The sequence below is a fragment of the Podarcis melisellensis genome (genome assembly GCF_964234715.1).
Source record: "Podarcis melisellensis genome assembly, chromosome: 6".
Classification (NCBI taxonomy): domain Eukaryota; kingdom Metazoa; phylum Chordata; class Lepidosauria; order Squamata; family Lacertidae; genus Podarcis; species Podarcis melisellensis.
The window spans coordinates 77,906,221-78,029,257 of NC_138538.1; the positions used below are offsets into that span (position 1 = coordinate 77,906,221).

The 123,037-nt window shown below is 42.5% G+C and overlaps 2 long non-coding RNA genes across 2 annotated transcripts; one reads left to right on the forward strand and one right to left on the reverse strand.

The window, feature by feature from the left end:
* The first annotated feature begins 12,228 nt into the window (after window positions 1-12,228).
* LOC309372480 lies at window positions 12,229-113,309 on the forward strand. Its single transcript, XR_014169525.1, has 3 exons — window positions 12,229-12,246; window positions 112,849-113,181; window positions 113,224-113,309. It is a non-coding gene; the product is annotated as an uncharacterized lncRNA (long non-coding RNA).
* On the reverse strand, window positions 49,306-54,578 carry LOC309372481. Its single transcript, XR_014169526.1, has 3 exons — window positions 54,501-54,578; window positions 53,695-53,776; window positions 49,306-49,429 (listed from the first exon to the last, which is right to left on the reverse strand). It is a non-coding gene; the product is annotated as an uncharacterized lncRNA (long non-coding RNA).
* Window positions 113,310-123,037: the final 9,728 nt, after the last annotated feature.

The window sequence follows — 123,037 nt, forward strand, 5'->3', positions numbered from 1 at the left end:
AGATTTGACTGTTGCCTTTTTAACCCGTTCAGGTTGGTGCTTCCTGATTGGCTAAGTGAGGGGTAGGAATTTGTGGCCCCTGGTTTAATGAATCAGGGAAGTATCACATTTACAGAAGTGTTGATGCAAGTTAGCTGTCATCTACTGTCTAACACTGACTGCTACATGTAAGATTCTGTCATATACCTATTACAGCTGCTTGTCAACTGTCTGACGCTATCAAATCCTTAACTGCTACATGTCAGATACGGTGAAATGTTGACTGCTGCTCAGGGGAAATGGATGTTAAACAGTCACCCATTCTGAGAATATTTGGATAACTACTATCAACATTCACAAAGGAGAATTTTGGGATGCAATTTTATTTCAGCTCTATTCTCCCATTTTATTGAGCAGAACTACAAAAGGGGAAAGAGTTACCTTCTTCCTGTTTGGCTCCTGGGGTAATGTATGAAAAATGGAAGGGCTCGTCTATTCTTTGAGGACATGAGACCCCCTGGCTGTATTTGCCTGCCCTCTCAATAACACCAGGTCTACTTGGAAAGAGTAAGATGCTTAGAGTTCCTGCATACATTACGCTGCATGGCTAGACTTCTTAAGTCATGACCTGCCATAATTCTACTGAATAACTTATGATTTCCCATGGATTAGAGCTCGGTTTTTGACCTTCTTCAGGGACTTCGGAGGAATTCATGTTCTACTTAACCCAGTTACAGATTATGGGGTTAAAAAGCTCCTTGTTACCTCTGCCATTTGAACAGAAAAACTTTATGGAAACCAAGGTGAAGTTGTCCTCTTCTGCATCCGTGGTGGAGTTGAGCTAATTTTAGACTCTGGGATTAATGTTCGTACAAGATTCTTCTGTTAGATGGCAACTTGCTTCAAAATGTGGTGAGCCAACCTTGCTGCATTCCTGCTCATTCTGCAGAGAAGGGGGTCTGGACCTCTTCCTCTCAATCCAACAAGGGTACCATGGCAGCCTACTACAAGTGCCAGTGAGGAAGTTGGCAAACAACAAGTGTTACAGAGCACAACTGGCATTAAGGCTTTCACATTAAATATGTTGAAGGGAATGTAGGGTTCAAATTGTTTAAAGAAGGAGAGGGATTCATCACAAGTTCTCTCCTCCCACACCAAGCCATACTAAGTTGGTGGTGGGAGGTTCCATGCTGGAGAATTCACCACTTACTAAGACCTACTGGATCATCCCATTAGGACAGAAGATGGAGGAGGCAGATTTTCCATTTCCCCATTCCCCCCCCCCACCATTGACACTAATGGAAGGGGAAATAAGAATGTTAGCTGCAGTCTCAGGGGAATGAGGAGAACAAAGACCTTTCCTGAGCAACCCTGTCTGCTCAGTGCAACACTATAACTCAGTAGGTAGAGCATGAGACTCGTAATCTCAGGGTCCTGGGTTCAAGCCCCACATTGGGTGAGATTCCTGCATTGCAGGGGGTTGGACTAGATGATCCTTGTGGTCCCTTCCAACTCTATGGTTCCATGATTCTATCTCCCTTGGAGCAATTGGTAGAGCAATTGTGGCAGAGTCTTTCTCTGCCATACTGGAGACGCCTCCCTCTCCACGGGGTACTTTCTGCAGCCCATCAGTTGACCACTCAGTAGGTGTAGCATGACTCCCTAACGGATTTCCCATTGTTTAAATGTAAAACATACTAAATGACTAGAGCAAGTTGATCTAATAACAAGTTGAGATGTTCTAAGAAGTAGCGGAACTAAAAGCACGAGTGATTTGCCATTTTTCACAGCTCTGCCTCAACATAAAGACTAGGGTAAGGTAAAGGGACCCCTGACCATTAGGTCCAGTCGTGACCGACTCTGGGGTTGCGGCGCTCATCTCGCTTTATTGGCCGAGGGAGCCGGCGTACAGCTTCCGGGTCATGTGGCCAGCATGACTAAGCCGCTTCTGGCAAACCAGAGCAGTGCACGGAAACGCCGTTTACCTTCCTGCCAGAGCAGTACCTATTTATCTACTTGCACTTTGACGTGCTTTTGAACTGCTAGGTTGGCAGGAGCTGGGACCAAGCAATGGGAGCTCACCCCGTCACAGGGATTCGAACCGCCAACCTTCTGATCGGCAAGTCCTAGGCTCTGTGGTTTAACCCACAGCACCACCCACGTCCCCTAAAGACTAGGGTAGTGTGAGGATTTTTCTAGTCTCCTTTCACAGAGTCCCAGGGTATTTCTCACCATCGGAAACCACCTGCTGAGTCTCTTACACTTTGAGATTGGGCTCACTTTTCATCACTGGATCCTGTGCCTTTCAAGACAGTTGATGTGATGGAGTGGTCCTGGCCAACTTCTTTCTACGCTATATTGGCTTGACATTTGGGCTTTAGGGCACTTTCCTTGCCTCCACCTTCTCCTCCTTATTTCCTTTCCCTTCTCTGCCACTCTTCCTTCTATTCTCCGAGTCTCATATCTCTGTTATCCTTTCCCACTTTCCTTACTTCTCAGTTCTTCTCTGCCAATAACAAAGTTGTGCCAGTAACAAATCAAAATGAAAATATACGACCATGCAAAGAACTAACAGAATAGCAAATGAAAACTCAAGCTTTCAGAGCTCTATCCAAACTACGGGTAAAATTCATTTCCATCCCCAGCAACGAGCAGTTAGTAGCTAATGACAAAGCTACTAGCTTGAACAATGTGCCTCATACTTTCATGATACTTGGGGCCGACTTCCTCTAATCTAGATTCTTGCAGATCCACCCCCAGGTTCTGTTTCCAGAATCCAGCCAGAAGATCCATTTGTCTCCCAGAGATAGCCTCAACTCACAGCAGAGCCAGACAGCTTTTGGGTGGACAAACCACTGACTGCATTCCAGTGGTGGTGGAAGGTCTTCCATGTTGCTCCCTCTTATCCCTCCCATGAAAACCCCCCGACCAAAAATAGGGACAGGGGACATTCTAGCTTACTGTTGGCATCTCTTTCAAAACCATCTTCTTGTCATTTATCCAGTACACAGAACGTTATGGAGCCCAACAGTGAAGGGCCAGGAATAACGACAACAGTTCACCCCTCATCATACAAAGTAACCTGCAGAGTCACAGAAGGAATAGTCCCAGTTCTGATCAGACTAGATTTTCTACAGATTTCACGAGCTGAGATCCTGTAGCTCAGGGATGCAGCTTGCACTTTGAAACTACTTGGCAATGAAACTTTCTTGGTAATGACAATTAGAAAATCAAGAGTAGTAATTAACACAATTTTTTTATTTCCCGGAATTATAGTTAAAATAAGGGCAAAGGGGGAAAGTGACTATTTAATACATTGTTTGAAAATATATTTTTATGGATTTTTCAAAAATAAAACATAGGCCATAAATTGTATTTATTCATGCCAGTCGTTGCCCCTTGGCACAACATTTTCCAGTCTGACCTTTTCAAAGCTTGATGTTTGTTGTTGTTGTTGTTGTTACTAGTCATTGCTTTATTTAGTTGCTTGCAGGCTTAATATTGCACCACAGGGGGAAAAGATAAATAGAATGCTCACCTGCTAAATACAAGACATATATTTCAAGGTTAAAAGTAGTATGACTTTTCTGCCATCGTCCAAACTATACCAGTAAACATTATTATGAGGTGTTAGATTTCTACCAATAACTTCAGCAGACATATGAAATGAAAATATTTCAAAGAATTCTATTACTCAGGAGGTTGCCATTTTTGTGTTGCAATGAGTAGAAGTCTGTATGATGCAGGCAACTGTTCTCGGAGGCTGAGTACCCAAGCACATGCATGCTTGTGCAATCCTAAACTGAAGCCGAGGGACTGACTCACAGTTAGCTTAATAACAAAACTTGTCTTCTGCAATTATGTGTGTGTTCCTGTCTGCTGCACAAACCCACCATCCCCTTATCCAAGAATCATTGAGGAAGATGAAGAGGAACAGGGTTGCCACATTCCGCTGCACAGCCCAACACTTGAATTTTGCTAGAATGTGAACCTTTATAAGATTCCATTGCGTGGACAGGCGGAGTCCCCAGATCCCGCGCGGTCCCCCCGTCATGTGGAATAACGACTCAAGACAACGTGCTATGGGATTAAATTGGCCACAACTTTATTAAATTTCAAATGTGGGTAGACCTTGGCTCAGGCATTGGGCGTTCTCCCTCCCCAGTCCCCAGCCGGGGACCTAGGGAGCATCAGGGTTATCCAGTGTGTGTGGGGGGATGGGCCGGCTCTGGAGAACATATGTTCAAGCAGAGATAGCTGCCCCCGTAACGCCGCCGCCGCAGGGGAGAGCAATGACGATCTTCCGGCGTACGGTCAAAGCCTCCCTTCAGAAAACCCCTTTAACGGGGAACCCTGGTATCGCCGCCGCAAAGAGGAAGATGGACAAAAGGATTCCGCCCAAGGCCTGATACCGCCAAAGTTGTGACGTTTTGCTACGGGAAAGGCGAAACCTGCCAATGCAGGGAAATTCCTTTCCGGCCCTTTAACAGCGACCTTAACCTAGAAGCGCCCGCATACCTGTTAAGAAAAGTTAGCCTGCAAAACCTGTGAGGAAAATTAACCTGCAAAATAAGACATTGACTGAGGGTGGGTAGGGTGGGAGAAGCTCTGGAGCCAAGTGAGAATTTCCAGGTAAGATCCTCCCTCCTTTGTGTGGGCAGGTAATCCCTCCCCTACCTGGCCTGGTCTCCTTGGCAACTCTTCCCCCAGGTGGGATTGGACAACTGACTGAGGTAGGCGGAGACTTCCAGGTATCCCACCTGAGGGAAGGCAAAGCCTAGCCTATGCTGTTGGAGCCGCTCCAGATCCAGGGGCTGCACGCGTCCACGCAAAGGGCGCCCCCAGTTTTAAGCGGGGAGCGGTCATTGTTAGATGTCAAAATGCCCTCATTTTCTGACTTAACTTTTTATCAGGGTGTTTAAGTGACATGTGTGCGTTAATCGTTCTCTGAGTAACTTTGTATCCGCCAACATTTCTATGATTCTATTTAATTAATTATTATTATTATAGGTGCTGACCTTTAAAACCCTAAACGGCCTCAGTCCAGTGTATCTGAAATTGCGTCTCCACCTCCATCGTTCTGCTCGGACACTGACGTCAAGCACCGAGGGCCTTCTGGTGGTTCCCCCTCTGCTAGAAGCCAAGTTACAGGGAACCAGGCAGAGGGTCTTCTTGGTAGTGGCGCCCGCCCGCCCTGTGGAACACCCTCCCACCAGATGTCAAAGAGAAAAATAAATACCAAACTTTTAGAAGACATCTAAAGGCAGCCCTGTTTAGGGAAGCTTTTAATGTTTAATAGGTTATTGTATTTTAGTGTTTTGTTGGAAGCCGCCCGGAGTGGCTGGGGGGACCCAGCCTGATGGTCGAGGTATAAATAATAAATAATAATTATTATTATTATTATTATTATTATTATTATTATTATTATTATTATTATTGGATGTTTCCATGTAGTACATGCATGGAAGCTTCCTTCAGATCTCCTGCTCAATGTGGGAAGGTCGGTGATGGAGCAGGTAGAGTTGGTGGGGTGGATATAACTAAGTTGCCATTCCATATTATGCCTCTATAGGGAATCATGCCACAGCATTCCTACTTGCTCTTGATGCCAAATATAAAACGATAACCAGCTGTTCAAGCTACCGCTGGCAGTCTCAGCAAAACTACCGCTTGAAGCTGCACGGCGGGATTTTAAAGTGCATCTCCCCACCTTGCTTATACTTACTAATATATATATATATATATATATATATATATATATATATATATATGCTTTCGTAGATTTTCACGGGTACAGGAATGCAGGTTTTGGTGTCCTCGGGTGTCTTCCCGTGTAAAAGTTGGGGTGTCTAGGCGACGTTTCGAGTGAGACCCGAGGACACCAAAACCTGCATATATATATATATATATATATATATGCAGGTTTTGGTGTCCTCGGGTGTCTTCCCGTGTAAAAGTTGGGGTGTCTAGGCGACGTTTCGACGAGGTCTCACTCGTCATCTTCAGGCTGGTGCTTTCGGCTTCTTGTTACTGGAACAGAGCAGGATCTCAGTGTTTGAGTTCCTATAAATACTGTTGAGGGGGTGTGGTGTATAGCCTCCAATGTTCTGGGCAGAGAGGAAGTTCCCAGGCTAGTGTGCCTTTTCTTCTTTTGTTCCTTAATTACTTGAGGGATATCTTGAGTGATTTCTTGAGTGATATCCTGAGTACCACTTAGGTGGGTCATTAGGTGTGGATTAGAAGAAAAGGCACACTAGCCTGGGAACTTCCTCTCTGCCCAGAACATTGGAGGCTATACACCACACCCCCTCAACAGTATTTATAGGAACTCAAACACTGAGATCCTGCTCTGTTCCAGTAACAAGAAGCCGAAAGCACCAGCCTGAAGATGACGAGTGAGACCTCGTCGAAACGTCGCCTAGACACCCCAACTTTTACACGGGAAGACACCCAAGGACACCAAAACCTGCATTCCTGTACCCGTGAAAATCTACGAAAGCAATATATATATATATATATATATATATATATATATATATATATATATATATATATATATGGCATTTTGGCTGTGAGATTGGTGGGCACCTAGGTGGCCACGGTCACCCACATGATACCTACCTGAGCACGAGAAAATTAGCATAAATTCTGCTATGGGTGGCAGAGAGGAACAAGATTGTGTTGGGAACTGAATTCTGAGTCAAGATGGCTAGAAATGCAAGCCTGAATTCATGCTTGCTTACTCCATCCAATTTGGTGGCAGATAAATATATGAAGACTTTAGGGCTGGGTCTCTAGCTGCCAGGATTGCTTGCCTGTAGCTGTGATAAAATGAAACAGAAAACCAGGCTATGTTCCTGGAGCCCTTGCTGTATGTGAATGCATAATTGGATCAGAACTGATATATTATGTGTGTATGTTCACATGTGCATGTTTCATAGGGGACTGCGACCATTCTGTTTTCCCATTTAGACTCATTCATTCTCATTCTTTTTATCTGTCTCTTTCACTCTCTTGCACACTAATATACCCTTTGAAAGTGCTTTGGGCTTCTTAAACACCTGGTAACAAGCCATGTGTGGCTCCGATTCCTATAAGGAAATAGTAAGATGATTACAGCGGCTTGATGCAAAGGGGTAGAAAGCCATGCAGATGTCTCTTATTTCACCCTCCATTACTGCTAACTGCAGGGTAACTTTCAAAGCTTCAACCTTTTCTTGCACTTTTTTTGTAATCTTACATCAAAGTCTATTTCCAGCTGTGCTAAGTGATACTTTGTTTTAACCAGATATGAATCAGGCTTCTTCGCTGCCCTTATTCTCTATTCTTGCCTGACCCATTTCTGTTTGAGACAGCGACTGAATTATCGCCTCCATGCTGACAGCACTGCTGTCATTTTTGCCTGCAAGGTTTTTGAGATATATATATATTCTTCAAAAAATGTTTTTTTTCCTTAAAAAACAACAGCACACCACCCTATCTTTCTATGAAATTGTCATTATGAGAGCTTAGGGCGATTCCTCTGGCTTTTTAACAGTAGTTATCACATGCATCAAATTATTGCAAAGCCAGTTCTTTGGGGATATTTTTGCAAAAATGACACAAACCAGTGACTTACTTTGCCAATTCTTCAATGGTGTGTGTGTGTGTGTGTGTAAACATTTGAGGGAGAGGCAGGTGGGTGGGGGGGGGGAAGAGTGCATTAGGAACAGGTACCAGAACACAGCACTACTCATTTCAATGTGTAATGGAAGATTTTCAAACCGTGAGTGCCACATATCTCCCCAAATATTTTAACGGGCACTAAGCAAGCAATGGAAATGCTAGCTTCAAAATGCATGGCACATTGCCATCTCTGTAAAGAAGCACCAAATCCCTAAGGAAGGCAATGCCTTTGTTAGAAAGACCAACTCAAAATGTATTTATTTTCCTTATTGCTTTTATATCCTACCTTTTCCTTTTCCCGAAGGAGCATACATGGTTGTCTCCCCCCTCGCTTAATCCCCCCAACTATCCTAAGAAGCAGTGACTGCCCCAAGGTCACCCAGTGCACTTCATAATTGTGTGGTGATTTGAACACAGGTCCTAATCTGACACTATAACAATTGCACCACACAGGCTCACTAAATAGCAAAAAATAAATAAAAATTGCCAACAAAACTCTACAATTCTTCATCAGACAGGAAAAACCAGTGGTTGGATGGGCATCTGTCATGGATGCTTGAGTTGCATTGCGAGGGGTTGTACTAGATGACCCTGAGGGCTCCTTCCAACTCTATAATTCTGTGATTCAATGAGAGATGGTGGTGTGGTGCAAATGCACTGGCAGGAGCATCAGATTGGCTTGCTAATGTAGCATAGCACAGCATCATTCCACAGATGGAGGTCAACACAAGGTTGGCTGAAGCTGGTGGAGGGATATACCTTCACCAATCCAATTCCCCTTTCCCCAGCCTGGAAAAAATGGGGTTTGGATTGCTCTGTAATTCACTAAGCATCCCTAGGAGAGAGGCATCCCAAAGGCACAGGTGATCCCTTTGCTTTAAGGTGAGTGACTGTTGACAATGTTGCTATGATATTATGAGGTTCAGAAAAGTTAATAACAAGAAATGTCCTCACAATACAGACTACTTACTTAATTTTTTAAAAAATATACGAACGAAGGATCATTGATACTTGGATGGGGGCAGTCCTTTTTCCTTTTTTTTCTTTTTTTAATGTTTAGGGGTTGTCTCATTTTGACTCAAGAAAATCACCATTTTATAGTTCAAATCAGGGGAAATAGCACACATCCACATTCCACACTGCTTCACACATTAAACGCTCGCTTCACTCTGAGACTCAGGAAACACTGGGGAAATAAATGAAGCCGCCATCGGAGGGGGTAACAACCAAACTGACCCATCACCGTGCTAAATTCCAACTCCTACTTCACACATTAAACACTCACTTCTGTCTGAGACTCAGGAAACACCATGACAGGAAATGAGGCTGCCATCAGGTGTAGCAATGGAACCGACGATTCACCGTGCTAGAGAAGAAACTAAAATGTTTAATATTGACAGGGGAACCCCAGAACACTTGGGAAGCCATGAAGCCATGACATCCCTTGTCTTTTGGGTGGTTATAGAAAGCATCAGCTCTTCCTTTCTGAGTGGGGACAGCGAGACAGTCCTAACTTCAGAAAGTGAGATCACAGAAGCCTCCATCCCATTAGTAGTGCACTGAATGAATGCCTAGGTGTACCACAACCCCACCCAACACACACCCTACCTAGGGATCCAAACTAAACCAGTCCTGGAACTGGCAGACCAGATTTCCGTTTCATTGTTTCCAGGGTTCAGTTAAAAATAACTCATCCTTTTACTCTACTGGTACAATCAGGGCAATGGCCATAGCAGAGCAGTAGAACAGCAAGTTAATAATAGTAATAATAATAATAATAATAATAATAATAATAATAATAATAATAATTTATTATTTGTACCCCGCCCATCTGGTTGGGTTTCCCCAGCCACTCTGGGCGGCTTCCAACAAAGATGAAAGATACATTAAAATATCACATATTAAAAACTTCCCAGAACAGGGCTGCCTTCAGATGTCTTCTGAATGTCAGGTAGATGTTTATCGCTTTGACATCTGATGGGAGGGCGTTCCACAGGTACCTGTCTCAATCCCTGCAATCTCCAGGTAAGTCTGAGAAAGACCCACTGTCTGAGCCCTGGAGAGGTGTTGCCAGCCAGTGTGAATGATACTGAGCTAGATACCGGTAGTCTAATGGTCCAATCCACCATGTTTCTAGGCAGGTCAGAGGGGGAACTGGAAATGCTGGTTCAACCACCTTCATCTATTTATTTCTCCTTCCCTTCCCTGTCAAGATGCAGTCTAAACCTTCCTGAGGATCTTGTCCCCGCCATATTGAGCGAAATTTCCAGCTCCCTGTCAAAATCTGTCAAACACCTCTTCTTCCCACCCTTCCTTTTTATGATGTTTTGAAGAGCGGATCTTAATAATTTTAGATAATTTCCAGGGGAGCGAGAACTCTGCATTATCTTTGTCAAAATTCTTAGAAACGTATGCCTCAAGATCTTCCCCATCATTCATTTTCCGCGTAGTAATAATAGTTTCCATGTTTTGTTTAAAATGCAGGGCTTTCTCTCTTTTTTTGTCTAATCATGAAAGCTTAGTTTCACAGAGAAAGCGTGTTAGGATTTTTGTTCAGCTTAATTTTTGTTCCCCTTTTACTATTGAATTCTTGAGGGATTTGAAGATACGGGATTACTGGAATACAAAAGGATCAAAGACAGGGTGGCAAATACTAAAGAAAATAATAAGAGCTGCCACTTTAGCTTCTTAATCAAAGTATGGTTTTTTAAAAGACCCCATACAGCCTATTATAAAATAAATATGACTCTAATTTGGGATCTGAAAGAAAACATAATACTTTTCCCCAAAATATGAAAAGTGTGTACTTCTATACTTCTGCAGTGTTTTCAGTTATGAAGTTGGCACACTTCTTGCACAAAATATCATTCTATTATATTTTCCCCCCTTTTTGACAATTGCTTGATACAGTGGTACCTCGGGTTACATATGCTTCAGGTTGCACACTCCGCTAACCCAGAAATAGTGCTTCAGGTTAAGAACTTTGCTTCAGGATGAGAACAGAAATCGTGCTCTGGCGGTGCAGCGGCAGCAGGAGGCTGCATTAGCTAAAGTGGTGCTTCAGGTTAAGAACAGTTTCAGGTTAAGTACAGCCCTCCAGAATGAATTAAGTACTTAACCCGCGGTACCACTGTAGTGATTAATTATAGCAGGGATAAGGAACCTTTTCTGAGGGTCACTCTCCTTTCTGGGCAATCTTCTGAGGATGAAATGCCAGTAGTGGGTAGAGTCAAAGGTAAAGTGGGCAGAGCAACACATGTAACTTTTACCTTTGTACAGTCGGCTGCTTTCTACAGACTTTCCTCTCCATCCGGGCAAAATGGTGCAAGGGCACATTCCAGCAAGACAAACTGAAACTCAAGGAGGGTGTTCCTAAGCTGGGGTGCTGCTAAAGAAGAGGCTTTTTCCATTCAGCCAGTATAGAGACTCTCCAAGTGTCCCTGCTTCCCAGGGACAGTCCTGGATTTACAGAAGCCATCCCGTTTTCTGATTTGATCCCAGAATGTCCCACTTTTCCTTAGGTTGCCCCTATTTCGATCAGAGAAATGTTAGAGTGTATGGAGTTATGTAACCCTCAAACCAAGGAGATAAGTAACTATACAAACTTTAGAAGACATCTGAAGGACATTGGGAAGTTTTTTTAATGTTTAATGTTTCATTATATTTTTATATATTTTGGAAGCTGCCCAGAGTGGCAAGGGATCTAAAAAGGGGCAACCAGGCAGATGGCCAAAGTAAATAATAATAATAATAATAACAATAATAATAATAATAATAATTATACCTTGCCCATCTGGCTGGCTTTTCCCAGCCACCCTGGGGAACAGCTTCCAACAAAATATTAAAATACAATAGTCTGTTAAACATTAAAAGCTTCCTTAAACAGGGCTGCCTTCAGATGTCTTCTAAAAGTCTGGTAGTTGTTTTTCTCTTTGACATCTGGTGGGAGGGCGTTCCTCAGGGTGGGTGCCACTACTGAGAAGGCCCTCTGCCTGGTTCCCTGTAACTTGGCTTCTCGCAGTGAGGGAACTGCCAGAAGGCCCTCGGCACTGGACGTTAGTGTCTGGGCAGAACGATGGAGGTGGAGACGCAATTTCAGGTACACTGGACTGAGGCCGTTTAGGGTTTTAAAGGTCAGCACCTATAATAATAATAATTAATAAAATAGAATCATAGAAATGTTGGCGGATACAAAGTTACTCAGAGAACGATTAACGCACACATGTCACTTCAAAATTTTCAAAAGCAGGTGTATTGTGGGGGAGATGTAAAACACAAAACTTGAAATGGCTACATTTATTTTAAATTGCAAGAATAAGTAGTGCAACACCTTCTATAAATCCGAGTCCGCTCCTGGAAAATAGGGACACTATTTCATGTATACAGGAAAACAATTGTAATGCATCAATTACTGCAAAAATGATAAATTTATTCAAAATGTAAAATAAATCTGCATAAAACTGAGCCCCTCAAAAGTCATTATGGTGCTCCTTTGAGGTCTGTGTCCTAGGCTGCTGCCTAGTTGGCATAATGATAGCATCAGCCTTGGTGCTGGGTTACTTTTCTGTAGCGCTAGGCTGAGACATCACCTTGTCAACAAAGGTCCGTATAGTTAAAGCTATGGTTTTCCCAGTAGTGACGTATGGAAGTGAGAGCTGGACCATAAAGAAGGCTGATCGTCGAAGAATTGATGCTTTTGAATTATGGTGTTGGAGGAGGCTCCTAAGAGTCCCATGGACTGCAAGAAGATCAAACTTCTCCATTCTTAAGGAAATCAGCCCTGAGTGCTCACTGGAAGGACAGATCGTGAAGCTGAGGCTCCAATACTTTGGCCACCTCATGAGAAGAGAAGACTCCCTGGAAAAGACCCTGGTGTTGGGAAAGATTGAGGGCACAAGGAGAAGGGGATGACAGAGGACGAGATGGTTGGACAGTGTTCTTGAAGCTACAAACATGAGTCTGACCAAACTGTGGGAGGCAGTGGAAGACAGGAGTGCCTGGCATGCTCTGGTCCATGGGGTCATGAAGAGTCGGACACGACTAAATGACTAAACAACAACAGGCTGGACTTAACCGTCCAGCGGTCCTTTACATTTACCTTTTACCTTTTTACTCTTGGGACGCAGGGGGTGCTGTGGTCTAAACCACAGAGCCTCTTGAGCTTACCGATCAGATGGTCAGTGGTTTGAATCTCCACAATGGGGTGAGCTCCCATTGCTCTGTCCTAGCTCCTGCCAACCTAGTACAGTGGTACCTGGGGTTACAGATGCTTCTGTTTACAGATTCTGCTAACCCAGAAATAGTACCTCAGGTTAAGGAACTTTGCTTCAGGATGAGAACAGAAATCGCGCAGCGGCAGCAGGAGGCCCCATTAGCTAAATTGGTACCTCCAGTTAAGAACAGTTTCAAGTTAAGAATGGACCTCCAGAACGAATTAAGTTCTTTACCCAAGGTACCACTGTACTTCGAAAGCATGCCAGTGCAGGTAGATAAATAGGTGCTGCTACAGCAGGAAGGTAAACGACATTTCCGTGCACTCTGGTTTCTGTCATGGTGTTCCATTGCACCAGAAGCAGTTTTTTCATGCTGGCCACATGACCCGGAAAGCTGTCTGTGGACAAACGCCGGTTCCCTCAGCCTGAAAGCAAGATGAGCGCCACACCTTTGACTGGACTTAACCATCAAGAGATCCTGTACCATTACCTTTTACCTTTTTACTCTTCTGTAGCACAAGGCCAAAAAGCTAGTGCCTCACCAAAGAGATATCCAAGCATTCAGCACTGAAAATCAGGGACGGGGGCAGGGGAAATATGGGGATGGAATGAACCTTAATAGGGAAGCCAACCATTAATGGGGCAATTTGACAGGTGTTTGCTCTTTACCCAGCTGGGGGTGATTTAGTTTTGAGTCAGTGAGCCTGACAGGCTTTAATACTTCTCAGGGAGCCACGTTCCTTGCTTCTGAACTGACATGGATTCAATAAATGGGCTCCTGAGGTACATGCCAGCATCTTCAGCCTTGATGTGCATGATTACACCTTTCCCCTTATAAAACCCAGAAGACTTCTGATTAGGCACACGAGCATTGTACGCTCCTTGTCTGCTTAATGCTTTTATAATATAACAATCCACTTGAATTCTGTTGCTTGGCATCAACACCCTGCTAGCGTCATAGAAAGGAAGGGTACACAATGGCCTTCTTGCTGACATTTAAGCATATGTATCTAATGGGAAAGTTCAGATTGTCCACAGACTCTCTTCCGCTAATTGGGTTAGCAGCATGCCAAGACCCCCGAAACACAAGTCCTCTTTATTGGCTAATAGAAACTTGGGTTTTAAGGGAAGTGTTTGTTCAGTGTATTAGGAACCAATTTGTTTTAGTGCTAACATTTTGGGGGGAACTTTGTGGCTGTGATTTTGCTGAGAGTTATTTAGAAGAATTTTCAAGGATCTCCTTTGTGGCTAGGCTTCTCATGTCAGTCACATTATGGGAGTGTTTTCTATTGTTGGTTTAAATTGCCATCTTATTTAAACTGTGCATTGTTTTAGGTGCCACTTGCTGGAAGATAACTGGGATAAATAAACTTGATAAATAAATTTTGGACATTATGAATGTATAATCTTCCTCAGATTAAATTGCTCCTGTAAACTATTGATTAGATTACTGCAATGCGTTATACGTAGAGTGCCTCTGAAGACGGTTTGGAAACTTCAGCTACTGCAGAATTTGGCAGCCAGGTTGCTTACTGGGGCAAGATGGTTTGAACATAGTACACCAACCCTGGGCCAACTTCATTGGCTGCCAATTAATTTACAGGCCCAATTGAAAGTGCTGGCTTTAACCTCTAAAGCCTTAAATGGCTCAGGACTGCAATACCTCAAAAAGCACCTCTCCCCATATGAACCAACAACAGAAGTAGTACCTCGGGTTAAGAACATTACCTCAGGATGAGAACAGAAATCGCATGCCGGTGGCCTGGTGGCAGTGGGAGGCCTCATTAGCTAAAGTGGTACCTCAGGTTACAGTTTCAGGTTAAGAATGGACCTCCAGAATGAATTAAGCTTGTAACCAGAGGTACCACTGTATTGTAATTTCATGTTGTGAACCACCCTGAGATCTATGGGTATAGGGTGGTATAAAATTAAATTAATAATCATACATTTTTCAGCTGGGTAGCAAAAGATTACTTTAAAAAATAGGTTCCCTCACTCTCAAAGAAGATGTCCTATATCCCCAAATTAGTCCAGTGGTAAATATAGAGTGCAATTGCAATTTTAGATTGCCTAGGACAGAGGAATTGATTAAGAGAGAGCAATGTGATGTACAGTAGTTTTGTACTATTGACCTTCTACCCATGGAGTCATTTTTTGATGTCAAAAAAGTATTGACTGGCTAGCCATTGACTGAGCCAGAGTAATATGATCTTTGACCTAACACAGTGTGTTTATCTGGCTCAGCAGTACAAGAGGTCTTGCAAGCAGACTATACGCCCTCCCCCCTCCCCTCTCTCAATCCAAATCTCTTTACTCATTGCTTATACAATATCTATCGCAATAAAGATATCTTTTGAAGTGTGTCAGAGAAAGCATCATACAACAGATTATTCAGAAATCCTCCCAATGTGAGAGCAAGAGAGATGATGAGAGATTAAGTGCCGTGCATTAACCCTCTCAGCCTACAATCCGGTGACAGTCGTGTCCGTGTCCTTTTTCTCACCAGCCTATCAAATCAACCCTTCCTCTTTGTCTTTTGTATTGCACAGGGGCAATGGGGCTCACTCACATAAGCTATGGGGCTAGAGGACTAATTCACACAAGTAGCAAATAAACAGGTAAAGCCATTTCCAGATAGATAGCATTTCACATTATCAGTGGGGGAATCAGATGAAGGAATGGATTTCCATATTAAAACAGAAACTCCTCCTCCATAAAACTGGACACCAGGGAGAAGGCTTAGTCTGGCATTCTCCCAATATGCTAGTTCTTAATGTACAGATTCCCTACTTCCCCCCGAAACTGGGTATGTATTCGGGCTGGGGCATTGTTTGGTGTGTGTTTTATTGTGGTCATTGTTCCTCTTGCTGTTGACTTTTGCATTTTTATTTTGGATCTTATGATGTGGAAGTTGTCCAGTTTGGCTGTGTACTTTTTGATGTTTTATTTATTGTTTATGGCTACTTTCATTGTGATTGTAGTTATATATACAGTGCTTTTTTTTCCTTAAGAAATGTTTAGGGGTACTCTCATTCTGTCTGAGACTCTGGAAACACCGTGACAGGAAATGAAGCCACCATCAGGGGTTGCAACGGAACTGCCAATTCACCATGGTAGAAAAGAAACTAAAAATGATTTTAAAAAATTAGTTTCTTCTCCTGATAGAGTCACAAAATGTTTAGGGGTATGCTTACCCTTGCGTGTCCATCCCCACCCACAAAAAAGCACTCTACAGTGGTACCTCGGGTTACGTACGCTTCAGGTTACAGACTCCACTAACCCAGAAATATTACCTCGGGTTAAGAATTTTGCTTCAGCATGAGAACAGAAATCATGTAGCGATGGCGCAGCGGCAGCAGGAGGCCCCATTAGCTAAAGTGGTGCTTCAGGTTAAGAACAGTTTCCGGTTAAGAACAGACCTCCAGAACAAATTAAGTTCTTAACCCGAGATACCACTGTATGTATATGTTGTAAGCCACCTTGAACATGGTTTTAATTTGGTAAGGTGGGATACAAATAAAATGATTGATTGATTGATTGATTGATTGAGTTTGTGATCACCCTGCAAGCCAAACACAAAAGCATTAGTACCAATCACCTTGTTTTCCAGCCCCAGTCCTTTGCTAACTCAACCCACCTTTCTCCATTTGTGGGGAAATATTCTCTGGACTGAATCACCCATATTGGGCATTTAGATAAGAACATAAGAAAAAAACTAGCTACTGATAGCCTTGTATCTCATTTTAAGCTTAGAATACTAGTTAAAACAGCCAAGGTTTTGGTTGCAGCCCATTTACCACCCCTAATCGATGAAATTGAAGGTTTACATTTATTTAGAAATCAATTTATGCAGAATGACCAAATTATGAAAATATTGAAGCAGAAAAAATTATCTAATTTTCTTACCAAAAGAATGTCCCAAGGAAGCATCCTTGTAAAAAGAAGAAGAAGAAGTTCTCCCTTCTGCAAATGTAAAGCATTTGTCTCATTAGACTCAAAATATTCCCAATGGATAAGAAAATAAGTTTTCACTGAAATTAAACTGCAATTACCGCTATGGTATGAAGATAAACATTCTCCAGATAGTCCCATATGGAATGCGGTTATGTGTGCTTGCTCACTCTGAATGCCAATAAGCTTTGTAATTCCTGTTGCATGACAACATTCATATTTGAAATCAAAGAAATGCATTTAGGCATACCTTGCAAACTGACTTTATGCTTTTTGATCAAGTAGATGGATGTGTATTGCAATCTGGAAAGCATTTTGAAAGTTTTGGGCACAATAAAAAGCCACCTGATTCGGCTCTCTTAATACTGCATATTTATTTTAAAAAAAATAGCTGCTGAATATTTTATTGTGTAACTTTTGGCATCAGTAGAAGAATGCTGCATGCTTCCTTTAATAATTTTGAATCTCATCTGTCCTGATTCACTGTTGAGCATGCAGTGTTAGGTCAACAGGCAAATATTGGAACAGATATTATTCAACCAAGGCCCCTGAGGTTAATTGCTGGATTTATCGATTGATTAAAATATTCCTATCCTTTCTTCCTTTCTTAAGACCTTCCCTTCTATTCCTGGAAAGAGCTCCAAGATCTAAGCATACACAATCCGTGGTACATTGCCAGGCTAGGAACAGACCTTAGGTCATAGTGTCCTGGAGTCCCTAACATGCACGACTGGTCTGTCCGTATGACATATGCATAAAGAGAGCACAACATCTCTATTGTTCTGACCACCCTCAATACTCACTGGTGCTTCAAAAGTTCTTGCTAACCCTTTCCCAGTCAGAGGGTACATCATGGGTAGTTAATTGGAGAGGCTGCAAATCACAGCATTATCTGGAAACTTTAGGCAAATAAAAGGACTACATTGATAAATCGATGCTACTGAACATTACACAACACGTTCAGATACATTTAGGCTGCAATCCTGTAGTGGCTACCATTCCATTACCCAGCCTGGGGCCTGATAAGTGTTGCAGTATGGAATGGTGCCAGCCAGTTTTCCATGCCATTCTCAACATCTCCATTCCATGCACCCTTCCCTCACCCATTTCCTCATGAACTTAGTGTTCTGTGCCCAATTAACATATTCAATCCTCATTGGGCTTTTTTCCTCCCTCTTACTTAATAATAATAATAATAATAAATTTTATTTATATCCTGCCCTCCCCAGCCGAACCCGGGCTCAGAGCAGCTAACAACAGTAAAATGATAAAACATTCTAAAATCATTTCATTATAGAATTAATTCCAATCCAATTAATGGCAACCATTGGGCTAGAGTTCTGTGGGGATTGCCAAAGGAGGGAGTCAGGCTGTGCCCTGGCCAAAGGCCTGGTAGAACAGCTCTGTCTTGAAGGCCCTGCAGAAAGATGTCAAGTCCTGCAGGGCCCTAGTCTCTTGTGACAGAGTGTTCCACCAGATCGGAGCTACAGCCGGAAAAGCCCTGGCTCTGGTTGAGGCCAGCCTAACTTCTCTGTGGCCTGGGACCCTCAAGATGTTTTTGTTTGAAGACCATAAGTTCCTCTGTGGGACATACCAGGAGAGGCGGTCCCATAGGTACGAGGGTCCTAGGCCGTATAGGGCTTTAAAGGTTAAAACCAGCACCTTAAACCTGATCCTGTACCCCACCAGGAGCCAGTGCAGCTGGTATAGCACCATGTGAATGTGATCTCACAGCAAGGACCCCATAAGGAGTCTCGCCACAGCATTCTGCACCCGCTGGAGTTTCCGGGTCAGTCTCAAGGGCAGCCCCACATAGAATGAGTTACAATAATTCACCCATTATACAAGTAATTCACCCTTCCCTCACCCATTTCCTCATGAGCAATCACTTCGCGTTCTGTGCCCAATTAACATATTCAATCCTCATTGGGCTTTATTGGATTTGATATCCCGCCTTTCACTCCCCTTCAGGAGTCTCAAAGTGGCTAACAATCTCCTTTCCCTCCTTCCCCCACAACAAACACTCTGTGAGGTGAGTGGGGCTGAGAGACTTCAAAGTGTGTGACTGGCCCAAGGTCACCCAGCAGCTGCATGTGGAGGAGCGGAGACCCGAACCTGGTTCCCCAGATTACATGACTACCACTCTTAACCACTACACCACACTGGCTCTCAATACTTAGAGGTGTTTTGTTTTTTTAATGAAAATGCATACCTAAAGAATTCTGCCATGCCTGTCGATACCTTTCTCTTGTGTGATAATAAGTTAGTAAATGCAAGTGGAACCTACAACACAATACTGTAGTGTAAAGGTTCGGCTGTTCAGGATTCCAGACACACCATTCAATGGCCCATCTACTCCCAGCCCAGCTTTGGGCTCCCTCTCAAAAAAGTTAATCTTGCCTCTTGACCACTCTCAGTCATCACTGGGCTGTTGGTTTGGCAGGGTCCCCTATTTCTAATGTGTTTTAGCATTTCTGCAAACTCTGGGGTTCCCTGAAGCCGGCTAATCTCCTCCTGCTGTGTGTGGATGGCACCATTCAGCCAATGGCAACCAGAGAGTTCACTGTTAGCTTATACGAAATGGAAAATAATTTCAGAGCAAAATAGGAGCTGTCGCATTCAAAGGCTATGGAAACTTTTGCATCTAGTTAAATAAACTATGCAGAGGTGAATTTATTGACTGGATGTCAAAAATGGGGGGAAACACAATCATTTTTTGAATGTCAAATGGTCTTTCATACTTCCACCTTGAGATTCCTGTTTCTATTCTTTCTCTATATTTTATGTCGACTTGTTCTTTCAAGCCCCTTGGAGAGCAGCCAGGCTCTACAGTCTACAGTATGAATATGCCTGCTATATTCTTGTTTGATCTTCTTTCCTTGATGTGTCAGTTTCTTTGTGGCCTGCCTACTTGTCAAACCATTTTTTACTCTTCAAAACTTTGTATGAATTTTTAAATAAGCAGTGCAGATCTCGGGACATTTGATGAATTTTTCAAGAGCTAATGACGCGCCGGTATCACAAACATGGCTGTTTATGTGTTTAATGTACTAAGGACAAACATTTATAGACAAATTTCTTCCATTTATAAACCAGCCTGCCTGCCTGCTACAAAAAAAGAGGACTTTTAAAATACATGGAAGTGCAGGTAAGGAGGTGGTTGTATGCCTGTCTCTTTTGCATTAATGAGATTAGCTTGATCCTTACCCACACTCACAGGTTGAAGCAAGGAGCAATTAGAACTGTCAACAAATGTGGTGTGTGGCAAAAGAATAGCGTATTAAAGCAGCTTTGAAATGCAAAACTAAAATTAAAAAAGGAAATTGACTACAGTTCTCATCTTTTTTAAAAAAGGTGGGGCTGCCTTTTCAGAATGATGAAACAGATTAAAGAGTGAAATGAGCATATCATTCAGTTTACATTCACATTTCTGATTGGGAGGGTGTCTTTTGATGCCATTTGTTTCAGATTGCTTCATAAACTGCAGAGGCCACGTGTTCACAGTAAGACCTATTAGTACCCCAACAAAGAGTACACCAAGAGTACCTATTAGTACCCCAACAAAGCGATTGTGTGTTTTGTTTTGTTTTTTAAACTAATGTCAGAGTGCTGGCTGACTCACCAGCTATTGTTTGAAACCAGTATCCATCAGTTCTGACCAATGGAGAGCCAGCGTGGTGTAGCGGTTAAGAGCGGTAGACTCGTAATCTGGGGAACCGGGTTCGCGTCTCCACTCCTCCACATGCAGCTGCTGGGTGACCTTGGGCTAGTCACACTTCTCTGAAGTCTCTCAGCCCCACTCACCTCAGAGTGTTTGTTGTGGGGGAGGAAGGGAAAGGAGAATGTTAGCCGCTTTGAGACTCCTTCGGGTAGTGATAAAGCGGGATATCAAATCCAAATCCAATGGCCACCTGTAGGACAAGCCTACTGCAGAAGCCTTATTATTTTGAAGAGATGTGTCGAATGGTTTGTACAATTCTTCCTCCCTGCTTATAGGCACCACCAAGAGTTTTTTTGTTTGTTTGTTTGCTTTATTTACTAAGTATGCTTCAGGGAGAAATCTGCTAATGGGGCAGCTGTAGGCTGAGTAGTGAAGCTGAGAGATAGATTAACTATGCTGGCCCCTGTCTAGTTAGGGAGAAATTTAGATCCTAGGCCAGCCAGCACTTAGCTACTAAGGGTCCAGATGGGGTCTGACCCCAAACTCTTCCTTTTCTTGAATTCTTGGGCACAATGATTGGAATTCTCGTGCAACATCTAGAGATTAAACAACTGGAGTTCTCAGGTGGATGACTAAAGGAAAGGCTAGATTTTGATAGTGGTATGCTTTTTCAGACACTTTGATGTTTCTTACTGTAATCATAAAAGGGTTTTTTTATGACAGAAAGGTCATCTTTAATATTTTTCAAGAGTGGCAGTTCTGAAAATGAAACTTGTCCCACACATCCTTCTGGATATCAAAAAGGCTTCTATTTTACTTTTGGCAATATGCAAATGCACTTTGATTTCATCAGTAGTGAATGCAAATGAGGGGGTTGTTTATTTAAAAGATTTGCACCGCGCTCAACAAAGGAGCTGCTCAAAGCAACTTACAAATAAAATGCAAGCACAAAAGCAGCAATAATCCAATCTTTAAAGCACAAATAATACCGACATTAAACTAATACAGTCTTTAACTAGTGGTCTAGTGTGATGTCGCTGTTAGAGAGTTGAACTAGACCACTAAACCATCTCGGACTCTATGTTCATCATCTGAGGCCCTTCTTTGTGTGCTGCCTCCATGTGCGGTCCAGAGGATGGCAACCAAAAATAGTCATTTTCTGTAGTGGCTTCTCATTTGTGCAATGCTCTCCCCAGGGACGTTTGCCTGGTGCCATCATTCTAGATTTTTAGGCACCAGGTGAAAACATTCCTCTTTAACCAGGCCTTTGACTGATTAATCTCTTACAGCCTTTTAAATGTATCTGTGGGAAGAGGGGTGTTATTGTTTTGTTGTTTGGTTTAATTATTTACTTGTGTTTTATCTTGTGTTTTATTCTGTGAACCACCTTGAGATCTCTTGATGAAGGGTGGTATATACATTTAATAAATAATAATGATGATGAAGAAGTTAAGACAGTCACCATCTTACTCTAACCTACACAACAGAGTAGTGGGGAGTGTAAATGAGGAATAGTGGGAAATAAATGCTATAATAATAATAATAATAAAAATAATAAAAATAAAAATAAATAAATTTTTATTTATACCCTGTCCTTCCCGATTCAGAAAACCAGGCTCAGGGCAGCTAACAACAAATTTAAAACACTTAATTGTAATACAACAGAGAAACAGCATAAAATATAGTATAAAAGCATAATATAATATAATATAATATAATATAATAATATAATATAATATAATAAATATAATATAATATAATATAATATATAATATTTTAATGTATTTTTAATCTTTTGTTGGAAGCCACCCAGAGTTGCTGGGGAAACCCAGCCAGATGGATAGGATATTAATATAATATAATATAATAATTTTGATGTCTATCTATGTGCTTATGGTGTTATGTATTATGGTATACTAAGTATTATGGTGGAACAAATCATCAGATTTCTATCTTCATCTCTGCTGAATTGGTAGAAATTGGTTTTATCATAGGCACTTGCCTTCAAGTGACCATACAATTAATTCACTATCAGGCAAACATTTGCTGAGCCAAGCCTGAAACATGCTTTCAGCATAACAACCTACCATTCCATCACATTCTTATTCAGAATCGGAAACAGTGAAATTGTCACATGGAGACATTCAGGGACAAGGGCTTTTTTTATTATTTCTTTATCGTATGCTTCAAATAGAAAAATGTAGATTGAATAAAATGCACTGAATAATGTTGAGTAATGTCTCATTCAAAAGTAAAGCTATTTGGAAAAATAAGGCAATTTTTCACACTGTCGTCTTCTGCAAATGGATCTGGAAGTACTGTCAAGAGCAGACTGCAAAAATAAATAGACCCTTTTTAATAGATACGAAAGCTTCACCAACATATTTGAATATTGAAAGTTTGCTTGCCAAGTATCAAGTTTTGCAGAAGGAGATACAATGATTAAATGCCGTATGCAGGTTTAAATAGAGTTCAGCTATTCTGAAACACAGGTGGATTAAAGTCATTTAAGAGCAGGTTTCAAGCAAACAAGAGAAGAATGGAAAGCTGCCCAACTCTGGCACTTTTATTTCTTAGCCCTTCCCTTTTTGCCTTTCAGGCTCCTTCTAGTGGGTTTTGGCACATCCAGCAAAAGTTCTTATGTGATCCATTGACTTTACTGGGACAGACTAAGCCCATATCTGCACCTTTAAAGCAGTATCAAACCACTTTTAAACAATCATGCTCCCCACAAAGCATTCTGGGAACTCTAGTTTGTTAAGGGTGCTGACAGTTGTTTGGAGACCCCTATTCCACTCACAGAGGTAAAATTTCCAGAGTCCACTGTGAAAAAGGATTGATTGTTAATTTCCTCTGAAAATTGTAGCCACTTTGGAAGAATAGCAGATGAAGGTGATGGACTATATGGAATTGGCGGAAATGACCATCAGGATCCGAGATCAGGGAGAAGAGTCAGTGGAAGAAGACTGGAAGAAATTTAAAGACTATTTACAGAAACATTGCAAAATTAATGAATTTTAGAATAATGTTGGATTGGAACTAAGTGGTTTCTAGCTGTAATGGGTTAAAAGAGTATGAAAAAAATGGGTTTATACAAGTAAAAATTTAAGATTGTAATAATTTAAAAATAAGATTTGGGTAACGTAAAGAGGGAAAGAAATTGTTGAATTAATAATTTGATTTGGAATACAAAAAAGGGAGGTATGAGGAGGTCCGAGAAACAAGTAAATGAAAAATAATATGATGGAAAGATTGATTGTTTTTAACAATTTATTTTTTGTATTTTGTATTTTTTCTTTTTTCTTTTTTTCCCTTTTCTGTAATGTAAAAATCTTAATAAAAATTTTATTTAAAAAAAAAGAGAGAGAATTGTAGCTCTGGAAAGGGAACAGGGTTATCCTAATGACTCTGAGAACCCTTTACAAACTGTGCTTCTCAGAATACTTTGGAGAAAGCCATAGACCCAGCCAGATGGCGGGGTTTAAATTATTATTATTATTATTATTATTATTATTATTATTATTATTATTAGATATTGCTTTAATTGTATAGTGCAGATGGGGGTCTAAGTTATACGTAGAGTAGATTCATTGAAATTAATGGACCTAAGTTTATATCCATTAATTTCAATGAGCATACTCTGAGTAGGCCTTCCTTCATTGTTATCAAGGGTACTCATTAGAACAATTCCTAAACATGATAAACAGTTTCCATCATCACAAGCATGCAAAACGTAAATAATAATAATAATAATAATAATAATAATAATAATAATAATAATAATAATAATAATAATAATTTATACCCCACCCATCTGGCTAGGTTTCCCCAGCCACTCTGGGCAGCTTCCAACAAAATATTAAAAACACAATAAAACATCAGACACTAAAAACTTCCCTAAACAGGGTAATTTCCCACAGCTACCTACCAACTCCCACCACCAACTGCTTGCAAGGAAACAAAACACACCACAGCATTTCAAAACCATTGTTGAATTTGCAGTAAGAGTCCCATTGTCAATCCATTCAAAGTCTCAAGAGCAGAAACCCCCTCCACCTCTTCTCATCGCAGTAGCCTGCACATTTTCTCTGTTCTTCCACATCAGGCTCCCAGGGTTTCATCAAGAGTAGCTCTACCAGCCAGCCAGCCCTTCTCTTCCTCCACCTCTCGTACTCCAGGAGTAGGAGAGAGTTCAGTCAGCTGCCCCTCCTCTGCTCCTGCCAGCTTGGTACCCTTTTCTTCCATCACTGGCTCCTGTCATAGAGTCACACTTCGCTCTTCAATGAGGTTTCTGCCCCACTCTATCGCAAGCTTCCTCGTTTTATTAAACCACTGCTCTTACTACTCCTGGTGCTGCTCCAACCTCAACTCAAATTGCTCAAAAGGTGTTGCTGTTTCTTCCTCCATTTTCACACCAGGTGCATGTTGCTCCTTGGCCTTCCTCTTCAGGAAACACAGATCCCACTTCTAACACCAGTGTTACAGAAGTTGGGCACCATCCCCCAGTCTCTGGTGAATAGTAGCAAGATTCCAGGGAGGTTTCAGGCACTCACCCAGGGTCTGTGCTCCTTCATAGCAGAGACTGTCATAGCTTTAAGAAAGATGATTGATTCACATGTTTACACCTGAGTTTAGATGGAGGGAGTCCAGATCTTACAACATGGTCATCTCAAGAGGGGTTGTGCCCCACAAGAGCGCAACACTGAAGCCCACGGCATCTCTCCCAGCTTCCTTCAGCCAACCTGCCCAAGATGGATCTCTCTCTCTCTCTCTCTCTCTCTTCTCCTTTCTTCTTCCCAGATCATCCTACTAAAAAACCCACTCTTCTCTTGTCACCTCAAACACATGCTGCATTAACTTGGCAACCTCTCTCTGCCTAGGTGCAAGATTCCTCTTAGATGGGCCATCAACACCTTTTGTCATGTAAACACTTCTACCCACGTGAAGACCTGGCTTGGAAAGAAAACCTAGCCTGTATTTTTCCACTGGTCTGCAACCATCCCTTCAATATTCCAAATTATCAAAATCCTACCATTTATTAATTTCTAGAGTTTAGGGTGGGTCTCCCAACTCGCAACAGTATGTAGCACATATTACTAACATTCAATTCAGCTCTATGTAGTGGAATAAAAAGAATCTTCCTAAGGTTGGAGTATATTTCGAAATAATATGGCAGTGAACTGCGATGACAATGATCTCTGATTTTATAAGCCATCAACTGGACTATAACCTGATGGAAAATTGAACCTCATTTAATGAAGAAATCATTATGTAGCTGCGCACCGTTATTGCAAATGTGTTTTTGTTCAATCTTTAATTTAACTACCTTTTTAAAAAAACATATACATTTTATTGGTTTTCCCATTACGGAAATCTGTAACAGCGTCCCTGAGCAATTTCTGCCCTAAGGATCATAATAGTAATTTTAAAAGTCTGCATGAGGTATATGAGCTAATAAAACAGATCCAGGTTTTTAGAAAACTGAAACAGAATGAACCATGGTATACCGGCACATGTACACTGTGGCACAGGCAGCCTTTTGTCACCTAGGGCTGATGTACCCAGTAGCTTGTCTGACAAGAGCTAACTTAGCCTGGTGATATGAGGGGAGGGATACTGTTCCCTACTTAAAGTGCCCCATTGACAGAATGGGTTGGCAGCCATAAGTCAGAGACACCTCTATGAATGGTCAGGTATTATTCTGTGTTAACTGCTGTACTTGTTAGCAAGTCGCTTTCCCTCCATTTTTCAAAATGCTGTCCCCCCCCCCCAATGCCTCCCTGTCTATGAGATTAAATTAAAAAATAAAGTGCTGAGGGCACTGTTTTTCTTTTACTAAACATGAATTAACACTTCCTTTGAGTTGCTGGACTCAGTTTTGGCAGAAATTTGACAAATTCTTCCGTAGTAGGTACTGCTAAGGCATTAGACCATGCCACACTTATTATGTGAAGTTTCTGCACAGTCTTGCTGCTGTATATAAAATGGCCCAGAGGTGTAGGTTTCTGTGACTAATCTCCAAAGCTGCAGACAGAGCCCATTCAACATACTGACGGCTTGCTCTATGGTATCATGATGAAGGGGGGAGGGGAATTAATTGCAGTGTCTTTCAGGAAAGAGATTCACTTAAATAAAATGAGAACAATTCCAGGCTTTGAGAAGAATTTACATTTTTGGACTGCATATGTGGGGCATGATCCAGTCACAGGAACTCATAAGTCCTATTCTTCGTCACCTGCCATGTTACAGGATGCATGCACACATCATTCATTTCAATAGTGCATGCTTAAATATTTCTCGCTGAACTCTGTGGAACTTGGTGTGCCAAATCAGGGGATGAGAAGGGACATAGGCCATTGAAAGAGCATGCATGCAGAAGGTTCCAGATATCTCCAAGTAGGGCTGTGAATGTCCCTTGCCTGAAACTGTTAGTCATTGTAGACAATTCCAAGCTTGGTGGTTTGACTTGGTATAATGCAGCTTTCCTACATTCCGACAAGTCATGGAATTCATATGCACATTTTGATAAGCAAATACCGGCCATGGGGAATCCACAACAGGCTCTGGATTGTGAGGGATGCAAAGGGGAAATGTAACTGTCTTTTCTTCCCATGGTCCAGATTAAATATCTCAGAAGCAGCTATTTGCATTTCAAGGAACAAGAGTTCAAAAATGAAAGGATTTTTTTTTTGTCCATCTGGATATTAGTCCAGCTCAGTTTGCTTAAAAATGCAGGTAGGAAGAAATCCTCAGGTACTGTGCTGCCATCAAACCCGGTCATGTCACATTTTCTGAGTTTTGTTGCCAGCTCAGCAAGCCTTAAGAGGACTATGCTTTTAGACAGATCACTGCAAGTAAGCAAATATCATTTGACACACATAAATTCAAGCCTAAGCATGAGTGATTTAAAGGCATTAAGTAGTTGAAATGCGCAATGCATTTATTTCTCTGCGAAATATGATCAAGAGACTATATATTTTATTTGACATACACACATGGAAAATCAAGCATTAAATAACATTATCCAGGAATCAGATGCCTCTGGGAAGATGCTAAGTACCTTTGACTCTTGTTGGAAGCAGCTGGAGTTAAGAGGATCCAGCACAGCAGGGAACCTTTAAATTGTTTTTTCCTCCTCTTTTGCGAGAAACTTTTGTGTGGCATTCTGCTTCGTGAAGAAATGCAGTGGATGAACACAGCCCAGGAAAATGTCACTTTCCATCTAGATATCAGAGCTGTAGAATGACCTCTCCGAAAGGGTATAGGATAATGTGATGCTAACGACCGACACAAAGATGAAGGTCTGCCAGCATTGCATTTTGAGCATGCTGCTTTTGGGGAGAGAGTTGTGGACAACTTACAATAGTCAGGAGCGACTGACAGGAGGAATGACAGCTGGGAAGAGCAGAGAGAGAAGAAACACCTAGTACATGGGCGGCGGCACAACTGGATGCCTTCATCTGCCTCATCTGCAACAAAACATGTTTCTCTCACAATAGTTTCAACAGCCACAGCAGGTCCCATCACTCTCCAATGGTTTGACTTTTCCTGCAAAGGCATACTCCTCCATTATCTCCTGAGACAGACAAATGCCAACAAGAACCACAGCAAAGAGGGCCTCTAAGCAATAATATGCTGACAAAATTCAGGATCAAGTATCTTTTACAAGATTTGCCATTATTTGCTTTTTATGCTGTATATTTTAAAGCATTGTTAATTGGACTGAAAGAGTCAACTGGCTGAAAAGAAGAGAAGGCAAATCCTGAGAAAATTTGTTTTGGTTTTTAGGAGTGAGGAAATATTGGCCAAAATTTTCCATTTTCCCATTACTAAACTGTCAAACATCAGATGTCCAAGAGAGAGAGAGAAGCAAGTGGCGATAATGTCTGGTGCCTGTTCCAGTTCCATTTCTGCTGTTTTGTATTATTTTAAATGTATTTATTGTGCTCCATTAATGCTGTGTAGCCTCCAGTCAAGAAGCAGCATATACTTCTACTATAGGGGTGGCTGGCATCAGCTGGGAGGCTGCCCACTTGTCAGTCACCTGACTTGATTAAGGTCAGGTGATGTAGGGATAATCACGGAGTGGGCAGTGGGGTCCGGAGGGAGCACACTCCCCACCAGCAAGCAGCCACAGTCTGCCTGCACGTGTGACCCTGGGGTGCATAACACATTCCCCCCACCCCCAGACAAGACACAGCTGTCTGTACATCATTCCCTCTGTCTAACCTTTTGCAGTCTCAGTAGTCTGCGGTGTCCTGTTTGTAACCTTTGTCCCTGAGACCTTTTGTCTCCTTCGTCATACACTGTGCAAGGGAAAAATGACGCGGTGGAAACAGGTGCCAAAATAACTTTGTACCACCCCACGATCTCAGAACCGAAGATGTGTAAAGGTCACAGCCCAAAATGTATCTGCCTGGTTTGCATATTTGTCTCAATAAAAGGAGGCTCCACAGGGCTAGCCAGCAGCTTGCATGCAGCTCACCTGTGCGCAGCTCACCTGATGACCAACCCCCAGTCTTGTGCCTTCACTTCAAGGTGATGACGTCAAATGAGCTTGCCCTCAGTGCTGATGGTTGGTGGCTAAGGGTGAGCTCCTTTAAACGCATGCTCTGCACACGTTCCAAAGTGCTACTTCCCAGCACCCAGCACTTGATGGACACTGAATACAGCCCCATCAGCTGCACTGGGGAGTTCCTGATGGGAAACTCATGGCGCAGCTGATCCCAGCCACTCCCTGCCCCATAAATGACATCACATATGATTTACTTAGTGAATGAACTAAGTTCATTGGATGGTCCTGATTTTAAAGGATCCCTCTTAGGAAAAACTATAAGGGATTTAGTTTCAGGGAAATATTAGTGATCTGAGGATGGAGACAGCTGCAATCCTGTACACATGTCATAGAGAACTGCATTGAACTCAATGGGACAGGCTTCAGAATAATCAGGTTTGTATGACATAGATTGGGTTTACCGTTTTATATAACATGGCTTTGGAAAGCTGTTAGAACAAAACACAGCAGTAGCTGGCTCTCAACACCGCTGTCCAGGCCATTATTCATTAATTGCTTTTGTTTGTACATCTTGACACTGTGGCAGATCACTCATTGTGATGTTCTTTATGGACCATGTCCTATAAGCACCATGCTCATTGATATTAATATCACTGTGCGCTTTTCCACGACACAAATGGGAAACTGTATCTGCTAATCACCTATGCAAATCAAAGAACAAACATTTTCCATTCTTTCTGCCATTTCTGTCAAAATTAATATTTATAGACTTATAATTGTATTTCACAAGCAGGGTTTTCTCCCTCTGTCTCTGTGTGTCTCTATACAATGCAATGAAAGCTCACACAGAGCCCCTGGGCAATTTATGAAAATTCAGTCAATTTACATCTCTTAAAATTATTTGGGCTTGAGTCTTTTCTCTTTCAGGATAGGCGTATGTTCCTAGTCAAACAGCTGTGTATTATATTATCATAATCATGTAAAACACAAACACCTGAAAGGAACTAAATTAAATCAGAACCAAACCAATTTCAATGATCTTGTTCTCATTATTATTTACAGTACTACAGAGGGGGGAAATGTGGACATTAAACCACACGTGTACATGTGTACAGACACACACATGCACACCCTCTGCTTTTCCTCTTTGTGTTTTCTCCAGTCATTGTGTATAATGTTGAAGGCCACCCCGATCTCTGCTGAACAGGGTCTTGGCAGTTAACCATTTGGAGGCTGCAGTGTCTTTATGAAATATGGTTTACTTACACATATTTAGATTGCAAGCAGAGCTGGTTGCAATAAATATGGGTCAGAACAGGCCCTGCTAACTTCATATATTCCCATCTTTCAGGTTACAAAGTTCTGTTTTCCTCTCTTTTCCTGTGGAGCATGTAAAGCCCTCTATTTCTCTTTCTTTCCTTCTTTCCTTCCTTCCTTCGCTCAGGTATCTCCCATTTATCATGGGTAAATTTCAAGCCAACAAAGTTTGGACTTGAAATTTATTCAAGCACATTCTCTTATCCCTAAGGGAAGGAGCATGCACAAAGAATATTGTGGAGACGGGGAGTTTAAGTCATTTTTATGCAGAAAGCAGACTGCATGGAAGGGCAGGAGCCAGCATATCAACAATAAAAAAAACAACCCTTTGCTTTGTGAGCTCTGTGCTTTATGCAAGAAGGGAATCAACTGTCAAAGCAAATCTGGGCATCAGCACACTATGGGAATTAAAGTTAAGTTTCATGATTGGATCATAATCAGACGAAAGGAAAAGAGTGCTTAAAATAAAAACACAATTGTTTTTCCTATTGCAACATTCATGACTGCTAGATTCCCTTCCCCTTCCCCCATTCCAATCATTTTACAGGCCACATTCTCTCTCCAGGTATACAAGTTGATCTTTTCAACTGTTGATTACAGAAAGGGCTTTGCTATGTGCTTGTGGAGTTGTATTCTGTACAAGACAATGGTAGCCCTATGCACATAGAATCATAGGTGCCCCTCTGGATCTCTCACCCTCTGTTCCAAGTCTCACAAGGAAGGTTTTCCAATTGACAGTTAGGAAAATTGTACACGCCTTGGGCATTTCTTCCCTCTCCCCACAGACCATTTCCTTCCTGTACTCAGATGATCAAAGGGGAAAAGAATAATGAGCGTGTGACTCTCCAGGTTGGAATCATTTGCTTTTAAGTAAGCACCATTGATTGGAAGGTTTCAGATCACAGTTGTAACACAATAGGCAGTATGTTTTGAAGAAAGACGTATTTATTTCTGCCAGGACTAGGTCTGCTAATTTTATAAGCACCAACATTTACCAAGAGATTAAAGCAGAACAAAGTATGATGTTCAAGGAAAATAATCCACCCTACTTTCTTATCGAATGCACCCACACCGAAGAGATAAAGTAGATTCACGTAATATCAGAAACATTGATAAAAGGTACAATATTTGTGAATACAGATTTCTTCAGGATTTTGTATAAATATGCTTTGAATTATATATGTTGGGGTTCATGTGAGTGGAAGATCAGATATAAATGCTCAAAGATTCTGCACTTTCAAATGAATGTACAGAGCATGGACACAACACAAAGACCATGAACATGAACTAATATATATTCATGGACTCAAAGAAGGGATCCTGCAGGAATCTCAACTAAAGCATCCATGACAGATGGCTATCCAACCTCTGCTTAAAAACCTCCAAGGAAGGAAAGTCTACCACCTCCCAAGGGGTCTGTTCCACTGTCAAACAGCTCTTACTCTTACTGTATGTTTAATCGGAATCTCCTTTCTTGTAACTTGAAGCCATTGGTTTGAGTCCAGGAGAAAACAAGCTTGCACCATCTTCCATGTGAGAGCCCTTGAGATACAGTGTATTTGAAGATAGCTATCGTATGTCCTCTTTTCCAGGCTAAACAAACCCAGTTTTCTCAACTGTTCCTCATAGGGCTTGGTTTCCAAGCAGTATCTAGGCATTACTGCACAGGCAATATGCAGACTCACTCAATAATGCTGAAGAATATTAATTCAAAGGGATTGAACACATTGCCCAGATAATACATACCCACAGGAAATAAATGAAATACCTGGTTATGCTGGATATGGGTGACTCAATTCTGTTTATGGTCTGTAATACATTCACATGCATTCCTCCATAACTCTGTTCCATCCCATTTCTGAATTAAATTTCAAATGTTCTTTTTAGAAATTCATACACAAAATGCTTATCCATTTCAATTTAAATATGTATTTTAGCACATTTTCTCTCCAAACACATTTTTCCAAATGTGTTTTCTCTTGAAATATGCATTCTGGATATAGATATAGATACAGATACAGATACAGATACAGATACAGATACAGATACAGATACAGGTGATACAGATACAGAGAGATATAACTCAAATTAGTTGCTTATACATCAAAAGATTTGGAAAGCAGAGAATAATTTATAGCACAATCTTATCCATGTCTACTGAATTCAGTTGGACTTATTGTCGGGTAATATCTTAATGTTGACCTGCAGATTAGTATGGGTTGTGTAGATTAGGTCAGCGGATATTGGAATTTGCAAATATTGAATTCCCTCAGGATCCCTAGATTATTCCCTCAGTTCTGGCTTTTTATGTGACATAATAAATATAGTGCTGTGTGTTTAAAACAAAAAAGCACCTCTCCTTCATCTTTTCCCCATATCCCCATTCTTTTCTCCTATGCTTTCCAGTTTAACAGAGATTTTTATGCTGAAGCATTAATGAAAACATGCATTAAACCACAGGTGTTGTTGCTTTTTAGGATCAATATTTGTTCTGCTCCTAGATACTGATGTGTAGAGTTTTGCGACTCCTGTCCTCTACTATTATACTGCTCATACATCTAACGAAACATTAGTTCTAAAAAATGTCCAGAACTTTATAAAAAGCAAAGGAAGAAAGTCACCTATGTATTTGCAAAATGGGTTCAACAGAGGACTTGCCTCATTGTGTATTGATCTGCCCAGTAAGTAGAGTTGCCATATTTTAAACAGTGAAAATCCGGACAGAAAAGTTGTTGGGGACCAATTTGTGCAGCTTCTTTTTAGTTCTGTCCAAAGTTGTTCAGCTTTTTAGGCAAAATCGGGGAGGGGGGTGTCATTTTTGAGCTATTTTTATGGGAAAATGGCAAAGACAGCACTGCTGCCATGGGCAGCATTCTCCTGGACATTTGACTGATTTCTGCCCAGACATTGTTGCCAACTGCAGTATTCCAGATATGAACTCCTGCAAGCTTCATTCATGTTTCTGTAGCATCTATCCAAGACACATTGATACACATGGCATAAGAACATAGGAAGAGCTCTGCTGGACCAAACCAACAGCCCATCTAGTCCAGCATCCTATTTTCACAGTGGCCAACCAGATGTCTATGGGGAGCCAGCAAGCAGGACCTGAGCAGAAGAGCACTCTCCCCTATGGCGGTTTCCAGCTATTTGGCATTTGTTCTGTTTATGTGTACTGTACCTCAGATATGCAGATGACACAACCTTGATGGCAGAAAGTGAGGAGAAATAAAAGAACCTTTTAATGAGGGTGAAAGAGGAGAGCGCAAAATATGGTCTGAAGCTCAACTTCAAAAAACCTAAGATCATGGCCACTGGGCCCATCACCTCCTGGCAAATAGAAGGGGAAGAAATGGAGGCAGTGAGAGATTTTACTTTCTTGGGCTCCCTGATCACTGCAGATGGTGACAGCAGTCACAAAATTAAAAGACTCCTGCTTCTTGGGAGAAAAGCAATGACAAACCTAGACAGCATCTTAAAACGCAGAGACATCACCTTGCCAACAAAGGTCTGTATAGTTAAAGCCATGGTTTTCCCAGTAGTGATGTATGGAAGTGAGACCTGGACCATAAAGAAGGCTGATCGCCGAAGAATTGATGCTTTTGAATTACGGTGCTGGAGGAGACTTTTGAGAGTCCCGTGGACTGCAAGAAGATCAAACCTATCCCTTCTGAAGGAAATCAGCCCTGAGTGCTCACTGGAAGGACAGATCCTGAAGCTGAGGCTCCAATACTTTGGCTACCTCATGAGAAGAGAAGACTCCCCGGAAAAGACACTGATGTTGGGAAAGATGGAGGGCCCAAGGAGAAGGGGACGACAGAGGACGAGATGGTTGGACAGTGTTCTCGAAGCTACCAGGATGAGTTTGACCAAACTGCGGGAGGCAGTGGAAGACAGGAGTGCCTAGCGTGCTCTGGTCCATGGGATCACAAAGAGTTGGACATGACTAAATGACTAAACAACAAAATTCATTTTAGCAAAACAGAATTTCTTAAATAAGAACATTCCAATGACTGAGACTATTTCTCCTCTCCAATGAACTGCCTGTACAAAAGGAATAGTTGTGCAATCCTAACCATATCTCCCCAGAAGTAGGCTGTATAGGGAGTAAGTGATGCTTACTCCCCGGTAAGTGAGGTTAGGATCGCAGCCTGCTAATGGGTTCTCACATCCCGCTCAATGCCTTGCTTTGTTGCAAGTACAGTGTCAAGATAGACTTCATTTGAGCCAATTTAAGTGTTTCTCACGCCTTTTATTTTACCGCTTAGAATACTAAATCCAATCACCCAGTATTTAGGGTAAGATTAAAATGAGGTAGGTGAGGATAGAAATGGGGCAGAGAAGTCCCTGAACATTAATATGGAAAGCTGTTAAAATGCTCACTTTTAATAAACAAGAGACCATGAACTAAGCTTCTCATTCAGACTTCTGCACCTGAGAAAATATCCAACTGGGGAAAACTTATTACAAGAAGCATCAGCATCGTAAGTGATGCACAGATTTGAAAACACCGGCATGAAGCTGGGGAAACAGGAGTTGGGATTTGGTAGGAGGAGAGGGTGGAACTGACAGCCATTGAGTTTTGAAAGGAGGAACACATAGTTTGGGAAACAATTAGGAATTCCTTCTGTGCTGTATTCTCAACTGCCTAGGCTTTCCACTGTGACATTGGATCATTCAGGGAGGAATTGAAGGGGTGGAGGATGAGTGAGAGAATGGCAGCCTCCATTCATGAAGATCGACAGGGGACAGCATAGGAGAAACATCGAAGATCGACAGGGGACAGCATAGGAGAAACATCGGAAGCTATTTCATATCGACTCAGGCCATTGGTCCATTTAGTTCAATTGAATCTACAGTGACTATAGCAATACAGAGAATGCAGCAGCAGCACTCCAGAGTTTCAGAAGGGGAACATTCCCAGTTCCACCCAAAGATGCAGGAATTAAATTTTCTGCATGGAAATCAGATGTTCTAACTCTGAGCTGTGGTCTTTCTCCACATCATGTAGGCTGGGGTGTTCTCTTCCTCAGTTTCCCAACATTTCAGATGTAAGTTCTCTTTAGAGAACCTTTTTCCCTAGCCCTGCTTTAAGGACATGCAGCGCTGTCTACTTGCATTCATCCTTTGTTATCCACTGCTTCATCTGCTGTGTTCTGCCCATTGTCTAATATTGATTTCAAGCTCTTATGCAGTAGGCCCTTCTTTCAGACTTTGCAGAGCACTGTATTCAGTCACTGATAGTAGTACCCAACACCTTTACTTACTTACTTACTTACTTACTTACTTATATCATCTGTGTGGAATATGACACTACAAAGAACAGGTAAGGCGCATCCCTAACCCCAGGGCGCTTACAGTCTAAATTAATAATTAAATGTTCTTTCAGTTATAATGCATGCACAGCCCAGCCCAATGCATGTCCCACTGATTCTAATAATGCTCATTTCCAAGTAAGTGTGCCTGAGATCACAGCTGCACAGCCTGATCCTAAGCAGATGGGCTTGGAAGTAAGTCCCATTGAGTTCAGTGTCACTTCCATCTTGATAAGTACAATTATGATTGCAGACTTAGCATGCTGCTTTACTGTGGTTGGTTTCCAAGCCCTTTAAGCACATGCCTACTTACCAAGAAATCCTGTGTCTCAATTTTGTGATTGTTTGACTTTCACTTGAATTATTCATCTGGCCTTTTTCTCATGGAAGAACAACCTTGGTTGGTTTATATCCTGCAACAGATTCTGTAAAATTCAAACAAATTAAATGCATGCTCATGGGCAACGCCAGACTAATGTTGTTGTTGTTGTTGTTGTTGTTGTTGTTGTTGTGCACTTTGCAAGATGCCAACCATTCTCAGAAGCCAGCCTACAGTATCTAGGGTATCAAGGAATAAAATGACTAGCCTTAAAAAAATGAAACAAACTATTGCATGTGTCATTTCACCCGGTGCTATACTAGCTGCACTGGTTCCCGGTGGAGTACAGGATCAGGTTTAAGGTGCTGGTTTTAACCTTTAAAGCCCTATACGGCCTAGGACCCTCGTACCTACGGGACCGCCTCTCCTGGTATGCCCCACAGAGGACCTTATGGTCTTCAAACAAAAACATCTTGGAGGTCCTGGGCCACAGAGAGGTTAGGCTGGCCTCAACCAGAGCCAGGGCTTTTTCGGCTGTGGCTCTGATCTGGTGGAACGCTCTGACACAAGAGACTAGGGCCCTGCGGGACTTGACATATTTCCGCAAGGCCTGCAAGACAGAGCTGTTCCACCAGGCCTTTGGCCAGGGCACAGCCTGACCCCCTCCTTTGGCAATCCTCACAGAACTCTAGCCCAATGGTTGCCATTAATCTGATTTGAATTAATTTTAGAATGAAATGATTTTAGAATGTTGTATTTATTTTACTGTTGTTAGCCGCTCTGAGCCCGGCTTTGGCTGGGGAGTGCAGGATATAAATAAAAAATTATTATTATTATTATTATTATTATTATTATTATTATTATTATTATTTCCTAGCTGCCAAACTATCTGTTTTCTTCCAGCAGCTATTATTAGTGCCATTAGCTCAGCACGTTTAGAGGGAGCTGGGGTAAATTCTGGATATGCTGCAGAGGTCAGTGTGGTGCTAATGCCCTGGCTGGAGCCAATCTAGCCCTCCTCCTTCTAGGCTGCTGGTTAGTTACAAGGACAAGCTGAAGGGATTGGTTTTGGTTTCCAAAGCCACAAACAGCTTGGCACCAGGTTATTTGCAGGACCACCTCTTCCTGTATCGGTCAATCAGTTTAAGAAGCTCTGAAGAACTTAAGATTGGTGTGAGTTTTTGTTGTGGTGCCCATCATGAGGAATGTTCTCCCCACTGAAATTAGGCAACAGAACTACTTTGAGATGCTTTTGCTGTCATTTAGAGATCCAGCTTTGTTCCTTGGCCTTCCCTGACTGATAGTATTGGTCCTGGATGCCTGGCTTATTATGCCTTTTCAGAGTTACTACAGCCACACGAGGCATTGTTTTGTCACCTAAGTGCCTATAAATTAGGAGAAAATTTCTTTCACATTAATTTATATGACAAAGCAGCACAAAACAAATCTCATCACTTACACTGATAGAAATAACTAGGCATTAGGTTCCCATGAATTAAAAATGTCTCATATTATCAGTAATAAGTACTATGTATTATCATCACTGATTGCATCCATCTTCTTGGATTTTTAATGAAAATCATTATGCACATGCAAATTTCAGTTGACAATTACAACATACACTGCTTAGCAAAATTCAGTTTATTCAATTTGCCTTTCCTACATTCGAGAGCATGCTAATGCAGAGTTTTTGTTTCATGCAAAGAAAAGAACAACCGCGGAATTATTCTTGTGCAAAACGAGCTAATGAGCAGATTCACCTGCCGGCAGCTTTGCAATAATACAAAATGCAGTACAATGCTGGTGACGAAGATTGCATATTCATGTAGCCCGTTTTGCCTCACTGCTCTGTGATCTTTCCTAGCACTCACAGCAAGTAGTCTTCTTATGCACATTCTCACACTGACAGTTCAAACTGCTATGTATAGCTCACGTACACTCCATTCTTCTGCTTCTTCCACCTATCCTTCCCTCAGCTTTGCCACATGTCCTTCAGCAACCCTGCCTCTAAACTCTTAGCTCCATTCAGTTTCCTTGGCCTCAGCTACCTGTTTGCGCATGACTCCACATATACCCCCATTCCCACCAACAGCAGAACCCTCTTTACAACTCCCCTTCTGCTTTTCTCACAACCAAACTTGCATTCTTCTCCAACCCCTTTACTGGAGCTGCACCCTTGACACCCAATTTTTCACAACTTCCCTCAGAATTTTCCCCATAATCTCTAGGTAGAGCTGAAAGACACCCCCAACTGAAAACCCGGAGGGCCTCTGCCAATCCATGTACACCATACCGAGCTGGATGGACCAATAATATGACTCGGTATAAGGCAGTTTCCTTTGTCCCTAATATTCTGTGACATCACAGCAGCTCAGCCAATGGCTAGCAGGTGTCACAGGTGATAGCCTGTACAGATGGTCATAGAAGTATAGGGGTGGAGGGGATTTTATTTTTTATTCTTCCCACAGAAACTCCATGGAATGTGGTAGGATACAAGTGGAAGCATGCAGAGTTCTCTCATGGCAAATCAGGGGTTGCAAGTGACTATAGCCTTACTCAACAATGTGGTAAATTATATCACTTCAGATTGGGGGTGGTACACGTGTCCTACTTTACAGAGGCCAGCCCTCTACTGAAGTGCGGTGCAGTCCAAAAATCATCACTGCCCATCAGCAGTAAACAGCTGTGCAGTACACTGATCAGGCAACACAGGACACCTGCTAACAATAACGTTCACCTGCTGAAGGTAGTTGATCTATTGTATTCCTCTTTTGGGGGAATGCACAAGTGACTACCTGAACAGCTGGGGCTCACATAATTGAATGCTCTTCCACATATAAATCTTTATATACAGTGGGTTTTTTTTTTTTGTAAGAATAAAGAAATGATGTGCTGCTACTTGATAAAAGTGTCATGTGTGCCAGCACAAAATGGCTGCCATGGGCTTCAGAAAAACAACAGTTGATGGTACTCCATCCTGGTAAGTACCATTACACACCAAAAAAGCATAGCCTAGAACATCAAATAAAAGACTAGATTAGAACCCTGAAAACTTGTTTTCTACGTTGAGCAGCTTTTAATCAACTGACACCACCATCCCTACAATTTGACAACAGTAGAACCTAGACACTGGTTGATCTCCTCAGTAAAAACTAGTCCTATGTAAAGCACCTGAAAGGTGGTGAGAGGAATGTTAGGTACTTTCTGAAACAAGAACAGGATAAAATAATCTTAAGAATCTTCTATGTTTATGGTTGAAGCACATTTGACTATACATCTATCTGACATAAGCATTTCAATTTCAATGAACAGGGAGTCTGCCTGGATTAAACAAAGTTCAAATTAATTGATCAAGCATTGTTCAGCTTCGTTAAGCAGGCAAATTAAATGATATTCAGATTTAATTGTAAAAGATCACAACAATATGAATTTGCGGACTTATTAAGGATACTAAATTCACTCATGAGGGTTTGTTTCAGTTCCAAGAAATAGATTCTTTAAACAAGAAAGAACCAATGTGATAAGCACATAGAATGGTAGCTTTACCTATGGTATTTGAAATCTATGCCAAGTTGGCTAATAAAGCACAATATTTATGAAGTATGGAAGTAAAATTTGTGTCTTTCAGTGCATGCACAATGTGTTTCTAAAAAAACTTGTGTTTAACTGTTCTGTTCTTAAGTGTTTAACCTTATTGCTTTTCAAAAGACTACTAACTGGTATCATTCAGAAGGGAGGCAATGAGCAGGTTGGGGAAATGGCATGAATTTAAGCCCTGTTCCATTGCCAATAAGCATGGGAAGCCTTTGCCCAGCGGTGCTGTGTGTTGGTTTCTGCTTTCTTCTCTGTGCAGCAAAGTGCTTGTCACGAGACAGGTTGTTTACATTCCACAGACAATGCACTGTTGGGTTCCCACGGGAATGGGAGACTGGATGTGACGTACACTGGTTTCCTGTTTTTCACTGCTCTTTGCAGTTTCAGTTTGTGATTCTCTCCGTGCTTTAGAGGAGAGATGACGCTTTCTCTGCTCCGGCAGAGGGAAGATGTTTTTCTGTAACTTACCAGCTTTGAACTGTAAATAAAGTAGTATAGAGCATGTTGGCTCATACTTTTCATCATTCCACTGTGCACTGGACACTGCTTATCCCCAATATTTGGTTATGGGCCCAGAAAAACGCGGTGTTTTGAGAATGGACTTCAGAAGTCGGGCTCCTGGCAAAGGAAAAAGGAGCAAGACACGAAGTTCCGGCAAAGCATCGGAACAGCGGCAGAGGAAACGGAACGCACGGTATCTGCTCTGCACGTCAAGATGATTGATGGAGGTATGTGCTACTGCTCCGGGCAGCCTGCCAGCTTCTAATTAATGGCTTTATGGCTGGACTTTGAACTTTTAATAGCCGGTTTTGCCGAGGCACAGGCAAATGGCTAAAAGCCATTAGGTCCAGTCGTGACCAACTCTGGGGTTGCGCCGCCCATCTCACTGTATTGGCCAAGGGAGCCAGTGTACAGCTTCCGGGACATGTGGCCAGCATGACTAAGCCGCTTCTGGCAAACCACAGCAGCACACAGAAACGCCGTTTACCTTCCCGCTGGAGCGGTACCTATTTATCTACTTGCACTTTGACGTGCTTTTGAACTGCTAGGTTGGCAGGAGCAGGGACTGAGCAACGGGAGCTCACCTTGTCGCGGGGATTCGAACCGCCGACCTTCTGATCGGCAAGTCCTAGGTTCTATGGTTTAACCCACAGCGCCACCCACGTCCCTGCTGTGGTCCATAGATTGCAGCAAAATACTGTGCAAGGTTTTGCCCAGTAGCTTCTCTGTGTGATGGGCTCATGAGAAAAAGCTGTCCCATGAGCCCTTGCTGAAGAAGGGAGGCGGAAACCCATATAAGGCTGCTTCCCCCTAGAGCTCCCTGTTTTGCTTTGAGAACTTTTTTCGCCTTTCCCTCAGTGAAATTATGGCTTTCCTTTGTTAGGCGGAAGAAGGTTGTTTGTATGAGGGAGGAAATAGCATTGGTTAGGATCAACATAGTATGGGGTGGGCTCCATAAAGGGCCTGAGGGGAGGAATGACCATGGCAAACCCAAGCGTGGGTTTGGTATCTGCCTGTTTGGAATCTGCACCCTGGTCCCCCAGTGAGACCTTGCTTGGTTGGCTTGCACCACGGCAAGGTTCGACACTGGCTGACACCCATCGTACAGTTATGGGCTGCCAAGAGTAATCTACTTGTGCCAGCACTTTGCTGAAAAAAATTCATCCCAGAATAGTTCTGAGAGTAGTAAGCTTGTAGAGTCACCAATTACAGCCTCTGGGTTGCATCAAGAGGAATGGAAGTTAAAGACAGTAACAACTATAATTAAACTGCTATCTGTAATCAGTAAAGCTACAAATTCCAAATATTAACTACCATTAAAAATTGTATTTTGAGCAAAAGATTTAGAAACCCTTCCCCTGTTGATCTTCATGAAGACTAATGTCTAGATAGATACTATAAGTGTTGTCTTCATTATGAGTAAGCATACAGAACAGATCAATTATTCCCCATGCAGAAAACAATCTGATCCATAAAAATGTACGTCGCGCACATGGCTTAAATGAATAATAGGAAAAATGCAGATTTAATGTTTAGTGTGTGCTTGCAGAACCCACATTGTTTAAGATGGAAATAACAATAATAATAATTAGGACCCTGACAAAGAGCAATTCAATTTAATCATAGATTACAAAGCAACTTCAGAATTTCCCAGAAAAGATTTTGCAGGAGTGACATAAACAAATCTCAAATTAATCTCTCCTTTGTTCCTAATCTCTCTCCATGTCAAAGGATTATGCAAGCTTTATCTCCTATCAGATATTAAATTTCAGTTATCCATAATAGCTTGTTGGAGAGGGGTCTGTTTAAACAGCAAAGTAAAAGAACACAGAAGAAAGTTCCGAGTCCTTTCCACTTTGATATGTCTGATGTTTTTAGCCGATTGTCAAGAGGCTACAGGTTACTAACAAAAGGGATCATCACAGTAGAGAACAGCTGGAAGGACAAGGGTTGCAAAAAAATGGATGTGACTCCCAGCATGGGAATAGGAAGTGTGTCACATATTCAGTAATCAGGTTCTTGAAATAAGGGTAACTTTCCCTGAATGTGAAGCCTATGTATAGCGAACTACGTTTTTGAACATATCTAGAGCAATTTGTACTCTGAGCTTTAAAAATAAAATAAAAATGAAATCCCAGGCAAAGTATTCCCAAGGCTAGGGATGAAAATAAAAAGTTGAATTCATCAGCTAGTGTAAATTATACAACTTGAGCAAATTTGCATAATGGTTCTTGTTTTGAATATTCCCCCCCCCCCCGCAACATTTAGTATTTTGAAGAGCTTCTTCTGCTATTTCTAATCATAGGGAGGAGCAATAATCTAGGGGGGATACAGATGCCCTGCCTTCCATCAAGAGAAATTTTATTCGACCACACCTCTGCCTTCTAGGGGTGTGCAAGGACATGTTGTTTGTTTGTTCCATTATTCATTGTTGTTGTTAAAAGCTTTTGATTCATAATTTATCTGTTAGACTCACATTTGGTTAGTTCATTTTTACTGTTCTTTCTTTCTTTCTTTCTTTCTTTCTTTCTTTCTTTCTTTCTTTCTTTCTTTCTTTCTTTCTTTGTCTTGGCTGTTTGCAGCTGCCTATGGTGGAGGAGGTTGCAGAACATTTCCAAATCCCTGTTTCGCCCCCAAACAGGCAACTAGCAAAGCCCATATAGAATATGGGGTGAAGAAAACGTCAAGAATAAGAGTGCAATATGTGAGGAAGAGCCAGCTCATAAAACTTAGCTTCCTACCCATTCACATTGGACAAACTCACCTCGCAAGTAGAACAGTCCTCTTCGGGAGGTTGTGGACTCTCCTTCCTTGGATGTTTTTAAGCAGAGGTGGGATGGCCATCTGTCACAGAGATGCATTGCAGGGGGTTTAACTTGATTACCCTTGAGGTCTCTTCCAACTCTACAATTCTATGATTCTATGAAATCCAGAATGGAGACCCTGAGATGGTTGCTTGTATGCCTCCTTCTGACAACTCCTGCAGCCAAGCTGATGCCAAACGTATTGCTCTGCTTTCCTTTGGACAACATCCACGAGGCCTAGAGGGGAGTGTCTTGTCATCTGGGCAGGCCAGGACCTCCATACACATTGTCCAGGCCTGTGCCCTGGGAAGATCAGTTCAGTCCTGCTAACACAGTGGTTTGACTTCACCCCCAGAGGTGCACTCCATTGTCTGTCAAGACAGACAAATGCCAACAACTTTATTTGGCCCTGTAATATGCCTTTCCAAATCCTTCAAGACATCGTCTATAGCCTCCTTGTCTGAAAGTTCCAAAGATTTTAACCGCACACTCTGCAACTTTTATAACGTTGCATAGAACTATTGTGCGATATAGTTATGCACTTGCTCCATTTGTTCAAACACTAATGCCTTTCTCTCGTTATATCATGTTTCATTTGTATCTTCCCAAGAGGAAAGTCAGGCTGCTCGTAATCTTCCATGTACATTTTGTTCACAGATTGCAATCTGGCTGTTTGCATGACACAGAACACCCTTTTTGTGTTAAATGATGCTACAATTGTGTTGAAATCAACACGGGTACTGTTTACCTCCAGCTCTTGGCCTTCGGTTAGTTTTACTGTTGCTCTTTTACATGATAGACTTCAGTTTCCATATCTTCAGACTTCCCATCTGGAAAGCAGACTCTTCAAACCCTTGTCTCATGAGACACAGTTTGTCTTTTGAGTTTACATCAGGACATACTCCTAACCAGACTCACCTGTAGAGGCACCTCAGAATTTTGGAGGATGGATTCAAGAACATACTGGAGCTTTAGGTTTGGCAATTAAAGAGCTCCTGTTGTGTCCTGGCACAACAAAATCACGTTTATAAAAGGAATGGATTTCTTGCACCTAAGAAAGTGTCAGAGAAATTCACTGAGAAATGCAGGGTGAATGCATGACTAATGAGAAGGCATGTAAACACCAGGCAAGCAACTCAAGATGGATATGGGGTGAATGTTCAATAGACACACTGGAAATGTAAGTAAAACCTACGGCAAGGAAGCAGAACCTCTCACTCTGCAGTTGCTCTTGCAGAGAACTCCCATCATCCTCAGCCAGTGTGGGCAATAAAGGATAATGTGATTTTTGGTACAGTTACAGATCTCTCATTCCTGACTGATGGGATATGCCCTTCCTGCAAGGGTACTTAACGTAGATCAGCTAGTAAACTATTTACAACAAGTTATATTTTTCTTAAAGCCAAATATCAAGTTATCAATGCAGTGTTTCTAATTAGAACTGGAAACCAGAGAGCAGCATAGAGGGATGTCTTTCACAGAATGTACTTTGAGACACAAACCCCACCTTCCCAAGCAGCAATGGTAGTCCTTTTATTTTATAGTCCAAGGCCAAAAAGATTTCTAGCCAATGCTCTTCAGGCCAACAGAACCATCCAATTCTTTTGTTTTGAAAATTCATTTAAATGTTAGTTTGATAATCCATAATCAAATATTCCAGCCATTCAATAGGATTGCCTGGTTGTTCACCAGAAGAAGGAAGAAAACATTAGTCCAAACATGGACATGAGATGTGATATACTGATGGTGCATCATTGGGGGAACATGCATTTTGGAATAGATTAAAATACTGTATATATTGAGATATGTGTGCTTTGGAGCAAATAGCATTGCATAGAAAACAAATGGATCAAATAGCATTGAAAAACCTCACAAAGTTCCACAATGCCCAACCACTGATAAGTCAGGATATTCATGGTGAGGCATGCAAGCTAGGGGTTATGAAAATGATTTCTTTCAAGAGTGCATCAGATGGCATTAGAGACATTTTTCATATCCTGTAACATATTCCCTTAGTGGTATCAAGTGTTTTATCATTGCACACTCAGAAAGGCTTTATTTAACTGCTGCTGAAGAATAAGACAACAAATGTACAAACCCGAATCCCATCAGCATCACTTTCATCTTGCTGTCGGACCTGACTGTGAAAACACAATAAAAACATTTTAATCTTTTGTTCATTTGCTTATTTGGAGAGCTCTGGTCATATATCAAAGTAAGGCACAAGGCCCACTTTCAAGCATGCAATATCTCTCTTGTTAAAGTTACATTTCTTGACTATAATTGACTGGAATCCTGTTCATGCTTACTTTTGAACAGGGGTCAGCAAACTTTTTCAGCAGGGGGCCAGTCCCCTGTCCCTCAGACCTTGTGGGGGGCTGGACTATATATTTTTTGGGGGGGGATTCCTATGCCCCACAAATAACCCAGAGATGGATTTTAAATAAAAGGACACATTCTACCCATGTAAAAACACACTGATTCTTGGACTGTCCGTGGGCCAGATTTAGAAGGAGATTGGGCCGGATCCGGCCCTGGGCCATAGTTTGCCTACCCATGCTTTTGAGCAACCCTAGTGAAGTCAGAGATGCTTTGCTGCTCAGGAGTGGACAAGGGAATTCATCCGCCTCATGCTAAAATGTGTTTTTAAATGTGGATATTGCTCTTTTGAATGCATTGCTTTTAATGGGACACACTAGGGATGGTGGAGGAATCCGTAGCCCTCGAAATGTTGCTAGACTGCAACTTCCATCATTCGCTAACCATTGGCCATGGTGGCTGGGGGCTGATGGGAGCTGGAGTGCAACAACATCTGAAGGACCACAGGTTCCTCATTTCTTGGCATATATTGAAAAATGATGAAGTTCTTCAGGATGCTGTTGCTTTGCACTGCATGTACATCTCAGCGCAAGGGGGTATTGACAAGGTGGCCAGGACAAGGATAATGCATTTCCTCTTCTTCCAGATACCTACCCCCTTGCAGCCAATTTCACAGCCTTTTCTGAGGGATGCAATAATTGTTGAAAGGGGAAATAGACTAATTTGCAGTGGTCCAAAACAAATTGTCCCACGTTTCAGTTCAGCACTCGTTTGGAAGGTTAGATATTAGGGAAAGGGCTGTTCAGGGAATGTGTTTCCTCTAATATCCAAGTGAGGTAATTGGAATGAAGCAAAGGATGCTCTCTGGTGTGTGAAGTGTGAACGACAAACTTGTAGGATGGGTTTGGAATGTTTTGCCATATTGTCCCTGGTTTGCATTCTGGAAAGGATGCACAAATGGCGAGGCGCTCCAGTAGGCATGCCAATGTGGTCAAACAATGTCTCTGTCTTTGTATAGTCAGGGTCTTCTCCACATCTCCCACCCTAAGATATCATGTTCTAAAGTTGGTTGGCACCATATATGAGGTAGGTGAGGCATAGCAGAGTGGGGCTAGACTACAGCTATGCTACAACCTCATTGTAGAACTGAGGTTTGAAATGATGTCTGCTTCATAGTTCATGCTCTTTACAATTATACCACAGTTATACCATACAGAAGGGCTATAGCTCAGTGATCTGGGACGTGGGTGGCGCTGTGGTATAAACCACTGAGCCTTGGTCTTGCCAATCAGAAGGTCGGTGGTTCGAATCCCCGCAACGGGGTGAGCTCCCATTGCTCAGTCCCTGCTCCTGCCAACCTAGCAGTTGGAAAGCATGTCAAAGTTCAAGTAGATAAATAGGTACCACTCCGGCAGGAAGGTAAACTGCATTTCTGTGCACTGCTCTGGTTTTGCCAGAAGAGGCTTAGTCATGCAGGCCACATGACCCAGAAAAACTGTCTGCGGACAAACCTCGGCTCCCTCGGCCAGTAAAGCGAGATGAGCGCCCCAACCCCATAGTCATTTGCAACTGGACTCAGCTGTCAGGGGTCCTTTACCTTTTTTATAGCTCAGTGATAGCATATGTATTTTGTACGCAGAAGGTTCCCAATTCAATCCCTGCCATCTCTGTATGGCACTAGGAGACATCTTGACCTGAAAGCCGGGAGAAGTGAGTTAACACAGACAATACTGAACTAATTGAACCAATGGTCTAACACAGTATAAGGCGGCTTCTTATGTTCCTAAGAGGGCTTAGTGTGTAGGGTTGCAGCCTGAATCAACCACCAACTGCTCATTTCTATTCTATTTTGTTTTTTTGTCAGACCACATCTCTCCCTATGCATAAAAAGTAGAAAATTTGACAATGCTCTTAGCACTTGCCACTTGTTGGAGAAGTGCAAGGGGACTTATAATTAATTTGTGCTGCAAATTGATGAGATCCCTGGTTCACCAGTTAGCAATGGAGAGATGTGCAGACAAGATGACGACACTGCCCTATCTCTCCATCCCTCAATTCTACTTGACAGAATGAAGGATCAGGGCTGCCATCTTCTGGAGTTGGCAGAGATAGATGCAAGCACCTTTCTCCTGAATAATAATAATAATAGTAATAATAAATTTACGACACTATCAGGATTATCTGTATCACAAAACTTTAACTTCCCGCATATATTGCTGTGCTGTAAAAAGTGCATAAATCACCATCAAAGAACCCCTTTCCATTTTTGCTTCCTCAAGACCCGTCGTCAATCAGAATTAATGAGTCAGAATCGGGAGTTTGGAGCTTGCTGACTTACACCAGCCTTTTTAGTGCCACGGGATATTGAAAATCCTGGAGAGGAAGTTAAAATGGGCAACAGTGCAGTGAAGAATGGAAAGGAAAGAAAGGGAGCATTAAGTGACTTGAGCAGTACTGAAGCCAGGGAAGTCTCAATGGGGGAACGCTACTTACAGACTTCACATAAGAAAGACCTGAGAAGTGTACAGAAACTGTATGTGGAGTGTGGAACTAGAAACATTTGTGTGCTTCTACACCTTTCACATTCAGAACCACCCAACTTTCAGCTCCACACTCTTTGAAACATTCAGTCCAGCACGGAATAGCAAACCAATCAATCAATCCTCCAGCCAAATTCAGCCCTATTCATAAATGACAATTTTCAGAAAGCATTCTGGAGATTCTTTTTTTAAGGGTATGGGTGAAATGATTTAAAATAATAATAATTAATTATAAGGTGTCTCATTAACACTGGCTCCTCTCTCTCTCTCTCTCTCTCTCTCTCTCTCTCTCTCTCTCTCTCTCTCTCGTTTCTCAGTCCATAAAATGGTTGTCTGGGTGATGTACAATAGAGAAGTTTAAAACAAATTTCTGCTCCTCTTTTTCTGCAGTGGCAGAGATAACTCTGCGATTTCAGCTGCCTGAGCGTGCAAATGTGCAATGGCAAAACATCACACAAAGGCATAATATTAGGCAGGTACCTTTGCTCCATGGCTTTCAATGCCTGTTAAGAATATAAGAAGACCATTTCTGGATCAGCCCAAGAGCCAATCTAATCTTGCATTCCATCCTCACAGTGGCCAACCAAATGTCCACAAGAAGCTGGGAAGAAGTCCTGAATGCAACAGCACTCTGTCCACTTGCGACTCCCAGCAGGTGCCATTCAGAGGCATACGGCTTCCAAGAATGGAGTTAGAGCATAGCCATCATGACAAGTAGCCATTGCCAGTCTTATCCTCCATTAACTTATGTAATCATCTTTGAAAGCTGTCCAAGTTGGTCCCCATCACTACCACAACCTAAATCCCTTTTTGTTTCTTTAGGCAAGCCTACCCAGACATGTCATTTTATTCAGTGTATTTTGGGTTTTTTTTTAAAAAAAACCTGTTGATTTTAATGTATATATTGATAGATTTATGATGTTTATTTGTCTTAAAAATCTGCTGATTTTATTGGAATTTTCTTAGGAACTTAAGAGAGGGAACAATGAGAAAGTGAGAGAATTTGAAATGGACACATTTGCCCATCCCAGTCTTTCACTATTGAGGGAGACCCCTGGGTCAACAATGAGAAGGGTGTGTGTGTGTCTGTGTGTGACTGAGTTGTTAGGACCTCTTTTATGCACTACCATTGAAAGGATCCTTAGGGACAGATAGCTGGAATCAAAAGGAGTAAATGGGGCTATTTCTCCCTCAGCTGCTATTGGTTTCTCAGGTGATCAGATACATTAGGATCACTCTTCTGTGTTGTTTACTAGCTGACATTCCATCTGGCAATCCCAGCAGTTCAAATCGAGTTGCAAAAAGTGATGGGAGCAGATGCTTGGCTTATTGGGCTACTCTGGCCTAACAATAGTCAGTGGTAAATGTTTTCTGTTTTCAAGCCAATTCATGGGCTGAACATTTTTCATCCCCGTAATCTGACAGCTATTAGAAAAGGCTGAAGCCGGGAGGGAATGCAATAATACTCTATTTCTGGTGGGTTTTAGATTAGAAAAGAAATTTCATTTGACAAAAGTATTTCTTTGCAGCTTCAGTCACAAGACGTAAGCTTAATGAGATATAAACCCCACCTTACAGCTTGCAGGAAGCCAAAAAGGTTGTGATTTGTGGCACAGCTGGAATGACAAAATGGAGAGAAGCCTACATGCCATGGGGCACACAACTGGCTCGTCAAACAGTCTCAGTGACTTCAGAAGTTGTGGTTCTTTCAAACTTATCCTCATCTGAACTTCTCCCTGGATGCTGGAGTTTTAAATGGCTGTCAAAGCAATCCAAAACCTCAATCTACCATACTGAATGGGGTGGAGATGCCCTTCTGCCCAGCTCTACAAGCATCTATAGGTCATCAAGTGGGAAGTCTCACTGGTGAGGAGAACCCACCCACATGGTGGGCAGAAGTTACCACCAACAACATCTCTACCAGTGGTAGGCAGTGGGACTCCCTCTTGAACCTGAGAATTTTGTGGGCAGGGAAGGATAAGGGTAGGTCAACCCAGCCAATAACACATCAGGTCAGATGTGGGCCTTTTCACCACAACTGCCTGGAAGTAGTGGAGCTGTGGAAGTACTGATGCTCAAGCTGTTCCATCAAGCCCATCACTGCTGACTAGGGATTTGCACTGACCCCCTTGGTCTTCTTTCTGAGGTGGAATAGATGCACAGTGGCTACTAACATGTTTCCAGGCCCAGTTTAAGGGCTTGTTTATGCTATAAAGCCTTTTTATAGCCCAGGATCCCAGAATACCAGCATGAATATACCTGGAACCTAAGGTAATCCTCTGAGGGCCTTCCCTTAGTGCCCCTCTGAGGAGTCTCAGGGTGGCAACAGAGGAGAGAGACCTTCCAGCTAAGTTCTGTATCTCAGAATGCTCTTCCCAGTGAGGCCCACCTGGCGCCAACAAGCATTTGATCCACTAGACTATGATAAAGCAGTTTCAAGCTTTTGTGTTAGTCTCCTTGGTTGCTAATAAGCTTGCTTGTTGTTATCTGTGGAGGTTGGTGTTCATGCGTAGAAGTAGTGCAGCAACAAAACTGCTAGCACATTTACAAAGCTAAGCAGGGTCTGGTCTGGTTTCAAGTTGGATGGGGGGCTGTGTGTTGAGATTCCTGAATTGCAAAAGGTTGGACTAGATGACCCACAGGGTCCCTCCCAACTCTACAGTTCTATGATTGTACAATTTATTAAATGTTAATGTTTTAAAGTACATTTTTAAACTTGATTGCAAGTCGCCTAGAGTCTGCCCTGTGTTAGGTGACTAACAAATAAACGACAAAGAAAAGGATACTACTTAACTTATTTATTCTTTTTTGTCCCCTCTCCAGCAATTTTGTACAAAGGATTATGCATGCATGAAAACAACAAATTAAGAAAAAACTCTCCAAATTAAGGCATAGCTTTTGGAAAAGAGAAAGACCTGATGATACTTCCAGTTAAATGTAAAAGTCTGAAATGGTTTTATTGCATATTATCGTGTATAGGGTAGGAACAAAATGGTGAAGACATCATAACTGGAGTCTGTGATGACCTTTTGTGGTCATTCTTTCTGGGTTTCAATAATAATAATAATAATAATAATAATAATAATAATAATAATAATAATACCCTGCTCATCTGACTGGGTTTCCCCAGCCACTTTGAGCAGCTTACAGCATATATAAAACATAGTAAAATACCAAACATTAAAAACTTCCCAATACAGGGCTGCCTTCAAATGTCTTCTAAAAGTTATGTAGTTCTTTATCTCCCTGACTCTGAAGGGAGGGCATTCCACACAGAGGGCGCCACTACCGAGAAGGCCCTACCTTACTCATCCACTTTCCCCCTCAACGTAACACCCCCTGGAAGTATGAACTAAACCTATATTGTACAGCAGCAGGGGGAAGTAGTTATTGGATCATTAAATGGGTCTTTAAATATGGAATCATTTAAAGAAAAGATGCTCATCAACTTGGTCTGGTACACAGTGTTAAGTGAACCAAACTGATTTGTATTGCACAGATTAGTATGTATATCAGAATGAAAATTATCATTAGGTTTGGGCAATGCTTTTTTTCTGGGGGGACACACAGGGGTATGCATACCCCTAAACATTTTGTGAATCTAAGTTTGGCCTCATTGAGGGGCAGTATTTCAATATGAGTAGGAAAATGGAAGTACCCCTAAACATTTTTTTTTAGAAAAAAAGCACTGGATTTGGGTACTTCTCTGCATTTTGGGATACAGTTTTTGATGCATACCCCTAAACATTTTGTGAATCTAAGTTTGGCCTCATTGAGGGGCAGTATTTCAATATGAGTAGGAAAATGGAAGTACCCCTAAACATTTTTTTTAGAAAAAAAGCACTGGATTTGGGTACTTCTCTGCATTTTGGGATACAGTTTTTGATGGCGGGGGACAGACAGACACCTAATACATATAAAATTCATACCGTATTATTGTTTTCCTTATTGTATTCCACCATAGGACTTCCTGACAAATATTTACAATAAATATTTTAGGTTAAATTTATTTGAAAGGATGCTTATTTTAGGCTAAGACTGGGAAGGAGTCTCAGTGTTCCCTGTGCAATTTTAGTAGGATTTCCAGTTTTAAGGTGAGAGAAACACCACAGAGCAGATGAGTATTATTTTAGGCAACAGAGCTTCATATACATATTAAAAGCTTCATTTTACATGCATTATAGATTAAGACCTGTGTGCATTTTTGTGGTTTTATTCTGACAAGCTTTATATTCTGTGTAAACTATAATTAAGGAAAGAAGGATTACAGCTTAAGTCCTAAACAGACTACCCAGGGACTGCATGTCCTCAAGCCCAATGGGACTTACTTCTGAGTAAATTTGCATAGGTTCACAGTGCACATCTCCTTCCTGGGTTGTATTTAGACCTGGATTCTCAGAATTGCACAGCTGCTGCTGCTTCTGCATATGCTAACTTCTAGCTGCTGGTGAGATGTGCAAAAGTGGCCATGGACAGGCCAACAGCTCATGCAGACTTTGCATGCATTGACTTTTAGCATGCTGCTCTGAGAGGGGCTTGCTGAGAGCCTTCAGCGGCAATGCTAAATGTCAATGTCCCCAAAGCTCAGTTGGACAACCACTGTGATCAGCCCTGGAAACTAGTGCAAGACACAGCTCCCGCAACATGGTAAGAATCGGCACTCTGAGTGCATTCAGGGCTGGAGGGGAAACCGAATTTTGGTTCAGTTCACATTTAAAGGTGAAACTTCCCCATTTAGATTTCCTAAAACTGTATGTGAACAGGAAAGCAGTCATCCTTCAAAAATTTGCACTTCTCTGAATTTTGCAATGCAGTTCTCCAAGCAAGTGATATGTGGGTAAAATGCTTGTGTGAGCAAAAATAACATTCCAGAGTACATTGCATTAGAGGGGGGTGGACTGCAAAAAAATGTGCATATTAGGCAATGGTCTGTTTATTAGGAGAGGATTGCACCAAAGCACCAACATATGCTGATGACAGTTTTTGAAAGAAAGAAGAATACGCAAATTGATGTGGAAATGAAAGACTGGGAAAGTGAAAAACTGAGATAAAACAAAACTGGCAGATTCACCCAGCGCTATATGTATACCACTGTGAATACTTCAAAAGGGAGAAGATGTCATTACAAGTAGGTCTTAGATTGGCCAATGCCTGCATTAGGGATTGTCAAGGAACCCCCTGTTTGAAAAATCAAGGTTGGTGATAAATGTAGTTAAATGTAGCTATATTCTTAAATTCCTGGAAAGCCAGATGAGCCTTGTTCTTCAGGCATTTATTTAATCTTATACAGTGGTACCTCGGGTTATATACATACGCTTCAGGTTACAGACTACGCTAACCCAGAAATAGTACCTCGGATTAAGAACTTTGCTTCAGGATGAGAACAGAAATTGTGCTCTGGCATCACGGCAGCAGGAGGAGGCCCCATTAACTAAAGTGGTGCTTCAGGTTAAGAACAGTTTCAGGTTAAGAACGGACCTCAGGGAAAAAATAAGTACTTAACCCGAGGTACCACTGTATATTTAATTTGCTGTTTGATTCATCTTGCTCCAGTCAATCCAAAATGGTTTACAACCAGACAATAAACCCCACATAGATACATTAAAACCAAAAGGGAGAGAGGAACACATTAAAAACATCCCACCCAGTTCTAAAAGACCACACATAGTTAGAGGTCAAACACCTGATTATAGAATAATTTTTTTGCAGTCAGTCCATGATTGGCATTATATGTTCAAACTGTATTGCCAGATCAAAAGGATCCCCTGTATGTTGTTGGGAATTGCAAATGGAGAGAGTGCTCTTGTGATCAAGTTCCACTTGCAGGATTCACAGAATGTTCGACCAGAGAGGTATTTGGTCTCATTTAGCAGGGCGCGTCTTACATTCTTGCATCAGCTGATATGAGAAAATATGATCCCAGGAAGACAACCTGATTAGGGAATTTGAGAATGGGGTGTAGTCTGGGGAGACAGATCTGTAGGGCAGAAGTTTCTCCTACCTGAAATAGGTAGTTAATGGTCTACTTTTCAATGAAGCACCTCAAACAGGAGGTGAGGGCTCACATGATTGAATGTTCTTCCCTGTCAAGAAAGGAAAGAATTAATCTTGCACATGGAAAACAAGCCTACAAGGGATGAGGCTATTTTAGAATATTACAGTGCTTCCCAGGGTTTTGTTTGTTTGTTTTAAAGGTGCCGGTACTCACCAGTAAATGGGACATGGGTGGCGCTGTGGGTTAAATCACAGAGCCTAGGACTTGCCAATCAGAAGGTCGGCGGTTCGAATCCCCACGATGGGGTGAGCTCCCGTTGCTCAGTCCCTGCTCCTGCAACCTAGCAGTTTGAAAGCACGTCAAAGTGCAAGTAGATAAATAGGTACCACTCTGGTGGGAAGCTACGGTAAATGGTGCTTCCGTGCGCTGCTCTGGTTCACCAGAAGCGGCTTAGTCATGCTGGCCACATGACCCAGAAACTGTTCGCCTGCTCCCTCGGCCAATAAAGCGAGATGAGCGCCGCAACCCCAGATTCGGCCATGACTGGACCTAATGGTCAGGGGTCCCTTTACTTTACTCACCAGTAAGCGCCTCATCCTTAACATTGGGGATGGGGGAGATGCTGGTACTGCATACTCTTGAGTTCCCCCAGAGGGGAGCATTGGCACTTTCTATGTTCTTTGTTATGGAAGAGGAGGAGCATTCAGTCATGTGAGTGTCATCGAAACCTGTTCATTCAATGGTATTATAAACTGATCCTGCCACCTTGAAGGCAAGGATGTACACAAAAACATTTCCTTTTTAGAGCTCACCTCTCCCTCCTCACACAGGCACCTGAACTCTGGATTCATGGAAAAGAACCCTATTTCTGTAAGTGGTTTTTATTATGCATTACTGCCACAGGGAGCACAAAAGCCAAGCTCTTCAAAAGGGCTCAGCAGTGGAGCCAATCCTGCTTACATCGCTTGCATGAAATAATGTGGCAATTATGACTAGCGCTTATGCTTCCTAGCCATCCCTTTCTCAAGGGTAGTGAGTCAGAGAAGAGGGCATAGAAGTACTTGAAAGGGGAACACTTTTTGACAGCAGGCTCCACAGCGACTGGCTGAAACTGACTCACTCTAGCCACCAAAGCATGACATCTTTTCTCCTTATGGCTCATCTTTTCCATTATTAGGACCTGAGAAGTGACTTCACTCTGGCGACAGGCATATGCTCACTGCTCAGGTCTTTGGCTTGTTTTTTCCAACAGGAAGCCATAAACCAGATCCGTCTTGTTCCTCGATCAAGAAGTAAGGTTCAAACCATGATCACAAAAAGATAGTCTACTAACGCTGCTGGAGACTAAATCATTATGAAACAGGTCCTCTAAGAAGGAGACACCAACATTGTGCTGCCTGTCTATCATGAAGAGCTGGCAGTGATCAAGCAGTCTTGACAATCCCAGGTGGAATTTGTATGGGCCATCCTTTCTGGTTTCAGCTTGTATGTTCTTTGTAACTGTTCCTTAAGGGGTGTTTTTTGGAAGTTCAAAGGGCCTCTGTTAAGGCCTACTGTCATTCAGTACTTGACCTGATTTGAGAAAGCCAGTTTTAAGAAACAGAGCAAAGAAACCAGAGGACTACATGAGGTTTGGAAGATTATATGGCAGAGAAGTTTTACCAACAAAACAAAATGGAGGAGATTTAAGTCATTCATGTACTCATGCCATTTTGGGATTAAATCACAATTTTGTTGTTTTGGCACAGATATATCCAACTGAAAATATAGCACAGTAGCTATACCATATATATACATTATTCCAGGTAATTCATTCCAGTTTTCAGATTAATTTCATAATAACATATATCTTAAAATATAGCTAACTGTTTTTTTAAGCCAACGAGGTTCTTTGAACCACTTAATATTGTATGGTAAAGACAGAGGATTGTTACAATTCCACCAGTGCTTAAAATTATCAAACTTTGTTTTTAGGTTCTTAGATGTGTGTAACTTCAACTAATGGAAATTTAATTAGGAATTAGGAATAATTTCATTCACACACACACACACAGAGAGAGAGAGAGAGAGAGAGAGAGAGAGAGAGAGAGAGAGTAGTTGAGTGTTCCTTTCATTGAACAAATCCTGGCCCTATTATACTAATGGGTCTTGCACATGCACATTAGGATGAGAATGAACTCCTTTATCTTCACCATTTTAATTAAGCATTTGAATTGTTTTGATGTGTCCTATAATGCAGTAATTTTATTGATACCTAATATATTAAAAGCTCAGTGAATGGTGAGGGAAGCAGTCCATTTTATGGGGCAGTAAAATGAAGTGATGCAAATATCTGTGCTCAGAAGGTACGAAAGAGCATTAGAAATCAAGATTTCCTTCTCGTCTGGTGGGAGTCTTCCTCCCCACTTTTCATGCCAGGCAGGGACAGAACCAGGACAGAGGCAGCTTGCGATCTCCACTGGATCGAAAGCACTTTTACTCATCAGAGAGACCCAAGGACTGGGCCCTCCAGCTTAGAGCTGACATAACTGACACCCCCACCCCAATAAAGTGGGATCTGCACTTCAAAAAGATGAGGTCACCCCCCCATCCACACTAGGTACCCTGAGCTACAGGGCTTTGAAATTTGCCATAGATCTGCCACTTTGCGTTCTTGTATGTCTGCTCAGAAATAAGCCCAATTGGATCCTATCCAGTGGAATCGCACCCTGAATTCATTATTCACTTGAGTCTGAACTTGTTGAAAATGTTAATTTGGCATCTAATAAAAATATATTCAATAATAATTAAAAATGCCATGAGCTTGTCAATCATCCTGGTGGTCCATTTGCATCCAGTAGCAAATTCATGAGAGAGCAACTGTATAGAACATTGATGATATGTTTTTTTGTAGACTTACTTAAAAAAAAAGCTGAGAAAAGAAAACTGGACATTTAGAGAAGCATATGGAAGAAGTCTGACACAGCTTTCCCTTCTCCCACCTTTCAGCCTGTCTTTTAACTCTTGTCCTGGCTATATTGGGGATTTTTATTTTTAACTTTTCATCTTTATTTTTACAATTGATTCCACACTTCATTGCAGTCACCATGCCGAATTTTGTGTTTCACCAACAGGGATTCTCAAGGAATGTCTGCTCGCACGCCTCAGGAGTTGTTCTTTCAAACTCTGTTCATGGCACATAAATCACCTGTTGACTCTATAATGATGACAACTGAGAAGAGGAAGCCTGGCTGTTGGAGGAAGGGATGAAAGCTTGCTTTTGAATAAACTTTGTTTTTCACATGGGATGGATATGATAAGGAACTTGTTGAGGTTGTAGGGATATTTTTAAGGCATGTTCTCCGGATTTCCATTATGTCCATCTATGTTTTCTTTCCACAGGATTCTTATCATTGATTTTTATTAGGGAGCAATTGTTTCTGGAAAGATAAGGTTCCATCAGTTGATCATATTTTATTTATGGCTTGCTGTAGTTAAAGCTCTTGACATCCCTGAGAGACACACTTTTAGCATCTTGTACCAGTTTTTAACTAAAAAGGCTGAGTTGTGGTTCGAGGACCCGATCCCCGCTTGGAGGAATAAAGACACGTGGACACAGTGTACAAGGTTAATGGGCAAGAAAAGGCCACAACTTTATTGATTACAGCAAGTGGGAAGGTATTGGCTTAGGCATTGGACCCACGGAAGATTGACTCCACCCACTCGGAGAGGGGTGAGTCTGAAGAGGGGTTAACCACCAGTAGGGGGAGCCTGTTGATGCAAATAAAACTATAAGCTCTCCCCTGATGTCACCGAGGGTCGTGCCATGGCCCCCCGCCACACAGGCATCGGACAGGATCCACGACCGCCGGATTCCTTTAACGGAATACCCAAATTCGAAGGGGTAGGTGATGGCCACACCTTGCCCTTCCACACACCAACAACACATTCCAATGCCTAACTGCCAAATACCAAGAAAGTTGTGACGATTGCTACGAGGTAGGCAGGGAAAAAACCCCAAAGGCCGGTGCCAATTTGCCAGTTGGAAAAAAATCCTACCAGGCCCCCTGGGCAACCTGGGCAACGAACCGTAGATCCATAGCAAGGTCAAGAGAAATGCTAAGCCCTAAGCCCTGAGGGAGTGGTGGGTGGGTGACTCGTGATGAAGAGGTGAGGAAATGAGGTAGAATGGCTGGCGCGGCTGCATGTTGAGCAGCAAACCACGCCCCCACCAAGCCACCTGGTTGGACGCCCCCTGCGTGACGCGGGAATCACATCCCGCCCACAACACCTCCCCTCCAGAAGGAGGAGAGGCCTTCCATTTTCAAAACAAAACTCTTTCACCCAAAGACCATAACAGAACTCCTAGCAGCACACAATATTAATTTAATAAACTGGAGGAACAAGATGAAAAATATGGAAAGGTTGTTTGCATAGGGTTATGGCCAAAATCTGCCCAAAATGTAACCAACCTAGATTTCTCTCTCCACCCCCCCACTTCTTTCCTTCCCTCCATGAAAGCAAGTCACCAGCCCTTCTAGAACCAGAGATGCAAGAAAGATAGCAGCATGGTATAGTGGTCAGAGTGTAAGACTAGGATCTTGAAGAACATCGTTCAAATCCCCACTCAGCCATGAAGCTCACAGGGTGGCCTTGGGCCAGTCACTGCCTCTCAGCATATCCTATCTCAAAGGGTTCTTGTGAAGATAACATGGGGAGGGGGGAGCCATGGCATCACTTTGAGCTACTTGGAGGAAAATGGTGGGATTTAAATGCAATAAATAAATAAATATGCACAGGTGGGATTCAGGGAAATTGTTTTGTGATAAACAGATCCATTCCTGCCTTGTTTTAGCTAATACAGTAGTACCTTGGTTCTCAAATTTAATCCGTTCTGGGAGTCTGTTCAAATCCCAAAACCATTCAAAAACCAAGGTGCAGCTTCCGATTGGCTGCAGGAGCTTCCTGCACTCAAGCAGAAGCCGTGTCAGAAATTCAGCTTCTGAAAAACGTTCACAAACCGGAACACTTACTTCTGGGTTTCCGGCGTTCGGGAGCCAATTTGTTTGCCAACTAAGCCATTCGAGAACCAAGGTACCACTGTATGCTCAGTCATATCTGTAACTGGTGTTTAGAGAAGTATAAAGAAAAGAAAACCAATAAATAAAAGAATAGAGTTACACCGCTGATCCCTGGAGTGCCTCACCTGCTGGGGCAAAGCAAATATACTGCTCACTGGAAAAGAGAGGGGATTGCTGAGCTGGCAATGAGATCAGGGCAGGAACACTAGACTGGCTCAGCCTCGGCTAACCCAACATTGCTGCTGCCCTGACATTCCTTCTCATGGAAATCCAGAAGCAGCTTGAGAGGTGGAGCAGAGCCACTATGCTAGCTCCACAGCAGGTGTGTGGCTATTGCTTCTGGGAAGTGGGTGTTGGGAGGTGCCAGGGATGTCAGTGCACTGTAAATGCAACAGCAGAAGGACTTTATTGGCGCCGCTGTTGCATTTGCACCACTGTGGTTAGCAGAGGTGATGTCGCTGCCCAGAAGCTATTCTTATTCCACCAGGTATGCTGATCCTGCCTAACCCCCGGATCCGCACCGGTGTGCAAAGGAAGTTCAAGGATGACAAGAAGTGGGTATGAGTGATGATTCATCCTCCTCCTCTTCAAATCATCAGTAATAATCCATTCAACCCATTCCCCATGGTTTAGAGAGTCGAGTTCTGTGTGAAACTACACTGTGCAACTCTTTCTCCATTAACATCTCTAGTGGCTATTGAACTCCACTATATATGGAAAACACAGGAATGATCTCCAAACCATTCTAAAGCAAACCTTAAGATAGATTTTCTTAAAGTCTTTTCTTAGGTTGAAATTGTTCATCCCTCTTATCGACAGAAAGCCCATTAAGGGCCTTGTGATGAATATCTTTTCAGTATCTTGATAACTCTTTCTATTCATTAATTTTATTTCCCATTTATAGCCCACCTTTATATTCGAGGGAGCTCTCAAGGTGGCATACAGTTAAGGACTGCAACAACATGCACAATAAAAGAAGCATCTGCATAAAGGCTAAAATGGATCAATTGCACACAAACAAATTTTAAATCTAGAAAGCATAACAAAACACTGAAGTATTCCCATCTGTATTAATATATTATGGACACAGCCAGCCTTCTCAGAATAAGTAGGGGGCCACCACTAATAAAGTCTTGCTCATTGTGGTTGTGATGGGACGATGAGCTGCTTGTGCGTAAAATGCAAGTCCCTCAGAGTTTGATCAGGTTTTCAAACCTCTGCCTGTGACGGAGCCCCTCCAGCATGGCTGCGTCAATCACTAGTAGAATCCGAAAGTGGCTGCTTTCGGAATCGTTTCCAACATAAAAGCTCTTTAATGGAAACACGTCGTCTGGCCTCTCGGCGTGACAGTTTCCGGCGAGGTGTGGGTGTCCCTATAGGAGGTCCTGAGACCTCCCCACTGTTTTCGCTGGAAGCGTCTCTGAGCCATCCCTCCGACTCACTTTCCCTTGGAGTTCTTGCTCGCCCTCTACTGGTTCCCTCTTCCGCTGCTACTCCTCTCTCAACCTCAGTGAGCCTTTGCGCCCCCGGCGCTTTAGATGGCAGTTCCCTGACAGTGGTGATGTACCAAATCTTAGAGAGAAAATATGTCCACAGCTGCTCATGTCAGATGATCACAGAGGCCAAAGTGTTCATATTGAAACATGCTATCTCAATTAACATTAAAATCACTGTACAGTGGTACCTCAGGTTACATACGGTTCAGGTTACATACACTTCAGGTTACTCCGCTAACCTAGAAATAGTGCTTCAGGTTAAGAACTTTGCTTCAGGATAAGAACAGAAATTGTGCTCTGGCGGCATGGCGGCTGCAGGGGACCCCATTAGCTAAAGTGGTGCTTCAGGTTTAGAACAGTTTCAGGTTAAGAACAGACCTCCAGAACAAATTATGTACTTAACCCGAGGTACCACTGTAATGATAAACAGAGCTGACCTACACCATTTTGCTGCTGTGGTGAAAAAGAAATCAGTACCCTCATAGTATCCATGAACATGCACACAACAGGTATGTTTTAGAGTATACATAATGCACACTGCAAGGGGTGTGGGTGGTGCTGTGGGTTAAACCACAGAGCCTAGGGCTTGCCGATCAGAAGGTCAGCGGTTCAAATCCCCGCGACCGGGTGAGCTCTCATTGCTCGGTCCCTGCTCCTGCCAACCTAGCGGTTCAAAAGCATGTCAAAGTGCAAGTAGATAAATAGGTACCACTCCGGCGGGAAGGTAAACAGCGTTTCCGTGCACTGCTCTGGTTCGCCAGAAGCAGCTTAGTCATGCTGGCCACACGTACGCCGGTTCCCTTGGCCAGTAAAGCAAGATGAGTGCCGCAACCCCAGAGTCGGTCACGACTGGACCTAATGGTCAGGGGTCCCTTTACCTTTACCTAATGCACACTGCTATGCCAGTCTGTTTCCTCTTCCCATGGGATTGAAGATATGTCTTCCAACAGATTCAAAGAACAGAGGATAGCTGTGTGAATTAGGTAGATTAGATTCACATTAAAAAGAGCTGAACTAAATGTGTGTCCCCACCCAATCGCTATTTGAAGACAAGTGACTCTCAGCCTAACTCATGGTCAGGCTGGCTTTGACTGATCACAGGACGGTTCTGAAGGCCTCATTTTTTTATGGGAAGGAAATAGGTTCCCTTCATTCAATCTCAAGCAGCCCAGTGAAGTGGGTGCTTCTTCTTTTGTGATTTCATAGAATCTTATGTCGAATGTATGTCAGTTGCCAAGGAAACTGCTAGAACGCAGGTGAGGTTCAAGGGTCATCTCAAGAAAGGATTGAATGGTGTCACATTTAGAGAAAAGGCTGCCAAAGAAGTAAAGTACATCATTCACAGATTATGAGTACTCAGTTGCCTCAAGATTCAATGGCTGACACTGGGGAGAAAGAGAGAGAGTGCTTCCCTTTCTTTTTTTTAACTTCTGAATTAATTACTAGTAATTTTGCATACTTCTTACTACCTGTACATTGCCATTTCACAGTATTATCATGTATCTAAGGCTGCAGTCCTCAGCCCACCTTTCTGGGATAAGCCCCACTGAATTCAAAGGGCTGCTTTCATCAGGGTTTGTAGCTCTAAGCTATTACCTAAGACACAGGCAAGCTGGACAGGGATGCCTTCTGCTGCTCTGCTGAAGGAAAGTCCAGTGCTCCGCACTCCAACCCCATGCTGTCCAATGGAACTCCAAAAGCTCCAACACATACAAAAATTTGTGTATTGAGAGGCATTCATAGTAAAATACTAGTGAATTTTCTTGTGCCCTTTTTTTAGAAAACAAATTACAAACATAGGTGGGAATTTGGAGAATTTAATTTGGGAAAATGAGAAGGTGGGAGAAACTGAAAAGAACAGATTTGCCCATTCCTAAGAGAAACTGAAGGAGGGATGCGGGTGGCACTGTGAGTGCCAAACAAACACTCACCACAGAGCCTAGGGCTTGCCGAAAAGAAGGTGAGCTCCCATTGCTCGGTCCCTGCTCCTGCCAACCTAGAAGTTTGAAAGCACATCAAAATGCAAGTAGATAAATAGGTACCGCTCAGGCGGGAAGGTAAATGGCATTTCCGTGCGCTGCTCTGGTTTGCCAGAAGTAGCTTAGTCATGCTGGCCACATGACCTGGAAGCTGTACGCCGGCTCCCTCGGCCAATAAAGCGAGATGAGCGCCGCAACCCCAGAGTCGTCCGCAACTGGACCTAACGGTCAGGGGCCCCTTTACCTTTACCTTTAAGAGAAACTGAGTGGCAATCCTCATAGAAATGTGGTTAATTTCTCAGTTACCTGGTGCTGGTCCAGAATGGGACCCTTGACCTGTTTAGTCCAGTACTGTTGACTCTCACTGACAGCTGATGCCCACAGTCTCAGGCACGGCGCCCTGTTATTCTATCATCTTTCTAAAACTGGAGACACCAGGGATTGATCCTGGGTCTTTTGATATGCAAAACATGCCCTCTGTCACTAAGCTATGGCAAGTCCTGTTATATTTCTGTACAAATTTATGCTGCTGACTCAGAAGTCAAAGGTGTGTTCGCAAAAATAAAAGTGTGAAAGCTCTGAAATGCCTTCATGATGTAGACAGACTTTTTTTTTAAAAAAAAAACCCTAAGGAAATAATTCTATATTTAAAAGGAGTTGCGAATCCAAAACTGCACTCCTCTGATTACTTTGCGTTTGTGATGCTTGAAAAGACCCCTTGGAAATGCAAAGTTCTATGATGAGAGATGGCCTAGCCTGCTTAGGGCAACATCATTCCTTGCTGAAATAACTCAAGCCTAAACAAGGGCACCTCTATTTGTTGTGACAATAATTGCATGTGCTCTTCAAACGTTTCACATACATTATCTCAGTAATCCTTTCAATACACATGCCAGGTAGACCTGTATGATGAGGTTAGCACTGCAGATGGCAAACAAAAGTGACTATGTGAGTCCATCTTGTGAAGGCATGCACTGTATATAAAGTTTCTTAGTGAGTTGGTGGTTTATATTTGAATTTGTGCATTCTCATAAGCTCCCTGAACTCTCTAAACAATAGCTATATACACACATTACTTGTGTATAGCCATCCGTTATGTGATTTCCACATCACCAGATGCTCAGCTGTCCTCCAGCACAACTTATGGCATCCATGAAAGGTCTCAGTACCATGGGGATATTTTTGGATTTGGACAAGGCAACAAAGCACACTGGGTCTGTTCTTTAATCAACAGGTTTTATTTATAGGGTGAGGAAATAAAGAAGAGAACATTAGCTTTGTGCAAGCAAATCAGAACCAGTGTTCAATTAGCAGGTTGCCTTCAGAAGACCGTAGACATATATACAGGTGTTCAGCCTCCCTTCAACACTCCCTTCCTCACAACCAGACGCACAAATGTTTCCCCCATTGTCGCATACAATTTCACAAGAGCGTGAAGGCTTTAACGTGCCTCCCTGTGGTCTTAATTATTTAATTTTACTTACTTGTTGCATTTATATCCCAATCATTTCTCCAAGGAACTCAAAGTGATGGGTTCTCCCCACCCTCATAAAGGTTGAGAGGCACTGACTGGCCCAAGGTCAACCAGGGCGCTTCGTGGCTGAATGATGGATGGGACCACCCATCTGTCAGTCACCTGATATAATTATTACAACAGGTGATTGGCAGCTGTCAAACATCCAAGGAGGTCACCTGTAAACACCAGTCAGCTGGTGGTTGTTTAGAGAAATCTCCTCTGAAGAGGTGCTTTGGAAGTAGATCAGGTGACTGGCACAGGGGAACACACCTTCAAGTGACAATCACTTGACTATTGATCAGAGGGAGCCCATTTGAAGTCTCTGCAAAGGAGAAAAGGCTCCCAAGAGTGGAAAATTCCCACTTTCCAGAGAAAGCAGTGTTCAAAGTGTTGGGGAAAATGCTTTGAATACAATGCTTGGAATACAATGCTTATTTCGGAAAGGGGAAAAAATGCTTGTTTTAAAATGTCCTTTTATACGATGTCAAGTATGGGGCATGCAGGCTTGGCTTGCCCCAAGGCTAGCCAACATGGGGCCCACCACCATATTTTACCCTTGGCAATGCTGGCTGGGGCTGATGGGAGTTGTAGCTGAAGCCATTACATTGGCTGCCCCTTGCTTGCCTGATATGACCTTATGGGACAAATCATGGGAGGTTCAGCAGGCCTTATTTGGTCTAAGGGATGGAGGCTCCATCGGCCCTTTGTTAGCAGGTAAAAAAAACAACGTTGTTCTCAGCAGCACTGGATTTCACCTGCAATCTGTAATGGTAGGTTTTGACATATAGGCAAAATGAAAAACCACAAGCAAAACGGAAGCCTGAGATTCTTCAAGCTCTCACAGTTGCTCAAGAAGGAAAGAAAATAGTTAGAAATACACATTGGTATATGCAGGGAAGAGTTTGCTCAAAATTAAAACCAAACCACCTCCTGTTTTTAACTAGGGCGTTGCATCCCAATGTGCAGGAATTAATTTGCAAGTTCCTCTCTCCGACATTGTCTCTGAGTGCTTTTCACCTCCAGACACTTGAACAAACACATATGATGACTATCACGGAGAACTTTTTTAAAAAAAAATAAAAAGAAAGGATTAGGGGAAAACATTAAAACAACCCAGTTTTGCAATTTCCTCTCTGCAAAATTCAACTCCATGTTTCAAACAGTTTGATTATAAACAAACACCATTCTGGGATTCACTGCTGGTAACTAAAACACAGCAACTGCAGATTAAAGTGAATGCACCATGCATTTATTAGGTATATCAGACTAGGCACAGCTCCACTCTGCACAGTTGAAATATGCGTGGGGGGATGTGTGGGAGGACTTGTCCCTCGTAGAGCGCATTTCCCAATGTTGCATCCCCAGATGCTACTAGACTGCAACTCCCATCATCCCCAAGCAGTATGGAAAGGGATGACAGGAGTAGAAGTCCAAAAAATATGGAGACCCAATGTTGAGTCTTATTTTACATTTCACTTGAAAGATGTTGGATGTTAGCAGACACTTTGCAGTTGTGTTCAGTTCTGCTTAAACATTTTGATTAAGTAGTTCAGGACTTGTCCATGGAGTTGGCAAGCATGGGAATGAAGAGATGTTCCAGCATCATGTCAGAAATGATGAAATTTAAAGCCTGACCAAGCAGAGGAACTGGCCAAATGCTGAAGCCTTCACACTGGCTTGCTTAGATTAAATAAACACTTCTTTAAGAAGAAGAAAAACACTCTTTAAAGCTGCCAAAACAAAGCTGAAATGCAGGAGAAGCTCCATTATCAGCAACCAAGAATTGGTTTACAATTCAAAAGGGCAAAATATCTCCCCAATTTCAGATGTTAGCATATAAAGAACACATTAAAAGCTCAGCTGCCTTGCAAAGCCGTGTGTCAGGGACTGAAATCTGGGGTTTAAAAAATTGTTTTGTTGTGGGCGTGTTCACTGCCCTGAGCTCCTTTGGGAGGACAGGTGTGAGATAAATTCAGGACATAAATAAGGGGTGGTATATTATAGTGGCTTGAAGTTCCAGTTGTGTAATGTCCAAACTGGCCCTAAGCTTAAGATCCTGAATACATTTAAGCTCAGTTCATCCATTCATTGAGCAAACAAAAATTTCCATATACCCCTCCCCACCACCATGCAGATATTAATTACTGGTACATGCCCAACTTGCTGATTCCCACAATCCTCCTTAAGACGGAGATTAGTTGCTGGTGTCTATTGTTTGATAGATGGGAAGCAAGTGAAGATTCTCATAAACACAGTGAGTGGCATAAACCAGGCACCAGAACCCCTTTTTGTGACCAGTTCTAGCAGGATTCTTCATGTTCACTGCAACCTTCCAGCACTATGACCAAAGCGGGCATGAGCATTATAAAAATTATGTGCAATACTAGGCACATGTTGCAAAAAGCCAGAAAGCTACAACATCAATGTCATGGTACAACTTGTACCATGAAGTCACAATGAACACCATTGTCACTAACATCTATATTTAAACATCTGTTCTCTAGGGCTCAGCAGAGTTGCCCAACAAGTGCATTTTTTGTTATAATGCCAGGATCTCTTTTTCCTTGCTTGTATAATTCCCACAACTCAAGAGTTCGGGAACACGCAGAGGCTGGGAGGGATGAAGTCACTTCTAGTGCCCTTTTCATTCATTCAGAGGCATTTCATAAAGAGTCTGATATCCATAGTGTGGCTTCTGGGTTGCATCTCATGCTGCCCTCACTGAAGGTGCTCAGGCAAGAGGAATTCCCTTTCCCTTCTTTTCTGCATACATGGAAAAGTCCCAGAAAGACCGACCTTATAATTAATGCTCCAACTACCGCACAATTGCACTCATTTCACACACTAGAAAGGTTATGCTTAAAATTCTACAAGGAAGGCTCAAGCAGTATGTGGACCGAGAACTCCCAGAAGTGCAAGCTGGATTTCAAAGGGGCAGAGGAACCAGAGACCAAATTGCAAACATGCGCTGGATTATGGAAAAAGCTAGAGTTCCAGAAAGACATCTACTTCTGCTTCATTGACTATGCAAAAGCCTTTGACTGTGTCGACCACAGCAAACTATGGCAAGTTCTTAAAGAAATGGGAGTGCCAGATCACCTCATCTGTCTCCTGAGAAATCTCTATGTGGGACAAGAAGCTACAGTTAGAACTGGATATGGAACAACTGATTGGTTCAAAATTGGGAAAGGAGTATGGCAAGGCTGTATATTGTCTCCCTGCTTATTAAACATATATGCAGAATTCATCATGCGAAAGGCTGGGCTGGATGAATCCCTAGCCGGAATTAAGATTGCCGGAAGAAATATCAACAACCTCAGATATGCAGATGACACAACCTTGATGGCAGAAAGAGAGGAGGAATTAAAGAACCTTTTAATGAGGGTGAAAGAGGAGAGCGCAAAATATGGTTTGAAGCTCAACATCAAAAAAAAAGAAAAAAAAGATCATGGCCACTGGTCCCATCACCTCCTGGCAAATAGAAGGGGAAGAAATGGAGGCAGTGAGAGATTTTACTTTCTTGGGCTCCATGATCACTGCAGATGGTGACAGCAGCCACGAAATTAAGACGCCTGCTTCTTGGGAGAAAAGCAATGACAAACCTAGACAGCATCTTAAAAAGTAGAGACATCACATTGCCAACAAAGGTCTGTATAGTAAATGCTATGGTTTTCCCAGTAGTGATGTATGGAAGTGAAAACTGGACCATAAAGAAGGCTGATCGCCGAAGAATTGATGCTTTTGAATCATGGTGCTGGAGGAGACTCTTGAGAGTCCCATGGACTGCAAGAAGATCAAATCTCTCCATTCTGAAGGAAACCAGCCCTGAGTGCTCACTGGAAGGACAGATTGTGAAGCTGAGGCTCCAATACTTTGGCCATCTCATGAGAAGAGAAGACTCTCTGGAAAAGATCCTGATTTTGGGAAAGATGGAGGGCACAAGGAGAAGGGGACGACAGAGGACGAGATGGTTGGATAGTGTTCTTGAAGCTACCAGCATGAGTTTGACCAACTGCAGGAGGCAGTGGAAGACAGAAGTGCCTGGCATGCTCTGGTCCATGGGGTCACGAAGAGTCGGACACGACTAAACGACTAAACAACAATCAGCTCTCCAACCCTAAGCACCATAGTATCAAACAATGTCAAAGGCTAAGAAGCATTGGATACCAGCTGTTGGGAATCACAAGTAAGGAGAGTGCCCTCAGGTTCTGCATGAGACTTTTAATCTCAGGTTCATGGGGTTTGAGTCCCACACTGGGTAAAAGATTCCTGCATTGGTGGGGGTTGGACTAGATGACCCTCGTGGTCCCTTCCAACTTTATACTTCTATGAATCTATGACTGGGAATCTGGTAGCCCAGCCCCTGAGAAGTTTGGACTAGGAAAGTCTAAACCCATCACTTGAGGTTCAAGACAAACTTGGCTATCCTTGGTTTAGAATGTGAATTATATTCTATCTCAGCTACAGTTATGGTAAGGATGAATATTTTTGGCTCAGAGAAGAGAATTTTGGAGCAGAGATGAAAAGGAAAGCTTGTACATCAAAGACTATCCCATGGGTTATGATTAAAAATCTTTAAAGCTTACAGACAAATGTGACTAGCCAGGGTAGTCACAGATAAAACTCTTCACCCACCCAGAAAAAATCCTCCATACCTGATATCTCCTATAGACTCTTCCACATTGCACAAATGTCATCTTAAGATCTCATGTTTCAAATTCTAGCATAGGAAATGGTTGGAGGAAGCTTTAAGATGAATAGTTTTGCACTAGAATAAAATATTTTTAGAGCCTCCACAAAATCTTTGTGCTTCAGTGCTCCATCATAAGGGCTGCTGAAGACAGGGGAGAGGGATAGCAGAACATCTTAAAATATCTGGAATGTACCAGCAGTGAAAAGAAGGCAGCTGGTAATAAAATTCATTATAGAGACTATCATAGAATTGTAAAATTGGAAGGGACCATGAGAGTCATCTAGTCCAACACCTTGCAATGGGGCTTGAACCCAGAACTTTGAGATTAAGAGTCTCTTGCTCTATCAACTGAGCTATTGTGTTGCATATGATAAGATTCTAGTTTGTTTAGTGCTTTAGGCAGCATGCATACTACTTACAGGCCCAGTGGCACAACCAACAACAACAACAATTTATTTTTTGTACCCTACCCATCTGATTGGGCTGCTCCAGCCACTCTAGGCAGCTTCCAACAGAATATAAAAGAACACAACAAAACAGCAAACACTAAAAGCTTCCCAATACAGGACTGCCTTCAGATGTCTATGGAAAGTCATATCTTTGTTTATCTCTTTGAGCTCTGACGAGAGGGCGTTCTACAGGACGGGTGCCATTACCGAGAAGGTCCTCTGCCCTATAACTTTACATCTTGCAGTGAGGGAACCACCAGAAGACCCTCGGAGCTGGACCTCAGTGTCTGGGTTGAACGATGGTGGTGGAGACGCTCCTTCATGTATTCAGGGCTGAAGCTGTTTAGTGTTTAATAATAATATAATAATTTATTATTTATACCCCGCCCATCTGGCTGAGTTTCCCCAGCCACTCTGGGCGGCTCCCAATCAGTGTTAAAAACAGTACAGCATTACATATTAAAAACTTCCCTGAACAGGGCTGCCTTAAGATGTTTTCTGAATGTCAGGTAATTCTTTATCTCTTTGACATCTGATGGGAGGGCGTTCCACAGGGCGGGCGCCACTACCGAGAAGGCCCTCTGTCTGGTTCCCTGTAGCCTCACTTCTCGCAATGACGGAACCGCCAGAAGGCCCTCGGCACTGGATCTCAGTGTCCGGGCTGAACGATGGGGGTGGAGACGCTCCTTCAGGTATACAGGACCGAGGCCGTTTAGGGCTTTAAAGGTCAGCACCTCCTTTCCTAGATTGCCGGCCACTGAGATTAGACAGCACTGTGCAAGATGGGTTGTTGCTTTTCACTCCACCCCCTTTGTCCACTTTTAACTGGTCAACGTGCACAACCCATTATCTCTATCTATATTTATGTTCAGCTGTCTCTACGTGAGCACATCTGAGTCTCTCTCTCTCTTCTCCATCAGAAAGCTGCTTAGAAATATGAGAGGAAATAGAGAAAGTGATCTGTTTGATTAAAGAAAAAGAAGAAGAGTTTGGATTTGATATCCCACTTTATCACTGCCCGAAGGAGTCTCAAAGTGGCTAACATTCTCCTTTCCCTTCCTGCCCCACAACAAAAACCTTGTGAGGTGAGTGAGACTGAGACACTTCAGAGAAGGGTGACTAGCCCAAGGTCACCCAACAGCTGCATGTGGAGGAGCAGAGACACGAACCCGGTTCCCCAGATTATGAGTCTGCCGCTCCGAACCACTACACCACACTGGCTCACCTACCTTCACCTGGGAAAGTGAATTCCAAATATCACAGCCCCCTTGGAGAAAGCATTAGGAAAATGTCCTCTCAGTGCAGTGCAGAGTTAAGGGTCATTCTGTGACATCAGGAGCCAGTAAACCAATCACTGCTCTTCCTCTATTTGCATATTTGTAAATCGTGAACTGACAACAGCAAACTGTGCTATGCTGCAAATTTCAATCATTCTCTCTGTCTTTGTAGACATCTTCCTAGTTTTCCATGATGCCTATGTATTGTGGCATTCATCCAGTCAAGAGCCATGTGAGATATGTGGAGATTTCTTCCTATGGTCATCTAACTTTATGGAAGTTTAAAAGAAGTTTTTCAATGTTAGCTTCTTTCAGTCAGTTCCATTTCTGTTTCTCCCATTGGGGATTACAGGATCAAGCTTAGATTTTCTTTTCTGCCATTCAGGCTCACAAAAACATCAAGCAAAAACCTTGCAATATGGAAAATGCCGAATGCAAAACTTCATTTTCCTCTTCATTCTGAAAACTTTCAGTAAGGGGCTAAAGCATGAACTGAATTGCATGATGAACATTTTACCAAGCACCAAGCAAATCTGCAAACAGCAATCCCATGGCATTCCATTGCAAAACAGGACTCCTAATTGCAATACTAGGAAGGCATAAGAATTAAAAGGACAAGGGAAATATTAGAGGTCATGGTCTGTCCTTCTTCCAACTCATGTATTAAATCACATCACTTCCATTTTCTCTGATTGCCCTTTCAACTTAAGATTTTCCCTGTGTTTTCAGACACACCCAATTCCCACCCTCAAAGGCTGCTTCTCTTCTCCCTGCTACTAAGGATGGTGATGTGAATTTGATTCAGTTTGCATTGAATGGTGAACTTACCTAGTTTGTACTTTGCAAAACAACCTGAGAACTGAAATATAGCCATCCTTCTGAATTCACACTTCTCTGAATTTTGCACTGCAGTTTTTCAGCCAAGCAATGTGTACAAAAATGCATTTACTTAGGTAGTGTGCACAAAAATGCATATATTCATGTAAATAATATGTAAAAATGCCTTATACTAAAGGATATTCTCATTTGATTTATCTTTATTATTTAATTTTCTTACAAGGGAGAGGTACACGTGGGATTTTCTGCCTCAGATACAAAAATACCTGGTCAACCTTGGGTACTACAAATTACTATTGCTATTAATACTACTATTGCTGCTACTACTACTACAGTGGTACCTCAGGTTACAGTCGCTTCAGGTTACAGACTCCGCTAACCCAGAAATACTGCTTCAGGTTAAGAACTTTGCTTCAGGATGAGAACAGAAATCGTGCTCCGGTGGCGCGGCAGCAGCAGGAGGCCCCATTAGTTAAAGTGGTGCTTCAGGTTAAGAACAGTTTCAGGTTAAGTACGGACCTCCAGAACGAATTAAGTACTTAACCAGAGGTACCACTGTATTAGTGCATTTTCGGCTCCATCACAAGTCAGTCCTACATCATATTGCTTAATTTTACAGCTTGACTGTGTTGCTTTCATCTTTTCCTTCAGTTGTGTATCTAATGTTAGACACATGCACAGTAGGCCCTCTGAAATCAATGTAGGTCCATGGATATCTATGGGTCTACTCTAAGTAAAAATGTATTGGGGAGGGGCAACCTGTTATAAGGCACTCTGGAAAGGAATGTGTGTTGAAAATGTTGAATATTAATCTCATAAATAAAACCAACCAACCAAAAGGTGCTATGACTAGGCTGCAGTTTTGTTTCATCAGTGCTTCTCAAGTGAAAACTCACTGGTGGGGAAAAGGTTTGACAATGCAGAAGAGAAAGAAACAGCACTAGCACTAGAATTACAAACAGTTGGTGCCAGCTTGCGAAGAAGCAATCACAGCAGTTAGAGTAACACTTCACCTGGCCTGGCATTTCCTCCCACACGTTAATTCCCAGTTTATTTAACAACATAATGCATATACAATTGCAAACTGTCACCTTGCCATTTGTAACATAATTCCGAGGTTACCCATTCATACAAACTCTCCAAAGTGCATATTAATGGAAATCTGATCTCTCTGCTAAAAGCAGCATAGATCTTTAGGTTGTTTCCCAATGAGGGCTATTTGCGTCGAGAGTGATTGTATGCTGTGCTTTGCAACCAAATCATTGTGTGGTTCAGTGGAGGAACTTTCCAGTTTCGTGGGAGGCAAGAGTACCCATAGGCTAGGAGTAGCTCTCTGTGGACCAGTACGTCATATACTGTGAGCTGAGCTGGACAAGCTAGGGATGGACAGGAGCCAGGAAAGGCATGAGTTTGCATTAGAATTCCCAGAAACTAAATTCTACACACTCCAAAGACCAAGGATACCCATAAGCACTATAAGACCACCTGCTTCCTTCCTCCTATTGGCTGTCCTGTCTGGCTAAATGTGGTTGTGTTCTCCCTCTCTGCAAAGGAAAAGGAGGCAAAAAACCCCCCCCCCACCCCATCCAAAGTACCAGACAGGAAGACCACCACTCTGTGAGGATGATAAATGATTATCACAAGCTGTTGTGCTTGGCCCAGATGTCTCCAATTTTAGATTTCCTCCAATGACAATTGGCCCAAATAGTTTCCGCAGGAATGAAGTGTTTTTCTCAAACATCTTTCTGATCTTGTTGTTGACATCTAACTTCATTTCCTTCCTTACAAACCTTTGTTAATTAGTTGCCAGGCACTCGGCAACCAGGAGACTGAACTTCTTGCTCAGGTGAAATGTCTCGTCGTTTCCAAAGAAAGGAGACTGCTCCACAATGATCTCATATTTGTTCCATTTCTATGCAAACTAAGGTTTTTATAATAGTGGTGCTGGTGTTTTGGAACACTGTTTCTATTGAAATCAGACAGGCAGCTACAATGTTGATATTGCATCACCTGCTGAAAACTTTTGGTTTCAGCAAGCATTTCTTGAGAATTAAATTGATTCAGTGCTGGTCATCTGTTCCGTATTTTATATTTTTGTGGTGTTTTAATTATTTTATTGTGAACCACCATGATTTATTAAAAAACATGAGACTGCCGTTTATACATATTCTTATAACTAGCTAGATACATCCTAGAACATTTGCTGATCTTTTGTTGAAAGTGTCCTGTGTATTTAAGAGTTGTGTTCTCTGTAGCAAAAAAGGGGGGAATTTGGAAATATAAACGTTGGTCCAAATATATTCAGTAGAAATCAGCTCTCAGCATCATTTCTTAGTGATGCTAAGACCACAAGGAAGTTGGTGTTTATCCATTCAGCTTGTGTGTGTGTGTGTGTGTGTGTGCGCACGCATATACACACACACACAGACACACAATTCAAAGAAGGGCTATAGGTCAGGGTTGGGCATTTTCTGTGCATTCAGAAGATCCCAGTTTCAATTCCCCAGCCTTTTGAGGTAGGCTGAGAAAGACCCTTGTCAGAAACCTCTGAGAATCACTCTTGGTCAGTGCAGACCATACTGGGCTCTCTGGACTGTTGGTCTGACTCTGTCTAAGACAACTTCCTATGTTCCTGTCACCACAGCTTCAAAACACCCTCTCCCACTTCTTCCTCAAATGAGATCCAAAGGCAAGCTAGTCTGCAATTAGACATCAAAACGACTCTGTGCCGTTAGGTTATTGTCAACCACACAGAGTTCTTGTAAAGTTGCTCCTGCGAATGTGTCATGATAAATCCCTTAAAACATATTGCCTTTGCCAGCCACAGGCCACACGGCAGCCTCCCCATTTGGTAACCAAACTGTTTCATGTAGAGATTAACCCAGTGATCCTACACTTGAAAGGGAATGCTGCCGGATTTAATTCACATCCCTGCCTCAGTATTCTGCTGGGGGAGGTGAAGGAATCCATACTAAACAGGGAAGGAAAGGACCTGCATCATGAGTGGAAATGACAAGTGCCGTCTCTCGATTAGTTATGCGATGTGCAACGAAGGAAGGGAAGATGTGTGAAGTGAACTAGTGGAATCTTTCCATGCTAGCTTTACAGACTTGGAAACAGGGGAAATGTGTGATGTGTATTAATGGTCATTCTATCAACAGACATGTACAGAAAAAGTTCGGTTTATCTACATATCTACGGCTGGCAGGGGCTGATCACTTCTCATGTATTCTGGTGTTCTCTGCATAACACACTGAAGTTGCATGAACAAAAACAATATTTTTGAGCAAAACGCATTGTGAGGTAGCAAATATCGATGCTTTTGAATTCTGGTGTTGGAGGAGACTCTTGAGAGTCCCATGGACTGCAAGAAGATCAAACCTATCCATTCTGAACAAAATCATCCCTGAGTGCTCACTGGAAGGACAGATTGTGAAGCTGAGGCTCCAATACTTTGGCCACCTCATGAGAAGATAGATAGATAGATAGATTCTTTATTGTCATTACACAAGTGCAACATTGCACAAGTGCAACGAAATTGGATGCCATCCCTTAAAAAACAACAAAAGCAAAACAACAACAACAACCAAACAAACCACATTCCAGCCACACCCACACCCACACCCATCAAACTCCCAGGTCACACTATCGAGTTACAGCATTCAAAAAGGCCACAGCTCTTGGATAGAAACTATTTTTCAGTCTATTTGTCCTTGACTTGATGTTTCTATATCTCCTGCCAGAAGGCAGTAGTGCAAACAGACTGTATCCCGGGTGAGATGAATCCTGCAGGATGTTGTTTGCTTTCCTAAGACAACGGGAACCGTACAGTTCTTCCAAAGATGGGAGAGGATGACCAATAATCCTTTGGGCTGTGGTTATGACCTTCTGGAGCACCTTCCTCTCCCTAGCTGTACAACTGGAGAACCAAGCACAAATACAGTATGTGAGAATGCTCTCTATGGAGCCTCGGTAGAAGGACACCAGCAGTCTCTCACTCAGATTGTTCTTCTTTAAAAGTCTGAGGAAATAAATTCTCTGCTGGGCCTTCTTCACCAGAGCAGTGGTATTTGCGCTCCAAGTCATGCCCTGATCGATAGTCACTCCCAAAAACCTGAATTCCGCCACCCTCTCCACCCGTTCCCCGTTGATATACAAGGGCTGAATGTCCGCCTTTTTTTCCCTGTAATCCACCACCAATTCCTTGGTCTTAGCCGTATTAAGAGCCAGATTGTTCTCTCCACACCAAACACAGAGCCGCTCCACCTCGTCCCGATAGGCGGACTCATCCCCTCCTGAAATGAGCCCCACCACCGTAGTGTCATCAGCAAACTTGATGATTTTGTTGCTGGAATAGATGGCTGTACAGTCATACGTATAGAGAGTATAGAGCAGGCATAATAAAGAGAAGACTCCCTGGAAAAGACCCTGGTGTTTGGAAAGATAGAGGGCACAAGGAGAAGGGGATGACAGAGGATGAGATGGTTGGATAGTGTTCTCGAAGCTACCAGCATGAGTTTGACCAAACTGCGGGAGGCAGTGGAAGACAGGAGTGCCTGGCATGCTCTGGTCCATGGGATCATGAAGAGTCGGACACGACTACATGACTAAACAACAACAACAAATATCCATTTGGATAGCTGATCAAAATACAATGAACAGATTTTTATGTTAATTACTAAAAGTAATGAATGTATGTAAAATGTATTCTGTACTGAATTCAAACAAAAATAGAATGTGCTGAATTGGTGTTTTTTTAAAAAATTGAAAGTATTCCAACTGAACCAAATAAAGTAAAATGAAAAAGTGCAGAAAAGAAATGAAACGAAAGAAATGAACATATGTAAACAGCTACATATTCATATGTTTGTCTAGTGCAGGGTTTGCCAAATGTGGGTCTCCAGCTGTTTTTGGACTACAACTCCCATCATCCATAGCTAGCAGGACCAGTGGTCAGGGGTGATGGGAATTGTAGTCCCAAAACAGCTGGAGACCTAAGTTTAGAGAACCCTGTGCTAAACAAACTCTGGTCCAGAGTATAGGTATATAGTGTTATTATTATCCAAATACCTACTATCAGTGGTGGAGCTACATGATCCAGCAGTGGGGGGCAGAGAGCAGTCGGGGACGTGGTATGGTGCACATCCTGGAGGTGTGGTGTGCGTCCTGGGGCATGGTGTACCACCTGCGGGGGTGGGGCAGTCGTGATGGCACCCTCCTGGGATCATGCTGCCGGGGGCAGTGTGCTCTCCCCGCACTCCTCTTCCTCCACCAGTGCCAACTATGTTTTTATATATAAATATGTTCCAAATATCATTATACTTGTCCATACAAAGTCTATGTCTGATAGCAACCCATTCTTAAGTTTTGAATGTATGGTCATATCATCAATCCATTGACTAAAGTGGGCCATAGGTTTATCTTTCTAGTGCATCAATATAAGTCTTTTGGCCATAGTAAGAGCATGAAGAAGTTGTCCTTATAGTAAGTACATAATTAAAAAAAAGAAGTTTCCTCTGAAAATGTTAACTTTTTCCTCACAGTCATGTTTATACAATCCAATTCTTTCTCCCAAATCCTAGTAAGTGTAGGACATCGTAAAAACGTGTTTGAAAGAAGCATTATTCTTATTATGTTTCCAATAGCTTGCTCTTTTAGACAGTCCTTTTCTACATAAACGTATGCTGAATTGTTGATATTTTTGTATTATTATTGTTATTATTCACATTACACTTGCACTGCATCATAGATTACATATATAACAATATGATTTCAGCAAACAAGTAATCAGACTGCCATGCAAAGGGCATTTTCAGCGTCACCTTTCCCAATAACCTTCTGAGGCTGAGAGGCAGCGATTGGCCTGAAGCTACAATTTTCATTACTGATTGGGATTTGAAATCACCTCTTCTGCCAGAGCAATCCTAACCCCAGCCAGACAACAGACAGGCATGATACAGTGGTTTAGCTGCCTTCTCCTTTACAGCCTTGCTGGGGTGAAAGGTGGGTTAAGCAACCCCCTGCTCTGTGCTATTCCAGTGGGCAACTTAAAACATCTGTATAATTTTCTGCAATGCACAGGGAGGCCTTCATCACCTTATATGGGGAGGGGGAGATGACAGAGCACATGCTTGGCAGGCAGAAGATCCCAGGTCCAATCTCTTGCACCTCCACTTAAAAGGTAATTGCAGGGTGAGGTGCTCTGTTTGAGGTTCTAAGGAATCACTGGCAGTCCGAGCAAGGAATAGCAAGCTAATAAGAGAAATAGTGTCGCGGGTGGGGACGCGGGTGGCGCTGTGGGTTAAACCACAGAGCCTAGGACTTGCCGATCAGAAGGTCAGTGATTCAAATCCCCACAATGGGGTGAGCTCCTGTTGCTCAGTCCTTGCTCCTGCCAACCTAGCAGCTCGAAAGCACGTCAAAGTGCAAGTAGATAAATAGGTACCAATCCGGCGGTAAGGTAAACGGCATTTCCGTGCGCTGCTCTGGTTTGCCAGAAGCTGCTTACTCATGCTGGCCACATGACCTAGAACCTGTGCGCCGGCTCCCTCAGCCAGTAAAGCGAGATGAGCGCCGCAACCCCAGAGTCGGCCACAAGTTGACCTAATGGTGAGGGGTCCCTTTAACTTTACGTTAAGACAAATAGTGTGACCAGGTATAGGACAACTCCATGGATATCTATATTTGGGGTGCTTGGCAAATAAATTGATTTAGAAAGTGTTCCTTACACAGAGACTGTTTGAAACCCAGAGCTCTAGACGTATCTGCAAAGGATGAAAAGTGCTGTACATTTCAAAGAATGCCATATATGAAGCTCTCATTTTCTTCTTCCTATGGGCATTCCTGCAGTTTTGGTTGAATTTTATTTTCAGTTCTTCAGGTTTGACCTGAAAATGCAAGTTCAGAGCTGAGCTCCACTGAGGAAAGCCCGGGAGAATCTAGAAGAAGACATTCACCCCCCTTTTTTCCCTTTTAAACCTGTCCATTGATTTGCACAGAGCCCTTAGTAGAGCTGAAATCATTTGACTATTTGAAATGATGGGAGGGGTGTGATGGGAGATCTTTCTATTTTTAGACATTCTCTCCATGAATTTAACATGGAGAAGTTACTTACTTACTTGGCTGATGATAACACACCCCGAAAAACTGATGTCCCAGTGGGGCAGCTGAAGATGGGTAAATTTAAGTATTCCTGCCCAAACAAGCTAAGCACATGAAGTGGTATTTTGCCAGTCGAGAGGATTGCCACTATTTTTCTATATTGCGGCCATCTAATGTTTTCCCTAATCACTTGGAGGGTACTGCTCATGTGAAACACCTCTAGAAATTCAAGGATTTATTTTTTTTAATTCAACTGGATTACTGACATTTCTCTGAGAAGTTGCTCAGATTTGGAAAGTGAACTGTAAAACTTTAGTTTGTTGGAGTGCCTCGAATGAGAGGAAGCTTATAGGAGTATGGCTAAAGGTGGATGAGTCACACATTGAATCATGGAACCATACAATTGGGAGGTACCCATAGTTGGGAGGTACCCAAAGGGTCATCTAGTTCAAGTTCCAGTAATGCAGGAATTATAACTACAGAATCCCTAACAGATGGCAATGCAACCTCTGTTCCAAAACCTACAATGAATTTCAGGGTTGCGTTTTTTTTTCAGTTTCTCCTTTTTCCATTCTTAAGTTCTCACAGTTCCACATAAGTTTGCAATTTAAAAGGAAGTTTATAACCCCCCCAATGAAAATTCATCAGTGTGTTAGTGTGAATGTCTCCTAATTTGCACATTTTTGCCAATAAATTTCCCCTTAATATAATGCAATTTTGGTTCTTATTCTCACTAATATGTTGAGTACACTTTACCTTAGAATATGAATATTTTTGTGCATATAACTTGGCTGGACAACTTCATTGCAAAATTCAGAAAAGCGCAAACTTCAAGGAACAGCTGTGTTTCAGTTGGCACACTCCCCCCGCCAAAAAAAAAAATATATACAAATGTGGTATGTTCTGTTCTAAATATGAACTGAATTGACTGTATCCCCAATCTCTACCTATGGCACATAAGTATTGAGGATTTATTTCCCAGAAATATAAAGAAGGGTTGTGTTTCAACCCCTGACATATACACAGGATCATCACATGAAAAAGGAGCTCCTCTTTTCCTTAGATGCTGAGGGATGATCTAACAACACACCTGGCCTGTGTGTGGAATGGAGGTGCCCATCACCAGCAGAACAAAGAATGGAAAAGCAACTCCATGTGACCACAGAGGAGTGGCTTGTAGTAATAGCCTCCTAGCATCAGCAACCTTGCTTCTTAATGGGAGAGGGAGGGCCCAGGCAGTGGAAAGTCAGGGCTGTGCAGACACACTGGTAAAGCTTGTACACCTGCACAGCCCTGACCACACTACCATCTTGCCCCTTCTAGTTAGCCATAGTGACATCCCTGCCAGTAGGCTATTGTGGTGACCCCATCTTACTGGGCAAACCACTCCTATGAGTGCTTTGGGCATCAAACCCACTGAATCAGGACTTTTCTCTCCACGCCTCCATTCTGTTGTGCAGAAGCAGTTTCCATTCATCCCAGTGTGTGCATTGCATAAAAGAGATGCTTAATGGGGTGTTTTGAAGCTTAATTAACCATGTTAACACCCAAAAGCCTCTGATGAAAGATGGTGCGGAAAGCCATTATTGTTTCCAGTGATTAATTAGCTTGTTCTGCAAAACCACACGGTCAGTTTGTAAGCTCCTGAACTCACAACGCTTTATCTGCCGTTTTGCGGACCTCTTTACAAGTCCTCTTTACAAAAAATGACATTGTAACGCTTTAAGAGATAAGTGAGAAAATAAAATGCAGGATAAGAAGTCACCTATCAAGGTCCAGGCACAAGCCTGCTGCTGTTTAAAATTTGGTTACTATAGTAACCATGACATCTGATTGTACAGAAAGCTCCCCTAGATACAGAGATAGCTGGGTCTTCAAACGGTGTGCTTTTCCCTGTGTATATATAAAAACCCAACTGTCTCTTTCCAAAATCCATTTCCTGCCTTCTGTTTGACTCTCTCTTTGACCCTAGGTGGTCTTTAGGGAAATGTATTCTGACCATCCTGGGTTAGAGATTCTTCCTTTTACATCTGGACAAAAACTATTCCCAGCGTTGGTTAGATGATAACACATGCTTCCTTTCCTTCTTCATGAGGCTGAAAGGGGGCATTTCATAGATGTACATATTACGTAAATTGACCACAGGTCTAGTCAACATGGGCCCAATTATTCTGTTCTCAGTAAATGCAAACTGTGGTATATTCACAGTGAGTGGATAATGAAATTCAACTTTGGAAAAACCCAAAGCAAGCTCAGCTGGCTGAGTTCATCATCACCCAATTATTTGTTGCTGTCCAACAAAGAGCAAAAACAGGTTATAGGAGATGAATATTCCTTGCAGTCAAACCTTACAAATAAGTAGAAGCAACAAGAAATGCAAGCAATTATTAGTATTAAAATTAGTATTAGTATTATTTTATTTGTACCCTTCCCATCTGACTGGGTTGCCCCAGCCACTCTGGAAAGCTTCCAGCATATATAAAAAACATAATAAATGTCCACCTGTCTCCAGACATTTCAAAGTCAAACAAGCAGATTTTGTCCTGCACTGCTATGTAATATAGATGAGCCACATGCTAGAACAACAAATCTATTTCACTGCAGGTCAGGAGACCAGGTCCTGCTACCGGACAAAGCAGGTGGCCATCTCAGGTAGGAGGCAATGGCAACTGCTCCCATCTGTTATAGCAAAATGCAACCTGTGTTCCCTAACCTGCCCTCTATTTCAAGGCTAGTGTGGTGGTAGATGCTTCCCATTCACCAGTCTTAAAGAAGGATTCAACTACCAATCAACTCAGTTTCTGTATGTGGAATAAATGTATATTTTTATTCTCAGGTAATAATAATAATAATAAATCTTATTTATACCCCGCCCTCTCCAGCCAAGACCGGGCTCAGGGTGGCTAACACCAGGTATAAAAACAATTGATTAAAATACAACTTAAAAACAAGATTAAGTGCAACATTAAAAGCAGCCTCATTTCAGTAGAAACTCAAATCAAAAACTTTTGGGGGCTGAAAATGTCAAATCTTCACCAAGGCCAACTATCCATACTGGTCCTACGTGGGACAGAAAAAGCCAGGGAAGTCACCAAATAGGAGTTCCATCACAGAAGGAGAAAGGAAAAAGGAAAGAAGGGGAGGGGATCAGGTTGATTCCAAGCCAAAGGCCAGGCGGAACAACTCTGTCTTACAGGCCCTGTGGAAAGAAATCAGATCCTGCAGGGCCCTAGTCTCATGAGACAGAGCGTTCCACTAGGACGGAGCCAGTGTTGAAAAGGCCCTGGCTCTGATTGAGGCTAATCTTACTTCCTTAGGGCCCGGGACCTCTAGGATGTTGCTATTTATGGACCTTAAGGTCCTCTGCGGGGCATACCGGGAGAGGTGGTCCTGTATGTATGAGGGTCATAGGTAGCAAAGTGTCTTGGACCAGACCTACAGAAGATGATGGAACCCAGACTCATGATCACCTAATGAATTAAATTCCATCTGTTGGTTAGCTTCAAAGCACCTAGATGACCTTTGGGGTCCCTTCCAACTCTATGTCTAAAACCCACTGACATTTACTGGCATCATGAACTTAGACCTTATCTCAGTGGGTCTACTCTGAGTATGACTTAGTTGTATACACTCCTGAGTGTTCTTTGCAAGAATTCCTGCAACACTAGGTGGCTCATTAGGAATCAGTGGTCTGCTGATCAGTAGACCAGTGGTCCCCTATCATAGTTCAGCAGTTCTCCCATGGTGGGGCAACTATTTACCTTTATGGAAGAGGTGTTTGGTGGATTCTAACTTTTTGAGCAAATGCAAATAAAACATGTAAGGAAAAAATATTGCAGTACATTTCATGAAACTCTGCCTTTTTGCCTCTTGAGTATAAAACAACATCAAGGACCATGGGAGAATGCACAATTTTTCCAGGGTTACGGTCGCTGTTTCTCCTATGCCAATCATTCCCTTTTGCTCCTCGCTGCTCTTGTCCATCATCATTTTTGACAACACACTTATATTTTTGTCTGTATCATGTGAAGGGTTTTTTGTTGTTTTTTAGTTTTTTCACTCAGAGAAAGAAGAGATTTATCTAGCAACATGTATCTCTTTTTATGCAAAGTTTCTTATTCAAATCAAATCACAGTATGGAGTTTGGTCAATGAAAGAGCATATGTTTTAAAATTAAGGCTGTAATCCTTAATGCCCTTATCAGTAAATTAAGTCCCACTGAATTCAGTGAGACTTATTTCTGAACAGACATGCATGAGATTGCCCTATAAGAATGTTAAATACAGAATGATGATCATAAATATTTTGGATAATATTTGGAAACAGACATTTGGAATGTATAGGGGAACTCAGCATATAAGAATATATTTTTCCTCTTTGAACAGAGATCTATAAAATTCAGTTTATCATGGTGATATGCAGAGCTTGTGAAATCTTTGTTTTCGGAAGAAAACACAGTCAGTTCAAACTTCTGATGCCTGTGATGTCATGAGGTATTTGTCTTCAATTGAAAAGTAGCAATGAATGAATCTGTCAATTTCATCTTATTTCAGTTTCTCATTTTCCCAATCAGTATTATTTCAAAAAGAAAGTGGAGGTGGAGAAATGAAATTATTCCTGCTGGTATTGTGAAATGGATCTGAAAATTAAACACAAACACCAAAATTTTAAAAGGATTTTTGTTGATATAAACTGAAGAGACAACAAGAGCAGTAATTAAAATTATTCAATCTAGGCAAGATCGTGACCCCTGGAAAAAGTGCTTTTTAGGGGGAAATCATGCCACAAAATCACACAAGATCACAGCTATAAAATGGCCACTGTGCTCTCATGATAAAAAATGGGATATCCCATTTTTTTTCTGTGACACGTATGTGCTATGTCTCATTAATGCAAGGATTTCTGCTTGTGTAATGGCATTTCCTCTCCCTGAGTGCCCCTTGCACCCCACAAATCTGTTCAGGTTCTAAGCAGATTTGGGGGGCAAGGGGGTACAGGGAGAGGAGAGGAAGTCCTGTTGAACAGATGGAAGCACTAGCATTAACAGGACGACTTCATTGGTTACAACCCACAAAAAAATCAATTACAATGTTTACGCTCTTGGACTGCAAGACTATTTTATTTTATTGTATTTTACAACATAGTCATAAGTACATTTGCAAATACTATTGCCAAAATAAACATTCCAACCACGTATGCTTAACATCTCTCTCTCTCTGGATATATTTTCAGTTTGCTGAGTGTGTAAGACTGTACAAACCACAGTTTTGTAGTGGAATTTGCTGAGAGAATGTGCATCCTTCCTGAATCAATCTACCTTCAAAGCAGATGTCTATATCCATTTCTTATTTAGACATTCAGGCCCTGAAATTGCATCCTGTTTTCTGTGACTGTCATTACGTATCCATATTAAATAGATTGGCTAGCCTGCCCAACTGGTTTTACATCCCTGCCTTTTGTTTAGCAAGTTTCTAGTAATTAACATGCATATTGGTGTGGTTTTTTTATATATATATTTTTTAATCAGTCTAATGGGCTTTTCATCTAACTACATTACAACTTCATCCCTATACTATAAATGGAGGAACCTCTTTAGACATAATCATTTTCTCTTTAAAAAAACCACGTTTTTTGGTTTATGGATTTACATTTCTTTCTTTCGGTCCCTAAACACATTACTTCCCTAAAGATGCCATGCACATCATTATGTCGGCCATTTACCTTTATAGTTATGGACATTTTGAGGAGTACAGAAGTATTAAATGCATCAGAAAAACGTTATCTTTTCTAGTTCAGTGGCAAGAAAAATATATATCCAAATACTCTGTTGCTTTAAATCGGGGGTAAGGAATTAGATGCAACTAGTGGGCCAGATCCCTAATTCTCCCCTCACCCTTAAGGGTGATTGCAATTGTAGCTCTGTGAGGTATCTCCCAACAACTCTGAACAAACTACAGTTCCCTTGCAGGAAGCCATGAATTGTTAAAATGGCATCAGAGTGCTTGAAAGGCTCAGTGTGGTTGTGAAGCTTACACACTTTCCCAAATACCAGGCAGCTGTGTCCTGTCAAAGGCCAGTTTCTGCCACAGCCATCTCTGCACAATCATAAATAATACCCAATTCACTGATCATCTTTACAGGAAAATCCTCTTGAATGGCAAGAAGAAGAAGAAGAAACCCTCTTTCCTTCGCTCTTTAGCATCCTGCCCCCCAGACATTGCAGTCTGGCAATTTGAGGCTGAAATGCTCACTTTAAGTGAAAGACTTTATCCTAGGTTAACTGGGCTTTATTTATCCACATTTTCTTTTCTCCCAGATGTACAGATGAGGCACTAGCCTAAGGTAACAGGTTCATATCTCTGTGATCCAAGGCCTTTTATTTCCTAAGCCTTTCTACCGAAGATATTACAGTTTACCCATAATTACTTCCCCCAACTGTTTCACAAGACACAGAGCAAACTGTGGCTGCAACAAATCACTCCAGCTGGTTTCAAATTTCCAGAATTTGACACAGTCAAATAATTACAAGAAAGAGGCAGGCAGATACGATTCAGGTTGCAATCCACTCCAGTATGGTGGCGTGGGGCCATCGCCACACATGCAGCCCTGCCAGAAGCTGGGTGGCAAATGGATTGATGTGCTGGAGCAGGTCGAAACTGGGCTCCATGGGTGGAATTCAGCATCATGCTAATACGATTGTTCCATCTGGCAAGCAGGAAGGCTTGTGCTGAAGGAAACATCTCCCTTCTCCCCCAGCTTGCTGTTCTGGGGGATCTTTCAACCAGACTGAGATGATTTCAGGGTGCAGGTTGGAGCAGAAGGCAGAAAGTTTCGGGATCTCCGCTCGGCCAAGCTGATAAAGCTCATTTTCCTCTGGAATCGCCCTCCCGATGAATAATTAGTGACCTGAGCCTTTGATGAGGCCTCAGGCACATTCCATTCAGCAGAGTTTCCAAAGCAGCAGAAGTGATGAGATTTATGACTACATGCTATGCTTTATTACTAAGCTACGCAGAGAGCAAAGAAAAATACATCCTCTCCCTGTGAGAGCAGAGAGCAACTGAACAACAAAGGAATGAAGGAACAGGAAACCAGTAACGTCACATCCGTCTCCCATCTCCCATGAGACTTCCAACAGCTTGGAAGGTCTCTGGAATGTAAACAGAGTCCTGTGACTCTAAGCAGCTGCTCAGTGGCAAACAGAAACTAAGAGAAAGACCCATTGCTGCACTGGCTCCCACTAGTGAGTTGAATCCAGCCCAATTCCACTGCATGATGGCACAAAACCTTGCTCTGGATCCAACCCTCACTCTTCCTGCCCTCTGAATGCTGCCAGTAGCAGGGATCATGAAAATACTGAGTGAGACCATTGGTTTTTCTAGCCAGTGGCATCACAAGGGGGGACAGTGCACCCTGGGTGCCATGTCTGGGAGGGTGACAAGAAGGCAGCTTGCAGGGTGCTCGCGCCACTGCAGCCGCATGTGGAGGATCCTCCGTTCACAGCTGCAGCCGCGAGCAGAGGATTCCGCCACCATCTGTATGGTGTTTGAGCAGCACCGGCAGCAAACTGCTACGTACAATGCATGTGTGGTGTCGCACGCATGCGCTGTACATAGTGACACCACTCATGCACTGTACATAGTGGTTTGCTGCCGGCACCCGCCGAGCAGCGTACGGATGGCTGTGGGATCCCTCCGCCGCCGCTACAGCCACAAGCAGAGGGTTCCACTGTCGCTGCTGCTGCTGTGAGCAGAGGATTCCATATGGCACTTGAGCAGCGCCAACGGCAAACCACTATGGACAACACGTGTGATGTCGCATGCATGCGCTGTACGTAGCGACGCTGCACATGCACCCTATGTAGCGACGCCACGCCTGTGTTGTACGTAGTGGCGCAATGCGTGTGCAGCCAGTGGTTTGTCCCACCCCGGGTGTCAGTTAGCCTTCATTCCCCCTGTTTCTAGATCACCACGGTTTGGGGCATGAGTCTCTTCCAGTCCTACCTGGAAATATCAAGGATCGATCCAGGAACCTTCTGCATGCAATCAAGGGCATCTGACCACAGGCTACAGTTCTCTCTTTATGCCAGTGGGACCACACCACCAGGTTTTTTCTCTGGCAGCAACAGGAGGCTGTCTAAGCTGGGCGGACACCTCTGCTCATTCCAACTCCCAGCCCAGCAGAAGGGGTGGAGGTTGAATTGCTCTGCCCTTTTGCACAATTGTTGCCATTACAGAGAAGTCACTACCTTAGCAATATATTATCCAAGACAAGTAAACCCTTTAAACTTTCTGCGCAGCTTGATTAATAGTACGGGTTCCAGCTGAAAAGATCTAACTCCAATTCATATATAAAGAAGAGGTGACCTTGGCATTTAAGTTGAGAGATCAAAGTCATTTGATTCTTCTTCTTCAGAAAGAAGTCCAGATCATGAGGAGAGATGATTTAATAGGTTGCCACCACAGTCAGTGCTGCTGCCCCTTGCAACTGTACCAGAAAGCAAACCGTAGGAAAGTGAGATTTGACGTGCTTGAATATACTTGAGCGAAGCCCCTGCACCCAACACACAAACACACTTTCAGAAAAGCCCTTCTACAGGTGAAAGAGGTGACTGCCATTTCCTTAGAAACCATCAAAGCAATACAGAATGAAACCAACTGTGGTGTCTATGGGTGCCATGACACCAAGGTTGGCCACCCCGGTGTAAACTATTGGTAGAGCACGGAGATGTCATCCATGCAACAGCATTTTGATTTATGCATCTAATGATAGCATTATCAGTGGAAGACAGAGGAGGATAAGAACAGTAAGATTGCTAAAAGGGAACGATATGGCTAGAACATGTAACTGTTGCCATGGGAACAACACATCTCCTTCACATTTTCATTCACATGTGTGTTTCATCCCTGTGAATCAGAGATGTGAGAACACACCATTTTTACCTAGGATTTTGTATCAGGATGTGAAACCAACACTAACCTGGGGCTGGGTAGTTGCTGGGTCTCTAATTTGAACCCCTGTCCTCTCCCCAGAGTGGCAATTGGCATTAGTATTAAAGGACTCAAATATAAGAATTTATTTTGCCCCCACCTCCCGCAAAGCTGAATAGCCCTGTATACAACAGGAGAAAAGTTCTGCCTGCCACACATTTCTTGTTTACCATTCTAGGGAGACTCATTTCCCCATAAAGTTTACTGTTCGGTCTTGAACGAATCCACCTTGCATTAAAAGAATGTGTGTGGCAATTTATAAATTACAGTTACAAGAGGAACCGAAAGCCCGCCTATAACAAGAAAATGGATACAATGACAACCGCAGCTGACATGCTGTCTTTTATCAAATACAAAATACAGGTAATGAACTTTCTACTTCTGACTGATGTTAAGCCCAGGATTGCAACAGTCACCCATTCAAAAAGAAGCTGTTATAACAGCATTAGCCCTTCTGGATCTCTAAGAGCAAAAGAGTCATAGTGTAAGCTCTTTCCTTGGGTTTATAAATAACTACCAGTAGGATTTCCACACAGCATTAGTGGGCCGTAACTCAGATACCCAAACACCTTGTCTTACACTTGTCATTGTGTATCTCTGGCCACCAGTGCACCAACACGTCTCGATGTTTTTAAAATAGCTCCAGCTTTCTTTAAACACAATAAGCTCCTTTCAGATCAACACAGGCTTTCCTGTGTATGGAAACCCAGAATGATATAGTGGACAGATTACCGTATGCATGGACTTTCTTTAAATAAAGGAGCTTACTAGATGGCCTTGGACCAGCCACAATCTCTGCCAGCCAAACCTACCTTGCAAGGTTGTTAGGTACACAGGTATGAACAATTTGGAGGAATGGATGGATGCAAGTATGATAGACATAATAATTGTGTGTGTGTGTGTGTGTGTGTGTACATGCATGCATACTTGGTATGTGCACAGACCCCCAAATTTGCCTTGAATCGGTGCATTAAAAAAAAAAATCTGATCTACTCTGAGTTACTCTGTGCTTTCTCCAATTCAGTCTGTGACGATGAGCCTCTCTGCATAAAATGAAGCTCAGTGCTTTCCCATTCACTATAAGAGGGAATCTAAAAATAGTTACAACCTTCCTGAGCATGCTGCTTTAATGAAAGTGAGTTGTGGGCAACTTACAACTGCCAGGAGTGATGCCTCAGTGCCTTCCACATGCGCTGCCTCAGGAAGATTTTGGGTATCACATGGCAGGACAGAATCTCAAACAAAGATGTGCTCTCCCAAGTCCACATTCTCAGCATGTTCACACTCCTGTCTTAGTGACGTCTATGTTGGCTTGCTCATTTTCACAGCATGCAAGATGGCAGGATCCCTAAGCACGTGCTCTATGGGGAGCTGGCTTCAGGCCCCATTGGCAGACCAAATCTGTGTAGACATCTGCAGATGTGATATGAAGCCTGGCAACATCAGAAATATATTTAAGTTTTTAATCCATATTTAAGGTTTCTATGGTGCTAATTCTATTCTTTATATCTTCTCATTGACAGAGTCGTTGTATACATACTTTATTATTGTTTTTTTTAAAAATTACATCATTAAATTGCATCATAAATATCACAATGGGTGTTACCTAAAAACTATACGCCAGTCTGAGGACCACATTCCCTTCTGGAATGTGCTAGTTCCTTAGAAGTAGAAGATAGTGTATTTTATAAGTGATAACATGTGAAGTTTTTTATGGTTAAAGTAAGTGTGATTTTTTATATATATAAAAAAAGATGGTTAGAAATTATGCTATATGTAAACTGCTAAAGATGAAGTAAAATGAAAATCAGATAGGTGGGACTTGGGGAAGCCCACTTAACAATGTTTAGGAAAATAAGGATATGACAAGAATTTGTTTGTATTGTTTGTCTTTTCTGTTTGTGTTTTTTATTTGTGTTATAAAATGAAGAAAAAAATAAATAAAAATAAAATGAAGGGGGGGAAATAGGGGAAAAATATGGAATGTGCTAGTTCCCTCCCTGTGAGAAGTGAGGTTACAGGGAACCAGGCAGAGGGCCTTCTCGGTAGTGGCGCCCGCTCTGTGGAATGCCCTCCCATCAGATGTCAAGGAAATAAACAACTATCTGACTTTTAGAAGGCATCTGAATGCAGCCCTGTTTAGGGGAGTTTTTAATGTTTGATGCTCTATTGTGTTTTCAATAGCCTGTTGGAAGCCGCCCAGAGTGGCTGGGGAAACCCAGTCAGATACGTGGGTATGAGTAATAAATAATTATTATTATTACTAGTGGTGGATGCAGGCAGAGGCATAAGTGGGTGGAGCAATTGATGTAAATTTTGCTTTTGTATAGCAGTTTCTACACAAGCTCTCACACACCTCTGTATCCTCCATCCAGGAAAGCAAAATGTATTATTCGAGTTCAAGAAAGTCTACAGTCTGGCAAATGCATCCAAATAAAATGTGAAGCAAGGCTATTGAGGATTGTGGCTTGGGGAGGGAGACATGGCCTGGAGAGAGACACAATGGCTAGATAGAGAGGCCTGGAGGGCTGCATTCACCTCCCAAGTTTGAAGTTCCCCATTCCTATCATACATACCTAGCAATAACTAGGGGCTGAACCGCTGCTTGCTTTCCTTGCCCATTCCACCTACCTTGCCAAAAGCCACCCACATCACCATCACCATTCGTACCCCACCCATCTGACTGGGTTCCCCCAACATTTCTAGGCAGCTTCCAACATATATATAAACATAATAAAACATTACGTATTAAAAAAAAGCTTCCCTATACAGTGGTACCTCGGGTTAAGTACTTAATTCGTTCTGGATGGCCGTTCTTAACCTGAAACTGTTCTTAACCTGAAGCACCACTTTAGCTAACTGCCGCCGCATCACTGGAGCACAATTTCTGTTCTTATCCTGAAGCAAAGTTATTAACCTGAAGCACTATTTCTGGGTTAGCAGAGTCTGTAACCTGAAGCATATGTAACCTGAAGTGTATGTAACCCGAGGTACCACTGTATATTCCATCCCCAAATCCACCCCTACTCCTTCCTTTTTGCCAAAACCACCCCTTCCTTCCCCTGAAAGCCAACTCTCCCCATTCTCCTCATCAAAGCTAACTCTCACTCTACCACCTATCCTCTTTCCCCTTAGACATTGCCAGACCTCCAGTCACTGCCCACTTGCCTCAGCCATTCACACATCTGCCTGCCTCCATCTCTGGTTCCCTCCTCCTTGACCTTGGACACTTGCTGTGATGGCTCAGCAACTCTGGTAGCCCACTTCGTAATCACACTGTAGTTCACAGCACCACCCACCAGCATCCACACAAACTGCAGTGTGACGACGTCATTAGGAGTGTGTGTGTGTGTGTGTGTGTGTGTATATATATATATGCAGGTTTTGGTGTCCTCGGGTGTCTTCCCGTGTAAAAGTTGGGGTGTCTAGGCGACGTTTCGACGAGGTCTCACTCGTCATCTTCAGGCTGGTGCTTTCGGCTTCTTGTTACTGGAACAGAGCAAGATCTCAGTGTTTGAGTTCCTATAAATACTGTTGAGGGGGTGTGGTGTATAGCCTCCAATGTTCTGGGCAGAGAGGAAGTTCCCAGGCTAGTGTGCCTTTTCTTCTTTTGTTCCTTAATTACTTGAGGGATATCTTGAGTGATTTCTTGAGTGATATCCTAATTTGGCCACACGGGAAGGAAAAACTGGATAGCTTCCTCACACATCTCAACAGCCTACACCCCAAAATACAATTCACTATGGAAATAGAAGCCAACAACCAACTTCCCTTCCTTGACGTCCTAATCTACAAAAAACCTGATGGCTCCCTAGGACACACTATCTACCGGAAAAAAAACACACACCAACCGCTACTTACATGCACAATCACACCACCACCCTGCACAAATAAACTCCGTAGCCAAGACTCTCATCTCCAGAACCAAACGCCTGGCTGACAAAGACCACTTGACAACTGAGTTACAGAATCTCTCAAATGTGTTAATTGCCAATGGATACCAGCAAAACAGGGTTACGAAGCTAATCCAAAAAGAAACACCCCCCAAAAACCAAGACACAGAAGAAAACAATGGCATGGCCCTCCTTCCTTATATCAAGGGCACTACAGATAAAATTAGCAAAATCCTCCATAAACACAATATCAAAACAGCCTTTTGCACCAACCAAAAAATAGCCAATATCCTCAGAAACCCCAAGGATAAAATCCAGTTGGAAAACCAAGGGGTCTATGAAATACCCTGCAAAGTCTGCCCAGCCACGTACATTGGACAAACAAACAGACGAATAAATGCACGTATCGCAGAACACAAGAATGCCGTCAAAAAAGAAGAAAAAACTTCCTCTCTTTTCCAACACATGAAAGAAACAGGACACGAAATTAATTTTGCAGATTCCAAATTGCTCTTTAACATGGAACATCACCACAAGAGAATAATCATGGAAGCCATCGAGATAGAGAAACACCCTCACAACATGAACAAGCGTGACGACACATCCCGCTTGCCAGACATCTGGAAATTAGCCCTCCCCACAAAAACTGACACCAGATCCAGAGGCACACAGAACGCCATCACCAATCAACCACACCAGACCCAAACCCAGACCCTCTCCACAGATAAATTACAGACACCATCCAGTAGCCAAACCATGGTGGCACCTCCGGATGCTGCACCCCCCTGCAATCCCTACACAGATCTGGCTGACACAGGCCACAAAACCACAGCTCGCCCCTATACACGAAGCCAAGCCAGAGCACAACTAAGTGCAGTACAGCCATCTTCTCAGAAAAACTCTTCACAAAGTTCAAGAGGTCAAGACACAAAGACTTTAGCAACTAATCCACACCTAATGACCCACCTAAGTGGTACTCAGGATATCACTCAAGAAATCACTCAAGATATCCCTCAAGTAATTAAGGAACAAAAGAAGAAAAGGCACACTAGCCTGGGAACTTCCTCTCTGCCCAGAACATTGGAGGCTATACACCACACCCCCTCAACAGTATTTATAGGAACTCAAACACTGAGATCTTGCTCTGTTCCAGTAACAAGAAGCCGAAAGCACCAGCCTGAAGATGACGAGTGAGACCTCGTCGAAACGTCGCCTAGACACCCCAACTTTTACACGGGAAGACACCCGAGGACACCAAAACCTGCATTCCTGTACCCGTGAAAATCTACGAAAGCATATATATATATATATATATATATGTCCTCGGGTGTCTTCCCGTGTAAAAGTTGGGGTGTCTAGGCGACGTTTCGACGAGGTCTCACTCGTCATCTTCAGGCTGGTGCTTTCGGCTTCTTGTTACTGGAACAGAGCAGGATCTCAGTGTTTGAGTTCCTATAAATACTGTTGAGGGGGTGTGGTGTATAGCCTCCAATGTTCTGGGCAGAGAGGAAGTTCCCAGGCTAGTGTGCCTTTTCTTCTTTTGTTCCTTAATTACTTGAGGGATATCTTGAGTGATTTCTTGAGTGATATCCTGAGTACCACTTAGGTGGGTCATTAGGTGTGGATTAGTTGCTAAAGTCTTTAGCAACTAATCCACACCTAATGACCCACCTAAGTGGTACTCAGGATATCACTCAAGAAATCACTCAAGATATCCCTCAAGTAATTAAGGAACAAAAGAAGAAAAGGCACACTAGCCTGGGAACTTCCTCTCTGCCCAGAACATTGGAGGCTATACACCACACCCCCTCAACAGTATTTATAGGAACTCAAACACTGAGATCCTGCTCTGTTCCAGTAACAAGAAGCCGAAAGCACCAGCCTGAAGATGACGAGTGAGACCTCGTCGAAACGTCGCCTAGACACCCCAACTTTTACACGGGAAGACACCCGAGGACACCAAAACCTGCATTCCTGTACCCGTGAAAATCTACGAAAGCAAATATATATATATATATATATATATATATATCTATAATATATAATCTATAATATATAATATATATATCTATAATATATAATATATATATCTATAATATATAATATATATAATCTACGAAAGCAAATATATATATATATATATATATATATGCAGGTTTTGGTGTCCTCGGGTGTCTTCCCGTGTAAAAGTTGGGGTGTCTAAGCGACGTTTCGACGAGGTCTCACTCGTCATCTTCAGGCTGGTGCTTTCGGCTTTTTTTCATATATATATGAAAAATGTCTCATGCGAGCACAGTGACACCGCACAATAAATTTGTTCTTACAAGGCATTGCAACAGAGAGAGCAAGACATGGACTTGCTATTTTTATACAGCAGCCACATTTCCTCCTTATCATCTCAGTTCTGGCCTGAGATTTAAGAGAAGGTTACATGAGCCTGGTAAAACATTACAAGTAAAACTTGGGGAGATCTAAAGGCATTCCTTAGCTTGAAGTAATGCTACTCAGACTTTCAGCCTCTCTTACTCAGGAATGGGGTTGAAAGACTACTTAGTAGTCCCATAAATTAATTGCCTATATCACCCTGTGCTCCCACATGTAGGGAAGCTTCCTGAGGTATTATTGAGTATCTAAATAGGAAGGAAATTGGTTATATAATGCTGCAATTATTTCTAACTTTAAGGCCTAAAACGTTTACATTTTACAGCCCACTCTCGCCTCACGAGTAAGCTATTTTTTGCTTAGTAGTAATAGGCAAATACCCACTCCCCTTGGCTAATCAAAGTTTTTACTATTTGTGCACATTGAGAATGATAGCTCCATTCTCCAGTGCATTTACCAACCAATGCAGGAAAGTAAATATTTAGTACAGCATCCTGGAATGGAGCTGTGCTATTCTTATTAACATGAATAAATGTAAATATTTACAGCATATTTTCCCCAGAATATTTATGCTGAGATTTTAGCTTAAATGCAGAACTCCAAGAGAGATGGGGGAAAGGGGTGGGAGAGAAAAACCATCTACAATGAATATATTTTAGCATCCAATGCAAATAAGAACCCGAGCTACAAAGTGCTTACTCTTACACCATCAACGTGTTTCCCAATAAAATGAACAGGCAAGCACTTCTCAGGCAGTGACATAAACTACTGAACCTACTTGAGAAGCATTCTTAGGAAGAAAGAGAAGTTCAGAACCGGGTACTGTAAGATGTATCACTGACTACCGTATTTCTCGCCCCATAGGACGCACTTTTTCCCCTCCAAAAATGAAGGGGAAATGTGTGTGTGTCCTATGGGGTAAATGCAGGCTTCAGGAAGCTATCCACAAGCCTTGGGAGCCCACGGAGTGCACCCCAGGCTTCGGGCAGCTTCTGGAGAGCTGCCTGCATCCCGAAGCCTGGGGCGTGCAGCAGAGCGCACGCCAGGCTTTGGGCAGCTCTCCGCAAGCCTGGGGAGACTGGCGCCGGGCTCCCACGGCTTGTGGATAGCAGCCTGTTCTAGGGGCTGGGGTCGGGGGAAGCTCGGGCCTCCCCCGCCCCAGCCCCGTGCCTGGGGGGGGAGATAAATTTTTTTCTTCTTTATTTCCCCCCCAAAAAACTAGGTGCGCCCTATGGACCGAAAAATACGGTATATAGATGCTTAGCAAAATACTTGCAACCCAGAACTAAAGTTAGGGGTTTGGAACCTGCAGCCCTCCAGATGTTGATGAATTGTAACTCAGCACTCCAGAGCATTGACATTGTTTGTGGGGGTTGATGGGAGATGGAGTACAACAACATCTGGAAGGCCACAGGTTCCCCACTGCAAATTTATGGAAGGCTTAGAGTTTTTGTCACCTCATGTCTTTTTCCAGTGCTTCCTCATAATAGCTAGGAAACCGCAACTTTGGTTATAAGATATGGAGCAGCGCAACACATAATTCAATCATCCCATCCTTGCTGGGCTTCAACAAAATCTCAAGTTAGATTCCAACAACGTTGTGAAGGTACTATATTAGCTATCCATGTTATGGGGGTGGAATGAGATGCTGAATGGCAACAGTTCTGTGTCTTGAGTTACATAAATTTAAGTCATTAGTTGAGATTGTAGTTCTCTACAACTCCAGGCATTGGAACAGTTCAACTTTAATGAAATATCTTCATTTCCTAGTATGTGTTCATGCCTCAATGAGCCTCAGGATTGTCTACCACCCTCTCCTCCTCTTTCAAGCACCACAGAAAGAGATCAGAAACATCAGCTTGAAGTTTTAATATCTGAACTCAGGGAAGAGCAGTTTGTCTAAGCTAGGGTTTGAGAACAAGCCAGGATCAGAAATCACTGTTTGATCCTGATTTGTTCTCAAACCATAGTTAAAACAAACCACAGTTACTCATGTTCAGCCTTCATAAGGAACTGTGGTTAGTATAAAATTTCAGATGGATGCTTTTGATTCCTTCCTCTGGTGCTTGAAAGAGGAGGATTCTCAAAGCTCATTACAGTTCAACTAAATATGAGAAATCATAGTTTCTCATTACAGATGAACTAAGTAATTATCCCTTTCTCTCCTCTGGTACCACTGCGCTCTCTCTCGCGCTCTCTCTCTCTCTCTCTCTCTCTCTCTCTCTCTCTCTCTCACACACACACACACACACACACAAACAAACACACAATTCATACTTTTTCTGATTTCCAAATCTAGCCCATGTAATCCAAAATTCTGTAACTTTGATGAAAATGCACATCTCTGATGCCTCTTAAAGACACACATCTATATATTCACATGTTTATAGATGTGGTATTTAGATCAGGCTCCAAACTTTCAGAGTTTGAAACACAGCTGTGCATGGATGTCTTGTCATAGAATACAAAGTTTCCTGGAAATAAAACTAAACCCTTGCAACAATAGCATAAATTCCATCCCTTATCCATGGAATTTCTAAGGAAATTTCAAAGTGACCTGTGAATGAAGAAGAAAAACATTCATTGCATCTTTCATAAGGCAACTAAGCTTTTAGAAAATGGAGGACAGAGTCTGTCACAGCACTATAAAAGACTGTTGTGTCCTTTTTTTTGAAGATAAATTCTTGTTGAGTGTCTCAATGCTAATTCATCTCACTCTTGTAAACAACACGAAGCCCTTTTTAAAAGACTTTTATTGAATGTTTGGCTACCTAAGAAGATCCTCTTTCTACTTGGGAACAAGAAACTGCCATAAATTCAATATATTCCTGTGCTTTCTAGCAACAATAACAACAACAAAAATTCTATTCTGATGTAAGTGAGAAGAGCCTCCCAAACTAATCACATATCCCAGTTCTTTCTCCACCAGCTTGATTAAGCAAATCATCATCACAAACTGGCACCCAAACCAAATTAGCAGCGAGCAAATAGCCTTTAAAAATATCCCTTATTCATGTTGGCTGGCTGCGTTGTGCAGTCTCTGAGCTAGTGACCAATGGCTCTCCCTTTCTCTGAGCACCACATCCCAGACGACATTGCCCTGTTCAAATAAATGGGCTTCACATCCTCTGCCAGCTGTGCACATTGTTATCTGTCCAGCATCCATTCTAATCCACTTTCTTTCTCTGTCTTGAACTCTCTCCACTATGATCAAAGAGAAAGAGACGACCAACAATGGAGATAGCACAGCTGCAGCTAGCTTGACATTCTGCAACGCCGTTGCCGAAATTCAATTTACGAATTGAGAAGGCTAAAAAAAGACCCCCAAAGTCCCCTAAGAATTAATAAAGGACTCTGAAGCATCGATGGGACAGGAAGCAGGGAAGAGCATAGAGCTGCTTCAAACATGGCATGGCAATGATAATAGCCAAGTATCTCACAGTAAACGTACCAAGGAAAAATGCATAGAATCATAGCAATGTAGAGTTGGAAGGTCTTAAAAACATGAGTGGATAAGCTGGGGAGAAGCACTGGCTGGTCAAGCAGATGTCAACTAATGTCAGGGACGGATGCCAGGACCAGCTGAGTTATAACTCACACTGCGTCAGTGAAGTTAACTCTTTATTCAAAGAAACAAACAGCTCAGGAGGCCAGACCTAGGGAGCACAGCAACTTTTCCTAGTAAATCTTCCCCCAATGAGGACTGAAGGTTCCCATCTTCCCAATTGCTTACAGTAAGTCTCCTGCTTCCCTGGGTCCTTCCCAAGCAATCTGAGACTCTGGTACCATGTCTGTCTCTGCTCCACCCTCTTCATACCTCTTGTGGTCCTGGGAAACCAGGGGAAGGGGAGATGGTCGAAGCAGGAGGGGGAGACCCCCTAGCTTCTTCTGCCGCCTACTGATCTCTGTCTCTTGGCTTCAAAAAGCTCGCTCCAAACTGGGCATTAAAACAGCAAATGTGGTTCATTGTAAACAAATGTAATGTGATGCACCTCTGGGCAATATCAATGCCAGGAACAGGCCAGTTCAACTCATATCTGCCTCTTGCCCTCCCCGCATCCTCTCCAGCCTCTGCTTCTGTCTCTGATTCTGGACTGCTCTCTGCCATAGCCTCTTCCTGCTCACACTTAACCCCTGTTACCTCTTCAGCTTCTGACATCTCCTCCTCGCAGCCTCTTCTCCCTCAGACCATTCATCATTGTCCCACTACCAATCCCCTAGCTCTAAGCCTTCTTCCCCTGGGGGTTCCCTTGGGGATTCCCCAGCTGGTGCCTCCCACCCCTCCTCTGCATCCAGCCAGTACATGGCAACCAACCACTTCTAAATGAATCTAGCCTTCAAGCAGTTTCTGGGGTGGGAACATGCCCTTAGGAGCTGGTGTCAGTTCTGGGCCATAACCAGTCTACACAAAGCCATGGACCTTCTATTTGTTGCTTGCTGGCCAGATTCAAAAGGTATAGGACACCAGGAGGCATCTGACAAGGTACAGGCAGTCTGGAGATTAAGTACAGGAAACCTGTGGCCCTGCAGATATGCCAACTCCTATCAGTCCCAGCCAGCATGGCCAATGGTCAGGAATGATTGGAGTTGTAGTCCAGCAACATCCAGGGAGCCAGAGGACAGCAGTTCCAATAGTAGCACAACAAACGCATCTCTTTCAATGCATTGTTTTTCAACAGCAAGCATTAAGGTATACCCTGTGTTTATACATTTCCAGTCAACTCTACAGCCTGCCATGTTTCATCCACCACCAAGCAGCACTTAGAAAAGTGTGACATGCTGGCTGCTAGTTTTGTGTTTCAGGGTTGTATCTGTTTCACCTTCAAAGCATGGCAAATTTGCTTGTGATATTTCACAGAGTTCTGAAAGGTGTTTAATCAATCACTTGACAGCTAGGCCATAAGGTATAACACACACTGATACCTTGGCTGCTTTCTCTGAGAAGCAGTTGCCTCCTTTATTCTGAGCAAGAACGATTTCGTCCAGTAAAATCGCTGCACGAGTCGTATTACCTCCAAAGAGGTTATTACGTCTCCCCGCCCCCCTTCTGCCAGAAGCGTGATTTTGTAACAGTACAAATCTAGGCATGTTTACTCTAAACTCACTAAGTTCATAGGAAAGTGTGCATAGGATTGCAGTCTAAATGTCTTTTAAAATAATTAATAACACATGAGACGTAACCAGCTGTGCTCTTAGATAAATAAGGTATACTATTCATTGCATCAAATTGTAAATTTTAGACCACAGCTACTACTATGCCATAAGATCCACTGTCCTGCAATATCACATATGAGCTTTAACTACTGATGAAGCCCAGGATGGCGAAACAAGGCCACTATTCCAGAAATCCTTATCTTAGACTCTGTGAAAGGATTCTGTGGAACTGTAACTACCTTACACGTGGATTGTTTGGACTTTATGAATAGACAGGTTGAATAGACACTATTACATGGATGGACCTTATGCATGAACTGACTAAAGAATGAGCTGATCCACTGGGTCTTCTGCTTTCTTTGTTTGTTAAACTTTATGAGTTACTTCTGTTGAAATTTACAATTTGATGCAATGAATAGTATAACTTATTTATCTAAGAGCACAGCTGGTTATGTCTCGTGTGTTTATTGAGTATGCTTTATGTGACCATAGGTTTGTTTGTTGTTGTCTTGCTAGTTTTAAAATAATTAGGCAAAAAAGAAGATAACTATACTTCAAATATTTAATGAAAAAGCATGCCTATTTTAATTTTTAAAATACTTTAGTTTTACACTTGCAAGCACTTTTAAAAAAAGGGAATTTAACTTTCATGGTACTCAGGATCATTTTCAAGGGGAATGGACAGTGAAGGATGCAAAGTTCAAACTCAGTAATTCGAGATACAAGCATATACATAAAATAAAGTAAGTTGGCGAAGTTAACAGCAACCATAAGGCATCAGACTAATCAGCATTTAAGGTCAGAATGGCAATGCTTTGAGGATTACATGAAAATACACTGTTCTAAGGATAATATGTTGGTATGTGTAGACTAAGTTTGTAAAGTAGAACTAGAAAAAAGTAATATATTAAGGATATTAAGGATGACCCAAAGACGCAATGTTAATAAGAATCTAAAGATTAGGAGATGATGAGGATTGGGGGAGGGAAGCCACATGGGTATATGATTTGTTTTTGTCTTTTTTTGTTTATTGTTTTTTGTTATTATTTTGTATTGTTATTGCTAATTGAATATTGTGTACCTTTGTATAATTCTCAGTGCAAACAAGCAAGACAGCGCCTTCGTGCTATATATAATGTATATAAGACCTCCGATGCATCTACTCTGCCAGCTAGTTATGCACAAGCCAAGCTAGTTTACAAACGCACGCAGAAAATTGCCAAACGTGAATGGCAACATAATCGCTGGCAGGCTGGTAGGCTGGTCTTTGATCAACAGAAGGGTGAGGAAATACCCAAGGGCAGTCATCCCTGCACCGACATGGGAATTGTTCCTGAAGAAATGCTTCTCACAGGCAGATGCTCCCTCCGACCACCTGACGCATCTGTTTACCCACCTACCTATTTGGCCTCCCACCGATCCTGACGAAATAGCCAAGCTAATAGCTCAGCTGAAACCGGGCAAAGCCCCAGGGCCCGATCTGATCCCTGCTGAAGTCATTAAACTACACCCAAAATGGTGGGCTGGCATCTTGGCCAACACCTTCGATGCAATCAACGCTTCTGGTCTCATCCCCAAAATATGGAAGGAGGCCATTATAGTACCAATTCATAAAAAAGGTTCTCCAATGGAGCTGGAAAACTACCGTAACATCAGCCTCCTTTCGATCATAGGGAAAGTTTATGCCAGCTTTTTGCTGACTAAACTACTGCGATGGGTAGATGAGACTAATCAGATTGGCCACGAACAAGCAGGGTTCAGAATTAAATGCTCTACAACCGATCATGCGATAGTTCTTTATCATCTGGCACGGAAGTACTCCTCTCCTCCCCGGGGCTACCTCTGCGCTGCCTTCTTAGACCTAAAGGCAGCCTTTGACAGTGTTCCTAGAAATATTCTATGGGAGAAACTTGCGAAACAGGGCATTGATAGAAGACTCTTATGGCTTATAAGTCAGCTTCACGAAGGTACCCTTGCTAGAGTGAGACTTACTCCTGCGGGTGACCTCACAAATTCGATACCAATAAACAAGGGAGTGCGCCAAGGATGTATATTGGCTCCCTGCCTATTCAACCTATTCATCAGCGACATGCGAGCACCCCTAGTTAACTCATCTCCAAGTACACACGCGCCTAGACTAGCGGACTACCGCTGCCCACTCCTTTTATATGCGGACGACGCGGTAATTCTATCTTATACACGTGTTGGACTAACCAGAGCTTTGAAGATCTTTGCCACGTATTGTCAACTTAACCAATTAACCATCAACCATGTTAAATCCAAGATTCTGATTTTCTCCAGAAGCCGGAGATTATACAAATGGAAGCTTGGTGGAGCAAAAATAGAGCAAGTCCTAAAATTTCAATACCTAGGAGTTATTTTTCAATACAATTTGGGGTGGAAAGCTCAAATTCAACACCTACTTAACAAGGCCAAAACTCTGTCATATGCGCTCCTCCGATTCTTTTTTTCAGATGGAGCTTTGCATGTTCCCTCGGCCCTAAAGGTGTTCAAGGCAAAAGTGGTTGCTGTGCTTGCTTATGCTGCCCCGCTCTGGGCCGTGATGACAGATCTTGCTCCTCTTGAGACACTGCAAAATCAATTCCTACGTCGGCTCCTAATGCTCCCCCTGTGCGTAAGCAATGCAGCCATGCGACTAGAACTGAAGATTGCATCCTTAGAAACTTGCCTGTGGAAGCAAGTCTTCAATTATTGGTTATCATTGTGGCATAGATTACCAAACCACTACCTTGTCCAATGCTTATGGCGTGATGAATTCTCTAGCCTTTGGAGCAGTAGAATTCATGCCAAACTCCTGAGTTATGGAATCTCTCCTTCAGATTCCCTAAAACTAGACCAAATTACTGCTCAAAGACTGATCCGCCAAAGACTGGATGACATCGATCTACAGCGAAATTATATGCTGGGGGGAGGTGTTTGTTCGCCCCAGAACATTGGTATCACTTTAACTTACTGCGTTCCATCATACCTCTCCTCCCTTTCGACTGTTGCCCATAGACTGGCCTTTACCAAAGCGAGGTTCAACGTTTTTCCCTCCAACGTCCTGAGACATAGATTCTCAAAGGGCCAAGCCCCTGCCATGTGCGAATGTGATAAGGAGACGCCGGAGTCGCTCCAGCACATTATGTTCACTTGCCCCCTGTTCAACGTGCCACGGGCAAATTTGTTGGGATCAATCATACAGAAACTAGAGGGTACCCCACCAAAATTCCACCTTGCCCAAATCCTGCAGGATAAGGATACTCATACGACCCTGAAAGTGGCTAGGTTCCTGGTCGCTGTCCTTACCCAAAAGCGACGCCAAGGAGCACTACAAGCTAACTAAGGCGTAGTCCGCCATTCTATCTTATAGTATTTTATTGTTATAGTGGTGTTTTAGCGGCTGTTTTTTCCCACGTGCACAAGCTGTTATTTATGTGTTGTTTTTACCGGTATGGGCCTACGGCCGTAATAAATATTGTTGTTGTTGTTGTTGTGTACCTTTGGAAAATAAAATAAAATTGGGGGGGAACAACTACGGAACTACAGTACAAGTAAAATTGGAAAGACAGAAAAATTCTTGCTATCTAGAGAACACACTGGGTTAAATCTCTTCCTTCACTCAGATGTGGGTGGAGAGAATGGGTTGGATGGAGTTAGAGAGGAAACTTAATTCACAGGTCAGCTCTAGTAGGCTGAGCCTTGGAATATGTGCAGAATAAGCATGCACAGATGAACTTCCTCCATCAAACAACTACAGCCTGTCACCATTAGGATTAAAGAGCAAGGATTTCAAGGCAGATAGCACCTCATTTTTTTAGAGGACTGGGAATAAATTGTATCTGTTAATTGGCTTGTTAATGCCAGTATATATTTACTACTTATGACTGTTTCTTGTGAATGATTCCCTGCCCCGCTATAGGTGTTTGTTCACTCAGTTATGCTGAGTTGATTGTCAACCCGAAAATCCGCAACCCGCAGCATTCGTAACCTGAGGTATGACTGTAACTTAATCTGCTACTGTAAAATGTGTGCCTATGTAAACATATGTTTAAATTCTAAAGGGAAAAAAGTAAGGTTGGAGTACAAGTCAATAGACTAAATGGTCAGGTGCCTACCTATTATTTGAGTATATTGGTCAGCAGTCAAATACTGTTTGATGTCAAGAATGCTATTCTGTCTATGGCATTGTCTTTTTTTGGTATCACCCAACACAGGGATGGGTGAATCTATTTGTTTTGGTTTCTCTCAGTCTCTCATTTTTCCAATCTTAAACTCCACACTTCCGTTTACTATTACAACATTCTCAGCAGCGTTTTAGTGCAATTGTCTCCAAATATACAGACTGCTGTATGAATTTCTGTATGCATTGTTGCAACACAATTTTACCTAGTACAAAGCATTTTCACTCCATTGTTTGCACACTTTACCCTAGAATATGCATTTTGGACGCATTACTTGGCTGAAGAAATTCACTGCAAAATTTGGAGAAGGCTGAATTTTGAATGATTGCTGCACTTTCAGTCTGTATATTGTTTCCGAAAGTGAATCAGGTGGGTTCACCTTTAAATGTAAACTGAATCAAATTCCTTCCCCACCCCTAATCCAGCACACAGAAAGACTAAAAAAAGAAGGCAGAAGTGAAGGCCCCTTGCTCCCTAGCCCTTCTCCACACATGGACAAACACACTTCATTAGAGACAACCACCTCCTTCCAATAACCCAAACTTTTTAAAAACAAAACAAAACAATGTTTCTTGTCTTTTTCATAGTTGCTTCAAGCATCTTTAATTTAATTTAAAAGTAAACTGACAGTTACTCAGGCTATATCAGGTCCTCCAAATAAAACCAAGAAAAGCGGTTTGATGTTGCGAAAATGCTCAACATTCATTACCAGCTGCCTGACACTGTTAGCTACACAATTTATAAATAATAATGGATTATAATGGTTTAGAATTTAATTTCTTTGTTTCAGGCAAGCTCCAACTCTCATGGGCTTTTGGTGGCAAGGGGGGAAAACCTTTTAATTTTTGTTCTGCCGCTGCTTTGAGTGACAGGAGGAGGGTACTATTTGCTGTTTATTTTTCAGAAGTGAGAGGTTATTCTGTGTGGGATGAGGCACTATTTTTAATACGTTTTTATTATTAGGTTGTATATTTGGGGACATATACCCAGACAGCATCTTAAAAAGTAGAGACATCACCTTGCCAACAAAGGTCCGTGTAGTAAAAGCTATGGTTTTCCCAGTAGTGATGTATGGAAGTGAGAGCTGGACCATAAAGAAGGCTGATCGCCAAAGAATTGATGCTTTTGAATTCTGGTGCTGGAGGAGACTCTTGAGAGTCCCATGGACTGCAAGAAGATCAAACCTATCCATTCTGAAGGAAATCAGCCCTGAGTGCTCACTGGAAGGACAGATCCTGAAGCTGAGGCTCCAATACTTTGGCCACCTCATGAGAAGAGAAGACTCCCTGGAAAAGACTGTGATGTTGGGAAAGATGGAGGGCACAAGGAGAAGGGGACGACAGAGGATGAGATGGTTGGATAGTGTTTTCGAATAATAATAATAATTTATTATTTATACCCCGCCCATCTGGCTGGGCCTCCCTAGCCACTCTGGGCGGCTTCCATAAAAACCAAAAATACAGTAAAATATCACACGTTAAAAACTTCCCTGAACAGGGCTGCCTTAAGATGTCTTCTGAATGTCAGGTAGTTGTTTATCGCTTTGACATCTGCTGGAAGGGCGTTCCACGGGGCGGGCGCCACTACCGAGAAGGCCCTCTGCCTGGTTCCCTGTAGCTTTGCTTCTCGCAATGAGGGAACTGCCAGAAGGCCCTTGGCGCTGGACCTCAGCGTCCGGGCAGAATGATGGGGGTGGAGACGCTCCTTCAGGTATACTGGACCGAGGCCGTTTAGGGCTTTAAAGGTCAGCACCAACACTTTGAATTGTGCTCGGAAACGCTACCAGCATGAGTTTGACCAAGCTGTGGGAGGCAGTGGAAGACAGAAGTGCCTGACATGCTCTGGTCCATGGGGTCACGAGGAGTCGGACACGACTAAACAACTAAACAACAACAACCATATTTTGGACAAGATATAAATGCTGGAGTAAATAAAATGAAAATAGTTTACTAACTTGGTTACTAACTTGGGTAACTACCATCCTATATGCTGAACTTGACATGGGGCTGCCATAAAACATGGCAGCTTCCAGATAGGAGCTCTGTCACCAGTAACGTTAGCCCATGTTTTGTGACAAGATGACTATTTTCCTGCCCCTCCCCATTCCACATCATTGACTGCTATTGGGAGTTGTGGGGCAATGATGTGGATCAGTGTGTCTAAAGGTTAAAAGAATAGTGGTAGGCGGAGGAACTCAACATGACAATGCCATTTTCAGTGGTAGAGCTATGCCAAACAATTTATAGTTCCACGCTGAGCCTTTTCCTTTCATGCAGTTTTATTAAATGAATGTCACTGTTATTTTACCAGGTCTGCTAACTGATGAATCAAACACACACACACACACACACATGACTGGAGAGGCAGTGTGGTGTAGTGGTTAAGAGTGGTGGACTCATAATCTGGTGAACCGGGTTCGCTTCCCCGCTCCTCCACATGCAGGTGCTGGGTGACCTTGGGCTAGTCACATTTCTCTGAAGTCTCTCAGCTCCACTCACCTCACAGAGTGTTTGTTGTGGGGAAGGAAGGAAAAGGAGATTGATAGCCGCTTTGAGACTCCTTAGGGTAGTGATAAAGCGGGATATCAAATCCAAATCCAAACTTCCATGAGGTACGTCTTTCAAGAGTGCAGGCTACTGTACATTGCACATGTGAGCTATCACAGAATTTGGTCCTACACATATTTGATAATGAATGTGTGTTTGGTTGACAACTCAGTGTTCTGAAGCTAAGAACAGTTTCCCTAGGAATCTGCAAAAGCATTTTAGGCCAGAGACTCAGGCTGATGGATGACACCAAGGGCAATAATAAAAGAGCTTGAGTCATAAAAGGAAGATCATAGCTGATGGAAGCTATTGTGAGGATGTCACCCTAACAAGCACACAGATTCGTTGACTAGGTGGAGTTAGTCTCATCTTCAACTGGGCTCTCCCTTGCAGTATAAACAATGCTAATATTGCCGCCGCCTCTTTCAGGAACCTGAATGCATGCTCTCAGGATGGATTGCATTAGTGTAAAATATGGAAATGAATGTTTCTTCACTTGGTTTCCCTTGCGTGTGCACACCTCCCACTGCATTTGCTCACATGCGAGGAAGAAGAAAAATAAACACAGGGAAACATTGGGGTAAATCTGAACAGAATCCCTTTCCCCCTGAAAACCAATTCCTCACCTTCTTATCATCACATCAAACTTTTGAGATAAGCTGCTAAATGAGCAAGGCATCCCAAAGGAGTCTTACAGCTAAACAGGAATTGAACCCAGATCTTCCTAGTACAATATTAGCACTCTATTCTCTATCACACTAGCTCTCTTAAAGAACAATCTACAATGACAAGGAATGTAATAAGAGGATTGCCTCAGAATGTAGTCTCCAAGCTTTAAGTCGCCATCAAACCACAAAAGATCATTTGGACCTACCCTTTCGCTCTTCAGAACAGGGAGTATCAAAGCCATCCAGTTTAGCCCCTTGCCTTCATGCTTAGTCATCCCTCCACCAGCTGTATCAGCCCATGCAGTCCAAAACTCCCTTTGTATCTCAACAGCCAAGGAGACCACCTGCCCTTGTCTAAACCCTGTAAGGTCACTATGATCTGCCTTTTCATTGATGGCATCCCACGACTCAAATGCTCTCCCTGGGGACAGAATACTGAGTGCATTGCACTGGTTGTACCACATGCTAAGCATTTTTTAATGCTCGTGGATTGGTTTTATAATCTTTTCTGTTTTAATTTGTTTTAAGTTTTGGTTCAGATACTGAACCAAATCAATTAACTATAATCAGTAGCTGACCCTGGGAATTGCCAAATGCATGGGATATACACAGTGCTATTTATCTGCTTTACCTTTACCTTTTTTTACCTATTTTTATGGAAAAAGAGGAGCTGGAACTCCCCATGAATGCCTCCCTTATCCCTTGTTGTCTTATATTGGCAATGTCACCCACCTGAGAGCTGCCAGAACTGAGTCCTGTTGAGTTCTGGCTAAAAAAATATCCTGGATATACATTTTTAATGGTCATGGATATACTATAAATATAGTTTCACTTTTCCATATTTTGACCAGGTTTTATCATGATCTTTTTCAGTATCTGTCTTATTGCTATCATGAATTTCTCTTTATTTCCCATATTTTGTCATGTAGTCACACGTGATGTAGTCACATGAGTCAGATTCCTTACGAGGCTTATTAATGGATTACATTCTAAGCGTTAATGTTCATGGGTGCTATGAAGCTGCCTATATTTCTCTATACAGTATATGCTTAATCCAATACTTTATCTCAAAAACATCAAAGCCTTTTAAACATAATGTGCAATACTCGGAGGATAACGAGGCCCAAGAATACAGTAATTTGATATTAACTTGTGCTGGATTTTCAAGGCTACATGAATCATTGTATAAACTGTGTTTCTTTGTAGATCAAATATTCTTCAAAGGCTGAAGGTAGGAAATGTATCATTGGTTTTTGACATAGTTCAAGCCTGGGGCTTTCAAATAAGTTTTAAAAGTTTTGGTTAAAAATGGACACTTACACACATGCAATGGTTTATGCTGTAGTGATACGATAAAGAGAAAGAAAAATTAACCTTGTTAATAGGTTAGCCCTGCAAATAATACATTAAACATTTTTTTTAAAGCCCTTCCCTATACAGGGTTGCCTTCAGATGGCTCAGGGGTCAGTTAATTCCATAGGTAAAGGTAAAGGGACCCCTGACCATTGGGTCCATTCGTGGCCGACTCTAGAATTGTGGTGCTCATCTCGCTTTATTGGACGAGGGAGCTGGCGTACAGCTTCCGGGTCATGTGGCCAGCATGACTAAGCCACTTCTGGCGAACTGAAGCAATGCACGGAAATGCCATTTACCTTCCCGCCGCAGTGATACCTATTTATCTACTTGTACTTTGACGTGCTTTCGAACTGCTAGGTTGGCAAGAGCAGGGACCAAGCAATGGGAGCTCACCCCGTTGCGGGGATTCAAACCGCTGGCCTTCTGATCGGCAAGTCCTAGGCTCTGTGGTTTAACCCACAGCGCCACCCATGTCCCTAGTTAATTCCATACCCTCCAATATTTCTCTGATGAAAATAGGGACATCCTAAGTTAAAGCGGGACATTCCAGGATAAAATCAGAAACCAGGATAGCTTCTGTAAATCTGCAACTGTCCCTGGAAAATATGGACACTTGGAGGGCTACTGTTGGCATGCTTCTGTCTCAAGAGACAATGGAGCGCACCTCTGAGGGTGGTCAAACCACTGTGTTAGCAGCACCAAAGCGACCTCCTTGGTGTGCAAGCTTGGGAAGTGTGTCCTGAGCTGCCCAGATGACAAGATGGCTTCGCTGAGATGGTCCAAAGGAAAGCAGAGCAATATGTTTGGCACTAGCTCGGCTTCAGGAGTTGCTGGAAGGAGATATATGTATATGAGTGCACCAAAGATAAAGGGGGAGAAGGAAACGAAGGATAAGGAGGACTTTCAATTTGCATCCAGATAGCAAACAGAGATGTCAAGCTGACCTCTCAGGTCAAAGCTGACACTGGCAATAATTACACACCTCTTCCCCTCTTCTAGTTTGCTGCTCAAAACAGATCTCAGGGACATAAATCTGGGAAGAGGATTTAAACAAACAAGACTTGAGGTCAAGCGACAAGAAGTGTTATCAGCTCAGGTGCTGCACTAAGTTAATGTGTTGTCCTTCCAGACGTTGCATCATAAGTGGGGAATGATTTATGCTGCAGGAGTGAGAAAACCTTCCTTTAGGCAAGTGCTGCTGTGTCTCTAGATATGTGCCCACTTGGCTGACCCTGGCGCTTTCAACACAAATGGAAACAATGGAGTTAGGCATCTTGAAATTCTCTCGGAAAACCACCCCGTCAACATGAAAGCCACTTTTACCTCAGAGAAAGCACCACAGCATTAAGCCATGCCTTCACCTTTGCCCTTCTAATAGGCCAAAGCCCCCTCCACAACCTGCATACATTCATGATCTTTTCAACTGTGAAATGCAACTTTATATTCTGCTCCACTTGAACAGGGATAAAATGAAGACTGTCTTTAACTTAACTGGAGGAGAACATAAATTATTTTCCTAAGGCCAATTTTCCATGATCTGGTTGCCCCCACTGACTGGAAGCTGCAATTTTCTCTGATAAAGCCACTTCCGAGCTAGAAAGGAGTTGGGGTTGCGGGCCCACGTCCTCCCCACGCACGCAGGGGCTGGCTCACAGCCCCCACAAGAGAGTGAGGGAATTCTCCGGCGCGTCATCGCCCCGACCAGCCAATCGGCTGGTTCGGGAGGCGTGGCCTAGGGCATTTAAGGCTGGCGCACCCGAGGACTTTCCTCTCTTTCCCGGCATCCACTACAGCAATGAGGCCTACAGAGTTGATGGCGTGCATCTCTCAGATACTGGAAATGATATTTGGTTGGCTGACATCATAGCAGGGATTAGCAGTTGGTTACAGGTTTGAGGGTATTGGCGGCGAGCTTTTGCTCGATTGGCGGTTAGGCATTGGCAGGGGTATTGTTATGCAAATGAAGGGGGGAAGGAAGCGCCATCACCTTCCCCCAAAGCAAAGGGTAGTCCGGTAAAGGATTCCGGGGGGCATTGCCCTGTCCGAAGCCTACGGAGGTGTGGGCCTAAGGCCCCCCCCACGAGCGGTGACATCTGGGGGATCCTAGTTGACGTACTTCAGCAGGAATCCCCCTACTGGTGGTTAACCCTTACCAGTCTTCATGCAATTGGGCTGAAGCCAGTTAGTCGATAGGAACCAATGCCTAAGCCAATACCTCTCAATTCCTATAATCAATAAAGTTGTGGCCTTTTATGTCCATTAACCTTAAATAAAGTGTCCTGTGTCTTTATTTCACAAGGGGGGAGGGGGACTTGCCACGCAAAATGCACTTCTATGCTATTTTCACTGATATTACTTATTAATTGCACGCATGTGCCACCTTTTTCTCCAAGGTGAAGAAAAAGGTGGTGGCCAAGGTGGTGGACACATTTCTCCCCCTCCCCATTTAATCCCCACAACAACCCTGTGAGGTAGGTTAAGCTGAAAGGCAGTGCCCAGCCCAAGGTTACAAAGGCAGCTTCATGGCTCAGTAGAGATTTGAACACTAGGCTGCTAGGTCACACTTTGCCCCAGGATGTGCATTTTTGCACACATGACATGGCTGGAGAAGTGAAACTACCATTTCCAGAGAAACATGAATTTCGAAGGACGGGTGTGTTTGGGTTTGCATATTGTTTTGGAAACTGTGGGTTAGGTAAGTTCACCCTTAAATGTGAAATAAATCTGATTTCTCCCCTATCCATGGTTCTATATTACTAAGGCAGCCTGCCTCTCCTAAAGTGATGTCTTACTGCTCAATAGCCCCCATTTACGTGGAATCATTTTTGTCTGTTCCTCCTAGGAGAAATAGGAAAGATTTAATCCCCAGTCACAAACATCTTGCATCGTTCCTCATGTGACCTAGATTGCTTCCTTGACACCAGCCTATTTACCCATCGTCAAAGCCAACACTCACGGCAGATGGACAGCAGCACAGAACATAAAAAATGCATCTCTCAGGTGTGTTTGGTCAAGTGATGGAAGAGTACTGGGCAGATCTCCCTCATTAAAGACACTCTAGTTATCTAATTCTTTTCGTGCTGGCTTAAAATTTTGCAGTGCATGTTCAGCTCTAACAATCAATCTTCAATCAAAGGAAGTCACTATAAAAACACATTGGAAGGCAGCCGCATCTGTTTCCATTGCTCCTAGGGAAACCTTGCTAAATGACTGCCATGATAACAAGATATACAAATTATTTATGTGCCCTTTCCCTGCTGTACAATGAATGTTGTACTCAACTACCATTCTCCTCGTGTACTAACAACCAATTTACAGGGAATCTCTAAATATTAATGAAACCAGGTTTGACCCACTGAGTGTGTATAATTTGTAGAGGCGAACAGCCGAACCATTGGCAATCCAGGCTGCAAATTACACTCTGAGCCAAAATTCCAAAAGGAAAACAACAGAGAGAAATATGTCGATGATATTTATATGCCCCCATCTGACTGGGCTACCCCAGCCACTTTGGGCAGCTTCCAACATATATAAAAGCATAATAAAACATTCCACATAAAAAACCTCCTCCCTATACAGGGCTGCCTTCTGATGTCTTTTAAAAGTTACATAGTTACTCATCTCCTTGACATCTGACTGGAGGGTGTTGCACAGGGCGGACGCCAATGCTGAGAAGACCCTCTGCCAGATTCCCTGCAATTTCACTTCTCACAGTAAGGGGCCAGAAGGCCCTCAGAGCTGGACCTCAGTGTCTGGGCTGAACGATGGGGGGTGGGGTGGAGACACTCTTTCTCGTATGCAGGGCCAAAGCCGTTTAGGGCTTAACTATTAGGGTTAGACAAGTGACACCCACAACAAAACATCACAGCATGGGGTATTCCTTTTCAGCTGATCCAATCCTTTGGGGTGCTGCTGCTTTGTGAGCAATGGATACAGGTTGCACTTTTCAACATAACAACATGAGAGAAAAATTACTTGTCATTCAGCTGGATTTTGTCCCAAATAAGATTTGATGTTTTTGGAGGGATCCGAGTTTGATACATAAACACCAGCCACTGGAAAGACTGATGAAAATGAAAAGCAGTTTTGTACAAGATAGATTATATATACACACACACACGTAGAATTCAAGATACTGGTCACTTGGCACTTAACATTTTGCCTATCACAATATGTGAGGCACATTTGGTGTATGCTTATCTGTGTGCTTTGTGAAGCAATTTGGTAGCAATTGTTACCAAGGGGATGCTTGATTAACATTAATAAGGCTAGGGAAATTACCCAATGGGTTCTTTCAAATCTCAAACTTGCAGCCAAATTTTGTCTAGAAAACCCTTGAGGATATAACGTTAACTTTGTGGTGATTCTAAAGGCTCTTGTTCAAGTATAACATCTGAAGAGCTTTTTAGGGAAACTAAATCAACTTTTCGGTAAGAACTGCAGAATTTCCTAGAGCAGTTTTGTGCAACCTTAATTTGAGGGAAATCAGGAAGGAGTTCCAGAGGCAAAACACAGATTTTGAAGGGAGTATTACAGCAAAATTATCATATCCTTCTAAGTAAGGACACAGTAATTTTAAAGTGAAACAGCAGCATTTATTGTCAAGATGACAATTAAACTGCCATATTCTGGTATCACTGAAAAATTAAGGCAACTGAGTATGTTTCTTGAATGGTAATTTGCAAGGCAAAACCACTGTCCCTCTCGTCAATTATTTCCTATTTCTGTAGGAAACAATTTTTAAGTATGAGACAGAATTCATAAAGAAAGTGCACTCTAATGATATGGCAATTTTCTTCTTTAGTTATGATAGTTACAGCAACAGTTTTGGATATGCTAAGTACCACTGTCTCATAATGATCTCACATCATAAGAAGCTTGCATATTCCTGTATCAACAGCAGCCAAATGCAAGTTGTTCCTTTCCTTTCGTTAGCAGTGCAAACTTACCTGAAATATCCTGGAGGAAGAAGCTTTATTTTTATCACAAACTGTTATACAATAACTGCCATCACAAGTTATCAACAGTTATTTCACAGAACTGCAAAATAAACTTTGCAACATTATGCATTTGAAACCCTAATCTTAAAAATGTAGTCCGGGTGATGCTAGCAAAGAGTCAACATGTGAACAATATGTCTGAAATCTGGTGGATTGGAACTCTGGATGTTCCCTTACATTAAACATTCCAGATGAGTTCTGCCTGTAACACCTATGAGGAAAATGTTTCATAACTTTGCCAGGAAAAAAATAATTTGTTTTTTTCTAGTAGATGACATGACAGAGAGAAACTAGTTAATACTCCAGAAATACTCTACCTGGAGAAATTTCATTAACAACAGCAGAACCAATACCAACAACATATTTTGAGGATTGGCCTGCAATACCGAGGGATAGAGAGTAGAATGCAATAATTTTATATTAGACAACAGCATCCAAGGAGAACAATTCCGCCAAAATAAGTGTTATATTCACATCTACTGCATATTTTTGCTCAGTTTCTGTATATATGCTATCACCTTAATGTCAGTGGAGGCAAATGGAATAGTGTCCCAGTAAGCACAGACCTTGCCGACAAAGGTCCGTATAGTTAAAGCTATGGTTTTCCCAGTAGTGATGTGTGGAAGTGAGAGCTGGACCATAAAGAAGGCTGATCACCAAAGAATTGATGCTTTAGAATTATGGTGCTGGAGGAGACTCCTGAGAGTCCCATGGACTGCAAGAAGATCAAACCTCTCCATTCTGAAGGAAATCAGCCCTGAGTGCTCACTGGAAGGACAAATCCTGAAGCTGAGGCTCCAATACTTTGGCCACCTCATGAGAAGAGAAGACTCCCTGGAAAAGACCCTGATGCTGGGAAAGATGGAGGGCACAAGGAGAAGGGGACGACAGAGGACGAGATGGTTGAACAGTGTTCTTGAAGCTATGAACATGAGTTTGACCAAACTGCGGGAGGCAGTGGAAGACAGGGGTGCCTGGTCCATGGGGTCACAAAGAGTCGGACATGACTAAACGACTAAACAACAACAACAACAAGCACAGTCTATTGTCAGTCAACCCCCATCTCCTTACAACCCATCCAGTGTTGTAACCAGTCTACTGGCTGTCTTCCTCCTCCTTCTTAAGTTGCCATTGTAGAAAGAGAGGGGAAAACTAGAATTAGTTGGCTCTGTCTGTCATCCCAGCAGTAGGGAGAGGGTGAAAAAAGGAAGGACTCTCAGTTCAGTCGAGGAATCTACCCCAAAAGAAATCCCACTCAGCCCTGCAAAATTGCCAACTAAAAGAAGCACATATATGGAAGGAGGGAGAAACAAAAGTCACAAGGAGGCTTGGGGGAGGACAGACTTTTAAAGGTGGGCTCAAATTTCATATTCATTGGCCAAGAGGCTATCATGTGCTTTTTGAGCACAAAATCCTGAGTCATTTTTGCAGGAGAAGGGGGGGGGGGCAATTGCCTCCTGCTGGAAGAATGGGAATGATACTGTCAGAAGACTGGAATAATAATAATAATTTTTATTTATTTATTTATACCCTGCCCTCCCCAGCCAGAGCCAGGCTCAGGGCAGCTAACACCAATAAAATTACAATAAAACATAATGGGGGGACACAAAAAACCAGTTTATTAAAATACGGGTTAAAATACAATTTAAAATGCAGCCTCATTTTAATAGTAGCCCATAAATCAAAGCCATAGGGGAGGGAAACATAAGGGTCAGACTGAGTCCAATCCAAATGCCAGGTGGAACAGCTCTGTCTTGCAGGCCCTGTGGAAAGACGTCAAGTCCTGCAGGGCCCTAGTCTCTTGTGACAGAGTGTTCCACCAAGTCAGGGCCAGTACTGAAAACTCCCTGGCTCTAGTTGAGACCAATCTAACCAGCTTGCAGCTTGGGACCTCCAAAGTGTTGTTAATTGTGAACCTTAAGGTCCTCTGTGGGGCATACCAGGAGAGGCAGTCTAAAAGAAACTAAGAGAGGCAGATGCATACAGATGGAATGATTGGGATGTCTACATTCCAGATGTGATGGATAGATTTATTGTCACCTGCAAACAGTGGTTGTATGATGCAAGAGAATGGCGATTTTTGTGGCATGGTAGGTACTGCTGCCACTCAGAGACACAGGGATACCATTTCCTACTTGTGTCATATACGTCTAATGATGTGCCAGTGATACTAGCTGTTCCTGCCATACTGAACAGCCAAACATATAGTGGTTTTTGCATTCCTTGTACCATTAATCCCATATGTTAATAAACAGCTGGCCTGGCATCATTAGTTACCATTGCAGAAACAATCAATCAATCTGGAGGAATGCTTGAGGAATTTAATATTGTGAACTGTTATGAACTGAGCCAATCCTCACTTCCTGGACTAATGCATAGATTGCAACTTACAGAGCAATCCTATCCATGTCTACTAAGAAGTAAGCCTCCCTGGGCTCACTAGAGTTATTTCTCTGGTAAATGCACCCTGGAAAGACGGTGTCTGGTGTAACTAAAATACGTTCAGAATAAAACAAGCTATTTCTGATAAGCCAATTTGAAGAAAATCCCAGGGGAGTAGCCACCAGTCACTTTTGCAAAGGAAGAATCTGCCACATAAGAAACCACTCAAACAGCTCAAAAAATCTGCAGAATACCTCCATGCACTGAAGTGTCTTCTACAGCATCAACTGAACCATGATTTTATGCCATAGTGAAACATCACTGGAAGGGAAGCAGCAGCTCATGGAGCAGAAAAGAGCCATCCAATACTATAACCAAGATTGTGGCCATTGTCTTCGCAGCCATAGTCTCTGAAAAAGAAAAATTGGCATCATGGAGGTCAGCACCACCAAGAACTTTGGAACGCCTAACCCCAGAGGCCTCTTAGATGTGGGTTGGGGTATCCCCCACCCACAAGGTCTGATGCAGGGAGTAGGCTGCCCAAACTAAGTCAAGTCAGGTGACATCAAATGGGAACTGAGGGAGCAACTTTGGGGTAGTTCGGGGGGGGTGAGGGCCATTATATTTACCTCTGAGAAGAGGGAGCAAGTCTCTGCAATCTTGGCTTCTCTGTGGGAAGCAAGGTGGCCCGTAAAGCATCAAGAAGTTGATAGAGAGATCTCTGGTTGTGGCGCTTTATAAATACTAGTTGCATAGGAAACTGGAGTTATACGATCTAGTCCTCTTTTCAGATGCAGAAAGCCTAGATGTATGGAGAGTCAGACCATGTTTTGGCTGCCGAAGAATATATGAGTACTACCTGGCAGTGGAACTTGTGGCATCTTCTAACAGTTAGGCTACTTTGGGGACTCTGTTTGGTCAAGGCAGGCCCAGAAACATAGCCTAGCACTGCACAACACTGGCACAACAACCTGCTGTGGTGCTAACCATGGTGCTGATATTACATTGGCTGCAAGAGAAGAGGTGTGTGGAATGACGTGGTGAAATTTGCTGAATTTGAAAGTTATTCATTGTAATATTGGACTGGAAGAGTTAGTGCCTAGTCATTGCTGTTGTCCCTTGACTTGCCCTCTCAACCATGCCAACTCTGAACGGAACACGGTTAATGAACTTAGATGCTTCCTTTCTGGAAGAAATGTCTCCATCGCCTCACCTCTCTCTTTAAAAATGTTTTGTAGAAAAACACTGCTCTGAGCTATAACTTGATCTGTTATTGATTTCTGAGGCAGATAGATTTGATCTTTCAACCCCTTGTGTGAACGCAATCTCAGGGGTTGTTAGTGAGGCTGGGACTTTGCCATATGTCTTTGTCTAAATAGATTTAGATGTCAGAAAATAGCATGAAATCTCTGCAAAAAATAAATAAAAATAAAATAAGAATAAAAAGATCAATTGCTTTCTTACAGTTTCATTCTGAAAATGCACTTATAGTCCATTACAGTGGCAAAGATAAAATCCATATAGACATAACAACCAATATTACTTGTGCAAACGTAATCGATAAAAGCACTTAAACTTTAACTTGTGTTTTCCGTTATTTGAATACTGCAATGTTATTGATAATGCTCTGTTAAGAAGCGAGACCACTCTAAAGACAGGGAGCTCTGTGAAAACATCAGCAGATGTCAACATCCCAGTCTATACTTATTATTATGCATGGTAGGGTAGGTTCTTCTAAAAGTCCTGGGTAGCAGATTCCCCCTCACACCAATAATTTCTAGAGCTAGTAAATGTAGGAGATTCCTGAATGCTTCACCTGGGTGCAAGACTGCTTAGCAGTGTAAAAATGCAGACTGGTTCAGATACCTGGCCAGGTATCGCCTAGGAAGGAAAACCACCATGTAGTACAAAGGAAAGTAATGGGTGATTGACACAGTTACCTTGTGCTGGGAAGCAGAAGACTATGAGCCCCTCTTGCCATGAGGGGATGGTGAGCAGGAACAAAGACCAGGTTCAAGATTTCGGTGTTTGATGATGTAAGCTGGGAGGGGAATGCTGCCAGCATAATAGGGGGTATGGCATCACCATAGGAAGAAGTGTTTCCTTTTTAAACTGAGGTTTTTGAACAAGGGTTTGGGGGAAAGAGAAAAGGATGAGCCAAAACTCCATGCAGGGACTGAAGGGCAGCAGCCATGAGAAGAAGAAGAAGAGTTTGGACTTGATATCCCGCCTTTCACTCCCCTTAAGGAGTCTCAAAGCGGCTCACAATCTCCTTTCCCTTCCTCCCCCACAACAAACACTCTGTGAGGTGAGTGGGGCTGAGAGACTTCACAGAAGTGTGACTGGCCCAAGGTCACCCAGCAGCTGCATGTGGAGGAGAGGAGATGCAAACCCGGTTCCCGAGATTACGAGACTACCGCTCTTAACCACTACACCACACTGGCTCTCCAGCACTGGCTAGGAGCAGCTGACTGGCTACTGCTTTGGACTTGAGCTTGCTGAAGCTGTGAGAAGAGCAAGGAGAGACACTCTTGTGGTGTAAAGTTCTGCATTCTCTCCACCAAAGCACAGGTTGTGAACATGTGTAAAATAAGCCATATTTCTGAAAGGCACTAGTCTCCACTGTGCCTCTTTCCAAAGGAACACACACCCTGGATCAGTGCCAAGACCCCTTGGCAGAGATTGGGGTGGCCAGTAACGTTATAAGACAGCCTCCTCTCCAATGCAACACATAATGTAACGTGTGAGATGGGGACTCCCCTCAGAGGTATGATGAGACAGTAAACAGAGTTTTTCAAAATGGGTTGAGGGTTGCCTTTAGTTATGCACACATTGCTTTGCAAAAAAATTAATAAATCCCATCTCCTTCCAGAAAAGTGAAACTGGTGAGTAAAAAATAATAGTGTGATTAACTACAGACCCTCCAAGAAGCCCTGTTTCCTAGGGGAAATGCCATCCTGGTTTCTGATTTGATCCCGGAATGTCCTGCTTTTCCTTAGGATGTCCCTATTTTCATTAAAGAAATGTTGGAGGGTATAGAGTTATCCGACCCCCAAGCCGTCTGAAGGCAATCCTGTATAGGGAGGAGATTTTTTATGTTTAATGTTTTATTATGTTTTTATCTATGTCGGAAGCTGGGACAACCCAACAAGATGTGTGGGGTATAAATAGTAAAATTATCATTATAGAATGGGACGTCCCTATTTTCATCGGAGAAATGTAAATCCTGTTATTGATTTGCTAACTCTGTACTTAATATTAAAGCAATATAATTGCTTTCCCATGATTATATTGTGGCTGCAGAGAACATCATGATGCCCTTCCCATTCTGCCCTAAAATAAGATGAAAAGAAGAGTCTCTAATTTACAGCTTTAAGAGGAAGCAGTCCTACAGGAAGAGATACTATAGTAGGCCCAACCCTGGTGAACATTTTGCAATCTTGGCATTTTCTTGCCTTTACATATGCATACATATTCAAGCAGACCAGAGTAAGTGATTATTAGCAGCATCTAGAATAGCCCAGATTACATATCTGCAGTTAAATAAATAACCCTGTCTTCCGAATGAGCTAATGTAATTGTCTTGCTTAAAGTTCTCTTATCCTGTCATTTTTATCTTTCTCATTAATGCATTTGCAGTCACACTCTGAGAGATCGTTTACAGTTTGTGGCCATTTTTCAGCCCTTATCACCTGCACACATCTTCCTGTGTCTGCCTTGTAATGCAGTTATAGAGTCATTAGTGGCTATAGAGTTGTCCCTAAGTCTCGCAGGCATATCAATGGGACTGGATAAAGCATGTTAGACTAAAACTTTCCCATGAAGATTTATTGGCCACAGTGAGAAGTACAAAAGATGAATTACATCATGTGGTCCTTGGTTTTAAGTTTTCTTTTGGCAGCACTGAAGAATAACAAAAAGGGGGGTTGGAGAACAATTCTGGACTACCAAAATTATGACAAACTACATCAAATAATTAGGGACCTACTTGGACCATCTGTAAGCAACATCTTGGGTTTATGCTGTGCCAGATCTGGAGGGCATTTAACACATTTGAACTCGGCCATTTCCTGATCTCTTATCACTTCTTTTCCTGCTCTAAAAAGGGGCAAAGTGGAGGAGTGTACTTTTGATGAACGTTTTTAGCACTGAAAAATAAAATTAAAAAAAGTTCCCCATTTCATGCTCCTTTTTATGATTGTGCTAAAAGGGGATTAAAGTGTTTGCCTGTTAAGACTGAGCACAATGCTACCCAAATTCCATTTCTTTGCCAGCAAATAAATCAATCCTCTCTGCATTTTGTGTGTGTATTCCTTTTTTTAAAGGTTTTATGTAAAGCAAAATTCAAAGTAAATCTGCAGTTTCCAGTCAAAAGTTCTGATAAGCCCAGCAACATTTTCAAGGGTACCTTCATACATCCCAACATTGTCTGTAAAAAGCTTCCCAAGACTGAGAAACAGCTAGAATAGAATTCCTCCAGTCGATCTCTCACATGCCTATCGATAGCAGTTGGAGTGAGAAAATTCAGTGCTGAGGAGGAAGCAGCTTAATATTGAGGACTCCCTGTGGGTACTCAAAGCAGAAACTAGCCTTGATCATTAGGAAAGAATAAAGGCCTTTACCCTTATAAAACAAGCTGTAGAAACCAAAGCTGAGGCCTTTAAAGGGAACACTTTTATGTCTTGATACAACTTCAAAACCTTCTGTTCCAGTGATCATTAATAACAATAAACCAATGGCAAACAAGAGTGCCCAACCTTTCGACTTTGCTGTTTCAGAGGGGTGTGCTGAGAAAGCCATTTACACCGTGAAATCTTCTTCACTGCTGCCACAGTATTAAAAGGTTTCCTCAAGTATGCTTTTAATGTAACAAGGACAACTCTTGATCTCTCTGTAGGGCAGTCTAAGAAAAGCTATTGCTGCACAGGTAAGCCCAGAGACCAAACAGGAGTCTTTTATTCTCCTCTTCTCTGCAATAATGGCCCCAGACTCTTGTATACATTGATGATGCTACAGCCTTTGACAATTGACAAGCCCAATAAGTACGTGTTTAAGGTAGGCTGTGCTGCTTGATTACGCTGCAGACTTATCAATTTCAAAGGTCAGCATTTAAAATCACTCTGTGCAGCAATCACAACCATCCTGGCAGCTTGTTGTCAAGTATGTGAGGGCTTTCCAGAGATGAATCACACAAAGGCCAGAACAAAGACAAACATGATCAAAGTAACTAATAAATCATGCTAGTCATTCCCACAAACTCCTAGGCTTGCACCCTGGTGAATAGTCGCAACACACAAAACCAATTATCATTTCCTCTACAGTCTCTACATATCATCCTTAATACATGATAATTAGTATTTCATCTGTGCTGGAGACAAGGGGACTGGATTGGGCAAGTGGGCCAGGTCTTTATCTGTTTCATCACCTCTGGATCAACTTGGGCAGGTGGGTGGGGCTTCCCATCTGCCAATCACCTGACATCACAATGCCCCCAGCTGGTCCATTTTCCTTTGAAATCAAACCACACAGGGGAAGGCATGGTGCTTTGCATGTGCAGGTGACCAGTGCCAAATGTAAAGTGTGCCACTTTGCTGGCACTGGCAAGAGTGATGGCACCTGCTGAAGTACAGAGGTTTGAAGGTACCTGGAACCCCATCGGAGCCACATCTTTACCTAACAACCACCCACCTGACATTTATATGACATCAGTTTTAGGACAAACGGGCCTGGTACGGCTCAAACAGCCGTGCTGGCCAAGTGAGGAGGCCTGACAAACCAAGTGAGGTAGGCTCATTCTTTCAAATATCCCATCTGGTAGTATGATGAAATCTCCACATCTCCATGTACCTGAGACAGTTAAAGGTAGGTGAATCATGAATGATGCTTTGCCCTAGAGCTGGGTAGCTACACCTTTTCCAGACTACATAGATGATTAGCCAATAAGTTGACTGTTCCAGGAAAGGCAAAGCAATCAAATCGGTATATTATGTCCAAAGACCTGAGCTCAAAGAGACTGATCAGGACACAGTTAGGGTTTGCAAGACAGCAACATAGACCCATGCATGTTACAAATAGATCTCTCAGCCAGGTGGAAAGAAATTATGCATGAGCCGCTCTCAGTTTGACACAACTGAATCTAGCACATTCAAAACATTTCATGGCATGTCGTTTTAAATTGAAAGAGGGGGTGGGAGAGATAATGAAGCACATTTGAAGCAAAAAATATCCATGGCAGAAAATCAAGCAGAAGCTCTTTACTTTAAAAAAAACAAACAAACAACAATGTGTTCAGAATCACAACTGTTTCTGGAAACAAATGCTTTTTCTATGAGGTGCGAATGGATCTCCACTCCCCGCCCCCCTCCCAGAGGGCTGTGGTGTGTTTATGTTTTGTTTGCCTAAATTGGAAGGTGTTGCCTAGAAGATAATGTATGTAGATTATCTTAGTGACAAACTCTTCAAAAGAAGTAATTTTCTGTCCGTATGCAGCTGTGCTTCTTTATTGTATCTATAATTAAACATTTGCTTTCAGGTTTGGGAGGCATGTAGGTGTCTCAACAAACCATTTAATGTTATGCAAAATGAGAACTAAAGCACTTTAACAAGAATTCTGCCAGTGTTTTGCAGCTTTCCACTTACTTCCATCAGCTAAAGGACAAAAACATCTACATGATGCTGTGCTCTTAGGCGACATTTTGTTGTATCCAGTACTAGCTCTACTCGGAGGAAGCCCGTTGAAGTTAACAGACATGACTAACTTAGGTTCATAAATTTTAGTGGGCTGGCTCTGAGTAGAAATTTGTTGGATACAATCCAACAAATGTTTTGGATACAACAGAATGCTAAACAGTGCTTTGGGCAAGTGGGATGACTTCTGTTCATGTAATGAAGAAGAAGAGTTTGGATTTGATATCCCACTTTATCACTACCCAAAGGAGTCTCAAAGCGACCAACCATCTCCTTTCCCTTCCTCCCCCACAACAAACACTCTGTGAGGTGAGTGGAGCTGAGAGACTTCAAAGAAATGTGACTAGCCCAAGGTCACCCAGCAGCTGCATGTGGAGGAGCGGAGACGCGAACCCGGTTCACCAGATTATGAGTCTACCACTCTTAACCACTACACCACACTGACTCCCCCCACCTCCTCCCCCGGTATGTCCCCTAATACCAGTGCTTTTTTCCTAGGAGGACGCAGGGGTATGCATACTCCTAAACATTTTGTCAATCTAATGGGAGAAGAAACTTTTTTAAAAATAAAATTTTAGTTTCTTCTCTAGCACGGTGATTTGTCAGTTCCATTGAATAGCACAATGAATCGTCAATTCCATTGCTACCCTTGATGGCGGCCTCAAGTTTCTGCCACAGTGTTTCCTGAGTCTCAGATGGAAGCGAGCATTTAATGTGTGAAGCAGTGTGGAATGTGAGTACCCCTAAACCTTTTTTTAGGGGGAAAAACACTGCCTAATACTATTCTGGGGCACAACCATCCAAAGCAGATTCAAGGAGGGCAGGGAGAAAGGAAGGAAAGTTCCATCACACAAGTCATTCTGCTTCCACATTTAGGTGACAATTGCACAGTATTTTCCAATCTTACTCTATCACCGCCATGCTTTCAGTGTTAAGTCACATCTATGCACTTAGATCATTGCTGTTTATATTGTTTCATGCCACCCCCAAGCTCTTGCGACCCCTAATCTCCAAGCGGTGTGAGATTCCAGGGGGTTCCAGGTGCACTTACCAAGAACCCATGTTTCCTATTGGAAATGAGGTACAACAGGTGTCTTTATGATAAATTGTTTATTTACACATATATACAAACTGAGCCTACAATGGAGGAGTCCACAGCATCACACTCCAAGAGTGTCTTGCTTCTCCCTTGGTGCAGTCCTGGATTCAGACAGACACCAGGCATCATTCCTCTCTGTTTGTGCTACTTCACTCCTATCCTCCTACTCTAAGTTTCTAGCCCACATTGCTTCTATTGTTTACACCCTCTCTACTGTAAGCTCTTATTATCTGTAGCGAGAGGAGCCTTACTCACCCCCAGCCCTTTTGATCCTCTGATATCTTAATGGTTCATTGCCCCAGGCTAGTCCCAGGGGACTAGTACTGGCTTAATTAGCTCTTGACACATCACAGGAAGCACCAGCTTGGCTCAATTAACTTTTCACATACGATGATTCCAGAGTTTTAGAAGCATCTAATACACAGCTTAAATACACACGGGTCTAGCACAGTTTGAATGCTCTGAGCCTTCATTAAATTCTAACGCTAACTTGATCCGGAAATTTTAGGGGAAATCTAGCACCCACAACTCATCACAATACTGATGGGAGTGGTTCATAGCTATGCTATCATTTCTGTTTCCTATCAGGAAAAGCATGTT